The 144,179-nt window shown below is 44.9% G+C and overlaps 2 protein-coding genes and 1 pseudogene across 4 annotated transcripts; 2 read left to right on the top strand and 1 right to left on the bottom strand.

Annotated features, from left to right (window-relative positions):
* The window catches only part of LOC123617454 (small nuclear ribonucleoprotein E-like), a 15,143-nt pseudogene extending 5,526 nt beyond the window's left edge, over window positions 1–9,617 (top strand).
* A 21,260-nt stretch (window positions 9,618–30,877) lies between these two features.
* Window positions 30,878–45,250, top strand: SLC46A2 (solute carrier family 46 member 2). 2 transcript variants are annotated; one of them, XR_006725595.2, is made up of 5 exons: window positions 30,878–34,299; window positions 35,717–35,800; window positions 36,214–36,370; window positions 39,068–39,201; window positions 44,388–45,250. XR_006725595.2 is itself a non-coding variant. In XM_010957241.3 (4 exons), the coding sequence occupies exons 1-4, from the start codon at window positions 33,183–33,185 to the stop codon at window positions 44,443–44,445; spliced, it is 1,416 nt and encodes a 471-aa protein (XP_010955543.2). In that variant the 5' UTR covers window positions 30,889–33,182; the 3' UTR covers window positions 44,446–45,250. The 2 variants fall into 2 exon arrangements, 1 of the variants encoding a protein (XP_010955543.2); XM_010957241.3 differs by lacking the exon at window positions 39,068–39,201 and having other exon boundaries at window positions 30,889–34,299.
* Window positions 45,251–50,187: 4,937 nt separating this feature from the next.
* SNX30 (sorting nexin family member 30) lies at window positions 50,188–142,213 on the bottom strand. 2 transcript variants are annotated; one of them, XM_074362019.1, is made up of 10 exons: window positions 141,741–142,213; window positions 110,820–110,900; window positions 98,128–98,319; window positions 90,095–90,205; window positions 82,813–82,971; window positions 80,544–80,739; window positions 78,902–79,101; window positions 70,466–70,552; window positions 59,673–59,825; window positions 50,188–56,331 (listed from the first exon to the last, which is right to left on the bottom strand). In XM_074362019.1, exons 1-10 carry the CDS (start codon window positions 141,894–141,896, stop codon window positions 56,272–56,274), a joined length of 1,395 nt encoding a protein of 464 aa, XP_074218120.1. In that variant the 5' UTR covers window positions 141,897–142,213; the 3' UTR covers window positions 50,188–56,271. The 2 variants fall into 2 exon arrangements, with proteins under 2 accessions (XP_074218120.1, XP_010955544.2); XM_010957242.3 differs by lacking the exon at window positions 110,820–110,900 and having other exon boundaries at window positions 141,741–142,210.
* Window positions 142,214–144,179: the final 1,966 nt, after the last annotated feature.

Below are 144,179 nucleotides of genomic sequence, written 5' to 3'. Positions count from 1 at the left end.
GGTGAAACTTAACTGCTGAATATTAGGGTGCAGTCATGCCTAATATGCTCACTCACTTAAAAAAAAATCTCCTTCATCCTGTCATCTTTTAAAGCTGCTGGTCAGCCAGACTTGATTCCCTCCAGGCTCTGGGTTTGCGGACAAAGGTTCTGTCTAATCAAGCCTCCTCTTCTGGAATCTTTTCGTACCTGATGGATTGGAAGCACCTGGAGCTGCGTACTAGCAATGCCTTGGAAGTCAGCACCATGTGTTTTACTTTGATATATGGCACTGTGTACGTTTAAGGTGTACAGAACAATGATCGACTTACATATATCATGAAATGTTGACTGCAGTAAGTTTAGTGAACAGCCATCATCTCATATAGATACAAAATTAAAGAAGAAAAAAAATTATTTCCTTATGATGAGAACTCAGGGTTTACTCTCTAAATAACTTTCGTATATAACATATAGCAGTGTTAATTATATTAATCATGTTGTACATTATATCCCTAGTACTTATTTATCTTATAACTAGAAATTTTTACTTTTTGACCACTTTTATTCAGTCTCCCCCATCCTCGCCAAGGTAGATTTTTAATAAGCATTGTGGGTTCTCGTCTTTGTGAGCGGTGATCACGTTGGGGTCACCAGTTGTGGGTTCTGTTCATTGTGGGTTTTGTCCAGCAAAAGTCCCACCATGGAAGAACAAAATTACTCAAGACTTTATCAGGTGACGAGAGAGGGACCCGGAGACCAACTCCCCGAGCTCCTCCCAAGCTCTTGTATTTATTGAGAATAGTCAAACAAAGAATCAAAGTAAAATTCGTCATAGGAATGAGTGAGGGGCATGGTGTACATGCGGGGGTGCAGGTCAGTATTTTCAGTTTATGAAAAACAGAAACATGATAATCTTAATTTATACTGAGAGAGAAGGTTACAATATTTTAGGATCCAGGAAGTATACAGTTGACAGTACAGTTACTTTAAACCTCAAACAATCATGAGCAAGGTTACAGTGTTCTGAACAATTGATAATGAAAATCAGACCACCACAGTCTCCATACAGTGATCAGAAATCGTCTAAGCATGCGAAGCAGCCCAGCTGTTCCCAGCTAAGGGCTAAGTCACAGTCTTCTGTGAGCAGTAGCAGCCTACACGATCCACCTGCGCCTGATAAGCAAAGCACATCCTGCCAGTCAGGGCAGGGGACGAGTTACGGTTTTCCATAAGCACAAGCAGCCCTGAATCTATGACCTCGCACTAAGCAAAGCGAGCAAAGTGTGTCTCTGTTTTTTACGGCGAGGAGACAGATTGTAGCAGATTCCCGCTGGCAAAGCAGCTTCAAGGCAACTGAGCTAAATTCCACAGATAAGGTGGTGGCCGGTATTGAGAGTTCAGTCTTTTGTGCTTTTAGACATTTTGCTTTGAAGTAGCAGTGTAAAGACAAAAACAGAAAGCACTGGTTTGGATTATACATTTCTTAATGTGCTTATATAAAGGTGAGAATACATGAAGGTGAGAATATGATTTGGTAAAAGCAATCATTACCATATCAAAGTTTGTTAACCCAAGTTTGCACTCCCACAAAGCAGTGTTGCCACAACTAATTAGGCACATGGGAGAAATAACAGTGGGGTAAACTTCAAATGGATCAGAGAGCTATATGTAAAGGAAAAAACAGAAGAAAACCTGAGGGAATTCCTTTACATTCTGGCACTAAGGAAAACTTGCCTAATTATGATTCAAAATACAACAGTGATAGAAAATATTGATAAAATTGACTAATAAAAATGAGACCACTTTCACATGGCAAAAAAATACTAAATGGAAAATCAAGGGATAAATGACAAACAGAAAAAAATTTAGAATCATATCGTAAAGTGTTAATGTCACTGATATAAAAAGATTTTATTTTTTTCTGTTTTTCTTAATTGAACTATAGTTGATTTACAATATTGTGTTAGTTTCAAGTGTACAACACATTGATTCAGTTACATATTTTTTTACAGATTATTTTCCATTATACGTTGTTACAAGATATTGAATATAGTTCCCTGTGGAAGTAAATCCTTGTGGCTTATCTATTTTATGTCTAGTAGTTTGTATCTGTTAATTCCATACTCCTAATTTATCCTTCCCTCTGTCCCTTTTTCCTTTGGAAACCATAAATTTGGTTTCTGTATCTGTAAGTCTGTTCCTGTTTTATATATAGATTCATTTGTATTAATTTTTAGATTCTACCTGTAAATGATACAATATAATATTTGTCTTTCTCTGTCTGGCTTGCTTTACTTAGTATGATATTCTCTAGGTCCGTCCATGTTGCTACAAATATTTCAATATTTGTAATATTTCATTCTTTTTATGTTTGAGTAATATTCCATTGTATATAAATGTACCACATCTTTTTAAACCAATTGTCTGTTGATGGTCACTTGAGTTGTTTCCATGTTTTGGTTATTACAAAAAGTGCTGTTATGAACTTTGGGATGCATGTATCTTTTCAAATTAGAGTTTTCATCTTTCCTGGATATGTGCCCAGGAGTGGGATTGCTGGATCATATAGTAACTCTATTTTTTGTTTCTAAGGAATCTCTATACTGTTTTCCACAGTGGTTGCACCAATTTACATTCCCAAGAACGGTGAAGGAAGATTCCCTTTTCTCTACAGTCTCTCCAGCATTTATTATTTGTAGATTTTTTGATGACAGCCATTCCGAGATATCGCCTTGGTTTGATTTGCATTTCGCTAATAATTAGTGATGTTGAGCATCTTTTCATGTGCCTGTTGGCCATCTGTATGTCTTCTTTGGAGAAATGTCTACTTAGGTCTTCTACCCATTTTTTTATTGGGTTGTTTTTTGATACTGAGTTGTATGCACTCTGTATATTTTGGAAATTAACCCCTTGTTAGTCGCATTTGCTTATATTTTCTCCCATTCTGTAGGTTGTCTTTTCGTATTTTATTGATGGCTTCCTTTGCTGTGGAAAAGCTTTTAACTTTGATTAGGTCCCATTTGTTTATTTTTGCTTTTATTTATTTTGTCTTGGGAGAACGACCTATGAAAATATTGCTATGATTTGTGTCAGAATGTTTTGCCTATGTTCTGTTCCAGGAGTTTTATGGTGTCATGTCTCATATTTAGGTCTTTAAATCATTTTGAGTTCATTTTTTTGTATACAATATGAGAGAGTGTTCTAATTTCATTGATTTACACGTAGCTGTCCAGCTTTCCCAGCACCACTTGCTGAAGAGATTGTCTTTTATCCATTGTTTATTCCTGCCTCCTTTGTCACATACTAATTAACTGTAGGTGTCTGGGTTTATTTCTGGGCTCTCTACTCTGTTCCATTGGTCTATATGTCTGTTTTTTTGCCAATACCATGCTATTTTGATTACTGTAACTTTGTAGTCTTGTCTGAAGTCTGGAAGGGTTATGCCTCCAGCTTCATTCTTTTTCTTCAGTAATGCTTTGGCAATCCTGGGTCTTTTGTGGTCCCATATAAATTTTAGGATTATTTGTTCTAGTTCTGTAGAAAATGTCATGGGTATTAATAGGCATCTCATTAAATCTGTAGATTGCTTTGGGTAGTATGGCCATTTTTTTGGAGGGGGGAGGTAATTAGGTTTGTTTGTTTGTTTGTTTATATTTAATGGATGTACTGGGGATTGAACCCAGGACCTCGTGCATAGTAAGGAGGCACTCTACCACTGAGCTACAACCTCCCCCTTTATGGCCATTTTAACTATCTTAATTCTTCCAATTCAACAGCGTGGGATATCTTTCCATTTCTTTGAATCATCTTCAACTTGCTTAATTAATGTTTCATAGCTTTCAGAGTTTAGACCTTTCACCTCCTTGGTTAAGTTTATTCCTTGGTATTTTTTAATATGATTTTAAACAGGATTATTTTTTATTTTCTCTTTCTGATATTTCATTGTTAGGGTAAAGAAATGCAACAGATTTCTGTATATTAATCTTGTACCTTGCTATTTTGCTAATTCATTTATTAGTTACAATAGTTTTTGTGTGGAGTCTTTGGGGTTCTCTATATAGAGTATCATGTCATCTGCAGATAGTGTGTTTTACATCTTCCTTTCCAATTTGGACACTGTTTATTACTTTTTCTTGTCTGATTGCTGTGGCTGGGACTTCCAATGCTTTGTTGAATAGACATGGTGAGAGTGGGCCTTCTTGTCTTGTTCCTGAATTTAGTGGGAAGGCTTTCAGCTTTTCACTGTTGAGTATGATGTTAGTTGTGGGTTTGTCATAAATGGCTTTTATTATGTTGGGATATGTTCCCTCTATGTCCACTTTCTGGAGAATTATTATCCCAAAGATCTCATATGTTGCTTTTTTAAAAATTTGTTTTTCCACTGTTCTGATTGGGTGATTTCCATTATTCTGTCTTCCAGATCACTTACTCATTCTTCTGCATTATTTAGTCATTGCTTCTAGACTGGTTTTTTGCTTGGCAATTGAGTTGTCTAATTTTGATTGATTTCTCTTTATCGTCCTAGTTCTATGTTACAGTGGCCTGCATTCCTAGCGATAATCTTTCTTAATTCCTTTAGCATTTTTATCACCTCCTTTTGAACTTGGGGCCTAGTAGACTGGTGAGGCCTGTTTTATTGTTTGCTCTTTCAGGGGACTTCTCTTGTTCTTTTTGTTGGGAGTCATTCTTCTGCCTTTTCGTTTTACTTAACACTATCTCTATGACTTTAGGAGAAACAGTTCTGTGATGTTGAAGGGGTGTTTTTATGTGGGAGCATCCCTGTGTAGACTGCACTTCTGTTGCGAGGGCTGTTTTGGTTTTGGATGCCAGCCACGTCTTGCCTGAGTGTGCTGGCCATTGTCCCCTTGGTGGGGGGTGTGATTAGTATTGTGACGTCCATTGCTTGTGCTGGATTTCGGGTGGGGCCTCCTCTTTGCTCTGTGCTATCACAGCCCGTCAGGGGTAGGGTCTGCTCCCCAGGTGTTGGAGAAGACACTTTGAGGGTCAGGTTTGATAAGGCTCCACTGCCCTTAAGTGCATGCTCTGTCCCAAAGAGGTGAGTGCAACTCTGCCCAGAAGCAGCCCAAGGTCATGTCCCTTTCTCTGTTGTGTTCATCCCAGATCTAATGCTAGGCTGGTGCCGGGGGCCACAGCATTGTGGTTGTGCTGCCCTCTGGGACGTTGGTTGTCCTGGGGAGCAGCACTACCGATGCTCTCCCAAGACCAACTGCCCCAGATCTGGCTCCAAACTGTGGTGTGGGGTGGGCAAAAGCAGAGCATTCCCACTGGGCAAGGAACTGCTGTGTACTCCTCCCCTAGGGCTGTCCACCTGAGATACGGCTCTGTGAAGCCACCTGGTGTGCATGCTAATAAAGTCCTCTGTTGCTGGACCTGTCCCCACTATGCCAGCGCTGACCATGGACTCGAATGGTGGACCCACATCCTGCTATATGGCCTCGTGACCTGCAATGTGCACTGGCAGTGGGCTCCGAGGCTCAGCCTGGCCCACATGCCCCGCCCTCCAGGCTGGCTCCATGCGGCTGGACTGAGTCCCCTCCCACGGCCTGGCTCCCCGAGATTCAGTGCCTAGCCACTGCGTGTCCTAGCAGCCCTACCCAGCACGTGTTTTGGGGCTGGGAATTGTGGTGAGATGGCAGCTGCCAATGCCAGTCTCTCTCTGTCCTGACTGCTAGCAAGCCAGCGTGTGTGCACTCCTGGAGAGCAGAGTCCAGGCCCCTCCAGCACCTCTGTCTGTCCCAGTGGACCTCTGAGAAGCAAGGGGTCCTGCCAGGGAGAGGGGCCACCTGTTGTGGACCTTTTCCCCTTTTCCTCCGTCCAGAGGCCCTGCTCCCTTTTTTCCTTCGTCCTACTCAGTTACGTGGGACTCTTTCTTGGAGCTTTGCTTGTATGAGAGATCTTCTTGCCAGTTTCCAGTTGGTTTTCTGTGAGAATTGTTCCACATATAGGTGTGTTTTTTTATGTTTGTTGGGGAAGGTGAGCTCCACAGCCTCCTACTCCATCATCTTGAACTACTGAGCCCTAAAAAGCTTTTAAAATTTGAGGGAAAATAAATCAATGACATGATAAGAAAAAATGGGGAAAATATAAACAGATCACGGAAGAACAAGTGCAAATAGCCCTTAAAGACCAAGAGATGCTCTACCTCACTCAGAAAAGGGATGCAAATTAAACTTGAGCTGGGATATAATTTCTTACCCATCACACTGGCAAAAATTCCAAGTTCTAATAACCGGCTCTGCTGCTGAGGCTGTGGGGACCCCCCCCAAAAGCTGCTGGTGATCATCAGGGGGGCTTCCTGTTGCGCCATCTGTTGCAAACATCAATAAACAAGAGGATGTTCTTTTTCTTTAAAGTTGAAACACTTTACGAGGCTCTAGGAACTGGTGGAAAGGATTTGAGAATTTTCCCATCTTTAAATCACTGGCGATAACATGTCTATTAAGCTTTTCCGCCTAAAATTTTAATTACTTTCCTCTAGCTAAAAAGCATTGCCTAATTTATGATGTTTTCCATTGTGACATACCTCATTCTGTTAAGAAACTCACATGCATACACTCTATCGGCTATTAATTGTAATAACAAAGCTCCAATGATCTTTAAAAAATTTTTTTTTTTTTGCTAAGGAACACCAAAAGGAAGGATGACTGCGGTGGAGTGAAACATGAAAATCCACAAATGATTTGTCTAACATAAAGCTGTGCTTTTGGCTGCCACATGTTTTTGCCACTTAAAGGTGATTTAAGGGGCGCTGCGTCAAGATGACAAGGAAAGCCCAAAATCCATTAAAATACGATGGGTGCTTTAAAACCCTAAATAAGAATATTTGTCAGTGGGAATATTTTTCCAGCAACTCCACTTTATAGTTGCGGAACAACAACAAAAACATACTTTACAATGGTGACATCTAGCAGTCACTATCTTAACCAGGTAACTAAGGCATCTCCAGTAGTGGGACAATATGAGATTATGTGGCTCTTTGTGTGTTGCACCATGAAGTACACTGCATCACCTATGGAAAATTCTTCCCAAGAAAGTTTAGCTTGAAGTTAATCAAGCCTCTATCTCTAGTCTCACTTTACAGGAAATTCAAGGGACACAGGAACAGATTAAGTAGCACAGTGAAAAAACAGACAAATCTAGAAGGTGGGCATTTAAAAACAAAAAAGGCCTGTTCTTTCAAAAAGCCAATATCATATTCCCAGGGGACTATTGATCACTGATCTGTTGCTTGAAGTTTCTAATTAGTCACTGCACAAAAAAAAGAAAAAAAAAGCCCTAAAATCTTACAGCTCATATTTGAAAGAACTTGTTAAAGTCTGTCACATTTGACAAAAGTCCTGGAAAGTTACAAGACGTTACCAGTGAGGTATGAAGTTGAAAGAGACTTTTCTAAACTAGCAATTAAATAATTATTGTCATGTCAAAAGGTGATCAAAGAGTGTGAAACAAACCTGAAGGGGGAAAAGGGCCACAGAGACAAGTTAGGCAGTTAATTAATAAAAGCATTTTATTTTTCTGAATTTCGTGATGTTTGAGGTGTATTTGAGCTTTGTGGAATTTGTACTTTGTTGTGATTTATTTTCTCATTCTTAATAAGTGCTTACTTCAATGTCTAATTTTGTTTGGGTAATTTAGGATTTTGTTAAGGAGGTCCCCCAAATTAACATTAGCTTCAGGCCCCACGAAATTTTGATTTCAATGTGATGCTAAACAAGTTGCTTCCTCTCTGAGCCTAGGAAGTGAAGAGGGTCTGTGGAGAAGTGGCAGTGATGACGCTGGGAAAGGAATAAAGGGTCTTGATGCTAAGGGACTTGAGGGCTTCTGTCCTGCAGAAAGCAGGGCGCCACAGAAGGGCTTCAGGCAGATCAGAACTTCTGTGAGCTGTAGAGGAGGCTCTAGAGTCAGAGAGACCTTCAATAACCCAGTGCCAGAGTCCAGGTGACAAAGCACAAGGACAGACTTTCGACAGCTGAGGATCCAGCCATGAGCTTACCCAGACTTCAGGAAAGACGGCGGCAAGAAGCCTTGCTTCAGAATATTCCCCTTTAGTGAGCTTCCACCGTGGCATTCCGTGGCCAGGGCCAGAAAGTGCAGAAGGCGATGGCGCAACCCATCAGCCTCATCTTCAGATACTTGCCAAATAGATCTCGGATTCAAGCATGGCTTTACAAGCAAGTAAATATGCGGATAGAGGGCTGAATCACTGGTTTTGATGAGTATACGAACCTGAAATTAGATGATGCAGAAGAGATTCATTCTAAAACAAAGTCAAGAAAACAACTGGGTGGGGTCATGCTAAAAGGAGATGATATTACTCTGTTCCCAAGTGTCTCCACCTAGAAATGATCCATGAAGTGAGAAGGCAATACAGTCTGTTTTTTCAGGTGTCCTTTGTTGGGATTGTAGTTCTCATTCATATTGTTTTGATCACCCTTGTGTTATTACCAGGTTTACAATAAATGCTGTGGGATTGTTTTTATTTAAAAAAAAAAGAATATTTCCCTTTAAATGTTCATTTAGGCATCTACTTGGATTTTCTGTCCCCTTTAGAGATCTCTGTAGAAACCATTTATTATATGATTCTACAACTCAATCAGATTACTAACATAGTTTTTCCAACAGACTGTTTACACATGAGAGTTTACTTCATCTCACTTCTAAGCAATATTATAAAGGTGCCGTAGCTCAAGCATCAGACCACCTTTTGCCATAACACATAGCATAAAACTTTACAAAAAATTCACAGTATAACTTTTGTAAATCAAATTAGATCGTAATACGCAAATATGTTTCACACAATGGACAGGTGTTGCTACTCCCATGGTCAACCCGGGCCAACTCTATTTTATAAAACAAAAAATTATCTAGCAGTGTTGATTTGGAATGCCTGTTTGTTCTGAGGCTTCCCCAAATGGCCGCCATTTGTGACCAGAGGACGATAAGTCATTTAGTGTTTTCCTCAAACAAAGAGGAACAGACACCTTTCAATGGCCATCTTTCCCTCTGCTTACCAAATGGCTTTGCACTGGCAGGAACAGTCTAGGGTAGTGCAAATTATAAAAGACTGGCCTTCAGAGGATGATTCATTACACAGCAGTGTTAAGCACTGATTTGATTCAACAGCTAAGCTACTATGTCTCTGGCCTTTATTTACCAGGGGCCAGAATCCTTAAAGGTTTTAGTTAGGCGTGAACAAATGAAGAAGATAAGAAATTCATGCACAGGAATGCTGAACTTGAGTAACTTTCTGTTGATTCTCAGATCATGTTCTTAAATGAAAAGACTTTTATACTAATTAACCTGGTAAATGATGCAGAAAGCAATTGTCCTCTTCGAATATTTGGTTGGACAATGAGCCTTTATGTCTAACAGAATTTGTGATGTGTAGTAATACATTGTGAAACGCTTAATCAGATGCCGTTTGAACTATGTAAACAAAGTCTAGGTTAATCAAAATGCTGGGAAAGTTTTCTATGGCTTTGTATGGGGGGAGCTTGAGTGTTAATACATGTGTATTTTCCACTTTGAGTACATACCGCCCCCTAAAGAAAACAGATTCTTGTGGGACATTGAGCTGAAAACAGGCAAGGGTTGGGTGATACTCATGGCTGGTAAGGCTGAGCCCTCTGATCTAAGATCTCAAAAACATGTGAGGGGCAGGGGTGGCCACGGGCCAAGGAGGATTAGATCAGACGGTTACGCAAGGAGAGGGAGAGCAAGAACAAAGTCTCTGCCTCTTCTGTCTGCACACAGTGTCCTGCACACAGTCCCAATAGAGGATCATTTAATAAAACACACCCGTATATGCCAGGGGTTATTTTAAATCACAAACATAGCCTTAACTCTGCAATTAGTCCATTCACTTCAATATACTCATCAACATTTCCGTGTTCATTTCAAAGTAGATCTTCCCGGGAGTGGGTAGAGCTCAGTGGTAGAGCACATGCTTAGCATGTGTGAGGTCCTGGGTTCAATCCTCAGTACCTCCACTTAAAAAAAAAAACACCTTAAAAAAAAAAGATAGCTATTCTCCCTTCTTCAAGGGCTAAGGCCACTGCAGACTGCAGGGGAGTGTTTTTCACTTTCCCCCACATCTCCTCTCTCAGATTCCTAAGGGTAGTTTCTGGCCTCTCTGAGGCTGAGCGCAGGGAGGGAGTAGGAACAGGGAGGGGTAAGAAAGTTCGTGCTTGGCTGATACTATCCTAAGCATGGCTTTGTGCTCCCGGCACTTGAGGGGTGTTTAAAGCTGACCCTTTCTCATGGTGGGTGGTGGTTCCTCTGAGAGGGTCCACTGACCACCCCCCCCCCCCCATGCTGGAGGCGCTGCTCCTTGGACTGGCTTCTTCCCATCTGTGCCCCCCACCCTACCTAGCATCTTCCTTAGTGCATCCCAGAATCTCCCCTGGGAGGCCAGGCAGGATTCTTGTTCATCCTGACCAACCTTTTCTGCAACCATTTCTGAAAATGTGTGGGCTTTGCCCTGCCTTTTGGAGGGAATGCAGTTATACTGCAAATGCAGATTCACTTCAGTTCCACGGCTGCTTTGGCTTTCTTCGCTATGGCTCAGCGGCCAGTTCCCTGGATCCCCAACAGCAGAGAACAGGTGTTCAGACCCATCAGATGGACTGGCTCCCTGAGCGAGGCCAAAGTGGGATGACAGGGCAACCACAGATAACGTAGGCTGGCAGGGCAGACCAGGTGAGCACCACGAATGAGCAGTCATTCCAAGCACAGGGTATGAGTTCTGAGGTTTGACCGTGAAAAGGAGAGAGCTCCAGTGCAGAACAGAGAGTTCTGTCACCAGAGACCCAACTGGCAGGTGTTCTGTTCGCCTGTAAGAAAACCATCTCTCCTCGGCTCTGCTATGTCTTCCGCAGGCAGTAGCTACTGGGCTCGTCCATTTGGTACCATTGAACTTGGCAGGGGAACCAAGATGCACTTCATGGATCTCCTGAGCACCAAACATATACTCTCCTGCCCTGTTGAGTAGCAGCCCTAATGACCCCTACTTTTCCGTTTTTGCCTGATGTCCTCTTGCACATGGGGCCAGAAGTGCCTGAGCAACAGCCATGGCTTAAAGTTTGAAGGGAGTCTTCCCGTGGTCCTTGATGGAAGCAGCCCCTTCTAGACCCGCAGAGCTGAAGCTACAGGGATGAGAAGCACAAATTCCCCAAAAGGGTCACCAAGTGGTGGTACGAGGGGCCGCTCCTACTTTCATCCTTTAGTTTCCAGACCCATGTGATCTACCTTTGGGGGACAGGGAATGGCATGATATAATGGTCATTGATTTTGAATGCCCCGGACCTTAAAGGCTGTTAACTCTAAAAGGAAATGTTGGCTGGTCTTCTAAAGACCATTTTACTGCTCTACCATGCAGGGGGCTTCCAGGTGATGGAATATGTGATGGAACTAGTGGACCCCATGACCATGTGCCAACTGCCATCCGTCTTTTGCTGTAAAGTGGGACCCTTGGCTTTGATCCCTCGCTTAAATCACACACTCTATAAGGTGTCAGAGGGTGGTGCTGGCTGAGGCCCCACATCTGGAAAAAGAAACACATGTAGCACATACTTAAAGAATATGTATTGGTCAAGATGATAGCTGCCCATTCTCGTGTGCAAGGAATGCAGAGTAGTCAAGTTATTGCCACATGGCTGATTAATTTCCTTAGGGCATGATGCTACCTCCTGGGGCTCGGTGGTGGGCTCTGTGGCTGACAGGTGGGACTTCCAACAGAAACAATATTCATACCTTAGAAAACTTATGTAACCACGTATACTGCCCAGGGATTCTCCCACGGGAGGACTTCCTCCCCGCTCTCTTTCAGTACCACACCTGAGTGTAGTCCTCATGCAGCAACCGTCCTCTGGCTTATGTGATCAAGTCCACTGGCATATTAGGCCGACACACTTGTGAACCAAGCTCAATCTTTTTTTTTTTCGCCTTCCTCAGCTGTCATAAGACATCCTTCATACAGCTGGTGCTGAGGGAGAGAGAGGCACACACAGAGGACACAGGACCTGGGCCACCTGTTCATGTCCCTTCTTTGCACCCTCTGGCCCTACCCCAGTGTCCCACTTTTCATCTTATGGTCAATTTCAGCTGGGTCCACCCACCCTTACAGTTTGGTAGCCTGAAAGGAAATAGCTCATGATGGATAGTTCTGGTTGTGTGGTCATCTGATGTCTCTTGGTCAGATGCTCCATCTCTACCAGGGCCCAACAAGACCCCAGAAAGTGCTTTCTGGAAGGTGTATAGTTCTCTGCTGTAAACGGCATAGCCTTTCTCCAGGAAGTAGAATCAGTATCCACTAACAGTTCTTCTTCATGGCATTTGGAATTTGGGTAGGTTAGTAGAACTTAAATTTTATTTCTCTGTCTGGCATAGGTTACATTTAACCCCAGAAGTCAGAGCTATTCTCTCTCTCTCTCTCTCTTTTTTTTTTTCATTCATGGATGGCTCTGAAAGACACTTGGTTATTACATACCTTAACTCACAGTTAACTTCATCAGGCTGCTCCCCACTGGTCTAAATGGTCAAATTTCCTTACCCTACTGTGTGGCTGTTAGCATAACTGACGCCATCTTGGGCCCTTATCGTTTCTCCTGTCCTTTTGCTGGCCTTACCCAGGCCTGTGCTGTACAGCAAATCACTTCTTTGTCACCAAGGGCTTTGTAGTTACTAGATTTTGTTTAATAAGCATTAGGACCAGGTAGCCTCTATGCTCTGTTAGCCCCCAAACAATCGTGAATTCCCTGACGTATTCTCAGCACCCGTGGGACTAGTTCTCCATTGACATATCTTGACTTAGGAGTGCACACCCTGTTTCCAAGCACCTAGTCCCATACCAGGTTAATTATGATTGTCCCAGTGGTCCCCTGGTGGTGTGCAATTCAGCTGCAAATGCCTCTGGATTCTTGTCCTCTGGATCCCACCTGTGAGTAAGTTACCCTGTAATAAACCGACCTGTTGGTTATGTGGGGCTGCCTGCCTGGTTTTTCAGTCTCAGGATGCCTTCTCAGTTCAGTGGGCACTTTTCATTCCCTCTGCCCTCCAACACCTACGGTTAGGAATTTTCACCGAAGTCTTTGTCCCTTCTGTGGACTTCACAGCTATGCTCTAAGTTCTGTAAATTCTCATGGGAAAAGCCATCCATGCACTTGCAACAAATGCCGTACAAGATGGGAATGAAAAAGTTGTTCTCAAGTCACATGGGATGTGCTTTTTCTGAACTTTTGATGTGTCTCTGGGCAACTCCTATGGAGGGAGTGGTAGCAATGACCCCCCTCCTGTGTGACCATGCAGATTTTAGTCTATTGACCTGCACCCTGAACCTACTGTCAGCCTCAACTCTTCATCCCCAACGTACAGGGCCCCAGAGTCCTGCTCCTTACCCCGCAGGTCACTCCTAACCCCTACAGGCCCCGGTACTCCCCCTCCAATCTCAGATTCAACATCTCTGTCGCCACTACAAAGATACAGACACACACACACACACACACACACACACACACACACACACACACACACACACACTCTTACTCTTTCCCTGGCATTGACAGTGCCCTACCCGGCCAGCTGTTCCTGGTCCTCACAGAAATGATTATTCCTCTCATCCTTTGTAACCAGACTCCCCTCACCCTCCTTCCCCATCCTCCTTTTCTGAGCCAAGACTTCATATTCAACTCCTGAACTGAGGGCTCCCATGTCTGATCCCCTCTCTCAGAACACAAGAGGTGCTCTAGTGTCTCTGTCCTCAAAGGCGGTAAGATGGTGAGAGATTGAACCCTACCCTCCTGTCTCTAAAAAAAAACTGAGGCATTAGCTAAAAAGGGTTGAGGTCCAAGGACACCCAAATAGGGTGGTGTAAGCTTGGAGTTTGGAAAAAGAGGGACTGTGAGCTAATGGGAGATTGGGAGAGACTTCCCACATGGCGGGAAGTGAGCCAGTAAAAAGGAATTTCTCCCACGCTGGGAGAGAATGAGTGATTGTCCTCTGGGCCAAACTCCATAAAAAGTCTAACCTGGGCTTGCTGGTCTCCTGCATGACAAAGGGGCAGAATCAGGAATTTCTGATTTCAGAAGACAATTACAGTGGGTCTCATTTTCTTGGTGAAAAGTGGTCAGTTTGAGAAAAATTACCTCATACAGTGTTTTCCCAAGACATGTTCAGTGCAAACATATTTATCTTCGAGTAGTTTAAAAGCTCAAAACTGTCCAGAAAACAAGACGTTCTCCCTTATGGTGCCTCATTCCCACATAACATCTAGCCTCCATCGAGCCCATCTTGCCTTCTTCCCTGTGGGCTTCTCCAGTTCAAAGAGAGACCAGCTCCCTCCATCCCCTCCTCTTTGCTGTAAAGTCTTGATCCATTACCTGTTCCCTCTCCATGCATTCTTCAACCAGTTCCTTTCCACGGGCTCTTTTCCCATCAGCCTAAAATCCTTCCCAGTAACCACACTTGAAGGCCAGGGATGTCATGTTGCACAACTCTACGAGGCGCCATTGACATCATAGTCTACGTGAATGGCGCCCCCTGGAACTGAGTAGTGCCCATGATAAGATGAATGAACAAGCATGAATGGGGAAAGAAGCACTTCCTCTGCTCACTACGTGGCACTCTGGTCATTTTCAACTGCGTGATGGGGCAGAGGTTCAGAGGTTCAATTCAGTGAGCTCACTGCCATTCTCTTAGCCAAATAAACCTTTTTATTACAAATAGACCTTTGTATTATCCTGGGATGATAGAGTCAGATTCTAAAAGAAACTTTGAGTTTGCTGAGCCTCAGCTTAAAAAATCTCCAGTGGAAGGCGTGAAACTCCCACTTAAAACAACTCAGTCAGCTGTTCAGTCATCTGTTTGGGCAGTCGGTCAAGAAGCATTTATTGGGCACCTCCTGTATATCAGGCACTGTGCTCCATGCGGAAGATTCAGGTGAGAATAAAAAGAAAAAAACATGAACCTCTCAGGCGTTATTCAAAAATTCACACGAGTACCATTAAATTATAACAGTGGAAAGAACTACAGATAGAAGTACATGATGTTATGAGAACATCGAATAGACCAAAACAAGAAGTTCAAGGAAGACTGCCTTGAGAACAGGATGGTTGAGTAAACATCCGAAGGGAGGGTAGGCGTCGATTAGATAAAATGGAAGTGGAATGTCCTAAGCAGAGACAAAAGCATGTTCTAGGGCCCAGTGGGGGTTGAAGGAAGTGAATGATGGAAACCAGTGTGGCTGGACCACTGTGAGCAAGGAGGAGTGTCAAGTGAAATGAGCCTGGAGGGATAGGGCCAGACCTGGTAGCCTTACAGGCCATACTATGGACTTTGGTCTTTATTCTAAGAATAACTGGAGGTCACTGAAGTAGGTTATAAGCAGAGAAATGACATGATCATAACTGCGCCTTCAAAGAATCACTTTGGCTGCAACACAGCTGACGTGTTAGAGGAGCCTTAGAGATGTGGGAAACGAGTTAGGAGATTATGGTAATAGGTCAGGAGAGAGAAGCCCATGGCTTGTACAGAGGAAGGTTTAAAAAGCTCTGCCTATTAGCAATTCCTTCCTTATATCAAAGCCAAATGTGTCCAGTGGCCCCAGCATTTTCTCTGGGACCACAAAGAACAAGTCAACTCCACATCAAGGCGGCAGACCGCTAAGCCGATTAAGGCATTCACTGGGCCGCCACCTCAGCTGCTTTACTCTGCTTTGCCCTCATCACTTAGTCCCCCTTACTTCTTGTTTAAAAAGCATGATACTTTTAACATTCAGTCCAGAAATACCCTGAATGTAAATTCCCTCTGCCTTCCTCACTGCCCTTCCCAGAACAGCCTCACTTGGCCAATCAAGACTAAATCCCTCCATGAGCGAAAGCTTCTGGAGACGAAGATGAATAATACAAAAGATAGGATTGAGATGTTAAAGCCTGATTGCAGTATGAAAATAAACAAGGAAGAGTTACACCCACAACCCGACGGCTAGAAGAATCCTACACTAACACCTGACTTCTCCATCAGGCTGTTAATAATAGAAATCAGCATTTATTGAGACTCTTAAAAACATACTACAGGCATTAACTCATTTAGTCCTCACAGTAACCCTTAACTAAGGTAGGTCCTAATACTATTCCTATTTTACAGATGAGAAAAATAAGGTATGAGAAACTAACGTTACACAGTCAGTAAGCATCATAGCCAAGACTCAAACCCTAATCTGACTTCAGGGACTGCACTGTTAGCCAGTACACTACACTGTCTTCAAGGGCAAGGAAAACTATTTTCAAACTTTTAGAAGGGAAAAATAAATGTGATGAAAAGGAATTAAAGCCCAAAATTAGAGAGGAAGATAACCTCTCTATAACCTTTATAATTACTTGATTTAATTTTTTGTTGAAGTATAGTCAGTTTATAATGTGTCAGTTTCTGGTGTAAAGCAGAATGTTTCAGTGATACGTACACATACATATATTCATTTCCATATTCTTTTTCATTATAGGTCACTACAGGGTATTGAATATAGTTCCCTGTATGATACAGTAGAAACTTGTTATTTGGCTACTTTATACATAGTAGTTGGTACCTGCAAATCTCAAACTCCCAATTTAACCCTTTGATTTAATTCTAATCTAAAGCCCAGACGAAAAATATTTTGAGACACTGAAAGAACAGTCAGATACAAACCCAAAATAACAGGTAGTCATCTTTCAGAAATATTGGAAGACAATTAGAAATGCCCAGTGTATGGCTGTTCTCAAGAAGGCTGTTCTCCTGTTCTTTGCACATCCCCGCCCCCTGCTCTACCAGTCCTGCTTCACCTGCACCCTATTCACCTGAATGTGCTCTGCCCCTGCCCCCAGCCAGTGATTGTTCTAATCCTTACACCAGAATGGCTTCAGCTGCTAGCTTATTAAGGTAAACATCAGCCCTTGTAATGGTCATTAATCTGAGGGGCTATGAGACGTGCCTCAGCTGCTTGTTTCCCTGGTAACTGACAAGCCAGCCTGACGTCAATCCCCCTATAAATGGTAGCCTCCTCCCACAAGTAGCAAAGATGGCTACCATGGCCCGTGCCGCCTGCTTCCGTGATGAGATGTTGCTCCCGGACCTTTAGCTTCAGACGTGTAAGTACCCCATCCAAGAAACCATTGCTGCCTCTGTCTCTTGGCTCTTTCTTCGGTCTCAAGGCTGGGCAGCTACAAGGTGTGTAGCCCAACAACTGGCAAGCCAGCCAAGAGGCCGAGGAAACTCCCCTGAGCTGGAGTTGTTGGGAAACAAGACCAGGAAACAGAAAGTTGTTGGGGGGTGACCCCAAGGTGGCCGTCCACCAGCATGTGGGGCCCTGGGCAGCTGACTGCCAGGAGAGATGTCTTTCCTGTTATGTTGATGGTATCCTGTTAACCTCAGAGTCTTGTTCCAGTTTAAAAGTAGCCGCCCTGAGCTCATGGCTCCTCTGACTGCACAGGGATGGCTGGTGAGTACAGACAGAATGTAAGGACCTGGGTTATCTACAAAATAGAAGCATTACCCCCAACCCACCACCCCTAAACAATTAGAGACACAGGCTTTAGGGATATTAACTCAGAGACAGGCTTGTGAAGTGGGCATGGCCAGTTACCCAGAAGGACTTGGATGGGGCCTCTAGCAACAGCAAAATAAGTATCCTAGGGCTTCTGGCCCCAGCTTTGGAAGGAGGCAGAGCAACAATATTGTGGGATGGGATAGCCGCTATTCGCAGCCTACGCTGTTAAAACAGGTGGAAGACATTACAAAAGGCCCACCTGAGTTGTCGAGCAATCCAAGAAGCCATTACTTAGGGTCTAGAACAGCTGTGTGTGGCACAGGGATGCCGCCATGGACGTGGCTAGCAGCCCACTTTACCGGCCAGCCACCATCAGGACAGTAACTTAATCTCACCTGAGCCACAGGATCTGCCGCCAGGGGAATATATTATAAAATGGCCCTGCGACTGGCAGATAAGTCCCTGGAGGTCTGGGTTTGCTGCCCGGTGAGGATTAAGTCTAGAAAGGGACACATCGACCTCACCTGCCTTATACGCAGCCCCACTTAACATTACTGAGGGAATCTGTATGCGCCGCCCCCTGGAGAAAGGCACCGTTATGTCAACCCCGTGGTCGGTTACACCGCCTCTCCAGTCTTCAGCGCCGGCGGCGGGGAGGATGGTGGACAGACGGCGTGGCACTGCAGGCCAGGACGAAACCCATGGGCCGGGGTGGTATCGTCTCAGAATGCCATTACTGCTTGTATTTTGCTTAAAGGTCATGATCTTCCCTGAGCTATGCTTGTGACATCCCTTCCACTTCCTCCCTAGTCTGAGCGGAGGGAATCTGTGGGCGGGGTGACAGTGGTGGCCTCACCGTGAAGTGAATCTGATTGCTGGGTCTACGGTGAGGTGACACTGTCATCCTGCTCTGGACTTTCATGAAAAAAAATTGTCCCAATAAGCGCCTGGCTTACTCTTGCTGCTTGTTGGCCACCGTTCCCTGTGTTGCACTTGTGGTGCTTGGTTGCAGTGCATCTCTACAGCCTCACCCCACGGATGTCGCGGAAGAGGGGCGGACCAACATTACAAGGGTCGTGCAGAGTACGTTGGGGTGGAGTGTATGGCCAGGCCACTCAAGAAGGCTGTTCTCCTGTTCTTGGCACGTCCCCCTGCCCGACCAGTCCCTGCTTCACCTGCACCCCATTCATATGAATGTGCTCTGCCCCCTGCCTCAGCTAGTGACCGTTCTAATCCTTACACTAGAATGGCTTCATCTGCTAGCTTATTAAAGGGAAACACCTGCCCTTGGGATGGTCCTTAACCTGAGGGGTCACGAGAGCTGTGCCCCGGCTGCTGATTTCCCTGGTAACTGATGAGCCAACCTGATGCTAATTCCCCCTATAAATGGTACCCTCCTTTTCCTCCTGAGTAGCAAAGATTGCTGCCCTGTCCTGCCTGCGCTCTGCCATACACAGTGGGGTGTTTCTCCAGGACCTTTTGCTTCAGATGTTAAGATCCCCCATCCAATAAACGATTGATGTCTCTCACTGTCTGCAGGCTCTTCCCTTGGTCTTGAGATCGGGCAACTACAAGGCCTGCAGTCCTATGGGGTGCAGCCCAACACCCAACAAGTTAAAAAGACAAACTTTTCAAAACAGGAAGGGTCAGTTTGAGGAAATTGACTTGATATCGTCATCTTTCTTGCCTTCTGTATGAGTTTCTTTTATTATTGACCAGGAAATGCTAAATGGCTGTAGGAAAGACTTTGAAATTCTAGCTTTTAACTAATCATTCATTTATTCACAAATAGTTATTGAATGTCTGCTGAATGTCATACAGATAGCTTGGTACTGGAGAGTCAAAAGAGACAGGGTTCTGTCCTCGTGGAAATCTCTAGTGAGCAATATGTCATTACCGATAAAACAACAATCACACCAACAATGGGCATAATAACTAAACCATGTGCCAGAATTAAAGAAATTGCTTCCAGAGCAGTTTCTAACTTTTTAGTGACACACAAGAATATAAATGACTTGTTACCTATTTTTAATGAAATTTATACAATGGAAAAACACTTTAAAATCTTCCAGTGATTTAAGTTTGGTCATAGTCTTGCAGTAATTTTATGTCTAAAATCAGAATAAATCAAAATTGCATAAGTCACTGAAACACCATTAAAAACCTGAATTTGAAGAATCTGCTTTGAGTCCATTTTTTAAATGTATTGAGATATAATTCATATACCATAAAATTCATCCTTTTAAAATGTACCGTGCAGTGCATTGTAGTGTATTCACAAGGTTATGCAACCCAGTCCACTGTATAATTCCAGAACAGTTATCCGCCCCAAAAGAAACCCGTTACTCGTTAGCAGCCTTTCCTTTGTCCCTCACCCTGCAGTCTCTGGCAACCACAAATCTGTTTTCTGTCTCTCTGAATTTGCCTAATCTGCATATACGTGAATCATAGGATATGGGGCATTTTGTGTCTGATTTTGACATAGAATGTTTTCAAGGTTTATCCATGTTGTAGTGTATATCAACACTTCCTTCCTTTTCACAGTGGAAAAATGTCCCATTGGATGGATATACCAATAATCTGGTCATCAGTTGACAGACACTTGGGTTGTTTCCACTTTGGGGCTATTATGAATAACGCTGCTATGAACATTCACATTCAAGTTTATGTGGAGACACATGTTCTCAATTTTCTTGTGTCTACATCTGGGAGTAGAATTGCTGGATCGTATAGTAACTCTCTGTTTGACCTTTTGAGGAACTGCCAGAATGTTTTCCAAAGCGGCTGCACCATTTTACCTTCCACCAGTAGTGTACAAGGCAATATTTGTCATTGTCCTTTTGATTAAAGCCATCCTAGTGGGGGGTGAAGTGGTATCTCATAGTGGTTTTGGCTTGCATTTCCCTGATGGCTAATGATGCTGAGCGTCTTTTCATGTGCTGATGGGTCATTTGTATATGTTCTCTGGAGAAATGTCTGTATCCTTTGCCCTTTTTAAAGCTTTGGTTATCTGTCCTTTCATTACTGAGTTGTACTCTTTATATTTTCTAGATGTAAGTCCCTTATTGAACAGGTGATTTGCAAATATTTTCTCTTGTTCTGTGGGCTGTCTTTTCACTTTCTCAATAGTGCCCTTTAAAGCAAACGTTTCTAACTTGAAGTCCAATTGGCACGTGAGTTTTGAGCAGGAGTCGTGGATGTCACTTCCTAGGCCATGTATTTAATTGCCATCGTGAGAATCTCTAGCCTTCTCTTTAAAGGATGACCAAAGATGTTTGAGGTCGTGGTGGTCTTGCCAGCGTGGGTTCCTGAATGACTACAGTGAGCAGAGCCCACCTGACAACCCAAGATAGAAATGTGGCCTGAAGCAAATCTTGGTCATTTTAAGCCACAGAGATTTGGGGATTGTTGATTACAGCATAACCGAGCCTATCATGACTGATACACTTGTCTTTTGTAGCTTCATTAGTTATCAGAATATTATCAAATAAGAATTAAAACACTTTTAAAAACAAAGTTAAATGAGTTTAAAATCTTAGCTCTATGAACTAGTGAGTACTTTATAGTTCTTGCCATATTCAGTCAAGAATTTCAAATGGTCATTTCATGATGTGGGGAAATGTCCTGGATACATTAAATGAGGAAGAAGTTTTAAAGACAGAATGTTAAGATGTTAACAGTGGCTATGTCTCCCTGTTGGATTGGATTTTTTTTCTTCAGAGCTATCTTTACATTTATACTCAGAATTTAATACAATTTATACTCAGAAAATAATACTCATCTATTTAAAACATATTTCCACCCTGGAAATAGCATTTACATATGTTTATTAGAAAACTCGAGCATGAAGGATGTCTGCCATTCTATATGCTCTTCACTTATTGAAGTATGGTTGATGTACAGCATTACAGAAGTCACAGGTGTACAACGTAGTGATTCACAATCTTTAAAGGTTATATTCCATTTATGGTTACTACAAAATACTGGCTTTTTTCCTTGTGTTGTACAATACATCCTTGTAGCTTATTTTATACATCATAGTGTGTACCTCTTAATCTCTTAACCCTATCTTGCCCCTCACTCTCCCCACATGTAACTACAAATTTGTTCTCTATATCTCCTTTTTTGTTATATTCATTAGTTGTATTTTTTAGATTCCACGTATGTGATATCATGTAGTATTTTTCTCTGTCTGAATTATTTCACTTAACATAATACCCTCCAAGTTCATCCATGTTGTTGCAAATGGCAAAATTTCATTCTTTTTATGGCCAAGTAATATTCCACTGTACATACACCTTATCTTTATCCATTCATCTGTTGATGGACAGATTCCCTATCTTGGCAACTGTAAATAATGCTGCTCTGAATATTGGGATGCATATATATTTTTGAACTAGTGTTTCTGGGTTTTTTTGTTGTTGTTGTTGTTGTTTTTTTATTTACCAAGGAGGCCTACTGGGGCATAGTCAGCCACCTTATGACCTGGTCCCACCGACCAGTGGCCAGCAGCCTCTCCACAAGGCAGGGCCTGGCAACTAACCAGATGGAGAGGGAGCCAACCAAGCCTACCAGACTGTCCACCTAGTCAGCCAGCCACAACAGAAGGACCCCTGCAGCCCTCATAGGGAGATCCCCTTTAGCATATAGCTCAGGTGATGAGAGGAGAGTGCACTGCTGGGACATTTCCTACAAAAGGCCACTTCTCCAAGGTTGGAAAACTTAACCAACCTACCAGATGCACAAAAAGACAAACAGCAACTTTGGCAAAATAAGGCAACAGAGGAACGCGTTCCAAATGAAGGAACAAGATAAAACCCCAGAAGAAAAACGAAATGAAGTGGTGACAGGCAACCTACCTGAGAAAGGGTTCAGGGTAATAGTTGTAGAGGTGATCTAGGAACTCAGAAGAATTGATACACAAAGCAAGAAGTTGAAAAATTTTTTTAACCAAAGTTAGAAATACAAAGAACAATCAGAGATGAAGAACACAATAAATGAAATGAAAAATACATTAGAAGGCATCAACAGTATCCTAAATGATACAAAGGAGTGGATCCGTGAGCTGGCAGACAACAGTGAAATCACTGATGCTGAACAAAGAAAAGAAAAAAGAATGGAAAGAAATGAGGAACCCATGGAGCCACAAATCCCAGGAGAAGAGAACAAAAGACCTACCGAAAAAAAAAAAAAACAAAAAAAAACCAAAACAATTAACAAAATGGCTCTAAGCACATACCTATCAATAATTATTCTAAGTGTAAATGGACTAAATGCTCTAATCAAAAGACATTCTATACACTTTGATCTCACCATCTAACAAAGTGTGTAGAAAGTCATGACAGGAATTGTGATCATAATCAACAGAATATATTTTGTATGTTTAAGTGATTAGCCAAAAGGACACAATTTTACATGCACAGTATCTGTGTAACAGATCACACTAATTTCATATTTAATTTCTTGATTCAGGAGTTAGGTCTTATCACAAACATGGGTTTGTTAAATGAGCCACAGCTATCTTTTTTATACAAAGCCTTAGACACTTCAAGATGTTCTATGGCTTTTATCTCATGATGGTGGTGGATGGTTACAAGCATTACCTCTTTCCTCAAACTATTACTGAGTTCAGAGGGAGTGTAAATATGAATAAGAAGTCCTTTGAGTCAAAGGCAAACAGATGTCATGAGGGAACCAGAACCATGAAGGAACATTTGGAAAGTGCTGAGCAGATAAAATCAGATTGAGGGTGAAAGCCATGAACAGAGAAGTCCCAAAATCCAAGCTGGTCAAAAGAAGAGATGGCATGTCCCCCTCTCTCAATTACCGGGAAGTGACGTGGAATAAATTCTGACCCCGATCGATGGTGACTCAACCTAAATCTTCAAAACGTGAACTTGATTTCTGGAGGGGAAGCAGCTGTATCTTACTTTCTCTTGGCCCTTCTGTGATTCTACAAGTTGGACAGTATCTCCATGTGGGAAATGCCCTCGATTGTTTTTTCTTCCTCTGGACTAGTTCCAGCTTTTTCCATAGTGTTTGTGTTTCCCTGACACTTTCACTGTCTGAAATCAGAAAGTGATTTTGCCCTAACTTGATTTAGCTCCTTACAGAGGTGTTTCTAAGCCTGTGCCATCTATGTCTCGTCAAGATCTACTTTTTCTGTTTCACAGAGCAAAATCTGGCTGATAAAATCGCAGTGTGGACAAGAAAACAGTGAGTCAGGGTGACTCATACATATACTTCAGTTTTAAAATAGCAGGAATGCTGCCTCCTCTTTTTTCCCCCTTACCTCTTCTCCTTCTGGAATTACGCAGGGTGGGTTTTTGAGACAAAGCTTCAAGTTCTCCAGTACAGAAACTTTATTTTCACTTCTTAATTTTTTTTTTAAATAACTTGTGAAGATGTTCACTTTGAGATGGCTGAACTTGTGTTGAGTAAGGAGTGTGGCTTAGAACCCAGCTCCCTAAATGAGGGAACTTGGAGTCTCCATCAGCTCCTGAAAGGTGGGGATCTCTCCCCTAGGGAATCCCTATGGTGAAGCACCTGAGTGGAGAGAATGGGGGTATTAGCTTTTGACTCAGAAACAGAGGTGTGTGGTGGGGGGCAGGTGTGGGGGGGGAGTTGCTATACCCTGACCAAGGAGAACCAACGAGGGCTAGTTAGCCGATACTAATGTAACCCTCCAAAGGCTCTTTTGTCACAAAGGTTTCTTGGTTTACTAGTAGCTGCTGGCATAATGAGACAGAAACATGGGCTGTAGCTCCTGCCTCTGCATCCAGCCTCAGTGACTGCAAAGCTTTCAGTAAATCAGGGCTTGAAGGAGCAGCAGGATTCTGAGTTTACCTTGAACAGATTTTGTTTAGTGGTGATAATCTGTCCCAAGTATAGTGCTGATGAGCCTGAGTCTCATCCCAAAGGTACCAGTGAGTTAAACTTAGCCCACGGTCACATGCTACTCCACTACAAACACACACCAAGCTATCAGAGTGCAATCCGTCATCACTGCCAGATGGGAGGGAGAATGGTTCAATGGCAGGTGTGAGTCACACAGTTTGAAGACTGGTACTACCTGGATTTGGGGCCTCAAGTTCTTTAGAAGGCTGGTCTAAATGACTAATAATTAACTTCTGTCTCTGGGTTCCCCAGACAATGCGAATGTACTATGATCTTTATTCACTGTTTTGAAAAATATTGGTTGCATGCCTTCTAGGTGCCAGACAATGTGTTAAGCTCTGGGGCTTTGATAGCAACCAATCCAATCCCAGTCCTCACTGATTTTTACAGTCCAACAGCGCCAAAAGACATGAATCAAATTTATCACTGCAACTGTGACAAGAAGAGGAGTTAGGTGCTGTTAATAGACCCTATGATAGGGATGAGGCAGAATGACTTAGAAAAGTCGGGGAAAGCTTTCCTGAGGAAGTAGCACTTGAGCTGAGACCCAGAGGATAAACAGATGTTAACTAGGCAAAAACAAGATTTAGGAGGTTCCAGATAGAAAGAATAGCATGTGCAAAGGCCCGTGGTAGGCAGAGCAAAGAACATTTGAGAAGTAGAAAACCAGTATGGCTGGAGTAGAGACAAGAAGGAACATGGTACATGATGAAGGTGGAAAGTGAGGTAATGACCAGATCACACAAGGCTGGTGGACCGAGGTGAGAGGATTTGGCTTTAGAATAGGGTGTGTATTTTGAAAAGGTATGTCTGTTTTCATTCCTGGAGAAGAATGAAATCAATGCAGAAAAAACTATTAGTAAGTCGTTTGTGTGGGCCAAGCAAGAGATAATGATACTTTGAATTAGGGTGCTGATATGAAAATGGAAAGAACTAGGTGGACTCCAGAGATATTTAAGAAGTAAAAATGATTTGATAAAGAATTGTATAAGACGAGAAAGATAGAAAGGATGGATGGTAGTGCTGTTCACAATGACAGGGAATGCTGTCATGCAGGTGGGAAAGGAGACTCTTGAGTTTGATCTCGTGCATGTAAGAAAGATATCAAGTAGGTAATTAATATGTGGGTCTGGAGCTTAGAAAGTTCTGGATTGGAGACATAACAAGGAGTCATCCATATATAAATGGTCATTAAAGCTATATGTGTAGGTGAGATTGTTTAGAGACTGAGAAGAAAGCCTATGACTGAACTAGAGGGAATTTTAACTTTAAAGTCTGGTTAGAGTTTGAATCATCAAAGGTGAAAGCACGGAGTGGTCATAGAGAAAGGAGATAAACCAAGAAGGTGTGATGTTACCAAAGCAAGAGAATGAACTCTCAAAAGTTTAGGAAAGAATCCAAAACTCTCAAAGTTTGCCCAGAGTCAATGAGAATAACAAGCAAAAATGTCCATTAGACTTAATAACATGGAATCACTGATCTCAGAAAATCCATTGTAGTGACACTGTAGAGCTGGAAACAAAACAAAAAATAGTAGTAAGAGTTTGAAGGGAATGGCAGAATTCTGCACTTGCAATTTTGGAGAATGAGAGTTGGCTAGAGAAACATCATTGGACTGCTGGGTAGTTTGCCGGCTCTTTGAGATTGGAATTTGTAAACTTAACAGTTAAAACCTGCCCCGCTGTGAGACTTCCCCCAAACAGTTCTCAGCTACTTGAATGCCAGCAGATAACCGAGGTGGACATGCATTAAAAAGACAGAAGAACCAAGCGTCTGATCTATTGAAAAGCAAGCTGTTGAAATGATGTACTATGACATCTGAGTTAGATACTTGCACAAGAGAGGAAAGGAAAAGCCGCTGGTTTGGGAAATCATACATTAGTATAGGGGTGCGTGGGTCCTGACAAGGTCAAAGAATCACTCAAGTGGAAGTGGCTGATCAAGCATCATAGGAGAAGAGGCTATAGTCAGGGTGGGGTATTTCAGAGTTTTCTTTTTTCGCTTTTGTTCCTATTTTATTTTATCGAAGTATAGTCGGTTTACAACAGTGTGTCAATTTCCGATGTACAGCATAATGTTTCAGTCATACGTATATATATACGTATATTCCTTTTCATATGCTTTTTCATTATAGGTTACTGTAAGATACTGAATATAGTTCCCTGTGCTGTACAGTAGAAACTTGTTATTTATCTATTTTATATATGGTAGTATCTATAAATCTTGAATTCCTAATCTATCCCCTTCTACCCCCTTTTCCCCCTAGTAACCATAAGTTTGTTTTCTGTGTTTGAGTTTGTTTCTGCTTTGTAAATAAGTTCCTTTGTGTCTTTTTTTTTTTTTTTTTTTTTAGATTCCACATATAAGTTATATGGTATTTCATTTCTCTTTCTCTTTCTGGTTTACTTCATTTATTATGACAACTTCTTTATCTAGTTATCTGCCGATGGACATACAGGGTGTTTCCATGTCTTGGCTATTGTAAATAGGGCTGCTGTCAACATTGGGGAGCATGTATCTCTTTGAATTAGAGCTTCCTCCGTGCATATGCCCAGAAGTAGGATTGCTGGATCATATGGTAAGTCTGTTTTTAGTTTTCTGAGGAATCTCTGTACTGTTTTCCAAAACGGCTGCACCAAGAGTGGACTATTTGAATTAATGTCTTTGGAGGTGGCAGAGCTACAGCCAATGATCAGACCCAGGATCCAAGGGAGTTTGTGGCTGAAGAAGGGTGGAGGTGGCTTGAGATGAGAGGCCTTAGATTTGACTCCATCAAATTTCTCCTTTGCAATTGATGGAAAACCCAAATCAAACTGTGATCAAGAAAGGGGACTGCAGCAGTTTTTGCTAAGAAAAAGTGAAGGGGCAGTTTAGCTTCAGGCACAGTTCACGTGATGTTATTGGGATCTGGCTCTCCATCTTTCAGCTCTGCTGTCCTCTGTCTGGGCTCCCATCTCAGGTGAGCTCTTCTCTGCTGGGAGAAAATGGTTGCCAGCAAGTCTACGTTTTCATCTAAGTCTAAGGTGAGCAGAGAAAAAATTAGTATCTCTTTCTTAACTACTTAAGCCAAAGCCGTGGGCCTCATTCTTATTGGTCCAAGTTTGGGTCACATTTCCATCTCTTAACCAATCACTGTGATCACAGGCACTCGGTGCTGTGATTGGCCAGACCTGAATCAGAGGAAAAATGGGATGTTCTTCCCAGAAGAAGAGTCGATGTGTGCTGGCCACAAAAACAGATGTCTTCTAATACAGTGTTGAGCAGTTGTTCAGGAGAATATTCAGGCTGGTTGCAGAGCTTGGGGTGGAGAAGTATCCCAGAAAGCCAGAACCTTTGAAAGAGGAGGCATGGCCTGATGCCACTGACTTCGTGTGTAAAACAGAACTTACAGCCTTTTGATAGCTCTTTAGATTGAAAGATTCTTTTGGGGGGAAGTTATTTAATTTATATGAAAATACGGTGTTTATAAACATAACCCATTTGTAGTAGGCAGAATTCTCATATGGACTCTGAAGCTCCCCCTCCCCCACTGTGTACAAGACTCTATAATCCTTTCCACCTGAGTGTGTGTGCAGGACTTATAAATACGATGAGGTTTCTCTCTTTGATTACCTGGTATCACAAAGGTGGAGGGATTTTTTTAAAACACTTTTATTGTGGTATGGTTCTTGTATAGTAAACTACACGTATTTCAGATGTACAATTTGAATTTTGATAGATGTATACACCAATGAAACCAGCACCACAATCAAGATAGCTAACATTTCCATCGCTCCCCAAGAAGTGCAATTTTTGAATTCCCAATTTATCCCTTCCCATCCCCTTAAACCCTTGGTAACCGTAAGTTTGTTCTCTAGGTCTGTGAGTCTGTTTCTGTTTTGTAGATAAGTCCATTTGTGTCCTTTTTTTTTTTTTTTTAAGATTCTACATATAAGTGATAGCATATGGCATTTTTCTTTCTCTTTGTGGCTTACTTCACTTAGGATGACGATCTCCAGGTTCATCCATGTCGCTGCTAGACTGAAAGACTCTTGAGGGCAAAGGATTTTGCACAAGTAGGCCTGATACTCAAAAAATGCTTATAAATAAATGGATGGATGATGAATGAATGAACAAATGAACCACTAAATTTGAAAACAGAGAGGAATAGGCTCACAGTATTTGATGGAAAATATTCAACAAACAAATCCCTTTAAAAAAATGTATTTCTCCTATTCAGCTATGTCAGAAACGGAGCACAGACTCTGAAGTCACACAGACCTACATTTGAATTCTGGCACTGTGTGACCTTGTGCAAATGATTTAGCTACCCCAAGTCTCAGTTTCCTCATCTATAAAATTGGGCAATGTTAGGGTGCCACCTTGAGGGGGCATAGCCAATGAGACAATTTCCCAAGAGGATCCATAGGCGGCATTCATTATTTTGAGAACAAATTATAGACGAGGCCTCTCTCTCATCCTGATAAAATAAAACTTCATTTCATCAGCACATGGAGAGGGAAGCCATTTCCCAGATAGAGGCCCATATTCAAGTTAAATTAGAATTATAAAGTGTATTAACTTAACTTAGAAATTATTTGGAGCAGTCACATAATGAGCACGTTGTCTCCCTGTGCAGCTGTACTGGGGGAGTAATATTGTAACTTGAAGATTGCTTGTGCTCAGGCAAGGGGACTCGGCCTTGCCTCTCGCATGTAGCAATGAACTAGCCATTAGGAAAACCTTGACAGTGCTTCGATGGTCCCTGATAAGGTTTATCTGTCTCCTAGTTTGAGTTTGTACACTTTTGCTTTGTCCCATGATATATTTGTCTTGCGGGGCACCTTCTTTCCCTTACTTGCAATGTCCTGGGAAAAGGCTCACCTCAGTCCTTAAAATAATACCTTCCTCATCAGTGCAGCCTGCATCAGCTGTGGGGGTCTCCCTGGCCCTCAAGATCTGGGTTAGACAGCTTAACTCCCCAGGCCCATAGCCTGTGACAACCCCAAGCCCATCCCCGATTTCAGGGGGTCCTCGGGGGGGCTGCTGTTCTTGTGGTCTCCTCTCCTCCTGTTGACTCATGATTTCCAGCACGATGTCAACCCAGACATGAATCACAGCTTCTTTACTGGTTTCCAACAGACTAAAATAAAAGAAAAATCCCATCGACACAAAATATTCATGAGCAGATTTTTCTAAAGAACTGAGGAGGCAGGGAGAAGTCTCAGGAAGGATTCATATGCACACAAATGAGACAGCAAGCTGTTGAAAGCTCTGTTAAACCTTCCTGTTCTTAAGTCCCTCTGACTACCCCCTGACGTGTACGGGTTCCTCTTCACATGAGCAGCCCCGAATCTCACTTCCCCACACCTTTTCCTCTTCCCCTCCCTCCCCAGTCCCTCCACGGCTCTTGGCTCCCCGCCCACCTCCCTCCCCAGAGCATCGACAAGTTTCTCTCCTTGACTCATTCACTGGAGGTTCCGCCCCTTCTCTGGTGCTGCCTCCACAGCTGAAACCCAGGTCTGGGGATTTCACCTAACTAATCAAAGGCATTTTCCAAACAAACACTGTTCCTTTCTAAAATGAATTTGTTGTGTTAAGAAAATGAAAGTATTTCTCTCTATTTGATAAGTGCCTGGGAGACACACTCAGTAAATAAACTTCCATCCACTCCATTTCTTCCTCTCCTTTTGTGCAATACATCGTTGATCAACAATTTCATCACGATGAAGGTGTTTTGGCTCCTCTCACATTCCTGTGTTGGTTGAGAGGACACCTTCAAAATCCCTTGTTACCTGTATTTTCCCCAGAGCAACCGACAGGTGCTAAATACTGGCTCCCCAACTTATCAGCTGTGTGCTTTTATACAAATTAATTAACCTCTCTGGCCTCAGTTTTTCCACTCATAAAATGAGCTAATAGACTAGTTTCTAGACTTCTTGAGAGGATTAAATTTATTCCTGTAACATGCTTAGTACATAGTAAAGGCTCAGTAAATGTTGCTGCTCCTTCTTTCCTCAAACAGTGATTTTATCAATATAAAAAAACGAGATAATTTAACTTTTGCTGTTTGTCTGTAGGTCAAGGCTGGCTTTATTAAAGTGGCAGGGCCAGGGCTCATACTGGCTGAAGGGCTATGCCTGCTGGTAGCCTTGGCCCAGAGGATGACTGGATGCTAACTCAGCTGGAGGCTGCATTCAGAGATGGAGGGGAGGGGTCGGGGCACGTTGAAAATATAACCCAAACCCGAGAAGCCCAAACTGGGAGAGACACTAACTGTCCCTGACCTAGTTCATTTCTGGGTCAGAGGATTCAGGTCCCAAGCCTGTAGGGTCCCAGGGCTGGCTAGCACCAGGATGACCGAGCCTCCCCCAGATGTGTCCTGGGTCTGGCATGAATCCCTCGGAGGCCCCTCAAATTCCCCTGGTTTCCCAGAGGATGGGAAGACGTGAGATACCATGGACCCTCTCAGAGAGGATAGAGGGTGTCTTCCAGTGTCTGGGGCTCCAAGAACAGACAGACCCCTTGATGATCCATCTGGTTCAGGCTGCTGCTCCCATGGTCATGTCTGATAGCCGAATACCATCTTCCCCCGCAACGCTCAAGCGCCCTGGGGCCTCTGGCCCTCCCAGGAGCAGGCTGTTGGGTGGCTTTGTGGCAGCCTCTGGAAGAGCAGGGTTAAGAATGGAGTGGGTTGGGTGAAACCGGTACCTCCCAAGGTGGGCCCAGGTGAGAGGGAGGAAGAGGGCAGTTGAGGACGCTTTGAGGGGGCTGCCAGGGCAGGTCTCGAAGGGAAAACTAGGTGGGTCCTTCGCTTTGCAGACGGCAGAGCTGACTGAGCCTGGACACAGGGCACTGAGCAGTGACAGGGAGGGGAGAGAGACGGTTCATCTGAAAATGACCTCAAGGGCACATATCTACACAAAATCATTTAGAGTTTGGTCTCTAGTCCCCCAAGTACCTTATCCACTTGGCTTTATAAACTCTCCCTGCAGACTTGAGTCTTCCCTTGTGGGATGGGTTCCTGCTCACCCCTGCTGCCATGGCTGTGTTGGTGCTGAGAGAGTTTGAGTAAGTTAACTCACCATCCCTGGGGGGTGATTGTGAAAAAGAAAGGTCTTTCTCCTTGGTGCATTTCCGGCCCCTGCACCACCCCCTTACCCTAGTCCTCTTTACAGAAGTGTGTACTCTGAGGAAGCAAGACAGCCAGGGAAACAGGTCTCTACCCAGTCCAAGGCAGCGAGTGCATGAGACAGAAGAGCAACTGCAAAGAAACAGAAGGGGTCCTGGGGACTTGATTCAGGAGCAGGAGAGCCTGGTGACTGTTCTGTCCCTGCCAGAGTCTCGTTTTATCTGTAGGGACACACAGGGCTGGCAGGACCTCCTCCTCTCTCCCTTGGCTGGAGCCTCCAGGCTGGGGCCCATCCTGGCTTGCATCCCGAGCTGGCTCTGGGCCCACAGATTCAGGTGTTCAAAGCAGGACTCTTCTCTGTGAGGCCTTTGGCTTAGAGGAAGGGCTGAGCCTAGCTGCTCCTGGGGTTTTGTTTGGATTTTCTGGTGTTTTTGATTTTGATTTTGATTGAAGTGCAGTTGTTATAGAATGTTGTTAGTTTCTGGTGTACAGCATAGTGATTCAGTTATACGTATGTATTCTTTTTCATTATAGGTTATTATAAGATATTGAATGAGGTTCCCTGTGCTCTACAGTAGGACCTTGTTGTTTATTGCTTTTCTGTTTGTGTGGTAAGAACACTTAACATGAGAACTACCTTCTTACATTTTTAAGTGTGCAATACGTTATTGTTGACTATAAATACCTACAAATACAATGTACAGCAGATCTCTGGGGCTTATTCATTTAACTTAACTAAAACTCTATGCCTATTCACTAGTAATTCCCCATTTCTCCCTCCCTCTGCCCCCAGTCCCTGGCAACCACCATTCTACTCTTTAATTCTATGAATCTGACAATTTTATATAGCTCCTAAGTGAAATCAAGCAGTATCTGTCTTCCTACAACTGGCTTACTTCACTTAGCATGATGTCCTCAGGGTTCATCCACGTTGTCACATAGACGTTTCCTCCAAAAAATAAAAGCAAACTGCCTTAAGATGCAGCGATCCCCCGGTTGGGTATTTATCCCCCCACATTGAAACCAGGATCTCAAAGTGATAGTAGCACTCCTGAGTTTTACTTCTCTCAAAGTCTGCGACCCGGCTCCCTACAGCAGGTGGGTCCCTGTTGCTTTTAAACCCGACAAATCACACGCACTCTCTCATCCACCCCAGGCAGATTCTTAGGTACCTCACCCCTCGCCCAAACTGCTTTCCAGGGACAGTAGAATTTTGCTCCTTGCCTGGGAGTCTCAGGCCAGGCCATGACAAGCCCTGGGGGGAAGGTGCCCAGCGACCCGCGGAAGGTCCAGGCACGCCGCCTGCCCGTGGGGAAATCGAACCCCTGGTTCGGCGGCCGCGCTCCCCGGAGCAGCGTGACGCGGGGCGCCGGGTCGAGGCGAGACTCGCCGCTCTCCCGCGCCTGGCTTCCCTGGGCGGCCGCCAGTTCTGCTCGGAAGGCAGGGGCGGGGCGCGGCCTTTTTCGGTCCTGGGAGGAGTGGCCGCGGCCCCGGAGGTCACTGGGCCGCCTGGCTGGCTGCTGTCACTTGTGCCCGGCGCCTTGCTCAGCTTGACTCTCCCCTTTCCCAAGCGCACCCACACTCGGAGTGAGCCCGGCCCTCCAAGGCAACTGCCAGCAAGCAAGCTGCTCCATCCCCACATCAGAGAGACCACATGGGCCCCGGGACCATCTGCCCTTGGAGGGGCCCCCTGCCTTGCCAGGTGTGGACCTGGATCGAGCCTGTGGTGGCCTCCACTCAGGTGGCTACCTCTCTCTACGACGCGGGGCTGCTCCTGGTGGTGAAGGCTTCCTTTGGAGTGGAGGCCTTCTCCAACCACAGCACCAGCCTGTCGCCCCGGGGGGCTCAGGAGGATCAACAGCAGAAAGCCATCTCCAACTTCTACATCATCTACAACCTCGTGATGGGCCTGACACCCCTGCTCTCAGCCTATGGGCTGGGCTGGCTCAGCGACCGCTACCACCACAAGATCTCCATCTGCGTGCCGCTGCTCGGCTTCCTGCTCTGTCGCCTGGGGCTGCTGCTGAAGGTGCTGCTGGACTGGCCCGTGGAGGTGCTATACGGGGCGGCAGCGCTAAATGGACTGTGCGGCGGCTTCTCGGCCTTCTGGTCAGGGGTCATGGCCCTGGGCTCCCTCGGCTCCTCAGAGGGCCGCCGCTCCCTGCGCCTGATCCTGATTGACCTGATCCTGGGCTTGGCGGGATTCTGCGGGAGCATGGCCTCGGGGCATCTCTTCAAGCAGATGACCGGGCACTCCAGGCAGGGCCTGGTGCTGACTACCTGCAGCGTGAGCTGTGCCGCTTGCGCCCTTTTCTACAGCCTCTTGGTGCTGAAGGTCCCTGAGTCCACGGCCAAGGCCAGCAAGGCTGTGGATATGGTGTCTGGCACGACCGGCTCTTATCGCACACTGGATCCTGATCAGCCAGACAAGGAGAGTGTCGTGGAGCACCCTCCACCTCCTGGAAAAGCAAAGCCCAAAAAAACCATCATTGCCCTGCTCTTTGTGGGAGCCATCATATATGACCTGGCAGTGGTGGGCACAGTAGACGTGATGCCCCTTTTTGTGCTGAGGGAGCCTCTGAGTTGGAACCAAGTGCAGGTGGGCTATGGTATGGCTGCAGGGTACACCATCTTCATCACCAGCTTCCTGGGCGTCCTGGTCTTCTCCCGCTGCTTCCGGGACACCACCATGATCATGATTGGGATGGTCTCCTTTGGGTCGGGAGCCCTCCTCTTGGCTTTTGTGAAAGAGACATACATGTTCTACATTGGTGAGTCTGGCTTTCTTGGGGAGGCAGGACGAGGACACTGCTGGCCCCCTGAGTCATGGGGCTGCCACCAGGAATGCTGTGGTCTAGGTGTCCCAGTTCAGCATCAGAGATCATGCCTGCTACCTAGGAGAAACAAGGGAGACAGGATTATGTGCACTCGAGTTTATCTGTGTTGTATTGTGTCCTGTGCCACCCATGCTGCCCACTGAAATGTGACCAGAATGGTGTCCGTAGCTCTAGGAAGTCCAGGGAGGGGGTGGTCAGTGGCACATGGAGTCAGTAAGAGAGGTTGCAGATGGCCTTGAATGGAGGAGATGGTGTTGAGGTTCTTCTCCCCAGTTTTAAAGCGATAAAACAGTAAGTAATCCAGCTGAAAAAGTTCCTTAACTAAAATCAATTTGGGTCAAGCACAGGCTTTTTAAAAACAGATTAAAATTCTCTATAAATGCCTTTCACAACCAATGAAACACATTCCCTCAAGGAAGTAGAATGAAATTTCTACCCAAGGACACAACCATAAGCAGAGATCTCTGCACCAGAGCGGCAATAGAACTTTCTACAGTGATAGAAATGTTCTGTAACTGTTCTGGCCAGTACAGTAGCCACTAGCCATGGGTGGCTATGGAGCACGTGAAATGTGGCCAGTGCAGCTAAAGACCAGAATTTTTCACTGTATTTCATTTGAATTAAATAGTCACACGTGGCTGGCTAATGGCTAACATAATAGAACAACCCTAAATGGTTACAAGACTGTCCTTTGGCTGAAGTCACACACCTCAGAAAAACACCTCACAAAATGGCCAGATTACCTTTGGCCAGCTCCCAGTTAAACAGGCCATGTGCAAAGTCAGAGGAGCCCCCTCCCCTTCCCTCCTCATCACGTCTACCCACCCTCCTCACACACGCTTACACTTATTCACACACCGCATCGGGATCCTGAATAGGGCTTGAGGGAAGGAGGGGTGTGTGGCAGCTGTGCTGGTGGCACATGTTTCTGGATGCAGCTTGCCAAAACTCCTGGGACCGTCTCCCAGAGGTGACGATGAACAGCCAGGGAGAACACTTCCCTCCCAGGAGGCAGAGGAGTTTTGAGTCAACTGAGTGACATCAGCTCCACTTCCCTAGAAACCACTTAACTCTGCCAATACAGATACCTTTCAGCTGTCACCACGTCACCTGTGCCTTGCTACCTGGCAGAGGGGTCTGCAGCATCTACGGCCCCATCAGAGAGTCCGCCTGCCTGGGGAGGGGGCGGCAGGGGTGCTAGTCTGCCAGCTAACAAACCACTTCTCGAAGGGCAGGCCACACTGGGATTGGGGGATGGGGGTTCTGAGGGAGGTTTCTGCTCTCTTCTCATTTACTCTTTTGGCCAAGGCTGGGCTACAGTGAGGAGTGTTCTTGTGTGATTCCTTTCCAGCTCGGGCCGTCATGCTGTTCGCGCTCATCCCCATCACAACCATCCGATCAGCAATGTCCAAACTCATCAAGGACTCCTCTTACGGTGAGTGAGAGGAATCTCTGAGCTGCTCTGCCTGGGCGGTTTCAGAGCTGCCGGGCTCGAGGCACAGGGTTTGGGCTGGTGGAAGGCCTAGGAGAGAGTTCCAGAAGCAGCCCCGAAGACACTAGGAACATGCTGGTGTCCATCTAGGGCAGAGGGAGTAAAAAGTGGAGGGTGGGCAAGGCTCGGAAAGTCAGATGCTGGAAAGCTGCAGTTGAAGGGAGACACGACCATCCCCAGCCACGGTGGGAGGCAGCTGGAAGGAGGCCAGAGTCCTGGCGAAGTGAACCACAAAGGCTGAGTGGGAGTCTGGGAAGGGCTGGGGGTCTCCTGAGACCTCCCCAGAGACTCGGCTGTTGGCGAACACAGAGGGGGACAGCATGGTAACCCTCTCAATCCCCTGGTCCCTTCCACAGGAAAGGTGTTCGTCATCCTGCAGCTGTCCCTGGCTCTGACTGGAGTGGTGACCTCCACCATGTACAACGAGCTTTATCAGCTCACCATGGAGAAGTTCGTCGGCACCTGCTTTGCGCTCTCCTCCTTCCTCTCCTTCCTGGCCATCATCCCGATTGGGTAAGATGGGAGCGGCGTCTGCTGCTTGGGCTGGGGCCTGGGGCTCCAGGGAAGGCCTGCTGGGGCATTTCCAGCCCGTTATCGTGAAGGATTGTTTCTTTGCAGCATCTGCACAGTGGGTTCTGAGTAGGCCTTGTCACAGGGGAAAAGTTCGCCTGTTCCCCCAAATTAATAATCTGACAATTGGGAATTCCCTGAAGTCATAAATAATAAATGGAGGGCCACAACTCGCTGGCTCACTTCCTGGCAGTTTTGTAATACAACTTATTTATAGGAGCCTCATTTACTTCCTTGTAATCAGAGGCTGAGATTAGAATACCCTCTTGAACCACTCAGACCTCTTGCATTTAGTCTCCATTAGGTGAGAGTCATCTGGTCTCGCTTCCAAGCACTCTCTCCTCTGTGCCCACTGAGGGCTGGGCGCCCAGCAGCCTCTGCTCAGTGCCCTTGCAATCTCATGGCCACCGGACTGTGTGAGCATCCCTGTGGGACTTGGGCGATTCCTTTGACCTCTCTGGGGGATCTGTCTCATTTGTAAAATAAGATCGCTAAAGTCTTGGAGATGACACGCCAGAGGAGCAAAGGAAGGGCTCCAGTCCCATGAGAAGTGCATGAGCCCAGGTCACCACCAAAGTGGGCCACACAGAACCGTCTGGTCTCTGACTAGCCCTGTCCCAGGGAAACACAGGAAGAGCCACACACGCAAGCCATGTATGTGATTTTAAACTTTCTAGTAGCCACACCTAAAAACAATAAAAGGAACAAGAGAAATCACTTTAATAACATATTGGATTTGGCCCAATATGTCCAAAATACCATTTGGAATCCCTTTACAAAATCAATGAGTTGGTTTTTTTTTTTTTTTCTGACTAAGTCTTTGAAACCTCGTATGTGTTTTACGCTGACAGCACATCTCAAGTTGAGCACATTTCAGGTGTTCAGTAGCCAAGGGAACTAGTGGCTGCCATACAAGACGGCTCAGTTTTGGTCTGTTTAGGCCTTTTTATCCCTTTCCCTAAAGTGAGGTTCTCTCACATTTGTGTCAGTCCCACCAGAGGCGAAAAGAACACAATAACTATATCCACAAGAAGCTGCAGGGGGCTTGACACAGATTTGCATTTTAAAGGAACCTGCCCAGCAGCGCACAGAAGCTCTGCATATCAGTAATGGCGGTATTATGGGCAGCAGAGTAGAACAGAATTGATGGCAGACTGGAAGAACTGGGAAGTGGATGGTGGAAAGGGCTTTTTCTAAATCCTCATATCATAAAAGGTCCCTGCCTACTTAGAAGGTTGAGCCTCCTGAGACAGGAGCCATCAATCTTGAGGGCTCTTTGCTTTATTTCATGGTTGAGAGAAGTGAGATGTGAAGATCAAACAGCTGAGAGAATTTGTGCAAAACAACAGGCATGATGACTGGTGCCTTCTTGGTCCAGTTCTCATTTTCTTAAGGTGTGGGACTGAGCCAGACCTGTCCTCGAGCTGCCCAGCCCTTAGGCTTTTTCATGCGCCTTTGTTTTCATGAGTCTTGGCTGAATGGGTTGGGATTAGCTAGACCTGGCACACAATGCAAGCGTCTTGGGAGTCCCAGCTCTTTGTCCGAGTAATGGATTAGGAGCTATGCCACTTGGCTATCCACTCCCATTTGATTGGCAGTTGGTTGAAATGGTCTCTTGAAGCTAAACAAATAAACAAAACCCAAAAAACAACAAAAGAAAACAAGTCTGACCAGGTAACGTGTGTCATAGCTGGAGAGAAAAATGGACAAATGAAAGCAATGAGAATATACAATAACACAGTTTCATTGCTTCATATGTGTGCTGAGTAGATGCTCTGCCTTCGTTGAGAGACTCTGGGGTACACGAGGCAGGTGTGCTGCCCTTGACCTCTCACCCCAATGGACTCTGTGACATCACCCAGTCCTACATTCAGAGCATGGAGTTTTGATTAAGATGTGCCTGGTCTTCGTGGTCTTAGATTGCAGAAGCAGGGACAGAATCTTGACCCAGTCAAATAAGTAATTGAATGCGTATGTGAATGAAGCACTTAAGTAGCTGCACTTAAGTTGTTTCTCTCTGTTGTAGACATTTAGCAGTAGAGGGACCCACATACAGACAGACTCCTTTGCTTACTTGTACATTGGAATCACCTGGAGAGATTTAAGAACTATCGATGTTAGGGTCCCACCCCCAGAGATTCTGACTCAGTTAATCTGGGATGCAGCCTGGGCACAGGAATTTTTTTAAAGCTCTCCAGTTTATTTGGAGGTACAACCAAGGTTAAGAACTTCTAGTATAAAGGGAAAGTTTCCATTACCTTTCCCTCCCACGAAGTCCCTAAATAAACAAAAATCCAGAAATTCTTACAGGAGGCCAAGGCTTGTACCATCCATCATTAAGTGTGATCAACAGGAAAGACCAGTAGAACTCTCTGACCGCAGAAAGAGAAGTTACATTCCAATGACATAAAAGCCCAGGAGGGGAAAGGGAAAAAAGGGCCCAGGAAGACATGTCACAGCAGGGGAACAGAGGAGGCTGTGGCAGGCAGAAGGCTGGGAGGAGAGGTTCCCCAGGCCAGGGCTGCCAACAGCCTGTTTGCTGGAAGGATCTGTGGCCTCCCCTCCTTCCTGGTATCAGAGTGAGCCAATTTCATGTGGAGGACTTGCCCTCTCCTGTTGGCTCTTCTTGGCATGCCGCAGGGAGATGCTGAGGAAATAACTGACTGGCTCTGCCCATCTGCAAGCCACTGACCACCCAGCCCACATGGGCTCAGCTGCTGCCCCGTGCTTCGCAGAGAAAACAGACGCCACCTTAGGAGAACGGCTCATTTTCTGTAAGTAGGTCTACACGCATCCTATTCTTCCCCCAACCCCTCTTACAGCCAATGATAGCAAACACTTCAATAGCCCTTATTATGTGCCAGGCACTTAAATAGTTCATATATTTTAACTAATTTAACCTTTTCAAACAATCCTTTGAGGTAACCACTATTTTCTCCCCATTTTACAGAAGATGAAACAGACTAAGGTTTTGTGTAACTTGCTAAAGCTTATACAGCTAATAAGTGGAAGAGACAGGATTTGAACCTGGGCGGTCTCCGTCAGCCACTACTTGACATTGCTTCTTAGAAAAGTCACTGGGCATCTGGGTGGCACCTCTCCCAACGCCTCAGAGAGCCCACCACACCAGTTAGCTGCTCCCACTCCGGAATTCTTCCTACCAGATCTGACATGGGACCTGCTGCCCCATCTCTCCTCCTCCTCCTCTTTCTAGCCAGGTTCTCCACTGCTGGTCTGCACCTGCTGTCTTGAGCCCTCACCTCCTGTTCGCTTTTCAACCCACTACAGACTGACTTCCCCTGCTTAGCTTCACCAGGGCTGCAGTCACCAAGATCTGACTTCTTTTTATAGCTGAATTCAGTGGACGTCAGAGGATGCAGGTATCCTTGCAATCCTCATCCCTCACGGTTTCTCAGCTGCCCCAAAACCGCTGGTCACTCTTGCCTTTGGGAGGCCCTTGTCACTGTCACTCAGCTTAACACCTCACTCTCCCAGTTTTTCTCCTGCCCTTCTGGTGGCTTCATCTCTATGAACTGCCACATGGAAGACTTCTGTGGGGCTCTGCTCTCCATGTTCTCTCTAAGCAATCTAAAGTATTTTCAGAATTTCAAATTACCATGTAAATTTCCAAAACTGAGTTCTTGCTGCCCTCCTAAGCCTGCTCCCTCCAGTCGTCCCCACCTCCTTGAATGACATCAGCACCCGCCCAGGGTGGAATTCTGAGTCACCAGTGTCCTCCCTCTTCATCTCCCCACACCTCCAATCCATCAGGCTTCGTGGATTCTACCTCCAATATATGCCTCAAATTCACCCTTTTCTTTTTATCCCTACTGCTGCCAGTAGGGATAAAAAGTCCTAGTTAAAAGCACTTGGGTGATCGAATTACCCCCATGGGCCCTTCTCCCTGCATCCATACTTGCTTCCTCACCATCCTCACTCTGCCAGGTGGTCAGCAATTTCCTTAAAGTGTGTATCAGCTCACATCATCTCCTGCTTGAAAGCTCTGCACTTGGCTTTCATTGCTCTTAGGATAAGACTTGGACGTCTTACCATGGACCATGAGGTTCTGCATAATCCAGCCTCCACTTCCAGCCACGAACCACCCTCTCTGCTCCATGCTTCAGCCCCAGGAGCCTCCCCTGACGCTCGTCCCTCCTTCCTTAGCCACACGTCTTAACACAGCTAGCTGTGGTCTTAACTTGAACACCATTTTCTCAAAAAGGATTTGAGAAAATCTTCTCAATCTAAATTAGATCCTTCTATTATATGCTCCCCAGGCTGCCTCTACCTTTCCTTCATAGCATGACAGTTGATGATTTTTCAGTGGTTATCCATCTTACATGCTTGCCCACTAGACCATAGTAGGCTCCCTGAGGGCAGGAACCATGCCTGTTTGGTTTGCTGAATATCCTCTGTGTCCAGCAGAGAGCTTGCTTGGCATGTAAGAAGTACTCAAAAAGTGTTTAATGAAAAAAAAACAATAGGAGAACCTGGGTAAAAGTATAAGGCACTCTGTACTATTTTTTTATAATTTTTCTATACGTCTGGTATTATCGCAAAAAAAAAAAAAGTGTTTAATGAATGAGCAATCTGTCAGAAGGGTATGACACTGACTAGCCAGCCCTGCTGACCATCCACATTCCAGAGCTTGCCTGTTAATTGACCATGAAGTCACGTCGGTTGGCCTTCACCATATTAACAAAAAAGTTAGTAGTCAATTGAAGAAAGAAATAGAAAATTTTATTCACACTAACGGTGAGGATTATAACCCAGGAGACAGTCGTTCAGAAAGCTCTGAGAACTGTTCTGCCTGTTAGAGGTCAGGGCACAGTTTCATATATTTTTGAGACAAAGGGCTATACATCAAAGTAACACACTGGCATTAGTCCAACAAGGCGAGTAGCGGGCTATTGGGATTCCCTTTACGGGATTCTATCTCCTAAGGGGTTACCCTGCTGGCACCACGGGGAAGTTGCTTTTTTTTTTTTTTTTTTTTCAGGCAAGTAGGAATTCCTGTCTTCTAAGGGGAATGCACAATTCAGGTACACAATGCATGCTAACGGGGAGAAGGAAGTGGCTCAAATGGGCAGAGAGAATTGTATGTTTAAAATTTTTCTTGTCCTGCCTTAATTTTATTTAAAAACAATTGTAATTGAAGTATAGTTGACTTGCAGTGTTAGTTTCTGGTGTACAACACAGTGATTCAGCTATACATGTTCTTTTTCATATTTTTCATTATAGGTGATTACAGGACATTGAATATAGTTCCCTGTGCAACAGGACCTTGTTTTTTTTAATCTATTTTATATATAAGTTTTATCTGCTAATCCTAAACTCCTAATTCATCCCTGTCCCACCCTTTCCCTCCTGGTAACCATAAGTTTGCATTCTATGTCTGTGAGCGTGTTTCTGATTTGTAAATAAGTTCATTTGTATCATATTTTAGATTCCACATATGAGTAACATCGTATATTTGTCTATCTTACTTCACTTAGAATGATCTCTAGGTCCATCCATGTTGCTGCAAATGGCATTACTGCAGTGCCAACTGGTGCCTGCTGAGGCCCTGTGACACCCCCCCCCCCTTCCTGGGCTCTCAGATGTCCGCCTGCAATCCCTTAAAAAAGCAAAGTACACCCTTTCCTAATGTGTTGGCCTTAACAGAGTTAACAGCCCTGGGAAATGACCAGCCTCGCCGTAGCTCAGGCTGACTTGTCTCAGCCCATGTCTCCTCCTCCTCGGAATCATAAATTCCACTACCTGGCTGTGTCAGCCCGTGGCTCCATCTCACTGGAGTCATAAATCTACTATCCGCCCGTATATCAAAGCTGCTTACCTCACTTACCGCCAATCAGAAATCTCTTCCCCTGTCCCTTTGTGTTCACAGCCCCTTCCCTAGTGAAAGACCCTGCACGTTCGCACTCGGTGGTCACGCAGGCACCTGTTGTCTGTGTGGCCCGCTGTTGCCTATGGCATCATCACTATTAAACCTTCCTTTGTTCTTAAACTTCTCCCTTTCGGGTAAATTCCCGCATCATCAGCCCACCAAGTGTCCCCCAACAATTATTTCATTCTTTTTTATGGCTTAGTATTTCTCTGTGTGTGTGTGTGTGTGTGTGTGTGTGTATAAAAATCTCACAACTTCTTTATCCAGTCATCTGTCGATGGACACTTAGGTTGCTTCCATGTCTTGGTTATTATAAATTGTGCTGCTATGAACATTGAGGTGCAAGCATCTTTTTGAGTTAGTCTGTCTTTTCTGGATATATGCCCAGTAATGGGATTGCTAAATCATATGGTAACTCTATTTGTAATTTTTTAAGGAAACCTCCATATTGTTTTCCATAGTGGTTGCACCAACTTACATTCCAACCAACAGTGTACAAGGTTTGCCTTTTCTCTACAACCCCTCCAGCATTTTTTATTATTTTTTTTAACATTTTTTATTGATTTATAATCATTTTACAATGTTGTCAAATTCCAGTGTCCAGCACAATTTTTTAGTCATACATGGACATATACACATTGTCACATTTTTTTCTCTGTGAGCTACCATAACATTTTGTGTATATTCCCCTGTGCTATACAGTATAATCTTGTTTATCTATTCTACAATTTTGAAATCCCAGTCTATCCCTATTTATTATTTATAGATTTTTTTAATGATGGCCATTCTGATCGCTGTGAGATGATACCTTATTGTAGTTTTGATATGCGTTTTTCTAATAATTAGGGATGCTGAGCATCTTTTCATATGCCTGTTGACCATCTATGTCTTAGGAGAAATGTCTGTTTAGGTCTTCTGCCCAGTTTTTGATTGGGTTGCTGTTTGGTTTTTTTTTTTTTTATTGAATTGTATGAACTGTGTATTTTGGAAATTAGGCCCTTGTCCGTCACATCCTTTGCAAATATTTTCTCTGGGTTGTCTTTTCACTTTGTTTATGGTTTCCTTTGCTGTGCAAAAGCTTATCAGTTTGATTAGGTCCTATTTGTTTGTTTTCCCTTTTATTTCTATTGCCTTGGGAGATTAACCTAAGAGAACATTGCTAAGATTTATGCCTGTTTTGCCTGTGTTTTCTTCTAGGAGGTTTATAGTGTCTTATGTTTAAATCTTTAAGCCATTTTGAGTTTATTTTTGTGTGTGGTGTGAGGGAGTGTTCTAACTTCATTGATTTACATGTGGCAGATAAAATAATTTCATCGCATTGACCACGTGGCTGTGCTGTAGTGGTCTCCAGCAGGGGTAAGCTGTGGAGCCAGGCCTGGAACCCAGAGTTCAAGTGGTCCTAGGCTGGCTGCCTCCAAGTCTTGGCTCCCTCTTGCCAGCTCTGTAATACAATGAGCTCTTAGTATAGTAAGTGCGCCTCCCTTAGAGCCCTGGGGCTCATGGAAGGTGGGGAATCAGTGTGTAGAAGTTTCTACAAAGCTTTCCCTTAGAAGGGTTTGGATTTATGCTCACATCCCATTCAGCAGCTCCAGGTGTTGTACATCCATCAGGAAGAACTGTGCTCCAGCTTAGAACCTGAGGTGCCTAGAGCTCAAACAGATGAGACAATCAGGGGCCCCAGAGGTTGGCTGAAGGACATTCCAAAGGTCAGCTCTTAAGACCTATGCATCCATTTATGTACAAATATTTTAAAACAATGTATTGATTTATAGAAGAGAGAAAGGGGCTACAGAAAGGCAGAAGAGGATGCAGCGAAGTCTGCTTGGGATTATCAAAGCTTGATCTTGAAGCTACACCTGGGAACTCATCCTCAGGCAGAAGTTGTGGGACTGGAACGAGGCTGGAATGAGACATTCCCTCGGGGGCCCCTCCCTCCCTGCAGTACAGCATTCTGCTGCCATAATGGATAGAGCCTTTGTGTCTATAAGGGATGAAGAGGTGGCCAAGACCTCCTGGCACCCCGTCCCCCTTTCCAGTCACTCTCATATAATTCCCACTTGTAAATTCTTACAGCATCGTGGCCTCCAAGCAAGCCTCGTGGTTGCAGTACGGAGACAGTGCAGAGAGCTGAAGGTGCTGATCTGCGAGAGCCGAAAACCCCAGCAGTGGCCGGGCCCCTCTGGAGACAAAGGAAGGGACCAGGAACTGGTGACCAAAGTAACCCATTGCCCAAGAAACCCAAGTTCCAGCTGGAGTTGGCCTCAGAATGATCTACTCTGGCTCAGGGGTCCCTGGTGGGTGGGGAAAAGCACTTTCCTGGTGATGGAGGAACTTTCTCAGCTTTCAGACGTCCCTAGTAGGCAGAGGTTAGGCTCTGCAGACAGTAGAACATCAGCTTTGAAGGGTGACGTGCAGGCTGCACACACAGCCATTCCAGACGCGGAAGCCCCGAAATTTTCTTCCAGGAATGGTCTCCTGGGGCTCCAGAGTATGGCTAACTGGTCACCCGGGCACTGTGCTAGGTGTCCGACGTGAGAACTCAATGGCACACATTTTCAGCAGCTGAGGGAATGTGGAAGGGCTGTTTGGTGAGAACTGCCAACAATGAACCTCAGTCAGTATCTTTCAAATATAACCTTGAAAAAAAAGTTAGCTTTATTCCCTGAGGCCTTGTTAGCTGTGAAAAGCTCAGGAGAGGTCTGGCGCACAGGCACTTGGCTTCAGGGTAGTTTCGTTACTGTTTGAGAAGCAACTATCAAAAGGCTCTCTTCAATGGGATATGAGACTGGATACTTTGTCAACAGTACTTCGAAGAGGGGCGTCAGGGGAGGAAGGGTGCTGAGAGCCATTTTTATTTTGAGGTGCTTAATTTCACAGCCTATTTTACTTACATGTATGAAAGCAGACTCACCTAATTAAAATCGACATTCAGGGCATGTGTGTGAATCGTTCTTTCCCAGGTCAGTTTCCCTCTATAATCAGACATGGCATTCTTAGAGTGGGGTAGAACTTAAAGCTAGAGAATGCATTTAAATCTCAGAGCACTGGGGCTGAGCTTGTCTCTCAGACCTTGCAGGGAATGGTCAAAACTTTATGGCACATGGGAGAGGGTGTGGAGAAAAGGGAACCCTCCTACACTGTTGGTGGAAGTGTAATTTGGTACAGCCACTACAGAAAACAGTATGGAGATTCCTTAAACTAAAAATAGACTTACCATATGATTCAGCAATCCCACTCCTGGGCATATATCTGTAGAAAACTCGAATTCAAAAAGATACATGCACCCCAATGTTCATAGCACTATTTACAATAGCCAAGACATGGAAGCAACCTAAATGTCCATTGACAGATGACTGGATAAAGTGGTGTGTATATATATATGGTGTGTGTATACACACACACACAGATACATACTAGAATACTACTTAGCCATAAAAAAGAATGAAATAATGCTACCTGCAGCAACAAGGATGGAGCTAAAGATTATCACACTAAGTGAAGTAAGTCAGACAAAGATAAATACGATACCACTTACATGTGGAATCTAAAATATGATACAAATGAACTTACAAAACAGACTCACATAGAAAACGAACTTATGGTTCCAGGGTGGGAGGAGTGGAAGGAGGGATAAATTAGGGGTTTGGAATTTGCAGATACTAACAACTCTATATAAAATAAGGTCCTACTGTATAGCACAGGGAACTATATTCAGTATCTTATAACAACCTATAATGATAAACATAAAAGTATATATATATACACACACGTATAACTGAATCAACACGCTGTACACCAAACTCTAACACAACATTGTAAATCAACTGTACTTCAATTAAAAAAAAACTTTATAGCACATCTACTAAAGTCCCAGCACCTGACAGCTCCTGCCCTAATAGAGTGTATTATCTAGTGGGGGAAGCAGACAGAACAGCAGGCAATGATGTATGTATTTTATAATAAATGTTAACATAAGGGAACATATAATCCAGATACAAGAGAGCAGGGAGGGCTTCTCCGAAGAAGTGGTATATGCTAAGACCAGAAAGATGAGGAGTTACCAAAGCTAGATGCTGAGGGAACTGCCAGGTGAAGGAACAACATGCTGGAAGGCCTGGAGGTGAAAATATCCCAAAATATAGGAAATCAGTGTGAGGGAGGGGTAGCAAGGGGGATGGAATCAAGAAGTAAGACTGGAACAGTAAAGATGAACAACATCAAAACAGAGCCTTTTAAAAGTTTCTCTTTAGAGTAATGGGCATGCTGTTGAAAGGTTTTCAGCAGAAACATGGAATGCTTACATTCGTAGCTTAGAAAGAGGACCTGGCAGCGCTGAGAATACAGTGGCGGAGCAAGGAGTGAACAAGACGTGCAGAAAGGAGACAAGCAGAGTGCCTTGCAGGAATCCAGGCAAAGGATGATAGTGGACTGACACTGGGTAAGAAGCTCTGAAGATGGAGAAAAGTAGGCCTTGGAGAAGGATTTAGAAGCTGGAGGTCAACAGGAATTGGTGATGGATGAGCTGCAGAGGGTGAGGTAGATGGAGGCAAGAATGAGTCAGATGTGGGGTGCAGACAACTTGGAGAAAGGCAGAGTTCCCGCTGAGACAGGCAACATAAGCAGAGAAGATGGGATGGGAAAGATGAGTTCAAGGCCACGCTCTACCTCTCTAAACAACCTCTCACCAATATGTTCATTCCTCTTGGCCCCTTGTCTCCCAGACCCTGACCAGTTCACCAACCTAAATGAATCTAATCATTGGCTTCTCCATTCCTGTCCTAAAAAGGAAAAGCTTGCTCTCAACAGCTAGAAAAGTTTCCTTATTTGTCCACATTGACCCTACCATAAACTTGTGGGTTTTAACCTAAGCTGGGTTCTCAACACCCTAGTGTTGACTCTTTTTCAACCCCACCTGTCTCCGGGGTAGCAGTTTCGAACGCTTTCTAATTTCTCCAGGTCGCCGCTTCTTCTAACAGATGTTCTAACCCATTGGTTCTCAGAGCCTGGTTCCTCAACCAGCATCATTAGCATCCCATGGGAATGCTAGAGCCCCACCCAAATTAAACTCCATGGGTGGGGCCCCCACATTGGAGTTTTCATAAGCTCTCAAGTTTAGGAACCACTGTTCTAATCCATAGGCCTTTTTCTTCTTACGAACTTGCCCCAAGTCCCCCTCCTGCTCTCCCTGCGTCCTTAATTCTTGAGGCCTAAAGAGCCCTGCCCTGGGTTCTCTTCTCTGGTAACCTAGTCTACCAGAACTCTTTCCAACAATCTTGTGGAAACGTCCATCTGGATTTCCTTAAACCCGAATCCAGACCAAATTCTCCTTCTCCCAGCCCTAAGCCTGCTCCATCTTTTATGTTTTTCTCCTGATTAATTCCCTGTTTCAGTTAGTGGCATCACCTCCAGCTCCCAGGCTGGAAATCTCTAAGTCATCTCTGACCCTTTCCCTTCACCACAGAAATCTCTTACATCCATCTCCCTTTCTATCACTTCTTGTCACAACTTCCACGATCTGTTCCCATCTATTCTCCCAGGCCTTCAGTCTGACTACAATTCTCCAGTATACTATTTTCATAATCTTCTTAAAAGGAAAATCATTTTAAAAAAGATACATCCTGAGAAAACTGGACAGCAGCACATAAATCAATGAAGTTAGAACACTCCCTCACACCACACACAAAAATAAACTCAAAATGGCTAAAAGATTTAAATATAAGACAAAACATGATAAACCTCCTAGAAGAAAACATAGGCAAAACATTCTCTGACATAAATCTTAGCAATGTTCTCCTAGGGCAGTCTACCCAGGCAGTAGAAATAAAAGGGAAAATAAACAAGTGGGACCTAATCAAACTGATAAGCTTTTGCAAAGCAAAGGAAACCATAAGCAAAACAAAAAGACAACCTACAGAATGGAAGAAAATATTTGCAAACAATGTGACTGACAAAGGTTTAATTTCCAGAATATATAGACAGCTTATACAACTTAATAAAAGAACAAACAACCCAATTCAAAAATTGGAAGAAGACCTAAATAAGCAATTCTCCAGTGAAGACATACAAATGGCCAATAGGCATATGAAAAAATGCTCAGTATTGCCAATTATCAGAGAAAAGCAAATCAAAACTACAACGAGGTATCACCTTGCTCCAGTCAGAATGGCCATCATTCAAAAGTACATAAATGATAAATGCTGAAGAGGCTGTGGAGGAAAGGGAACCTTCCTACACTGCCAATGGGAATGTAGTTTGGTGCAGCCATTATGGAAAACAGTATGGAGATTCCTCAAAAGACTAAAAATAGACTTACCATAAATATGATCCAGCAATCCCACTCCTGGGCATATATCTGAGGGAACCTTAATTCAAAAAGACACATGCACATCAGTGTTCATAGCAGCACTATATATAATAGACAAGACATGGAAGCAACCTAAATGTCTATCGACAGATGACTGGATAAAGAAGTTGTGGTATATTTATACAATGGAATACTACTTGGCCATAAAAAAGAATAAAATAATGCCATTTGCAGCAACATGGTTGGACCTTCTAAGTGAAGTCAACCAGAAAGAAAGAAAAATACCACATGATATTACATATATGTGAAATCTGGGGGAAAAAAAAAAGAGGCCACTAATGAACTCATCTACAAAACAGAAACAGATTCCAGACATAGTAAACAATCTTATGGTTACTAGGGGAAAGGGGGTGGGAAAGGATAAATCTGGGAGTTTGAGATTTGCAAATGTTTGCCACTATATATAAAAATATATATATAAATAGATTTTTTAAAGTTTCTTTGATATAGCACAGGAAACTATATTCAGTATCTTGTGATAACCTTTGACGAAAAGGAATATGAAAACAAACATATGTATATATATGCATGACTGGGACATTCTGCTATATACCAGAAATTGACACATTGTAACTGACTGTACTTCAATTAAAAAAAAAAAGACATATCCCCCTTTTAAGTTTTCAATTGACAAAGCATACAGGAAGGATTGTTATGGAACATCCTTGACATTTAATTTGGCTGTACTCAAGTAACAGGAGTTAAGTGTTCCCATAAGCCTTATCACATAATGAGTGCCCAGCAGACACTCAGGCAGTTTGTCTACATTATTGCTAGTCCTATTGGCTACTCTTCAGGGAAGGTGTGTCTTCTTTTCAAAGATCATAATACTGAATTTCAGAGATGTGACTTGCCCAAATCTACCTAGCTAGTAAGTAGAAAAGCTAAAATCTGATCCAAATCTCTTATCCCACCTTGCTGCCTCCTTTTGTATGACCACAATCTTAGATTAATTTCTCCTGTTAGTTAGCCAAGGTTAGCACCAGTTGAAGTCCATTTCCAGTGCACAGCCATCGTGAGGTAAGCTTAACCGAGCATTCTGGTCTCTAATTTACAATACACTCTAATAAACCACAGATATTCTTTCCTTACAGATTTTTTTTAAACATACAGCAATAGAAAAAAAAAATCAGGAAATGGCAGGCTCTGACTCAGAATACAACGTCATGCTTTGCCATGGGATGGAGTAGGAAGAAATTCTTCATGTAATTACCTGGGCCGGCTGCCAGCTTTCCCACCAATCACGGCTACGTAGGGACACTAGGTAGTTCCCTCTTCTCCCCAGATTGGCGCCACCTTGTAAGATGCAGCAGAGGGTAAACTGAAGATGAGTCCAAAAAGACATGAGGGATAAAAATAGTTCAATTAAATGTTTTTCTTGCTGCTCTGCATATCCTGATTCTTACAGGCCAAATGATACCTCTGTAGAGAAAATAAGACAACAGAATTTAAGAGGCACGCGTATTTTCCTGTCCTATCAAGCGGTACAAATGAGAACATGACTCAAGGTAAAGAAAGCATCTTTTATAGGTTTATTGGTCCATTACTTTAACTGAGGTAAAGAAACCTTTTTAAAGTTACAAGCTAATAGTTTATCAAGCAATACAAATTCTTTTGTTTACCTCAAAATGTAATACTAATCCCATAGTAAACAATGGACAGAATTTTTTATACACAGATATATGAAAGAAAGTGGACAAAAACCTCATGCCAGCATCAAAAATGCAACAAAAACTTATTTTCTTTTTATAATCTCTGGGTTCCATTAACAAAGAAAAAAAAAAGACATTCTTTTTAAAGTTTGGTAGCTTCATGGAACAAAGATGTTGATCTGTAAAGAAATCACTTTCTCATCTACGCACATTCTCGAGCACTTTTTTTTTTCTTCACAGCTTTTGATTTGGCTTAATGGCAGCATGGAGAGAAGAGAACACATTTACACAGAGGACTTTATCACTCTCTCGGGTTTTTTTTCCTTTTAAAATTTTAAATGTCAAAGAATGATTTCTAAAAATAATGCAGTCCATAAGCTGGACATGACCTAAACAAAAGGTTTGTTTTTTTTGTTTTCAACAGTTAAAATACAAGTTAGAAAGTTTGCTGGCAGTTTATTTCACGGGAATACATCAGATGTACATCATGTCTCAATGCGCTCCCCATGCACGGACATCGAGGGAGCAGGCACACAAGTGCAGGTGCTACTGGGCAGGACCAAAACCTCAGGGGTGTCCGGGCGAACGGTGCTGACTGCTAAGAGCTGCTGGTTTGGTATTGGATGAGGGCCCAGCTGACACAGGCCTCGTTTTATGCCACTGATTCACGTTGTTTGCAATGTATTTTCCCCTCCCCGCTTCCCCACTAGGGAGAAAGCGATCTCCTTTTCCTCCTCCAGTATCATTTGTGACTGGAGGGATGGTATGAGACTCTGAGCCAGCCTATCAAACAGGGATGCTGGCAGGTGTCATCTGCTCGGACCTGGCCTCCATGGAGCCCAGAATCACCTGGTGAGAGAGCGGCGCTGCTGGGGGAGATATGTGCATAACACCCAGTCGCTGGTTTTAATAGGAAAAGCTCTATTAAAATGGACTAAATTAGGTGGGTCAACACCATATGTTTTATGTTTTTGGCATTTCAACCTGTGGAGAATTTCTATCCAAAATACGCTGCTCTGAGGCCCCCACAGTACCTTTCAAAAAGCTGTTCTCCAGAATCGGGGTGAACTTTTAATATTGTCATGATCTACAGTTCTTTGTACCTTTGTGATTTGTCAATACTGATACCATAATAGCCTCTACAATCAAAAATGTGCCAGAGACACGAATCTTTCATACTTTAAAACAAAAACAAACAATAAAAAGGTTCTGTGGTCCCTGTGTTTCCTTACATTATCAAAAATATCATTTGGCAATAGCAAGACTTAGCTTTCTCCTCCCAAAAGGCGGCCCTAATTATGAACCTCACTTCCTTGCTTGTTTCTTTAAGAAGAGTGAAGACTGGCTATGTTAGGCCCTCAAGTATTTAAGCTGAACAACTGATTACATTTCTAAAAACTCTTTCTATCCAGAATCTAAAAAACACTAGTTGAAGAATAAGGCATATTAGTAGGTGTTGACAAGTTCTCAAAAAGTAGTTAGGTTTTTTTTTTTTTAACAGTCTGTGGCATTTCTAAAAGTCCAGATTTGTTGAGTTTCAAGTGCTAGGTACACAGAATGATTATAAATGAGACAAATAGCTTATCGGTTTGTTAAAGTTATTTTTTCAAAGCACTTATTTACAGGCTATCTGTAGTAGTAAAAACTACCTGGATAACTTTTTTTTTTGCCACACAGAAAGGGTTAGACACTCATACCCAGAGAGTATTTCAAACACATATGATTAAGAAAGAACAGTCACGGCCCACCTAACACCCCCACCCTTTCCCCATGCAGACAGCCCTGCACACACACTCTGATCGGTGCAACTATGAGGAGACCAGATACCCTTAACACAGAAAGCTAACCACCTATTGGGTGGGTTGATGAAAAATCAGCTTTCCGGTTTATTCACTGAATTAAAAAAAACCACGAGGGAGAGGTGAACAACTCCAACATACGCAGCCCAAGCTGTAGGTCTGCCCCGAGGGCTGACATCTCCCTCAAGTTTACTTGCCTTCTGAACAGAGAAAACACAGAAAGTGAGTGTCCAAGCTGGCGCCACCTAGAGGACTTTTGAAAGTGAGAAGGGGGACCCAAACACCCAACATAATTCTGTAGATAGGGATGGCCAAGGCAGTGTGACTCCAGCCTTATGAGATTATCCAGTTTCCACAGACCTTGAATGTTGGCGTCTGGGAAGGCAGAGTCCAAGATCCACGTGCCCTGCCCTGACCACAGGTAGACCTGTGTTGGCCTCACCTGTTTGGGTCTTAGGATGAGTCAGAACTGGGCTCTACTCTGGCTGCCCAAAACAGCCTTTTCTACTCAGAAGAGAGGCTGCTCTGGACTCCCCTCTCCCTCCTCTTGCCAGCTCAGGATAGAGTGCAGAGAATGACCATTGTGCAGTCCAGTGAATGGCGTCCAGACAAAGCCAGGTGCCCATTGATGTCAATGCTATTGATGACAGGGCCACGTCACACAAACTCTGGGTGTTTCTTGGGCTGATACTGTCCCGAGAGCGAAGGTCCACGTGCAGACCACCACACAGCATCGTGCCCTTCTCTCAACAGAACTTCCTGTCGTCCCATCACAAAAGGTAGCCTCACAAGAAATGAGCAGCAGGTATGCGTTTGATTCCCTCGTGTGGACGGCCACTGAGAAAACACATTCAACAACACTGTAGAACACACTCCGGGTGTGGCTGAAATTTGGCGTGAAGACAAACTTAGCGTACATTCACCACGATCCCCAGGGTTGTGCTGGTTTTTGTTATTTCAGCTAAAGAAAGGGTTGTGGTGGGTTCCATGAGCAGCACAGTGAAATACGAGCCAATCACATCCATAATCGCACTTATCTGAGGTCACCAGGAATCATCAAATCTTAATGAAGGATAAAACCCAATCCCGAACCTGGCTGTGTAATCCGTTCTCTCCTCCAGCAGGAGCAGCAGTTCCTTGCTTTGAGCAGAGTGGCCTGGAGTCCTCCCTGTAGATCCAGCATGTGATAAGGACAAACAGTGTCCGTATCTGCTACAAATCACAACTGCTCTCTTCGACAATCACCTGAATCTCTAAAATCTGCTTTGTTTCTAGGAATTCTCTCTTCCACCTTAGCCTGGATTTTTAACCCAGGTGAGTGGATACTTTTGCATCCCTGGCCCTAGGGACAGTTGACAGGGATGACTTTCCACTCCACTGCCATGTGCTCAAGCCTGAAAACCTGTCCACGTGCAAGGCAGCGCATCCTCAAGCCAAAATCTCCTGGAAAATAAATACAAGAGGGGGGTTTGTGATCTCAGCACCACGACTTTGTGGAGCCAAGGAGGATGGGGCGACGAAGCCTCCATGAGGCTGTCTTTGGCACAGAAGTCTCCAGGTTACACGTCTCAAAAGGAATAGCCTTCATGCTGATGGAGGTGAGGAGGGGAATGCTTGGGGCCCGAGGGAGCTGTGGGAGTAGGAAGGGCGGGAGGGCCTCCTCCACTGCCTCCTACCCCTTGCCTTCTGGGCCAGCCTCCTCACCTCATCAGATGCCCGGCCGAAGTGAGGGACAAGGATCCCTTTCCTGGAAAGACCATTTCTCTAAGAAAGGCTGCAACATACCCTGGTTTCCCAAGCTCTACTATCAATGGCATGCTGGAGGTTGGCCTGCCTTATTCCAGCTCTCTCTGGGGTCTTAAAGCACAGGGACATCACGTGGGGACCAAACAAATAAAGACAAAAGCCCAAGATGCCAGAATCCCTTCAAAACCAGTCTTCTGCCTCCAATAATGTAAGGGAATGACTGTGTACCCTGCTCTCTTCCCCAAATGTCCCAATGAGGAACCTGATGGGTTTTGTTTTTTTTTTCTTTTGAGGGGCTGCCTTCTTGTGCAACTAACCCTTCCACAGGCATGTCCCTGCGCTTTGGCAACTGCAGCGGACTAGAGCCTAGTCTTCCTGTAACTTCTTCCACAGGTCTTTCCAAGCATTCATTATACTGGACAATATTTTTAAAGCATACATTCCACCAGGCAAGACCTCACACTCCCAAAGATGAGCATTTGGCTCTGGGTCAGTTTACTGTCTTCTGCCAAATATCAATAGAAGGTCCTTAACTTACTATTAGGTACATGCCCTGATTCTACCACATGTCAGGTTGGACCTGGCCATCCACACCCACGCCAACGTGATGGCTTAGAGGTAGAATGAAACACTGAATCACCGCTCGGGGTCGATGGACTGTTCTGACCCTTCTGCTTCAATGAATCATTTCTAATTGTACCAAACAAAAAATTCACATCAAAGGATTTTAGAATGGCATGAATGGGGTCTAACAGCGCATGTAAGTACCAATTGATATAAAAATTATCATTTAAAACCACAACTTTTTCAAACATGATAAGAACAGAACCAAACTGTTCTGTGTTGTCCAACTGCTGCCCCGCCAGCATCACGGCTGTGGCTGACCTGGGACCAACTCTGCAGCTAGATGCGGAATGAAGTGATTTCAGCAGGCTGCACGGTGACCAGTAAGTGCAGGTTAACTTGCACGTGCAGCGGTGTCTCAGCACAGGGTTTCATTAAAATAATACCACTACTCCTGCTGCTTGAGGCTCAGATTTATAATTTGACACAGATGAGCCACAGATGAAAGAACACAAACATGACGCAGGTAGCTTCACTTCAAGAGGGGAAAAAAAAAACGAGTTGGAAGAGAGATCCTTTTTGTCTGTTTTGTGCTGACACACTTGAAAAGTAAACCTGGTGATAGTTTGAAATGAAGACTCTCGTTGCAGCCAGCAGCCCCCAGGAACTGAGCTGCAAATTGAGGAGGTTTGAGCTCAACTAGAAGCAAAGAGTTCAGTCATACACATCATCTTTGAGGCCCATCCGGATACAGACTTTTCTTCCTGACCAGGAAATACTAAGGTTAAAGCACTTCATGCAGAGCACCCACACTGAGTGTAACAAATCCTGACTGTATCATAACAACCCGCCAGCCTCTCGCTGAAAGTTTGCCCAAACATTCAGGGGACACAGCAGGAAACATTAAACTAGGAATTTTCAGTGAGGTAAAGGCAAATTGCACAAAGCAGACATGGGAGGCGGGGCTTGGGACATGCCCGCTGGGCTCAACCACCGGGGAGCGGCTCCAACTTCAAGACGACGGATATTCCCTAACGGGCCTAATCTCTACCCTGATGACATGTAACGAGCAAAAGAAGAACACTGAAGAACGTCACAGAGAAAAATGCACCTTTTCTTCATTTTACACAAAACAGTTTTCAATCTGCATTTTAGTGTCAAACAAGTTCGGGGAGCACTGCCCCCTCAGTCTCCCAAGGCATCGCACGAGGACAGGGATGCGGGCTCGCTCGCTCTGGTGCAGATGCATCGAGACACTGATCTCAGTGGTCCTGCATGAACCGGAAACCATAACCCAGGTGTCACTCATCACAGGCAGGCAGCAGGCCAGTTCATTAAGGACTTGCCGCTGAGGTGCCGACACCTCCCTGTAGGATGACAAGCCAGGCCCACGGAGGTCAATTCTGGGTCGACTGTGTATCCACAGAAAGCCAGGGCTGCCTTCCATTCATGCCTTCCTCGCGCCCTTGCAAAGCAGGACCCGGGTTCTCTTCCCCAAACAGGGCACTGTAACGAGATGTCAGACTGTCCGCCGAGGGCTGTCTGGTCCCGCAGTTTCAAATCTTCGCAGGGTCCCCCTGAACAGGCCCCTTCACAACGTGGAGGTATGCTTCTTCCGCTGAGAGATGAGTACGCCTGACAGACGCCACCAAGGAATAAATACGAACTGAAAACAACAGTCGGACGGAGGCGAGGGGAAGGGACAGAAGTACATGGAGGAGAGATGGTTCTGCGGTGGTCCTCTCGGTGCCGCCTCCCTGGCACCGCAGGGACATCCCGGGGTGGGTGCCAGGCCCCGCGCAGGTGGAAGAGTCTCTGTCCCAGGAAGCAACTTACTTGGCCTCTTGCCTCTCCTGCAGCAGCGGGATAATCGACTCCCACGCCATGAGGCACTGCAACGACAACACACACACAGAGCGTCAGCGCGGAGAGCCAGACTGGGGTGGGGGGGGTCAGCGTCTTCGTCGAGCTCTGATCTACCCTCACATGGCCAGTCCCGCCAGCTCACCTTTGTCTAACGATGCCGACATGTGTTACCCAGAACTGGCAGAAAGAGGGGGAGGTAACAGGTGTTTGTTTTAAATATATCACCGCCCCCCCCCACCTCTCTATGAAAGACAGCAGCCTCTCTACGAGGCCTAAATGCACTGTCCATAAAGCTCATGCCAGTGAGTGGGAGTGGATTCACTCGAAGAAATTTCCTCCCTTCAAAAAGCAGAAGAGAAGGCAGGCTGCAAACCCGGGGTGAGGCCCTAGGTTCCCAGCCAGGATGGAGGCTGCTCCAGGTGTGGGCGGTGCTCGCATGAGGATAGAAACCATCTTGGAACGAGCCAGCCACCTGACTCAGAGCTCGGCTTCACCCACCTCACATCTGCTCATCCGGGCCACTCCCGGCTCACCCAGAAGGGAAAATGGAGGGGAGGGAACTCTGCATTTACTGAGTTTTATCATGTCCAAACACTGCTATGAATTTTACATTCACTATCACTAGTCCTCAGAACAACCCTAGGAAGTAAAATTATTATTATTACACAAACACATATTTCATAGGTGGGGAAAATGAGAATGCAGAGAGGTTAAAAAACTTGCCCAAGACACACAGCTCATAAGTGGCAGAGCTCAAGATTCCAGAACGGATGTCCTTTCCACTACACCCATCCCTTTCATTCCAGACCCTTCAGCAGGGCCAAGAACGCGGAGACTGGCACTCTCCTCTGAGAGCACATAGCTTAGCAGAAAGGACCCTCCCTTCGAGCAGCCTCTTGCATAAAGGGGACAGAGGAATTACACAAGGCCTTTCCGAGAAGCAGTCCCAGGGTGAAGCAGGACTTTGTGCCAAGTCATCTGGGGAGAAAATCTGAGGAGGTGGGAGGAGCGGCATCCTTAGGTGAAGCTGGGCAGGGGCCAGCGGGGAGTGGTGACACAGCTCCCTGCTTCCTTCCTTGGTGACTCTGAGGCTGGAGAAGAAGGTGGACAACCTGCCCTACAGAAGGAGCCTTGGAGAGCCTGGAGGAGCTTGCTTGCAGCGAGAGACCCAGCATGGGGTCTGCGGCATCCTGGGTTCTGCCCTCTCCCTCGGCCATCATCTCTGATGTGGAAGGTCCTTCCACGTCAGTGATGGAGCCAAGAGCACATCAGCTTTCTTTTCAGCCTTTAAGCGCTCAAGATTTTTCTCACCTCAGGGCCTTACATGTGTTGCTCCCTTTGTCCAGAATACTCGTTCTTTATCTCCGAGACGCAGGTTAACTGCTGTCTTCTCAGTTTGGTCTTTACTGCCCTGCCCCCCGCCGCCCACCTGCCCCCTTCTGTCCTGACCTGAATGATGCCCCCCCCAACCCCGGTTATTTTCTCCCAGTTTCCTGTTCTTCTCCTGTGGAGCACATCTCTCCCTGAAGATGTGGGATTCTTGGATTACTGAGTACCCTCCACCAGACAGAGGGCTCCTTCATGGCAGGATTCCTGCTGCTTTGTTTATCCGTGTGTACCTGATCCCCTGCATACAGATAGTTCACAAAAAGCACTCGTTGCATGAATGCAGGAGCCAAGGCCAGGCCCCAGGACAGGGACCCTGTTTGTGGTGCAGTGGGAAGACACAGATAAAGACCCTGAGTGTGAGTCCCGGGACCCGGGCCTTGGGGACATTGGAATTAATCACCAAGAGGAGGAGTGAGCATCCAGCTGAGTCAGCTCCTGTGTCGTGGGAAGGCCATCAGACAGCGGAGGGAGACGGAGGGCACCGGGGAAGTACTGTTCACTGAGCACCTACCACGTGCCAGGTGTGGTCGAAGTTCTCAGGTGTGCCTTATTTCACCGTTTCTTCACCACCATTCAGTGGGGAAGGATCACTCCCATTTTACAGATGAAGAAACAAAGGCAAGAGAGGCACCGCCTAAGGGCTCGGTGAGGAGGGGAAGGAGGCCTTGACTTCACACGGAATGACCTTCCCAGCTTTGGGCAGTCAGGACACATGGCCTCTGCCCTCTTCACCGACAGTGTGTGGGGAGTGGGACTTTTCAGACGTGTGGACTCGGCAGAGCCAAGTCCAATCCTAGTTCACTCACAAGCTTGTGACCTTGAGCAGAGGTTTTAAAAACTTGCTAAGCTTCCGTTTCTTCAGCTTTAAATTGAGATCCCCTAAAACCCACCTCACAGCGAGGTGAGGGTTAGATTTAATGAGATGACATACGCAAAGCATCCAGCCCAGTGCCAAGCCCCCCACACAGGTGGGGCTCCACGAGAAAGGTACCGAGAGAAGGAGTTTGCCGCCGCCCCCTCCCCGCTGGAACAGTCCTCCCTAAGACCTGGCAGGTAAGGGCTATTCCATGACACTTCCTTAATCCTCCTCCAAATTAAGATGCAGACACGCTGCCTCGGAGCAGCAACCAGAACCATCAAAGCTCTAGAAAAAGATGGATTCTTCTAGCTTGGGATAAGGACACGTTTCTAGGATTGTGGTGGGAAAAGCTGAGTGAATCCTTGTTCAGCTTGATTTCAAGTCTACAGGTTACTTGTTGAATTGAGAATGGGCCATTCTTCTTCTGTAATTTTAAGTTTTTAGGGAACATTAGGCTTCACTAGCAGAAATGATCTAGAGCTGGATGTGCTAGGAGAAAACCCTGACTGAGGAGAATACTTGACTGTTGCTTGATGGCAGCCGTGTGTGTGTGTGTGTGTGTGTGTGTGTGTGTGTGTTGGGGGTGCTTAACCTGAAGTCCATAGATCAAGGGGATTTTTAATCGTTTTCCTTTGTAATCCTACATAACTTTGCTTCAGGTATTTAAAAACAGTATTTCAAAGTCTATTTTAAAAAACAAACAGTATTTGGATAAGGGGTCTCCAGCCATCACCAGATGACCAATGAGACCCATGACACAATGAAAGTGAAAACCTGCTGTGTACAGAACCACAGAACAGCTTAAAGGAACCCCGGAGCCTCCGTCAGCGGGGCATCCCTGAGCCTCAGGCCTGACTGACTCTGGGAAGCAGCCGCTGGAAGGACTAAAGGGCTGGGGAGATAAGGTGCTGCTTCCATCAGCAGGGTGTGCACGGGAGGCCCCTGTGGGCACCAAACCCAGCATCACAGTGGGGCGAGGCCATGCAGGGGTTACCGAGACTGCAAGAAAGGGAGGAGACGGCCTCAGCAGGGACCTCAGGCAGGCCCTGATGAAAGGCCCCGGCTGTCAGGAGTGCTTCCTGGAGGAGAGGACTGCCGTCTTGGCAGCACGCTCGTTACCTTCTCGTAATAGTGGATGTTCTTGTCGGCCATTCCCATGAGCAGCTGCCGGAAGTCCTGCCTCTTGTTGTTCTGCCACCTCTCCATGTCGGCTTTCAGGTCAGCGTTGAAACATTCCATCCGATCCTGACACTTCTCAACATCTGCTGGTACCTGGAAGGGGGGTGCATATGTACATGGGTGCTTTGTATGCGTAGCCGGTCCCTCGCGCTCACACATCTGTGAGAGGCCAGAGTACGGCCTTAAAAAATGCCATGAACACACTCCCTCCTCTGTAAGTATTTATCTGCAGGCAGAGCCTCGTGTTTCCAGGTCTAAGAAGGAATTCTGAAAAGTGCTATCCTGACCCAAATCTTCAAACCCAGTCAAGCCAAACAGTGACTTGCGGGGGAAACATCCACCTGTTTACAAACAGGAAGAATAAATACTGTGATTCACAGTCATATGTCTTTGGTTCCTGGTGGGATTCACCCACCCGTAAGTGAAAACGTGTAAGGATTTTACAAGTACACAGCAGTATTTAGTATTACCCTTCTATGTTTCTTTGTCCCATACTGAAACTGGACAAGAGGATTTTCCGTTTGACATGAACTGTTTCATTACCTATGATGTTTGATAATGCCTACCCTCAATCAGAGAATTCTCTGCAATTAGAAAATTATTGGCCCACTTTACAAATAAACTGGAGACTTGTCCACGCACCCCCAGATAGCAGAGAATCAAAAATAAAGAATTAAAATTGCATAATTCTGGGGAAGTAGGGGTAAATTTGCTTATGCATGTCAAAAAAAAAAAAAAAAACCCGTGAAATACAAAGAAAAATACAGCAGGCTATTTCTAGTTTTTCTTAAGGAAGTTTAGAAGACTTTCTCAAAATGGAACTAAGTCCTCTGAATTTCACAGCTCTCACTTTGCTTCTGTGAGTTCCATCCATCCTACACAGCTAGAGAGAGAATATCCAGTATCTTAAGAAGGTAATTGATCACCTGGTACCCAAAGCACAAAGCTGGCTTCTCTCCTAACTCAAGAGCCCACCAGACTTTGATGGTGGCCAGGGGGTCAGCATGCCCAAAGTTGGGTCACACACTCACCTGCCAAATGCTTCCCCAAAACAAGTGAGGCCTTGTACATGTCATGTGCTGGGGCCTCTGATCCCAAATGTTTCCAAGCTGTGGGTCACCATCAGGGTCAGTCTCTACTAAGGAGGGAAATTTTATACCCAGACCTTATGGTTAAGGAGCTGACCCAGAAAACACCTCAGGCAAGGCCAGGCTTGGGGGGGCCGACCCCTTCAGGGCTTCCAAGGTGCTGGGGCACCTGGCTATCCGCCACCTGGACCCTGCCGACATGGCTGCAGGAGAGCAGGGAGTGGGGCTGCCTAGGTGAGGGGTGCGGGGGTTCAGATGTGCCTGGCGTGGGAACTAAACCAGGGAGAGAGAAGGGTGAGTTAGAGAGGAAGGTACAGGGAGGCACCCTGGGCAACTTAAAAGGAAGGAACTTCTAAGAGGTGGGAAAAGCATTCTCCAAAGCACTTAAGCCTCTGGATGAAATTTTAAAAAGGACTTGACTTTTTCTCCTGATGCCAGGACTGAGGCCACTTTTGCCTTTCCCTGCTGGTTCATCTCGGGGGAAACTGAAGTAAAAACAAGAGTGCCCCGGCTTGGCCTCTCCGGAACCGGTCCCTGACAAATGTCCAGGGAACCAGCCTCGACAGGCACTCAGCAAGCCGGTCTCTGGGCCGGCCTCCCCTCCCTCCCTGCAGGCACTGTCCGTTTCCCTTAACCCTCTCCTGGCCACCGCTCATTTTGGTATCTGGGTAAAAGTGCCCCAGAACAACTTCCTGTTTGCGAAACCAAACTCCCGTGGCAGGGAGGGAGAGCAGAGCTCTGAGAGGAAAGCCCCATGGGACGCGGAGTGAAGGGTGGGGCTGGCCCTCTCATTCCAAGCAGTGCTCACGTAGGGAAGATTCTTGCATCCGTTCTGGGGATGGAAACTCTGGTTGACCCCCAGAATTTAAGAGTCAAAACCACGGCTCTGGATTTTATGACTCCCTGCGCCTCGATGTGGGGAAATACTTTTAATTTATTGTCTTCCCATCACACTCCACGCTGGGCACAGTGGGTACAGAGGAGCTCAGGTCTCAGTGGGCAAGTCTGGTCTCAAGTCACCCCGAGTCTAGTTGGGCTGGACATTAAGGGGAGAGGTTCCCAGTGGTCTCCTTTGACTCGGAGCCATGATGAGCATGCTGTGAAGGGGAGCTGGAGAGTGAGGACAACCTGGATGAGGGGGCAGGCTGCCTTGAAGAAGCACCACTGAGGGGGATTTTAAAAGGTGACAGAAGTGGGATGAATGACTCCAGGGCAGCAGTACATGCAAGTGACAGAGCTGAAACAAGGCCTGGACCTGCCTCAGGGACAGCTCATAGGGCACAGAGCCCCCGGAGGCAGAGAGGGAACGAGAGGCAAGATGGCGGAGAGGGAGCGGCGAGAAGGCGAGACACCCGGGGCTCTCCCTGAGGGCCAGGGGTGCTGAGGCCCACTTCACTCATGCACCCTTTTTGGAAAACAGAAAAGCCTTGTGCTTCCTCTCATTACAGAGACAGTTCTTCCAGAGTTTGAAGGCCGCACCTGCCCCTTACTAGATGGGTGATGTTGGGCCTCTCTGTGCCTCAGCTTCTCTTTCTGGATCACACTGTCCACCTCACAAGGCAGTAATGAGGTTAAGATGAGACAGGAAGCATAAGACACTTGGTGCCGGGCACGCACTGAGCGCTCGACAAGTATCTGTTAGTTCTGATCAGTATCAACGTCAGCTGTTCACAAAGGGCCATCTGACATTTGCAGGGTCCCTCAAGTCAAGAAGATTTTACTGAACTTTATTCCATGTCAGATAAAAAGAGGTTTCTTTTTCCATCTTCCAAATATTATGTTACTGAGTATGTCCTTTCAAACTTCACACCACCCTTTACCCATGCTACCTCACCACAAGATTCCACCAGAGATCAGAGATGGGTCAACACCAACTATACTGGCCTGGGATCAGCGCCACCGCACCGGAGGCAGGGCGGTGGCTGTGATACCAGAGGGGAGAGGACAGATCAGGCCAACTCGGGAGAGGCAGTGCTGACAGATCTGGCAGCCAGCCGCACGTGAGGAATAAGACACAGGAAGTCAGAGAGGAGCCTGGAGTTCCTAGTTCAGGTGAGTAGGGTAGCAAAAGGCCATCGCAGGGCTCAGGGTAAACAGGTCCACCGACCAGACAGAGGAGGTAGCTGCAGACACGCAAAGGCTGAGAACCCCCTCCACAAGAGGGGGCTGAGACAGCTCAACAACAACAAAACACACAACCTGATTTTAAAATGAGTAAAGTTCTTGAATAGACATTTCACCAAAGAAGTTACACAAATGGCGACCAAGCACATGAGAAGATGCTCCACATCACTGGTCCTCAGGGAAATGCAAGTCAAAACCACAATAAGCTGCCACCCCACATCCATTAGGACAGCTACTATTAAAAACAACAACAACAGAAAATAACAAATATTGGCAAAGATGTAGAATACTGGAACCCTTGCACATGTGGAAAAAGTACGGCAGTTCATCAAAAAATTAAAAATAGAATCACCGTATGATCTACAATTCCCCTTCTGGGTATATACCCAAAAGACTGAAAGCAGAGTCTCAGACATCTGTTGTTCACTGCCGCATTATTCACAACAGACAAATGATGGAAGCAACTCAAGCGTCCGTCCACAGACAAGTGGATAAACAAAATGTGATATACACATACAATGGAATATCATTCAGCCTCAAAGAGGAAGAAAATTCTGACACATGCTACGACATGGATGAACCCTGAGGACATTATACTAAGCGAAATAAGCCAGTCACACAAAAACAAATGCTATGTGATTATACTTATAAGAGGAACAAGTTCATAGAAACAGAAAGTGGAATGCTGGTTGCCAGGGGCCAGAGGGAGGGGTTGTGGAGCCTTGACTGTTTAATGGGTATGGAGTTTCAGTTCTGCAAAATGAGTAGAGCTTTAGATACTGGTTACACAATAATGTGAATTCACTTAACACTACTGAACTGCACAGCTAAAAATGGCCAAATGGTAAGTTTCATGTGTATTTTGCCACGATTAAAAACAATTTTTAAATACATGGGGGGATAAAAAAAATTACTCAGTCATCAAAAAGAATAAAATAATGCCATTTGCAGCAACATGGATGGACCTGGAGATGGTCATTCTAAGTCAAGCCAGAAAAAGGAAGAAAAATGCCTTATGATATCGCTTATATGTGGAATCTTTAAAAAAAAAAAAAAAAAGGACACAAATGAACTTTTCTACAAAACAGAAACAGACTCACGGACATAGAGAACAAACTTATGGTGACCAGGGGTTAAAGTGGGTGGGAAGGGCTAACTTGGGAATTTGAAAATCGCACCTCTTGGGGAGGGATGCAAGTGTTAGCTATCTTGACTGCGGTAGTGGTTTCATGGGTGTATACATCTATCAGAATGAAATATGTGTAGTTTACTGTACAGGAACCATAACAGTAAAGGCGTTAAAAGAAGAAAATAAAAAAAAAAATTAAATATATGGGGGGAATAAAAGAGGAGGCTCAAGAGGGGAGGGTCAAAGGGTAGAACTCATGGAAAAGTCTACATTTATAGGGTTAATAAAAGAATCAGCAAAAGTTACTAAAAAAAATACAGGCACAGAAGCAGGAAGTGAGTCAGAGAGAGCAGAGCCAGAGAAGCTCAAGGATGGAGCAGGTTAGGGGAGGAGGAGGGAGGGGACGGAAGGCTTAAAACGAAGAGAGTAAGACGAATTGCGTGGGCTGTGGGAAGTGCCCAGCTACCGAGTTTGCCCAGCTTTAAGGAGGGGAGGGCTGCTGGCACCAGACACTCAGGCTTGTGTTCTTCTTGGGTTTTGTTTCTTTTTGGATGGTGTCTTTGTGATAATCAACTCACTGACTAGCAACACCCAGCATTCCTTCTTATCTCAATGTTCTAATTTTTTGACTGAGATCTTGTTCAGAGTTATACTGCCTTGTGTCTGGAGGGGGTTGAGATGAGAATTTCCAACGCTAACAGTTGGGGGTTTCTTATCACAAGACATTAAGAAGTTAAAAAATCACCAGATAAGACCCCAAAAACAAAAACTTCTAGAGGACAAGATTGCATTTTTCACATCGGTTCCCCCATCTCTCATGAGAATTTCCACTACAGAATACGGGTTGCTGGATTGACGGGAGAAGGGTATTGTGGGAAGAGATGAGGCATTTGTGTGTGCTGGAGAGCAGGATGGTAATGTAAATTCACTCAACATTCATTTAAAAATGTATTATTAAACTCTTTCCATGTACCAGGCATCTCTCAGCCCTACAGTATAAATCTCTATCTAAGTTTCCTTCTTGGAGCTAGGCTGGAGATGTCACATTATCTGTTCCCATGATGATAGTTGGTTAATAAAGTCCTCCCAGATGTAAGTATGGCAGACATGATCCCAAGATTCGGGGGAGAGGGGTTCCCAGCTGCTGGGGAACAGGTGTCAAGGCCAATGACAGAACCAATTCAAGATGGTCGTCTTCTTGGCCATACGGCGCTAAGGGAAACAGTGCTGTGTGAATGACAGCTGTATCAATCCCCCCAGCCCCAGGGAAGCCAGAGATCAGGCTGGGAACCTCCAGTTTCAAGCAACCTGGTCTTTGATCCCCATGAGCCATACAAGTATTTTCATTTTCTATGTGAGCTGTGAGAGGAAGGAAAGTTGAGAAGAGACTGAAGCAGGGTAAAGACTGAGAAGAGGCTACTGAATTTGGCAAACTGGAAGTCATTGTTGCTCAGAAAGAATGCTGCTTTTTTTTTTTTTTAATAAATAAAAAGGAACAAACTTCAGAGAAGGCAGGTGAGGAGGGCAAAGTGCGTGCAGAGGATGCACGGAGAGCAGACACGGGAAACAGAGGAGCTGTGAGCCCACCTGCGCGGCGGCTGAACGGACTAGCAGACACATGGACTGAAGAGTCAACAGAAGGCCGCCCAGACCCTCTCCCCTGGTCCCTCCAGCAGTCACCCATAAACGCTAATTAAGCCGCAAGCGTCCCCCTCAACGAAGCAAGGACTGCTGCAAGCCCTCGTAGAGGGGATAAAGGGCTCCAACTTTGGAGCCAAGCCAAACACATCTGGGGTCCGATTCCAGCTCCCCTGTGTGTTAGCTGTGGCGTGAAGTCCTGTAATTCCCCTAAGCCCTGGTTTCTGTAAAATGGGAACGACCACACTGATAGAAGGTCATTGTAGGAATTAAATAAGGGAGGTGACAGAGTCCTGCCCTTCTGGGGCTGAACAGTGTGGCTTTCAAAGCCAGATTTCAATCCTGGCTGCCATGGAGAGAACTGGGAATCAGCAGGCCTGTCCTCACTCATCCAAGGTACCTGGAAACAACAGACCCCCCCCCCCCCCAGAACTCTCTGCTCTGTCGCAGGTCCCTGTTAAGAAGCCTCCTGGTTTCCATCTGCCTCTTTATAACTAGAGTTCCTGCTCTATGCCACATCCTCCCGCTCCAGGATGTTCACCATCCTGGTGGTTATAAGAGCTTTCAAGAGGTTTGTCCGAGTGATCCCAAGCGCTACCTCCCCTCCCCACTGGGTACCCTGTCTTCTGCACCACCCACCTCTGACCGCCCACCTCGCCCAGTGGTGACTCCCCGCCTCCAACAGCCTCTTCACCTGGCTCTGAACCCAGTACAAGGTGACCAGTGGGTCAGGGCCTAAAATAGCCCTTCTTTTGAAAAGAAAAAAAAAAACAACTTTTATAAAACATTCTCTCTTAGCATCCCCTCTTTTTTATTTTTTGAACCAGCAGCATGTGACTATATTAGCATTGAAGAGTCCAGTGCAGAACAGAGTAAAACATGTATGTTCCCTCCATGGTTTACCCTCATGTTTACATTAGATTATGTGGCTTCCCGTCCAGTTTTAAATGCAGCTCCTCAGCCTCTCTTTGTTTCTAGTAATGATTCTGACATCCTCTGTAGCTTCTAAGGAGGGGAAAATTCTCAGATTTCCCCAAGTCTGTGGTCCTAACAGATGCAGCAGAAGGCAGCCAGCCCCCTAATAAGTAATTTCTCTAACCTCAAGATTAAAATGAGGAAAGCTTTTAAGTCTGCATAACCAAAGCTCCACCTGCATGAGAATAAGCCAACTCAGAGTCTGTTGAGTTTCCTCAACCTCAAAACAAAGCAAAACTTGAAATTCTAGGATACAAGCATTTTCCCTCAGCTCTAGGGGCCACGGGGCTTTGTCCAGCAGCTGGAACCCCAGGGCTCACTCCTCTGTCCTCAGATGCCCACCCCAGCATGCAATCAGCGAGGGCCATGGAGACCTGAAAGGCCCTTTCCTTCTCCTGGGCTATGGAGAAGTGATCAGATTTTGCTACCTCCCCCTGGCTTCACAAAAAATCAACTCCCCCTCATCCTTCAGAGTAACTTCTCAAAACAGCACCTCAAAACAAAGTAAGCCCCTAGACTTCCTCAGATCCAGACCCGGGGCCTCCCCTGGGAAAACTCCCTCTTTGGGTGGTAATCCTCTCCCTCCCTGCAGCCCTGAGGTGGACCTGGGAGCAATCTCACTCCTGAGACAGTTTCTACCGGGTGAGTCCTGGGTGGAGAATCAGCCCCAACCCACTTCCCGATACCTTGGCATTTTTCACCAACAGCGGCTCTGGAAGGTGAAGCCCAAAACATAAAACAAAACAAAGCACAACAAAATCTTAAGCTGCTCATTTCCTACAGCAGGTCTCTCCCTGCTGATGGGTGGTCAGGGACGATAGGCTTTCAGAAGGCATGGGGTAGTAGGAGACATTAGCACACAAGGAAACAATGCCCCCAGCCAGGCAATCAGGGAAAAAAAAAAAACCAAAACTTTTAATTAAAAGCAACAACAACAACAAAACCCATAAGTGGCAACAAACTCAGAGAACAAAGCTCCCCCGTTCAGCATTCCTACTAGAGACAGCAGGAGCTAGTGCGGAAAACAGGACCCACCAATGAAGCGTCTGTGCTACATCAGACATAGATCTTTACATCTTTGCAGCAATCACGAGCACAAATCCCACAAAGGCTAATGAGCAAACCAGCCCAAGCTGGGGGACAGAGCTGAGATTCAAACCCAGGGCCATTTGATTCTAAATCCTGTGCTCTGTCTACCAAACCATGGTCGACTTGGACAGGCTGCCAACCAAGCCCTCCTTTGCCCGCTGAAGCAGCTGTTGCCCCAGACTAGTGGCACAATTTCTGCTGCCCCCACCGTTAGAGCACACTCACGGTACCACTGTCATGACAGCTCCATTTTTGTTGTTAAATATCCCAGTTGCTAAACAAATAGCGAAGTTAACGCTAGTGTGGTGCAGCATCCCACCAGAAGGAGTGCAGACAAACGCTGCCTCCCTGTGGCGTGCTAAGAGAATGTGGGCATGTTTGGAACCCACTGGTTGGTCTCACTGGCTGGAAAGAAACCCTTCTCCCTCTTGTAAGACCTCTTGTGGCCAAGAGAATGAGTTGTACAGGTAAGTGATGCTCCAGGGAGGTGAGAAAAGCAGCAGTAGGAAGATTTCCACACCAACTGGGAGGAGAAGTCACCCAGCCAGCAGGAAGGACAGCGCAGGAGGTGGGAGCCCCCACAGCTCAGCGGGGTGGAACTCAGGAGCCAGAAACAGCTGTTTCCTCTGCTCCATCTGCTCCGAGGCGGTGTGACCTTCTGGCAGCCAGCAATCCAGGGCACATTTAACTCAGCCTAGTAATTCATAACCTTCGGCTCCTGTCTTTGGAAAGGAACCATCCCATGTAGGGCTGAACATAGACTAAATGACAAAACCAGCTGCTGGGAAAGCTTGCGCTCAGTAATGAGCAGGTACGAATGCTGAGAGGTCTATCTCAGCGACATCTTTTAAGTACAGGATCCTCAGCTTCCAAACGAGGCTAGGGGTAGAACCCGCTGTCTCTCCTTCCCTCCCTAGCCAGGAAAAGTGGCTTCCATGTTTATACCTGGAAGTTAAATTGTTAGAATGAATTTTTTTTAAATATATAAACACAGTATTCCATGTCATTCCTTTAATGAGACTGAGACGTGGGCTCAGCAGGTGGCATCTTGTTCCAGAATATCACAGGGACAGAGAGGAACTAGTCAACAGGACAGGCAGCTGAAGACAGAGGGCAGCCCTGCACACGGCAGTGTTTCCATCAGGACCTTCCTCATGACACAGGGATGGAGGAAGGCTGACAGCCTGAGGCAAGATGAACAAAAGCCAGGGTGCCTCGCTCTCTGGCCAAGTCCCAGCTGCATACACTGGGCCAACGACAAGAGTCCCAGTCCTACCCTCTGACTCTCCAAGGATGCAGGTGGCCTTCACCCTCGTGTGGGGATCGCCATGGTGATATGTGAAGCAACGCAACAAGCATGGATTGTAGCCCACTGCGTCCAGCACGTAAGATGAAGACATTTGGTACCAATCAAGCTGGGCGATTTACTGGGCTACTTTGTGCCTCCTTTCCTCACCCAAGAAATGGGGAAAGAACAATGCTGCCCCCTCGGGCCTCAGGTGACTGCTGTCGTGATCATGTGAACAGTTAATATAAAACAGTACTACAGAGAATCAAGCTGTGCCACTTCTGAGATTTGGGTTCCACATTCCCAAAGCTGGTTCCATCTGGTACATTTTCGCAGAGCGGAGGCGGCCGCGAGAACCAAGGTGGAGGAAGACAGACCAAGAGTTCTGATGTCAAACTACTTCCCTGAACCCTGGGCCCCTGCTATTTATCTTGCTAATAACATCCCTAATAATACACCTTCCAACCACAATCAAAAAGAAGCAGAGTAACAGAGTGGTGGCCGGCAGGGCTCTGATGTCCGGCTGCAGGATGCAATTCCAGCCCTGCCACTTGCTGGCTGTGTGCTCTTGGGCTCTGTTTCCTCATCTCACAAATGGGAATAATCATGGCACCTAAACCACACGATTATTTGGAATAACTGAGATAACATAAAGAGCTTAGCACTTTCTAAGCACTTGCTTGTTGGCTATTAATACTTCTGTTTTTAATCCTGGCTGGGGGGAGAGAAGGGCAACATATGAGAGTGATGAATATGACAGCCACATTTTTACAGTTGTGATCCTCTGTCCAGACCCAGAGCTGGAGCTGGAGAGCATCAGAAAGGAACAAGCTAGACCAGGGTTTCTCGAACTTCCTGGCAAAGGGCCACTTTTTGTTGGCTTGTTTGCCCAGTCCAACCATGCTGGAGTCCCCCTACGCATAGCCAGGACCCAGCTTGCACCACACAACTCCCACGCTAGCTTGACGACTCTCATCTTGCATGCTCAACGAGTATCACATTGCTGTGAAAGTTCTCCCTCAGCTCCTAGGCCTTTCTCATCACGGGCTGGTAACAGTCCACACAGCACCCTTCGAGAACACTGACTAGACTGCTCTTCCCCTTCCTCCCCAGTCCCACCTCAGAGAGACAGGAACTGAGGATGAACAGCAGGGCTGGAAATCTTAAAAAACAAACAAAAACCAAAAACACCCCAGGAAACAGCAGGAAACTCACCTCCAAGTGCACATTATAACGGCATAAAAGGGAGCAAAAAGAGGAGACCGGCATCAGCCCCGCCCAGCTGTCTCTGACCCCCTCGGTCACTGTTAGGTCACTGTTACGGATTCACTGGGCAGCAGCAGGTTGGCACCACCCTCTGCCCGCCCGGCGCAGCCCGCCCTCTGCAGGCAGCTGCCCTGACCTTGGGCCGTTCTTCCTTCCTCACGGCCACGGCTTCCAGTTTGGCTTCGTACTCTGCTTGCACTTGGTCCCGCTTCTTCAGCACGCTCTGTGGGAGGGAGAAAGGGGAAGCATGAACACAGCCGTTGCCTCCTTACCCTGTTCCTCCCGAAAGCATGATGCCAGACCCAGCCGAGTGCTCCTAGGACAGTCTGGCCGAGGTGCAAAGACACAGGCTCTGGAGGAAGCAGGGGTGGAGCGGGGAGAGAGGGAGAGCCATCCTCAGAGACTGAGGTTTCTAGGGCGGTAACTCAGCCTGGCCAGACGCTGAGGGTGACGGAATCCCGGGGCAGGTGGGGGGGAACAGTGCCCTCCCACAGGCACGCTGGTGAGAGGATGCCCGGTGTCCCCTTGGGCACAGGCAGCTCGGCTGTGCTGAGATGTGGAGCTTGGCAGGTGACAATGCAGAACTGTTAATAGAAAAGTCTAAGTCAGGAGTTCTTGTCTCTTTCATTCATTGACTTGATCCCTGAAGGGCTGATTTGCTCATTGATCCACTGCCCAGTTATTTGTGCTCCACTCTGAGCCAGGTATACAAAGAGCAAAGAGATTCAGCTCGTACGTGAGGGGTTTTGGCTAGGGGAGAGGTGCAGACGTGGTACGAGGCTGCATGTGCTCAAAGAGCCGTTTACAAGGCCAGAATCCCTGGAACCATGCAGCCAGCCTGTGAGAGTGAGCGGTCAATGGGCTCAGAGAGCCCACCTGGGTGGGACCAGGGTGAGGCAAGCCAGGAGCTCAGGATGCAAAATTTAAGGGGACACTCGCTCTTGGGTCTATGCGAGTACAAGGTTGGCACCTGAGCCTGACTTTCCCTAAATCTGTGCCCTGGGCGCCTGCCTCCCTTGCCTCACCTACTCCTGGCCCTGCCACTGAGACCTCACCGGGGAGAACAGAAAAGCCTGCGGTCGACACTCTAAAAAGCGTCTATTTCATCCAAGGGTTTCTTTTAGTAGAATCACAAATGGCAAACCAAGAGTGAGTGACAAGAACTTTCTTTCCCACTAACTCACAAGATACAAACTGCTCTGAGAGTTTCTCATCTCACACTTTCCCCATAGGGCCCTCCCAGCAGAGCAGAGAGTCTGGGCGGGAACAAGCCACTCCCTGGCTAAGCAGTAGGTACCTTGAGTCCCTACAATGTGCTGAAGGGTGATGAGTGACTGAATCATTGAGAACCTTCTAACGGAAGGTGTCAACACAGGGAATCTCAAGTGTCCCCTAAGTATCTACTTGGAGAAGTATTTTACCACGAGCAGAGCAGGAAATAAAATTTGCAATAGGCTTAGTTTCTTATCGTTTGCCACTTAGCTTTCTCCTGGGTGCTCTGAAGTTCCCTCCCCACGCTCATCAACCTCTGAGCAGGAATGCTTAGGTGCTGCTCACTAGAACTTTCTGCCATGATGGAAACGTTCCGTCTAGTACAGGGGCCACCAGCCCCACATGCCGACTGAGCTTCTGAAATGTGGCTGGGGTGACTGAGGAACTGGATTTAAATTTTTACTTAAATTTAACTAATGTGAATTTAAACTGAAATAGCCAGCTATGGCAAGTGGCTGCTGTATCGGACAGGACAAATCTATAAAGTGAAAACAAAAGAATGAAACATCAGGGATCCTCTCTGGATTTCAGAGCCCAGAAAGCATTCTAAATCTACTGGTTTGGTATCAGCAGTAGTAAAAATCATAACCTCTGCCCACGAGAAATAGGCACATGATGCCATCCATGGGGACACAAACGTGGTTCCCTGGGGGCCAGTGGGACAACAGATGGCGGGACCGGCTGGAATCCTTATCATCGCCGAGCACTCCTGTCACAGGACGCCTCACATCTTACCGGGAAAGCACACGTGTCCAGGCTAGGAACGGGGTTCTAGGAACGAGGGTGAGTTGTTCCGGTGACACATCCCGTTAATGTGGCAAGGACCTCACACCCAAAGCTAGAAATGCTCTTAAAGCAGCGCCCTGGAACACAGTCAGCAAGGTGTGGCGCCTCCTGTCCCTCGTTCTACTCTAAGTCTCCCTGTTGGGGTTGCCCAGGCCCTAGGCAGGGAGGGATAGGGCGACGAGCCCTGTCATCGCCACTCAGCTAAATCAGCCGAAATGCACCTCCTCACTCTACCCCCAAGATTCAGCCACACACCCTCCCCCACTGGGCTCGGGCCTTGCCAGGCCCAGAGGAGAGGTACGGCCTGAGTCCCCTCAGCCCCTGCGACCCCAGCCTCAGCTGGAGCACCCAGAACGCTGCCTTCCCTTGCAGCCTGACTGCAGGGTTTGTGTTAACATCCCTGCCTCGCTGGACAGCAGGGAAAACTTGCAACAAGAGCTCATAACAACCCTGCAGGAGTGACAGGGTGCTGTCCCCACTCTATAGGCAAGAACACCCAGGCACCGTGGAGGGACCTGGCTGAGGCCACACTGCTGGCTACGAGCACAGGGTGACTCGCTCAGGGTGACTCACTCGGGTTTCGGTCGCTGCATTCGAGGACAGCACCTTGTTTCCCAGCCTGACTGCAGTCCAACTGCAAGAAAGGTGGGGAGAGCTGTTTCGAACCAAGATAAACTGTTGAAGACGACCACCCTCGCTGGGAGCACGCGAGCACACCGTGGGTAATGGTTTGCAGGAACCGGCCTCCCGCCCCAGCCAGCGCAGGCTCTGCCGATAAAGCTGGCCAAACTGGCCTGTAGAGGAGGGGGCCGGAGCCTGCAGCAGGGTGCACGGGCCAACATGCTGAGGCAGCAGCTGCAGAGAAGCCCCTCTACTGCCAGGCGTGACATGCAAATGATGCTCGCCGTCTGAGCTTCTCACAGAAATTCACATGGTCTCTGATTCTGACAGACACCAGAAATCAAAAAGGGGACGTACACGCAGAGATTTCCATTCCACTCTGCGTCCCTCTGCCCCTCATCCGTCCACACAGCCACCCTCCCCCGGTTGCTGCCCTGCCTTCACAGTTCCTCATTGCTTCACCCAGGTGCTGTGGATACAGCAGAGAGAGAACTCACAAACCCCGCCTTCATGGAGCTTACGTTCTAGAGGGGAGGCCGGCAGCACACAAGTGAAATGTACCCATACACAGCCGATAAGGCAGTGCTGGGTGCCCAGGAGGAAAAATAAAAGAGGAAAGGAGGCTGTAAAGTACTGAGGGCTTGGGAGATGGTGGAATTATCCACAGGGTCGCCAGGCAGGGCCTCGATGAGAAGGTGACTGACTTTTCATTAAAGACGTGGAATACATTTCTCTCAAAACACCATTTTTTCATGTAGAACATTTCATCACAATTTCAAAATGGTCCTAGTAATCTGGAACTTCACTACCCTTCTTTTCAAATGCAGAGGAAAAATGACTTGTTTCTTTCACAAATAAACTTCAAGGAAAAATAAATAGAGGGGGAGGGGGTTTTAAAATATTAAGCAACGTATGGATTTTATCTATATCCCAATTTGGAAAAGAAACTATAAAAATAGTGTCCGAGACAAGTGGGGAAACAGAACACTAACTGGATATTTGGGGAAATATTAAGGAAAAAATCAGTTTAGATGTTGATAATAATGAGGTCCTTTTTCTTTTTTAAAAGAATGCTCGGTATTTTGGAGATATGTACTAAATATTTTTGTGTGAGATGATGTGATGCCTGGGATTTGCTTTAAAATAACCCAGGGACTGGGGGTTGGGAGCAGGTGGGAGGAGAGCTGGAACGAGATGGACCGTGAGTGAGCGACTGCTGGAGCCAGCTGATGGGCAGGAAGGGGACTGTTACACTCTCACTCTGCTTTTGGGTGTTTGCATTTTTCCATAATAAAAAAAGTTAAACAGTAGAAACAAAATACCTGTCATCCAAAGTGTCTACATTACAAACTAATAACAGCCATTAAACAAAAGTGTTTGGAAGTCAGATCACAGATAAAGTCCATGGTTTGGCTCTCAATATCTGCACTGGGTTTTTTTCCAAGAAAGTGTCACAATGGTCAGTATCAACAGGAAAGTCCAACACCCAGGAAACAGGAAAGTCTCCACCCCCAGCGCTCATGCCCACATCTTCCCCTGCTGAGGCTGTGGGCTCACAAACGTGGAGGAGGAAAAGGCAGTCCAAAAACAGCCCCCGTGCAACTGGTCAGCAGCAACCAAAAAGCCTCCTCAGGTCCGGAAGGATTTTAAGCACCACATCTTTTTGTAAGAGGGACATTAGGACGCAGGGTTGGGAAAGTATGTCAGAGCAGCAGGAACAGCTCGGCCACACGTAGAGAATTACAGTACAGAATGGTTCGTACTCTGGTACACCAAGGGCTGACAGTCCGAAAGACTCAAGGGAAATCCGTGTAGAATAATGAGTGTTCAGTAATAAAGTAGCTCAAATGAGAGTAAGAATCAAACACCCAAAACAAAACAAAACCTAGACTCACAGATACAGAGAACAGCTCAGGGGTGACCAGAGGGAAAGGGAATGATGAGGAAGGCTACAGAATGGGTGATGGGGATCGAGAGGTGCAAAGCTCCACGTGTAAAGTAAGTCAGGGGCTGAAACGTACAGCATGGGGAGTATGGTCACTAACACCATGCTGACTTAGCAATGGTGATGGAGGGTAACTAAACTTATTTTGGGGATCATTTCACAATGTATGCAAATGTGGAATCACTATGTTGTACACGTGAGACTAATATAATATTGCATGTCAAATGTGCTTTAATTTTTACAAGATACTTTTATTTTAAAAAATTAAAATACTTGAATTAAAAAAAAATTTTTTTAACACCGAGCATAGTTCTGTGGCCTGTCTCTGGAAACCCATCTAGGACATCATTCTCCTACAGGCAGGAAAGTGGGCCTGCACTTGGTCCTGGGGACATAATTTCTGATTAAAGGACTGAACTTAGGTTGCCCCTTTCAAAATGCTCCTTTTTACACATTCATTCCATGGAAGACAGACCACCTCTGAGTTACATGTTGGTCATATTAAAACCACACATTTCCCCCTGGTCTTAAAAGATATTCGTTACAGAAAATTAAGAAAATAAAGAAAGATATGGAGAAGGGGGCAAAAAAAAAATCACCTGTGATCTCATCTTTCAGGCACAACCAGTAACACATCTTGTCTTTCCCTCCAGCCTTTTCTCTTGAATGACTCCTTTGATGCCCCCTCATTTCTCTGTTTTCTCTTCCTTTTCTGCTTTTCAGATGTTGGATATTATGGTCTGGGCCTCTCATTTTTATATTTTTTTTCCCTCCACTCCTCCATCTATCTTTTTGTTTCCCTTTATACGTGATTTCCTTAACTTTTAACTCTTCTATATATATACTTTTTTTTTTTTCTATCATGATCTTCATTTCCATGAGCTCTTTGTTTCTCCGGATTTTTTCAAATGCTTGTTTTATGACTGTGACAGCTCTTCTCTTTCTGAAGATATTAATGATTTTTTTCCCCCTGGAAATTGTCTTCTCCCTCAATGATGCTTCACTCTGTATTTTCTTTCCTCTTTATATTTATCTGATATTCATATTAGAACTTGCCTTAAACATTTGGTGACCCTTATCTGCACACTCACCCCAGGGGAACACTGAGAGACTGGCTGAAAGCTCTCTGATGAGGGCTTGTTGGCGGTTCTCAGCAGGGACTCTGCTGGGTCATTTCATTGAGGACCCCCCCACCCTTCCCAAGGTCAGTGTATTCTAGTCCCTTCTCCCAGCCTGCTGAGATTTCCTGAAAGGCTCTTCTAATCCCTGCAGGGATGGTATAAAGCTGAGAGTCAAGCAGAGGAAGACGACTATGAGTTTCAACATTGAGTAACATTTTGCTTTTTTTTTGAAGGGAGGTAATTAGATTTGTTGCTGTTGTTGTTTTAATGGAGGTACTAGGGATTGAACCCAGGACCTCACGCATGTTAAGCACAGCTCGACCACTGAGCTACACCCTCCCCCACGTTTTGCTTTTGATTTGGGGGATTTTAGCCCCCACCCTCCACTGTGCCTGGTGTCTCTTGGTCCAGAGACGCTCCTATTTTTTTTTTTAATTATTATTTTTACACCTTCAGTTCTGTCCGAGTGGAGAAGGGACAGGGGCCCCTGTGTGAGAAAGGAGGACAGAGCTGGAAGCTCTACATGCTTCTTAAACAGACTCCCGACTAACCCTTCTCTGCAGCTCTTCCCTCCCCCAGTTCCAGAGGTACTTGGTGCTGCCAATTCTTGAACTTTCTGAAGGATTCCAAGGAGTGAACCAGGTGGCCTCTTAGTTTCCCCCCACAGTCAGCTTCAGAGGAAGCTGTTCTGAGTCACCTGAGTCCCCATCACCTCTTGATTTGCTCTTTAGTTCCTAATTGTGCTACTGTTTCCCTTCCCGTTGCTCTTTGTCTTTGTGAACTTGTGCCTTTGAAAAAGAATCGTTCTCATGTCATTTTGGTTTCATGAAAAAGAGGAACTTTAAATATGTATTCAGTCGGCCATGACTGGGAATCTCAGAGTTTTAATTTCTATATTTTTCTGATTTTTTAAAAACACTTGAGATCATCGTGTACATTTCTACATCCTGATTCTTCATGTTTTCAAGAAATGAGGCCCTCAATCTATAATCACTTTTGTTCAGGAAGGAGGACTTTCCTCTCCCAACTCAGTCTTCAGAAAAATCTTTTTAGTTTTTGAAAGGCACCGGAAATGGGCAACCTAAAGCATGGATGAGTCATTGGCGCCACCTTGTGACCCCTGAAGGGAAAAGGTGGGCAGGCTGAAAAAAAACATTTGGCAATTAAATAACCAGCATTTGAAAAAAGCCATCCTGGAACGTGTTCAAAGTATCTCCAACTCAAGGACAAACTGTCTTTAAACCTAAACATCTGTAGCCATATCTCACACCTTTAATCACAATTAGCACTGACTTTCATATTATTAAATCCGATGGCTACTGTTAATCACACTTTTTCTAAAAAACATTTCTCCTGGCTTCACTGAGGTTAATTCTCTACTTTTTTTTCCCCCTCCAACTACACTGACCATTCCTTCTCGGGCTTTTTTCTACTTGTTCCTCCTCTGAATTAGGTGCTGGACCACTAAATATTGCCAGTGCCTCAGGATGCAGGTCTGGATTGCATTCACTGTGTCATCTCCCTCGCTCTCATAGATTTACATGCCATCCAAACACAGATGACTCCCACATTTCCATTCCCACCCTGAACTAAACTCATCACCAGCCGCCATGGCATCTTTAATGACTAACAGGCATTTTTTAACTCAATATGACCAAAACAACTTGATTCCTACCTCCCCAATCTGTGTCACCCCAAACTTCCCCATCTCCATAAACAGCATCGCTATCCACACAGTTGCTGAGGCCCAAAACCCAGGAGTCACCTTCAATGCTCCCATTTCTTTTCTCACATTATTACAGTCTAATTGGTCCTTCATACAAAATATATCCCAGTCCACTTCTCCATCACTGTAGCCTGTAGTCCAAGCTCCACCACCTCAGTCGTTGGCCACTTGGCTCCCTGCAACGGTCTCCTAAGGGTCTCCGGACCTCCACTCTCTCCCCGACCCGTTCTCACTGCAGCGCTAGCTATAAAGTAAAAGCTGTGTCCTGCCATTCCCCTGCATGAAACCGAACAGCTTCTCTTCCGTTCCTAACAACAAAATCCAGACCCTTACCAACCATGGCCCTTAAGATAAGAGGATGTGTCCTGGCCTTTACTTATCCCTTTGACCTCCCCTCCCGCCACCTGCTCCCTTGCTCAGCTGGCTCCACTCACACTGGCCTCTGCCTTACCACCCACTCTTCCAAAGCTCACCTCACTAGTGGTTCATCAAGACCTCTGAGATAAGCATGCCCTTTGACCTGTAGATAAACCTGTCTCTTAAAAAAGTAACATGTTACAACAGTCATAACATCTGTAAATGTTCTAAACGTACCACGCTGTCAACTTCGATTAAATATTTGACAACCCTTCTATAAATGAGGCAGTGCTGGGTATAAGGAATAGGGCCCTTCCATAACTTCCTTAAATAAAGCTTTCCCGACTCTTGGCCTGGTCCCAGTGACACCAGGACTCAAAAGGCATTGCCAGGACCTTGCTTCAGACTCTACCGTGTCCTCTCCCAGCCCATTGCTACTGCAATTACATTTTACACACACACCTTGCACAGGATGTGAAATCCCAGATAGGGGCTCCCCTGCAGAAGTCTGCAGGGTGCTTAACTTGAGTTCTGGGCCTGAGGGTGACTTTGGTACCCCTCCCTCTCAGGCACTGTTCACTCCACAGCATCCCTGGAACACAAGTCTTCAACCATCTTTCTAGTACAAGCCGTCCTCACTGTTCACTGCACATGGTCCACCTTTTCCACCTGGCCTGGTAACGACCCTCTGGGCTTTCTGGGCTTCCCCTCTGCCCCAAAGGGAACAGAATGTGCCCAGCTTACCTTCATGGAGTCAGAGTATAAAATATATTCCCTGAGCACAGGTAGAAAGTCTTCTGTCATGTCATCCGTCAGCTCTTCCAAGGCCGCAGAGCAGTTGCCGATGCAAGCTGACACGCCCTCCAGGGGTTCGGCCAGCTCCCCCTCCAACGCGCTCCACGTGGAGTACACCGGCCCGTATTCTCTCAGCTCCACGAGGTACTCTAGAAGGGGAAGAGAAACCAGTCAAGCCCTGGCTGGGCAGCACTCGCTGGTCTTACTGACTCAGTAGCCGCTGCGGCCAAGAGCTCTCTCCATCAAGATGTGTTTCCTGGGCCGTTCACGGGTCAGACACGCTCTCGTGTAAACGCAACTCTGCTTACAACAGAATGCCTTTTAATCTCTGAGAGCTGACGTTACAGCTGTTACAGCTAACACGGTGATGTCAATCCGTCCTCCCCCACAGTGGGAATGTCATGCCTCTGGATAATGGGAACCACAATACATTCTGGGGGGAAATGGTAGGAGCTACATCCACCAAATGTCTTCAGAGAAAACCACTCACCTACCCATTCAGTGAAGCAGTATTTTAACAGGCAATGGAGGTGGAGTTTCATACAGGTTTAGGGGGAATGTTTTTAAAAAGGAAAAAAAATCAATCACAATGGAAAAAGAATGGAATTTTAGTAAACACTTGATACAAGAAACGTAGCCTTACGTAGGCAGGTTCACTTTCTCCCTCAAGGGTCACCCTAACACATTGGTTCCATCAGAATTTACCCAACACAGTCTTTAGGTGTGGATGGTACCTAAGGCTATCTCCAAAGCCTGCAGGCCCCCCAGGATATCAGAAGTGGGTAAAGGAGAATTAAAGCACAGGAAACAAGAAGAAAATGTTGATTGATTTCCCTCCACAAAGAAAATCTGGCCCACCATTTGTCACCAGGATTCTTGCCATGACAATATAATGTCATTGCCATTTCTCAGTAACCAATGGATGGCAAGCACTAGAGAACCCTTTCCTATCACATCACATGCCAGTATGACCATTAACAGCGTTCAGGTCTGCCTGGCCTCCGTGTATGTGAGAAGACAAAAAATACGGAAAAGCAAGTGGCCACAAGAAGGGTGGGGAGGAAGTGATGGCGACAGCCAGGAAGGTTAAAGAAAGGCCTCATGACACCCAGGTCAGGAAAAGTGGGTTTGCAGTGAAGCAGGCGTGGGGCAGGTGAGTCAGTTTCAAGTCTGAAGGCTTGTCAGGATCATAACTTTGGCAAACCCAGGTCACCATGCTGTCCTTTTGAACCATCTTCTGCTTGGTAAATTTTCATTCTTATGAATGAAGGGAAGTTGAGTCATTATCTCCACTTTTAAAGCTAAAGTTAAGAGAGATAAAAGTGGAAAAGCCTAAAGGCTCAGCACGGTGGTTGGCCACGGGGAAAGCAAACACAAGGATGCGGTGCAGGGCACGGGGCGGAGTGTGAAATTATACTCCGGTCACACAACCTCCCCGACTCCTGGTATTTACTTATCAGTTTTACAGGTAGGACGTAGCCTGGTTCTGCCACTTCACCGCTTCTGCAGAGTGATTCTGCTTGGCGCACATGAACGCCATTCCTGCAAACGTGGTCCCCGGGCCTGATCAAGACCTTGGCAGAGAGCTCACCTATTTCTTCCTTGATGATCCGCTGGGCTATTCGATCAATCGTCCCCAGCTTGAGTGCAAACGTGTCTAAGTACTCGCCTACGGCTGCGAACTCGAGGGGCCGACTCCTCAGCTTGTAGCCGCCGGTGACGTGCTTGACCGACTCGCCCACTCGAGTCAGCAGCGCCATCCCTTGCTTCTTATAGGCGTTCAGGTCCTAAGGATGACACGTGAACAAACAGACTCAAAGGGCTCAACCTGTCACGTGGCCGGGGCTCAGCAAACCGGCTTCTGCAGGAGGACTCAGAAAGTAAGGAGCCGGGCGCGGTGAGGACCCAACCACTCTCCTTGCCTGCACAACCACACGCTCGCACGCCGGTGCCTTTACACCCAGAGCTTCCACCGGGGCCGGACTCCTACCTTCCCCATCGGGTCCACTCACCTGAGCATGCTTTCCTTTAAACACGCTGCTGAAATACAATTTTTTAAAACCTCTGCCCACTGCTGAAATTGAAAGTGTTCCTTTCTCCCATGCAAAATATCCAAAATTGTCGGCCAAGTTATTCAAGTCGTGTCAAAAGACTGGGGGACGGGGTAGCGGAGATGGGAGTTATTGTTTAGTGGGTGCAAAGTTTCAGTTTTACAAGATGAAAAAATTCTGGGGATTAGCTGTACCATAGCATGAAGATACTTACCACCACCAAACTGTACACTGTAAAATGGTTAAGATGGTAAGTTGTATGTCAAGTGCATTTTACCACAGTTAAAAAGAAAAAAAGAAAAAATGGGGTTATTTAATGCATTTGATTGAGCAAGTAAAATGGAACTTAGGGCTAGAAGGCGCTTTGTTTAAATGAGCCAGCTCCCCTGTCCTCACTCACATGAAGTTGGATTTGATTAAGACATTGAGGGTTTGTTTGTTTTTTTAAATCATTTCCTGCTGCTTGGCCCACAGATTTATATCACACACACACACACACAAAACCTTTCCTACTTATTCTTGACACAAATTCCTAATGACCAGGGGTCCAAGCTTTCTCCCTCTTCGTCTCTCTGTTCAATAAAAATGGCAGAACTTGAGGGCCTGCCTGGACCATGGACCTGTGATCTGGGTGAAACAGTGGGCTGCACTTTTGGAGAACAGGGTGGATTTACTTTGCATATACACTGAAAGAACTCCTCCCGAGGATCAGTTCACCAGGAAATACTTATTTTTCAAAAGAACACAAGTTTGACCTGTGGGGGAAAAGGCTTCCAGGAAAAAAAAAGAAAAAGAAAAAGAATGTGAATGTCATCAAGGAGACTAAGTGCCCACTGAGATTTGGGGGAGAAACAACACACCATGAAGGACTTGGCCATGAGGTTTTTACTGCCTAGAGAACAGCGTCCCCTCTAAAGTCTTTACGTCAACTGATGTGATCTGTGCTGCTCAATTTCACCATTTTGAAAAAGAAAGCTGGAAAGCACCTGGGCCAAACTTGGAATGAACGACCTCTGGCCTGAATATGAGAACATGACACATGAAACTGAACAGGTGGGGCAGGAGGGAAGCTGTCGAGAGTCTGAACACAAAAGCCCATTTCTGCAGACAGTTGGAGGTGAGCACCTCAGGGTTTTGGGCCAGTTCTGCTGGCACTGAAGTGCAGAGGGAAGTTGGTGGATGGCCAGCTGGAGTCCGATACACAGACTCTGGCAGCAGTGTAGGCCCTGAATATTTCCCTGGCAAATTCTCAGGAAATGCCACCCCCTCCCCCCATAGGGACTTGGTTGAGGGCAAGTGATGCGGGACTACTCTTGTGTCAGGCCATCTGATACCAAGGGAAACAGTGCCCGGGTGCCACACAGGCCCAACTTCACAGCCTAGCGATGCCACCTCACCTACTGCAAACGTCCTGGACTTGGGTTTCCTCATATGTAAAATGGGCTCCGAGTGAACACCCACAGGTTCTCATGAAGAACGTCCTGACCAAACACTCAGTAAGGGTCCCTCCCGTCCGCGCCCTCTGCTGCTCAGGATGCCCTCAGCAGGTAATACTGCTAATAAGTGTTTAGGGAAAGTGAAAATATTATAACTTCTCCTGCTGCTGCAAGGGGGTGTTTCCTCTAAATTCTACCACGGGAACCACGCCAGTGCAGATGGGCAGCAAAAAAAAAAAAAAAAAAGAGCAATTCTATGACACCATCAGGGGCCATTCATGAAGGTGGCTCATGAGAGAACAAAACCACTTTTAAGAAAGAAGCCAAAGAATGCTAATTTGGGGGGAGGGATACGGATGAATTCTGTCCTCACCTTAGCAGTGAGGAAAACGTGAAAGTGTTCATTGAAGGAGAGCACAGGATGATCCGTAATTCTTTTCAGGAATTTATCCAGAGCCTTTCTTCTGGTCTCCACAAACTCCTCTGAAAAACGATCCACAACACCTTTCACTACAAACTTCTCAGGAAGTGGCTACAAAGACATGAAGAAAAACATTCAGAGTAACTGATGAGAAGGTGCAAAGAAAAACCACCAGGCTAGCTCATAATTCCTAGGACCCATGTCTCAAGAACAATCTTTCTTTTCTTTTTTTCCCTTTTTTTTAAAGCTTTTAAAAATTGAAGTATAGTTCTGTAAAACATTATAGGAGTTATAGGTGTACAATACAGTGATTTGCAATTTTTAAAGGTTATACTCCTCTGATAGTTATTATAAAATATTGGCTATATTCCCTGTTTTGTACACTATGTCCTTGCAGCTTATTTCACACCTAATAGTTTGCACCCCTTACCCTCCTATCCCTATATTGCCCTTCTCCCCTCTCCTCTCCCCACTGGTAACTTCTAGCTTGTTCTCTGTATCTGTAAGCCTGCTTCTTTTTTAAGAACAGCTTTTCTTTACCGGTCAGATCTTTATATAGTCATCAAGATAAACATTTCTGAAAGATACCGAAGGAGAAAATCACAACTACCCTGTCAATTTTATAATGGGAGAAATAAAATACTAGCATGTAGTCTCTGGAAGACACAGGAAACAGTACTAAAGCATCCAATAGTACGGTTATCTTTACATCGCTTGATGCACAGATGATATACCGGAAACGCTAGGGCAAGATAAGAAAGACAGCCTAAGGAGAGAAGGCGGAAAACATTATCCACACAAAAAATTATTTAAACATCTTAAGATTCTAAGCCCAGTTCAAGGGGTAAAAATTTGGCGAATGAAAAAATAAGTATGTTAGGGAAACCCATGTATCTAAAAAACACCTTTTTTCTAAGCCAGTTTGCTAAAAAGTTCTTAATAATGTAACTTCCTTTATTCCTTACTCAAACAAATTTCTCTTTCACATTTACTTTGAGTCGATATTGTGGGCAATTTAAAACTACCTGACTTTGAGCTTTGACCTATTTCCATAGCAGCTTGATTAAAAGGCCTTCCCCATTGCTACCACCACAGGGAAAGAGTGTCTGCTAATGCACAACTTGAAAATGTTTTCATTAGGAAATACTATAAAATTTTACATTAAAAAATGGGCAAATGAGTGGGGGACGGTATAGCTGAGTGGTAGAGCACATGCTTGGCATCCTCAAGGTCCTGGGTTCAATCCCCAGCACCTCCTTTAAAATAAATAAAAGAAATAAATGAATAACTAAACCTAATTACCTCTCCCCCAAAATAAAAAAATAAATAAATAACAAAAACAAAACCTCAAAAAACAAAAACAAACAAAATGGGCAAATGATCCAGTAGACACTTCTCCAAAGAAGATATACAAACGACCAAATGCACATGAAAAGATGCTCAACATCATTAGTCATTGGGGAAATACAAATCAAAATTGAAGCCACCACCACACACCCACTACGATGACCATAATAGAGACAGCAAGAGACAGAGACAGAGAAAGACAAGAAAGGAAAGAAAAGAACAAATGTTGAGGAGAATACAGAAAAACTGGAACAAGCATTTAAGCCTGCAACCTCCTTAAACACTATAATATGGCAATAAAGGGTTGTTTTTTTTTTTCTTTTAAGTTATAAACCCTCAAGCACATACACACACATAAATGTAGAAATAAGATACAGGAACAAGGAGGTAGGCAACCCCTAACAGTGGAATCCTAAGCACTTAAGAGTGGGCAAGCCAAGAAGCCACCCAGATTAATAACATAAAACCTTTCAAATATTTAGAAATTGCAACACCAGCACCCTTGGAAACGAAGCACGTAGGTATGAGAGAATTGAACAGCCGCCTAGACTTGAAATAGCTTTGGAAAGTCCGTATGTTTTAGGTCTCAAGAACCAACACTCTACTGGGTGCCACCTTAGCCTCCATGTCTCAGGTCGCTGTAGAGAACATTCCCCTTTCCGAAGCTAACTATTCCATCTGTGGCCTTGCCCCCTTAGCTCACTACCAGGCGTCCACTGTGACCTGTTAATTACACTTCCTCTGCAGCGTGCCTTTAGCACCTCCGCCTCACCTGGCTCTATCCTGAGTCTACGAAAAACATGGTTGGTGCTCTTTCTACCTGGAAAACAAACAAATCTCCCTCTCGATCTTACATCTTCTGCTCTTCTTCCTGTTTCATTCAATCTTTTTGAAAAGAATCATTTATCTTTACTTTCTACTCTTTCCCTTGATCTCTTAATCCCCAATCTTCTTTTGCCCCAAAACAAACCACCTTTGGTGCTGCCTTCAATGCTGCTTTTCTCTGCCCTATCCCTGACTAAGGCAGAAACCACTCTTTTCAAGATGATCAACGACCTACTAGTTACCAAATCCAGCGGGTGTTTTTCTGTTCGATCTCTGGAATCCTGTCGTGCACGCTCTGATTTGCTTATGCTGAAGAGGACTCAGGAAATAGGCCTAGTGAGCAAATAAGTAGTTAGGTGTGTCTCATTGAACATAACAGATAACCTTCTGAAAAGAGTTATCCATTCTTCAGATTTCATACACTGAACTTGATGTTCAGTGAATCAGGGAAGCTTGCTATTGAAAGGAATGCTGGGGTGAATCCTTCTGCAAACAGAATTTCCTTCTGTAATAAGCATTACTATTGTCCAGTGTCCATGGCTTCATAAATTTGTTTCTTCCTATTTCAAGCCTCCTTAAAGGGGCACACCTACTCTCTGCCTCACCTTTATTAATTACCTCTGGGTTGTTTATGCATAGGAATCTGGGTTGCTGGTAAAATCAAGGGCAACTATACTCTGTAAATGAAATAATATGAACAAAGAGCTCAACACAGCTCCCAGCTCATGGTAGATGTCGAACGAATGCCAAGTATTTGTATTAATTTGCAAATACAGAGAAGAGAAGGCAAAGAGGGGAGTGGACTAAAGGGTGGAAATTTCATATATCTTTTAAGCCAAAAAAAATATTTTAAAAAATCACCTGGAATACCATTTCACATGCACTAGGACAACTATAAAAGGAAAAAAAAAAAAAAGGAAAAGAACAAGTGTTGGCAAGTATACAGAGGAATTGGAATCCTCATACATTGCTGGCGGGGATGTAAAATGGTAGTCACTGGGGAAAAGTCTAGCATTTCCCCCAAAACTTAAACACAGAATTACTGTATGATCCAGCAATTCCACTCCTTGGCATATAGCCAAAATAACTGAAAACAAGTGTTCAAACAAAAACCTGTACAACAAATGTTCACGCAGCATTATTCACAATGTCTGGGCTGGGGAGACAAGCGAATGGGAAGTGACTGCTTAATGGGTGTGGAGCTTCTTCCTGGGGTGATTAAAATGTTCTGGAATTAGTGGTGGTGACTGCAAAACTCTGAATGTGTAACAAAAGCCACTGAATTGTACACTTTGGTGAATTTTATGTTATGTGAATTTTAACCTGAATTGAGGGGGAAAAAAAGATGTAACAACAGAAGCAGATGTCAGAGAGAAAGGAGATGCTATGCTGTTGGTCCTGAAGATGGAGGAAGGGGCCTGAGTCAAGGAATGCAAGTGGCCTCTAGAAGCTGGAAACGGGAAAGAACAAAGTCTCCCCTTGAGCCTCCAGAAGGGATACAGCCCTGCCTACATCTTGATATGATCCCCTGAGACTGATTTTGGACTTTTGACCTCTAGAAGTATAAGATAAAAAATTTTGCTGTTTAAGTCACTTTAAAAAAAAAAAAATCACCTGATCGGGGATGCAGGAAAGGGTAGGGACAGAGAGGAAACAAGCTGATAAACGCTGAAACTGGGTGATGAGTACATGAGGGTTCACTGCAATCAATCTCTCTACTTTGGTATGTTTGACATTTTCCATAATGAAAAGGTTAAAAAAAAAACAACTATATATGAGTATATATGTTGGAACCTACAAAAAAAAATCCTATCTGCAGAGCTTGCAATAACGCACTAAATATTTTAAGGTTTGATCTTAAAATACTTACATTTTTATAGCACTTGGTACTTTGGTAAAGCACTTTCACATATATTTTATATTAATTTATAAGAAAGTATTTTATAATCTATGAAACAAAAGTATTGTCATTGAAAAGCTATTTCTGGGTGGGAAATTTGGATAAAGACTTCAATTGCTCAATCTCTATATGTATAATTTCCTCTTGTCAGCATTTTAAATGGCTTCTTTTAGCAGCAGCTTCCTTTAATAACTCAGTGGTAGACTGGATGCTTAGCATACATGAGGTCTTGGGTTCAATCCCAGTATCTCCGTTTAAAAAAAAAAGAATTTTTTAAAAAGTCCTTTTAAAAAATTACTTCTTCTATGCAATTCAACAAATATTTAGTGCACATTCACTACATGACAGGACACTAATTGCGTTGCACATTTACTGGGTCTTCATGTGACAATAAACTCCGCAGAGCAGGAGTCGCCTGTCCATCTTACAACCCCTCACCTTCCCAGGGCAGTAAAAAAAAGCCTAGTAACCTAGTAACCAACGAAGTCGATTATTAATAACAGATAGATACTTCCTAGCAAAACTGCTGTAAAACAAATTTCTTTGGGGGAAAAATAAGTCTGACTTTCATGCTTAAGTCAGAGATGCTCTCCTAAATTAAATCTCTCTCCACCCCAGGTATGTACTAAGAATTTATGAAGAAATTTAAGTCCCCATGTGCTTCCACAAGTACCTTCTACTCATTGCTTCTACCCAGACCATAGAAAACCAAACTTAAAGATACTCTTGATCCACCGTGGGCATTCTGGAGGCTTCCATTCTTTTACAGTTCGGGCTTCAGTGTATATGCATGAGTGCTACCATGTTTCACCAGCAGGTGTCGCTGTCTAACCTTTGATTTTTAAGTACGGAACTTCAAATACCCCTCATTGCCAGGAGGTGGTGTGGTTTTTTGTTTGTTTAATTGAAGCATAGTCAGTTTACAATGTTGTGTCGATTTCTGGTGTACAGCATAATAGTTCAGTCACACATATACATACATATATTCGTTTTCATAATCTTTTTCATTATAGGTTACTACAAGATATTGGATACAGCGCTATATACAGTATACATTTGTCATTTACTTATTTTATATATATATAGTAGTTAGTATCTGCAAATCTCAAACTCTCAATTTATCCCTTCCCACCCTCTCCCCCCTCTGGTAACCATAATGTTGTTTTCTATGTCTGTGAGTCTTTTTCTGTTTTGTTAGTAAGTTCATTTGTCTTTTTTTTAGATTCCACATATTAGTGATATCATATGGCATTTTTCTTCCTCTTTCTGGCTTACTTCACTTAGAATGACAATCTCCAGGTCAAATGTTGCTGCAAATAGTATTATTTTATTCTTTTTTATGGCTGAGTAATATTCCATTGTTATCCAGTCAGCTGTGTGTAACTCTTATGCACAGTGTGGGCTACACATAAAGAGCAACTTCCTTCCAAACAGCACAGCATGGGGAGGGAGAGAAGAAAGAGTAACTGTGCAGTGGAGAAACCTGATAAGTACTACCTCAAGTCAGGCGATCCAGGTAAGCATCCACAGTGATAGGCATGGTGGTAGCATGTACCCTTGATACAATATGATGAGAATGGCCCTTTACCTCTGTGCTTTTCCTCCTCAAAACACACTACTCCAGGCTAATCGTGAGGAAAACATCAAATAAATCTCAACTGAGGGACACTCTACAAAATGCCTGACTGGTACTGTCCTCAAAATTGTCAAGGTCATCAAAAACAAGGAAAGCCCAAAAAACTGTCACAACCAAGAAGAGCCTGGAAACAAGGAGACATAACCACTAAATGTCATGTGGTAAGTGGGATGGGACAAGGAAAAGGACATTAGGCAAACACTAAGGAAATCCAAATAAAGGACTTTAAGTTGATAATAAGGTACCATTACTGGTTCACTATTTGTGACAAATGTGCCATACTAATATAAAATGTTAATAATAAGCAAAACTGGGTGTGGGGTCTGTGGGAACCCACGTACTATCTTCGCAATAGTTCTGTAAATCTAATACTGCTCTAAAATAAAAAGTCGATTAAAACTTTTTTCCATTAGCTGCCAATTTTGCCAAATTAAGATTTTTTAAGGAATAATTCCAACTGCTTAAAAACTATCGTCTCTTTTTTGGCAGGTTTTTAAGTGATCAGAAGATAGAAAAGCAAAACTCCAGGCTTGGAGAGCGGAGGGGATGCGTGATGGGGGGGGGGGGTGTGTGGCAAAAATAACTCCGGGAGACCCCCTGAGAAAGACAGAGCCCCAGACAAGACCCATCGCTCCCACCACAGCACTAACGACACAGCTACTCTTGCCTCGAAAACCAGGGAAACTGCTGGAGTGTTCATAGCAGACTCAGCCTCTTCCTACTGCGGGGGGAAGACTGGAAGATGCAGTGGTAACAGGAAACCTGGCGGCGCTAAGAAGTTAACCGGCAAAGGTTTCTACTAAAAGATAAAGCTCTGCTGAAGAGTTTTATGACCCAAATTGCCCAAAAGCCCCCAAAGCCCAAGAAATATCTAGGGTCTAAACAGTTATTATTTATACTTTAAAAAAAAAAAAAAAAGGTCAAAGTACACAACATGTATGTTGAGTTAAGCAGTTCTTTAAACTTTGTTTCCTCTAGTTTTGTTTTTTTAAATGTGCAGATAAACTGACAGATAAATATTATGCTGCTTCAGTAAACAGAGGTAGGTGGCCCTGGGGTTTGTTTTTTAAATGAAAAGCTGTGGTTGAGTGGATCGTGTGCTAGATTCCTGTGGCCCGAATTACCCATGTCTAAAGAAAGCCCAGCCAGCTGTAAGCTGAGACATCTTTCTCCACCTGGTGGCAGCTATCCAAACCTCAAGAATAGTGTCTAGGAAGGGTGGAAGAGACGGTCTTGAAAGAGGCAGCAAAGGGAATTAGGACTCTGCACCTCAGAAAATTAACTGTCATAATGAAAGTGAACATCTACCCCAACTCACTCAAGAAATCAGCATACTACATAGCAAATCAGACCCAAACCCAAACCACAGCATCCGTAAACATGTTTCATGTGCATTTGGTGGGTGAATTTGGCATAAAAAGCCAGATAGAGTCTGCCCATAATTAAGGTGGAAGGGCTGAGTGAACGGCGTCAGGAGACAGAATGCGGGACAAAGCAGGAAGGAGCTGTCCTGACTTAGTACCTACGGGAATGAGATGAGTGGGCTGGGATTCTTCCAGTTTGTTCCTCAACCAGTCGAAATCCTGGTATCTTCGACGAACAGAATATTCTGGCAGGTCAAACTCCACCCGAGTGCTCTGCAAATGGGGAGAGTGGAACAAAATGAGGGTAAGGGAAGAGTAACACATCTTGGCAGAAGGGAAGGAAAAAACTCTCTGAATAAATCTAACTGGGCAAGAACAAACTTTCCTTCCACCAAATGCACCAACCCAATGGCAAGGTTTACCAACACAGAATAACGCGTCTAAGCCACAGGGTCCAGTTAAAAATTTGAAGGATCTAGAATGAAAATGTCGAGGTTCCTTCCCCCGCCCCCTCCACCCCAGGGAATGGAACTCAACTATCCCTCAGAATTGTGTTCAGAAACATTTGATTCATTTCCTCCAAGCTTAACTTTGAGAATTTCTTTTAGCAGAATAATTCCACTGAGGATATTGCTACTGAATCCAAATCTGTGAATCTCTTTTTTTAAAAAAAAAGGTCCCCACCTTCTGCTAGGTATGTTGACAAGTTTTACCAAAGGCAGAAGGGGGGAAAAAAACCCAAAAGGTAGAAATAACAGATCATCTGCTCATTTAGGAACCAGGTTAGAAGAAAACAGAAAAGAATGCCTAATCTGGCATATTCTGCCAGAACCATAAGTTTGAAAATATACTGTATCTTAGATAATTAAAAAAAAAACTAGAAGGAAATGCCGAAATGTCACTGAATTACAGAAAAAATACTAATCTTATCTCCTTTTCTAAACTGAAGTTTTCTGAAATGGGATGCAACACTTTGATAATGAAAACCAACATTAAATACAATTAATTTTTTACCAAAACAAGATTTTTACTCATTAATTTTCCCGAACGAAAATTGTGTCTCAGATAAACCATTTTCCCCTGTGAGGGTACCCACTTAATGACAGTCACAGCTCTCAGAAATTAAAGTACAAGACAGAAGTGGCTCAAGCTACATTTTATAAATTTACTCTTTCAAGCCAAAAGCCTTCTTTAACCCACAACACCAAGAAAATCTTAAAAACACATGAACAAGAGTCATCCATCAAAGAAAAAGCTGTGAACAGCTTTGGCATCAAAATTTATGATTTCATCCTCCCCAAAAGCCAGGCTCACAAGCTGAGCAAAATTGTGATGTTAAAGGACCTGATCTTGGACTAACCCCCAAGTATCTCTTTCTGCATTTTCCCCTCTTTCAAAGTCCCACACACCAGCATATGGCCATGAAACACAACCTTCCCTTAGGATGGGCAGGGGTGGGAGGATATGGGCAAAATTGTCCAACCTAGGAATTTGTGATTTATTAGAAGACTCACCAAAGGAATTAACATTGTAGAACTGGAGACAGGGAGACAGAGAGACAGAGAGGGGAGAGGAAGGGAGGGGAGGAGAGAACATTTAAATCCAAACCACTATTGATGAATCTTTAGGCATAAGGATGACAGAGCTATTGGGGGCAGGTAGCCTGGCACTCCTCCTAAGGCCGGGGCATGAGCAGTCCTAGAACCTCGGAGATTCCATCAGGTCTCCTGGAGCCCCGGTTTCCCCACCAGTAAGGAGGCAGCTGAAAGGGACGTTCTTCAAGACCCCACACAGCCCCCAACAGGCTCTGTCTGGGGACATGCCGATGACTATGGGCTCATGAAAGGCATATTTTGAAAGGTGACAAAGGCAACTTGCTTTCATCATAAACAGAACTGATGTTTATGATGGTTTGCAAATCTGCTTCATAAATTACAGTCTATGTAACATTTCTACTCTAACTTTGAAATCAATATTTGGTAACGACAAAAAGCAGTATGTCGGAGAAAACAAGTTTAGTTTATGCTCTAACCAATTTTACTTTGGGGCAACTGCTTTGTTTTCTCCCCTTCTATTTATTTAGGTTAGACATACTTATTTTAAAACTTCAGTAAAAATGAAGAAATAAAAATTAAAAGATCAGATATAATTCCTCTAAACAGAAAACTGCAATTAATATTATGGAGTGTATCTTTCTATGCTTTTTCTAGGCACAGTCACTCACAATTTCCTGTATCTCTTTAATACATCTTGGACATCTTTCTATGTCAGTAAGTTCAGATGTACATAATACACATGGATATACCATAATTAAACCTAATCCTCAGATTGTTTCTAATTTTTAAATCAATAAACAAAACTACAGTAAACATCACTGGGCACCTGTTTAATAATTCTCTTGATGGAATTGTTGGATGAAAAGAGTACACATATTTTTAATCACCCAACTGTTTCCAGATACAGACTGATTTATCTTCTTACCCTTTATTCTCAATAATGGTTATCTTTGATGAAATTACAGCTGCAAAATAACATATCATCTTTGTTTTACTTGTGTTTAATGATTATTGGGGTTGACAATCCTTTCAAATGTTTTGTTTTTTCCTTTCAAATGCTTGTTGGCTGTGTGTTTTTCTTTTTTCATGGGAAGTCTTTTTAAAAATTTGTAAGTCTAGCCATTTCCACCTGTGAAAGCTCTTTACAGTCATTTACCTATCATAATTGCCAAATGATTTTTATTATACAGAATTTTTTGCTATGTAGTCAAATTCATCCATTTTTTTCCCTTTATGGTTACTACTTTTAGTGACATTGATGAAAAGTCTGCCCTCATTGCAAGCTTTTAAAAATACTCACCTGAATTATCTCCTTTATTTATGGCATATACATGTGTCTTAAATCGCTGCTACGCTAAGAATCTACCATTAGAAAATAATTTTTAAACTGTGGCAAAGATATCTGTGCAATGATGTTCACTGCAAAAATTACAACAACAACAACAACAAAAAAATCAAAGCAACCTAAATGTCCGGCAATAAAAAATAGTTAAGGAAATTGTGGTATATTTACTCTATGTTTATCAGTAATCACGTCTGTAAGACATTTTTAATGACAAAAAATTCTTTAATATAGTTTTAAGAAAAACAGCAGGATACAAAATTAATTCTATATACACTATAAATTATTCATTGGTGCTAAAATTTTGGATATAAAAATATATCATTTCTAGAAATGATAATGACAACTATCTTCTTTATATTCAACTTCATTTCCAAACTTTCTAATATTCTCATATAATACTTTTGTAATCATACACACACAAACGCTCATTTTTTTTTTAATAGGACATAAGGGATTTAATAAAGCAGTAAAACTTGTTTGATGCTTTGGAAAGCAATGAGATAAAAAAATAATCATCATGAAACAGAAGGATGCTCACACTCTCCAACCTAAATTTATTTTACTTACTTTTACCACCACTTGTTCTAGAAAAGATGTAGTGATACGTGGAATACAATCAAATGACATAAATCAGAAGGAGGTGAGAAAGATACAGGAAAAACAAGGACAGAGAGAAAAAGCAGAGCCTGGAATGAGGCTGGCAAAAACGCACTCACCTTGGAATTCTGCACACTCGTTAAAACTGGGCCACAGACAGTACTGTGAATTTCCGGAGAGAAATCCAGTCAGTAATAAGACATACAGTACTCATAAAATATGCCAATAAAACTCCAACTATGAGTTTGTAGTAAAATTTTCCTCTGTGAAATTCAGGGTCTAACTTAGACAGGAAAACAAAGTACTAATAAGTGTTTATCTCTATTTTCCAATATCCATGGTAAACGAAGCAATAAAAAAAAGAAAGGAAAGTGCACTTCCACGATTCCATAATCGGAGGCGATCACTTTACAGTTCTGTTCTGTGCCCTTCCTTGCTGTGCTGCACAATCTAGAACGTCCCACAAAGATCACAAGGTCAGGGGCACACACCCCAAGTCAGATCTACAAATAGACAGCCGAGCTCAAGAGTTGTAATGAGGAGTAGTCATTTTCACCACTGCTCCCTGTGAATATCTCCTTGGTCACCTGTAGGCATCTCTGCCAAATTTTTTTTTTTTTTTAAGTTCAACACTTTGGAAGACCTAGCACAGAGCCACAGTAAAATCAAACGTCCAGGAGAGCACCCAGTCCTCTGGGCCTCACCTGACCACAAAAGAACTCCTCTTTGTTCCCCCCAGAGCTGATGGGCCCCGTGACTGTGGCCAGGAGCCTTTCCAGAGAATTTCCATTCAATCCAAAATTTATAGCCGACTGGCTCTAGAGAGATTTGGTCTTTGTCAGAAATGCCATCTGTTCGGGCCACTGCTGGATCTAAGTCTGAATGACTCCCTCCCCCTAAAAAGGGACCTCGTTCCCCATCAATATTAGCCAGCTCACCCATTCTGCTTCAAAGCCCCACAGCCCTAGGAGAGCACCTGAGGATGGGGCCTGCAGAGAACACAGTAAAGTCCCATAGTGCCTCAGCCTGTTCAAATTCTGAAAGCCGGCTCTCCCCTGAGAATACTGTCCCCTCCAGTGGAAAGCTGCTGGTTTTCTTACATTTCCCCAAACCACTAAGACCAAGAGTTGCCGCCCACATCCCGCTCCTCCCCGCCACGCCTCCACGGCCCCGGGAAAACCCTGCTGAGGCTCAGGCCATCAACATACAGAAATCTCCACCCCTACTCATATCTGTCACCTCCTGACACCCCTGGCCTCTCTCCTGACTCCGAGCGCACCTGGTTCTCGGGCTTCATAATCTGGGTGCCCTCAAGATCCAGCTGGTTGGCGCGTACAGCACCTACCTCTAAGCCAACAGTGCCTCCCTCCGCTCCCACGGGCTCGGTCAGCACGCGGAAATTCAGGCATCTCCCTCCCTAGCCAGCACCTGCTGTATTTCAGACTCTTCCATTTCCCAGTACCCCTGGTTTCTCAGCCTCAGGGCCTACAGTTCCTAACAATCTACCCATTCCTGTCTTTACTTTCTTCCTTATTCAGCAGCAATTCAGTGACCCATTACCTGCACCTCTTCTGTGCCAGTATCCTAGGTGTCCCTTCCCTGCTGTCATTCATACAACTCTGGCAAAAACGCACCCATCCACTGCCTGCTTTACCAGACCAAGGCACGGTCGGGAAGAGAAACAAAATCATGAGGCAAACACACTGAGTGACACAAATTCTACAACTGGACCCTCAACGCTGCCAAGCAATGTCTTCGTACTTCCTTAGTCAACTCTTTTTCCTACTTTCCATGAGTTAATGCAAAGCCTGTAGAAGTTTTGAAAGCTTCTGAGCCCCACTTCAAAACCTCCCTTTCACACTTAGCAAAGACCTCATCATCTACTCACAGAGGAACAGCAGATATAAGCAAAAACCCTTCGACTTCCAGACACACACACACACACACACACACTTCCCTTCTTCCTCCAGAAACAATGGGAAAAGTACACCTCCCCGTCAGAAGCCATTCCCTCCCTCCCCTTTTTCTTGGGACACTCTCCTTCCACCTGCTCAGTGGCTTCCATCCCACCCTCCAACCTTCAACCTAATGTCTCCTTCTCTAGCAACGCTGGCCACAGGGCACTTAAACAAGTCTCTTCCATCCTTAAAAACACAAACTGTCTCACCCCCTCAAAGCCACATCCCCCTCCATCTACGTTCTTCCTCTCGCTCACTTTCAACGCCCAACCACGAACACTCAGGATGTCTTTTCTTTCTTTCTTCTCACTCACCCAAACCCACTGCAAACTGGGTGCTGCACCAGTGAAACTGCTCTCACCACGGTCATCAACCCCCTTCTTGTCATTAAATCGAACGTCCACTTTGCAATCCTTATATGTAACTTGACCTCTCAGCGGCATTTAGTCTCTGCTGACCACAGAGACATTTGAAAAGAGGAATTAATAGGGACATAAGTCTTGATGATGACTGTCTGGCGATGAAGGAAAAGGCAAGAGGATGAATTCTAGAGGGAGCTGAAGGCTCCTCTCTATTTCCCCAACCTCCAGTCTATTTCCACATTATCATCAGACTCAACAGTCAGGCTGGGGGTGGGTGGGCGGGGGACTTTCTTGAAAATCACGTCTTTTGGAAGCACAGCACAAGACAGATCTGGGTTCGAGATCTAATAACTCCACCACATGTTAGTTGCGTATCTTTGAGCAATTTTCTTAGTATCGCTGTCTCAGTTTCCTTACTTGCAAAAATAAGAATACTACCTACCAGTCATGTTCACTGAGTGTGAAGATTAACGGGTGATATATTTAAAACACTTAGCACAAAATAAATGACAGCGCGTCCACACAGCAGAACACTACTGCAGTCTTAGAAATGATGACATGAAAGTGTGCTCATTGGCATTTACTAGCAGAGAAAGACATTCGCAACGTGTTGAGTGAATTGGCAGCATGCAAAATGCTCATTTTCGTAAATGGATAGAGATAAATAGTTCAGAGAATTATAAATGATTATTTTTGGCTGGTGAGCTCCTAAGTGTTCTTTTATTTTACTGTTTTAGCATAACCGGAGTTTTCTAATTTCTCTACAATGAGCATATATTACTTATATAAAATTTTAAAGGTTTCTACTTTATGTGGCAAATGCTCGATAATTAGCTATTATCATGATGTTACTTTCTAGAGGCCTGCAGAGAAAGCTGCCAGGGCCTGCCTGCCCTGAGAAGGCGTCTCCCCACCACTGGAGAGAGAAGACACGCACCACGACACAGATCTGGGTGGGAGATGCTTTGCCTGCACTGACTCTCACGCCAAGGCTCACTTCAGCTCAGGCAAAAACAGCTGCACTTTGTCCAGCTTTTGTCATCAGGAACCTGAAGTAGACCGGGGAGTCAAAGCTCAAAGTAATAAAGCTAGTATTTGTACAACCTTATTCTCTGACCATTAACTTTGCTTGAGAGCATCAGCACTGGTGGGGATCCCCGGACAAGATGCGGTGTTTAGGACCCTGTGCTCCTGTCTGTCCTCTCTCATTATCACACATCCCTACAGGTCCTTTAACACAACACCCAGAAAGAAGGCTCCACATGCATCAACAAGATATTCAACCTGGTGTCGCTATTTGAAACAGGAAAAGAAAAGAACTGTTGTTGGAGATCAGAAGTGGAGTTCACCGTGAGACGTAAAACTGGATCGTGCAGCAAGTTCGCCCTTGAGGTGTTGTCCTTGAAGCCAGGTGAAAATGCGAGATTGGGACTTGGAAAAGATTACCCTAAGACGTATTCTGACTTACAGGAAATCAAATAACCCCAGGAAAGGGGATAGAAATAAGAACACAGAGGAGAAAGGTGAAGGAGGGAGCGGTGAGCTGCAGAGCGCGCACCGGCCTGTGGATCAGTTCGCAGGGAGGTAAACTGCAGGGCAGGGGACACACAGGGGTGCAGAAGCGTCAAGGCAGGCGAGAACAGCTGTGCCAGCGAGGCAGTCACTGTGTCATTTAGCTGTTAAGAGCACAAGTTCAAGAAAAACAGGTTTTACATTTCACTGACTACAGGGCAAAAAAATAAGTAACTGGAAGTGATTCATGGGAATGCATGTATCAGCCTAGGGCCTCTGAGGATATAATACACATCTAGGCAGCTAGCCTGATGCCTGAGAAACATTAGGTACCCAGTGGCAAGGGTGACGGGGAAAGAGTGTGCGAGTGCATGTGTGTGTACACACACACAAATTTTCAAACGTGAACCAGGTATGGAAAAGATGAGGCAGTAACATAGTTGCACATGGCAGAAAGTCAATAAATATTAGTTCCCATCCTTCTCTGATTCCTTCTCTCCCTACCACCAAGTCTAATTGCACCAAATTATAGTCTCACCACAGAGCTTCAGGTTGCTACAATGATTCATAAATTTGAAGAGTAATGTGATATTAACGTGTTACACAGTATCATCATAGAAAACAAATGAAAGTACATGAATTAAAGATTTTATTTGAAAGACTAGTCACAATTTCTCCTTCATTTTAAGATAAAAAAAAACCTTACGTATAACCCTTTTAATCTGAATATGTCCACTCTCACCATAATTGTAATAAAAGTGAACAGAGTTGTACAAAGGGAGAGAAAAAGCAGGCAGGCATCATGGCAACAGGACTCCAATTCTCCAAAACATTCAACATGGGTGGAAGATAAGAAGGGACCTACTTTGGTGGTGATCCTGTACGTGATGTAGGTCTCCATTGTACACACGTGCTTCTTGGGATCATCAACCGTGACAAAGAGGTCTCTGGTCTCACCATCAATGTCATCATCAAGCTGGAGTCTGTTGAGAAGGGAAGATGAAGAAGCTGGACTCGAGGTGCCTGCCGGAGTCCCGCCGTTGGGCAAAATGAGATCCTAAAAGGAGAAGAGAATCACCTTACAAATGAAATGGAAGCACCCGCCTGGAGAGCACCAGTGAAAACAGCTGGTTTAGCCAAACCAAGAAACACCTCTAAGGACAAAAATAACTTTCAAAGAATCTGAGCCTCTCCTTCCTTAATGGTTCTTAAGTGAACGGGTCTTTCACGGCCGAGAGAAAGGAATGACAGGCAGTGCCCCACACCAAATCCATGCTGACACCTTCCAGCAAGTGTGGAAGGACCAACAGTTCAGGGACAGGGAATACAAGAGCCACCGCCACTGTCAGACTTCGACAGAGAAAGAACTCTGTGAGCACACCACATTCTCTCTTTCCCCCAACACCTGGGCCCAGGTAAGCATTAATGGGCTGGAACCCTCTTAAATACCTAACACATTTTAAAACTGAATCAACCATCACAAAGAGACAACTAAACATTATGTGCCTCCTGGAAGAACTTCACACCACCATCTATTAAGTGTGCTGGCCAAAAAAATCAAACCTTAATCCAAAACAAATCTTTAGACGCAACACCAATTCATAGGAAATAGACAGGAGGCAGGAACATGCTAAACAGTGCTACTGGGCTCCAATCAGCAGAACCTACACTTATGTGAAACTAAAGAGAACCAAAGACCCAGTTTCTTCAATAAATAAACCATAGGGAAAAAAGAGAGACAGAAGGAGCACCAGTAGATGTACAGAAACTTCACAGACTCACCGACAACTGCAATGGATCCCGATTAAAACGTAGTGTTGAAAGATTTTGAGATACTCAGGAAAATCTAAACATTGATCAGTTATCTGGTGACATGAAAGAATAATTAGGTGCGATAAAGGAAGTATTACAATTTCACACAGCCTTCATCTTTTAGTAACACACACTAAAACATTCATAGATGAACTGATAGGATGTCTGGTATTTGCTTCAAAATAATTAAGGGTGGGTAAGTGGGATATAGAGGCTACAAGATGCCCCACAGCTGATCAGTGTTGAAGCTGGTACTTACAGGTTCATTATAAATTCTCTTCTCTTTTGTATTTGTTTAAATTTTTCCACAAAAAAAAGTTTAAAGGGGGGGAGAGAGAGCAAGTACCAGAAAAGAAAAATTAAAAAATGATGGACCTCTTTCTCTTCCGGCCTTGGTAGGAAGCCACCTGAATAAATTAAGTCCCTACAACATCCAAAAAAGGTTCAGTCTTCTAGTTACTGTTTCTGGTTCTGAGATGTGATAAGAGGACAAAGCCGTGTCCAGCAGGATACGTGAGAGCCTTTGAATGTCACCTGGGAGTGATTAGGGGGCAAAGACAAAGGAATATGGCAAGAAAGTGGCTTGATCCTAAGCGAAGAGCCTTGGTCAGGACCGTTATCAGCATTCCCGACCTGTGAGTAATGAGATCACAGGCTGGGGTGGGGCAGGGGGTGCCTTCCCCAGAACGGTCTCTGCTTGTGTGCAGAGAACACACAGGAAAGGAGAAGTCAATCTAGCAGTCAGATCCATGAGCTTCAGCTGACCGTGGCACGTCTGAGAAGAGGGCTGGGACAAGGCAGAGGGAAGCATGGTCTGGGGTCAAGGGCAATGTCACCCACCTCAATGAGTGACAGAAAGTGAGTGAAAAAGGCTCCTTCCTTTGTCTCCCATCTCTGCGGACCACAGATAATTTAATCACTTGCTTACTCAACGTCAAAAGTACTTTTGTAATTACTGACAGGGCACCACTTCACAGAAGGTGCTTGTGGGGACGGATCACGCCCCTCCACTGCTCCCCAGCCGGGAAGGCACACCCCTCAGCAGCTGCTCTCGGTGTGGACGGCAGCACTGGGCCGATCTGACACTGCAGGGCACATGAAGGGACCTCTCCTCTGGAGTCATCATGTTGTCATGTCAGTAAATACATAAACGCTGACCTCAGACAAGGCACCATGCTAGGCACGGAGGGGCCCACCCTTACATTTTACCAACGCTAGCTCACCGGGCCTCAGCACGGCTCTATCATCTCTGGCTAAATATTGCATAAAAGAAGGAGAAAAATTCAAACTCTTTAGTCAGATAAGCCAACATCAGCTTGGACAGCAGTTTCGCACAATCTGGCCTGGACTGCTCCTGGGACCCCGGGATCCACAGGGCCATTTCACAGCCCTCATCGTTGCCAGCAAAGCAGCACCCCTCTTTTTTACGTAGAGGGCATCACGGATCTCACAGGAATCTGCTCAAATGCCCCCTCCTCTTGGAGTCCTTCCTGGATCCACCCCCGGCAGCATTAGTCCCTCCCTTCTCAGTACTTTGAAGATACTTCCACTGAAGCAATTTTCAGTTTTAACCATTTATTTACACATATAACGTATCCACAAGCACTGTGAGCCCCCGCAGCTGTAACTGCGCTGGGTTCACCTTCGTGTGCATGCGTCATTATCTGTCCGTCTGTCTGCATGTCTCCTACGATTTCTCCCAGAGACTCCAGGCCGACTCCCCTAACTTTTGCTCTGGAGACCTCAGCCAGTAACCTTCCAGGAACAGCCCACATAAAGGTCTTAAATGTCTTGGCCAGACAGTGGGAAATTATCCAGTTCTCAAATCAGTTAGTGGGGTTGGGGAGCGGAGAGCCAACCAGACCTCATCACACCGACGGTTCCTTCCTCTTAGGACTGACTGCATGACCCGGGCAAGCACCCACCCCCTCATTACAGGGTGTCTCAAGGAATTATTTTTTGAATGCGTATGAATAGCTAATGAGCTACAAATGCCTGTAATTTCCTGAGAAGGGATCTGCCATCTCCTATTTGCATGGCACATCTGCGCACAGGGCTCCCACATTCTTACTTCACCGCACCCTGTGTCAGCCTCGTGAGGCTGGCAGACACACACTGTCTCTCCCAATGAGGAAGTGGACTCAGAGGTTAAGGAGCGTGTCCAAATGTCCCAAAGCTAGTCACTGCTATGCTGGCTTGAGCCCAGGTTTCTAGTTCCTACTTCAAGGTTGTTCTCAAGCTGAATCCCCTTTGTATGGCTTTTTTCCAAACCCAAACTGTCCCTCATCTCTATTTTCTGGCCATAAATCCTATTGGGTAAACATGAGCTTCTGTTTCTAAAGCCAGTCAAGGAAAGCTACTATTTTCCCTTAGGGTCTTAATACAAATTATTCCCCAGATAACTCCCCTAAAAATATGGTCCCCATGAGAAACAAATGTGGAGGGAAAATATGAGAAGGACAGGGCAGGGGGTTAGGCGGACGGAGTGGGCCAGGCTCCTCCGGCCTCAGAGTCCTCCAGCAGCCGTGTGCTTCACTGAGACCCGAGCTCCAGAGCAGGGGTTGTGGGAAGGCAGCAGCTTGATGACTCACATGAATGACAGCAGCTGACGAGAGAATCCCCTGGCTCAACACAACAGCCTCTCCTTCTCTTTCCTGCCTTACAGTCAGCCCTGCATAGTGCAGCCAGGGTGCCCACTGAAAAATGTCAGTCAGAACATGTCACCCCCCAACCACTTCCCTTCCCCTGCTCAGAATGCTCAAAGACCTCCACCCAATCACATTCAGAATTAAACCCACACTCCCTCCCATGACCCGCAGGGGCCAACATGACCCAGTCACGCTCTCTGACTTCATCCCGAACATTCTCCCCCGTTACTGCACCTCCCGCCAAGTTCATCCTGCTCTGCATTCTCTGGCCTGGGCTCACTTTGACCTCAGGGCCTTCGAACTTGCTGCTCCCTCTGCCTGGAACACTGCTCTCCACACACATCCCACCAGGCTGGCTCTTCTCCTCAAACAGGTTTCTGCTCGAATGACACTTACTCAGAGAGGCCTCCTCGGCCCACACAAATCTACAAACATCCCTGCCCCCTCCATCACTTTCCAGCCCGTTCCCTGGCTTTCTTTTCATCACAGGACTTACCACTGCCTCAAATGTATTACTGACTGACTGTCTCCAAACCAGCCTGTAAACTGCACAAGAGCAGAGACCTTACCTTGTTCACCCCTCTGTCCTCTGGCACACAGTAGGTACTCAGTAAGTATTTGATGAATGAACGGATTTTAGAAATGACCCAACTCAATCTCTTGCCAATATAAGGTGCTCAATAAACGTCTGCTGAGTAGGCGGGGAGGGGGGTTCTTGTGGAGACACATACACTCACACATATACACACATATGTGCAGGCGCTATGGCCACAGTCTGGCCCAGCTGCTCCCCACCCCACCCCCATTTCCCCGACTGCATGGAGACAGGAGAATTAGTGAACCCGAGTTAACTCGTAAGGCCATACGCGTAACCTGCATCTAGAATTTGAGAAGCTTCTGCTGTTTCGCAGGACTTGGCAGTGACTGGGGAGGGATGGGTGGGTTGGGGGCCTCCGCTGGGACCCTGGGGTGGGGGAAGAGCCACCTTGGGGCCACCCAGTCAGCATGCACACACTTTGGACCTGCTCCGTACACTTGCTGCCAGCTCTGTGGCAGCCTCAGCCAGTACGTCCCCTCCTTGTACCATCCCAGCCAGCAGAGTGGGGACCACCGAAGTGGCTGGGGGCTGGCCAGAGGTTGCCCTTTTTCCCTCCCCTGTACTCCAGCGACTTTTGAAGATGCTGGGCTGGGACCTCTTACCCCTGAAGAGAGCTGAGGGCAGCCAGAGCTGCCGACACCAACCCCCGTGTCTCTCCATAAGCAAGTCCATTTCAAAGGCAGTCTTTCTCTGTTTCTCTTTTCAAGTTCTAGGCCAAACTTTTAGTACAAGGGCCAAGGCTGGGGCATTTAATTGCTGGTGACAGAGAAGGAAGGCTTTGCCAGCAAGAAGGAAACTGAGGGCTTGGAGGAAGGGAAAGGTGGCACACCCCTGACCCTACCCTGGCCTGAGGACTTCCTGATCATCATGGCTCCCACAGGCCCCAAGACCCCACCAGACTGAGGCAGCTATTCTAGGGGGACTTCTGGGATTGGCTGGGGATGCGGTCCCAGTGGGAGAGGCTCCCCTAGAGAGGGAGGGGGTGTGGTTATCTCCAACTGGCCTCAAAACTGAAACCATGCCCTGCAGCCCCCTTAGTGTTTCCCTTTTTTTCTTCCCTCCTTTCGACTTCTTTGGGGGCCCCTTCTGTGGTTTTAGGGAGTCTGACTAGATTCCTTATCCTGGGGCCTGCTCCATCCATCCCTCTGGGGCCCGTGGACCATACCCCCATCACAGCCCTGTGTCTTCCGTCAGACAGGGTCAGGCTCTGCCTCTGTTCCTGGGGGAACTTGGTGCACATTCCATAAACTCAGCTGGTCCCCTCACTGTGAAGCTCCCACAAATTTCTGGAAGCCATTTGTTAAAAAAGATTTTAAAAAAAAGAAAAAAATTAAATACACTTTACTTTTCTGCTATTAAAAAAGGAAGTCTGCTGAATGACAAGAACACTGAGGCTAACCTGGCCAGACTGCCCAGTTTTTAATCACGTTCCATTATTTACTAGCAGCGTGACTTAAGCAAGTTTATTCATCTCTAGATGCCTGGCTTTCTCATTTCTAAGATGGGTAAATGGGGTCGAGTTAGCTAGCATGTGGAGCAATGGGAACAGTGCCTGGCACATGGTAGACACAATCCCATTCATAAAATACTCAAAAAAAAAAAAAAGAAAAAAAGTCAAATTGCCTGCAAGTATTCCTGCATGCCCTTACAGACCACGGGGCTGGGCTCACAGGAGACAACAATTGCTGCTGAAAATTAAAACTGCACCTAGAGTCGTAGTTGGTGCCTCAACCACACCTTCCTTAACGATTTCACTGAAGCAACAGATACATCTGCAGTAGCCCTGGTGACACAACCACATAGTTGATAAATGAATGAAAACGCCTCACTGCTCCAAAATATCAATTCTTACTATGTGGGTTTCAGTGACAAGACAATTTCTTCTCCCTGCCACCCTTTTTCTCCTAGGAAGAGAAATACACAGCTAGGCCACTTTAAAAACTTCCCTGGTTCAAAGAATGCCAGTTCTGAGATTCACCATCTTGCTCAACCAGCCACAAGATAGATCATTACAGTAACATAAGTCACCAGCAAAAATCTATATTATGTTAAACATAGGGTTTATGAAAAGAAAGTGGCATACATTGGGGACCAATAAAGATTTAATTAAAAAACAAGTCATGCTAAAATACTCTAATTTCTCTTTATTGTACTATCAGAGGAACGTGGGCAACCTGAGGGTCTAGTTTCAGAAGAGCTTGACAAAGCCTCTCAAGGCATCCGTAAGGCTGGAGAAGAACGAGGGTTCTCTGAATGCACAGACTGGTTCTGACTTGTCTTCATTTACCTCCCTCCTACCAGGCACACAGGAGGTGCCTGAAGAGTGAATGTGCCCCACACAAACCGAACAGAACACTCTTGACTGTTGACTTTGTTGTAAAATTAAATTCAGGCCAACTCTGGACAATAAATTCAAAGGGAAAATCTCAAAATTGTTCTGTTCAAAGACATTCATAACAGAGCAAAGAACACAAAGTAAACCCTGGGAAAGTCCCAAAGGCTCACTAACCAAGAAATGATGTTTACATTAATAAGAATGTTACACAGTCATTTAAAAATTATAAATCTAGACTTCTAGAGAAACTCAGTGAATTGAACACAAGCCTTTGATTTCTCCCTCCTTCCACCTTCCAGATACTAACTTAACCACCTGGAGAATGAGACAGAAAGAGTGGTGGGGATGGGGGTGAGGAGAAAAACAGTCACTGGAATCATACCAGGTTGGAAACCAGGAAAAGATGCCATCCAAATGCCAAAGCTTTTGAAGATTTTCTCCTGATGATAACTGGGGCGCAACTAAGGGAAGTACTAAGAGGTGTCTCTAACCCACGTCACTGAGGTGACTTAGGGTTTTCAAGGTTACCTAAAGAAGTAGAAAATGTCCTGAACCCTCACATACATTTTAATTTGAATATGCAACTGTCTGGGTGGATGAGGGTGTGGAAGGGCCTGCAGTGGGGTGGAGGAGGACCCCCCGAGTGCCTGGCTGCTGAGCGAGGGCTGCCAGCACAGGCAGATACACCATGTGAGGACCAGCAGAGGGTGCCCTGCCCCCACAGCTGCATCTCCCCATGAGGGATGGGATACAAGAGAAAGGCCAGAGGAACGGGAAGGCACCTGCTTGCAGCTTCATGACATCAGCTGCTCTGGGTGGGTCTACCACGCACAAAGGAAGCAAGACTGCAAATTCTGAAAAGGCTGGACTCTACCAAGATGAGGAGGGCACCCAAACTAGAAGGAAGCCAGGTTATGCTGGATCCAGAAGCAGAAAGGAACCAGGTCAAGTCATACTGACTATCCAGGACCCTGGCATTCTTTCTTCTGACTCCTTTTCCCATGGACAGATCACTCAACTGATCTGTCAGCTGATTACTCAACTCAACCTAAGACTCAAGAAGACAATTCCAGCATCAAGTAGAAACAGAGGATCTGATAATTCACTTATTCTGGTTGAGAGGCAAATGGCAGGCCTGTATTACCTCATCAGAAAAAAGAAAACCAAAAAATATATCAAGCCTCCATTAACTCATCATTCAGACCCAAGAAAACCAAAACACGAGGAAAGCAGCACAGTCCTTAAGAGCAGATAAATATATATATTTGAAGATTTATCCTATGAAACATAACACTTTAGTCCACATCTACTTTGTGCTCCCATTATAAAAAAAAAAGTCGAAAGAAAGTGAAAGAGGGAATAAAAAAATTAAAGCATACATTGAAAACAGAAAAGAAAGAGTAAAAGTTATACACATGAAAAAATGCTTAATATCGCTAATTATCAGAGAAATGCAAATCAAAACTTTAATGAGGTATCACCTCACACCAGTCAGAATGGCCATCATTCAAAAGTCTACAAACGATAAATGCTAGAAAGGGTGTGGAGAAAAGGGAACCCTCCTACACTGCTGGTGGGAATACAGTTTGGTGCAGTCATAATGGAAAAGTATGGTGACTCCTCAAAAAACTAAAAATAGACTTACCATATGATCCAGTAATCCCACTCCTGGGCATATATCCAGAAGGAACACTAATTTGAAAAGATACATGCACCCTAATGTTCACAGCAACACTGTATACAATAGCTGAGACATGGAAGCAACCTAAATGTCCTTGGCAGATGACTGGATAAAGAAGCCGTGGTATATTTATATAATGGAATACTACTCAGCCACAAAAAATAGTAAAATAATGCCATTTGCAGCAACACGGATGGACCTGGAGATCATCATTCTAAGTGAAGTCAGCCAGAAAGAGAAAGAAAAATACTGTATCATATCACATATGTGGAATCTTAAAAAAGAAAGAAAGGAGAAAAAAGAGAACACTAATAAACTCATCTACAAAACAGAAACAGACTCACAGACATAGTAAACGATCTTATGGTTACAGGGGCAAGAGGGTGGGAGTTTGAGATTTGCAAATGTTAACCACTATATATAAAAACAGATTTAAAAAAACAAATTTATTCTGTATAACACAGGAAACTATATTCAGTATCTTGTAATAACCCTTAATGAAAAAGAATATGAAAACAAATATATGTAGATATACACATGACTGGGACATTATGCTGTATACCAAACACTGACACACTATAACTGACTATACTTCAATTAAAAAAGAAAAAAAGAGTAAAAATTATAAACAAAATCAAAATTTAATTCTAAAAAATGAATTACATAAACTTAAACTTAGGAAGCCTATCAATAAAGAAAGCAGGAAGAAAAAAAAGAACAGGCCATAAGCAATTAAATCTTACCTCTATGTGTGTGATTATAAATTATAAGCATGTGCTATGAGTAGCTATGCTAATAAACCTGGAAATCTATATGAGTTAGATGGCTTTGCAGGAAAATGTATGGCCAAGGTGAAATTAAATTCAAGTAGAAAATATAAACAAATAAATAACCTCAGAACTGTTGTCAGAGAACTTTTACTGAAAGGTAAGCTAAGCCCCAGTGGTTGCACAGCTGAGCTGTAACGAACCTCAGGAGCAAGTCCTGTTTTATCCAAACACTCTAAGACACATTTTTAAAATGAGAAAACTTTCCAATCATGTTATAGGGGTTACCTATATCTGATACAGGAATAGGAGAACCAAAAAATAAATTAGCTGTGAGTGTAAACTTTGTCAATAAAGTTAACAGCAAATGGTACATTAGAAGAATTTTTTTTTAAAGAAAGAATAGTATACCAGGATTGAGTCAAACATATGCCAGGAAATCAAAAATGATTTAACATTAGGAAATCTACTAATGCGATTTATTACATTAACTGATCATATAATCACTGTCAAATTAATCATGTCTGCTACTACCAAAATGCTTACTGGTACCATTCATTGGTAAATATCAGGCATTCCATTAAGACCTCTAACTAAAACTAAGAAATAAAAGGAAAGTTCCCAAATATGTTAAAGAGTATATATCAGACAACATCAGCCATGAACTCTGAAATCATTGTTCTAAGTGAAGGAAGCCAGACAAGAAAGGTCACATGTACAATTTCATTTATATGAAGTATCCAGAACAGGCAAATTCACAGAGATTGAAAGCAGACTTTCGGTTGCAGGGACGGGAGTGAAAGAGAAATGGGAGTGAGTGAACACTTAATAAGTATGAGGTTTCTTTTTCTTCAGAGGAACAAAATAGCCTGGAAATAGACCAGTAATGATGGCTGCACAACGCACTGAATACACTAAAAACCACTCAACTGTATAGTTTAAAATGGCAAATTTTAGGGTGTGTGAATTAGATCTCAATAATATACATTTTTTAAGCAGGAAACAATATGTGAAATGCTGAAGGCATGTCTACTAAATTCAGCAACAAGATCTGATACCTAATACCACCCCATCATTCAAATCGTTCTGGAGACCTGAGTTAACGTAATGGTGCACAACTGAGCTCCATGCATTGAAATCCTTCAAGAAGAAACGTGCAGTCATCCACTGCATCACTTTCTGGCAAGAGGTTCATTTCTTCGAAAATTAATCTAAAATTGTAATACACATAATAGGGAGGAAAATGTATTTAAAACATTTTAAAATGATAAATCTGAATTGATGAAAGTATTTACGAATAATCTTCAGTGACAAAAGGAGAGAACACAACCATATGGTAGATCGTGTTACCATTTGCAATTATTAACTCCCTACCTCTGAGTAGGTTATACACGCTTACTATTGCTAAGTGACTCCCGACAGGAGGACGCAGCCCCACGACAGTGACTTTCGGTTTGGCTGTGTAACCCGCTCTGGCCAATGGCACATGAGCAAACGTGACCCACGCCAGATGGGAGCACACGTTATGAGCCACTGCGTGTTTCCATCAGCTCTCATGCGCCCTCTCCTCTGCCCTGAAACTAGCATGTCCCAAATACAGGCTGCCCGTTCAGAATGGAAAGCTTGTGGAAAAGAGCCATAGCAACTGACCCACAGCTACCATCACACAATGTGACCTAGAATTCAGTGTTTGCTGCTGCAAACCTTTGTATTTGGGGGGCTGATTATTACCACAGCAAAGCTGAGTAATACATATAATTATTAAAACGCCTGTATCATTTTAAAATCTAGATAGGAAATAACGTATAAACAACATGGAATTTCAAGATGTAGGGATTTATCTTTTTTTTTCCTGTAGAGTTACTCAAATGCATCTTAACCGTTATGTCCTAAGTTCTGGGACCCTACTTGCTTGTTGGTAGGAAGCTCAGTCCTCCCTCCTTACCACCTGAGCCCCAGAATACCATCTCAAATATTCTCCAAAACCTCCCAGGGTGCTTGCACAAGTATCTCCAAGTCCCCAAGGCCCAGCTGACTGTAGGTTCTAGGTTAGCAACTTCTCTCAACCGTCTTAGTTCTTTCCATCTTGGATTCTGGACCATTTCTTATGAGGGAAAGACTCTTCTTCTTCAGACATGGGTTAAGAGATCACCTTTAATTATTTGTAGGTTATTAAAGTCATTTAGAAAATGAAAATGTCTCCCCAGCTTTCCTACCAGAAAACCTCCTTTCAAGTAAAATTCACCCATTGGCCAAAGCAAAAGACGACCTGAGACAAAATCACAAACGAAGTCAAAATCAAAGAACTCAGGTCCACATTCCTTGGCTAAGTTTCCAATGTCTGCTACTAGCTTTTTCTATGAATTTCCAGACTAGTAATTAGCCCTCCAGACATTCTTGTGATTCTTGGGAGCAAAGATTTTTCTCCAGCTCTGAGATGAATTTAAACATGATCCCTTTTCATTCCTTCGAAGGAGGATACACCGTCTCAACCACATGGGAAACACCTGTTACACATTAACCAAAGTCCTGATGCAGAGCTACCAAATGAAATAGGATGTGACACCTGAGTTTAAGTGACTCAGTATGGCTGGGCACGTGGACACGAAAACCTCTAACTGTGATGCGACACAACACGGGTTATAATGGAGGTCCATGCAAAATAAAGGAGGCACACAAAGGATGCTGGGGCAACCCAAGAAGACAAGAACGTTTACCAAATGGAAAAACAAGATGGTGGGGAGCTTGGTATGGACATTACAGGCTAAGAAATCAGTACCTATAAAGGAGAGGTATTCCCAAAAGCCTGGCCCTAACTGAATAATAACTAAGACCCACAGCACAATGGTTCTGCCTCTATTGCTTGTCAAATACGTGCATGACCTGGAGGCTCAAAAGCCCAAGCAGACAGCTTTCTAAAAACAGATTAAACCTCCCCCAAAAGTACACGTCCAAAGAGAATATGACTCTAACTAAAAACCTGCTCTCTATTCTGCTCACCTTGGTGCACTCTGCCAAATGAAAGCTAAATAATAAATTAGGCATTCCTTGCCAACAGTTGTGCACCAAAATTACACAAGGGTCCAGGGCAGAGAACCCCTCAGATCATGTAAGTTGGTTGTATCACTTATAAGAAAAGGACTAGAAGTTGCATGAGGTCACCCAGGCGGTAATGTGAGGGCTCCAGGTCTTTGGTCTCTTGTCCAGGGCTGTGGTACACCACAACCCAGACACTCCTAGCATCTTACGCAGATGAAAGGAGTGATGCGCACAGCAGGTAACGAGCTCTAAAAGACCCACGGAGAAAACAATTATATGATGGGTGGTAATCAACAGAGGAGAAATGACGTTTCATAAAGACCATGAAGTTAATCTGCTGGGGGCACTCAGTTAGCAGTCTCATTTCTGTGCTCTCCCACCCCTAACCCACTCCATCCACTCTGGTCTTTAACAGAAGAGGCAAGGAAGGAAAAAAGATCCGGGCTTAGAGTCCAGATTACTGGGCTTGGATTTTGGCTTTGCTCCTCACCAGACCTAGAGTAATGTATTCAATCTCTCTGAGTCCCAGTTTCTCCATCTATCACGTGGAGAGGGTAAGGATGAAAGAAAACACATAATGTGCCCAGTATAATTCCTTAATGTACGTTAGTTCTTTCCCACCCTTCACCCAGTACTCCTAACTGTACCATCTGTTCTTCTTACAAACCTGGTCCTACCTGACACGCTTTTGTGCTCCCATCTGACGCAGCGCTACATATGTGGAACTCTCTCGGTGTCTGATGGAACAAGGCAGATGCCTGTGGGAAGGTAAAGGAAAGAGCCTTCTGGTTTCCAGAACAGGGACCTAGACTCCACAGAGCTTATCAAATACTTGCTGATTAATAACCTCAGACCAAACCTTTTCAAGGGCAAAAACCATCCAAGTGAGGAACAGAACACGGCAGGACCCAACTACCAACAGCACATGAAGTGGTTACTGTTAAGTCCACGCTTACAGCCACACCACTCAGTTGTGCTTAAAAAAGTCTTGCACCTTGAGCAAGACTGTGTCCTTCCCTCAAAAATGACCTGAAGTGGGGAGGGTATAGCTCAAGTGGTAGGGCGCGTGCTTCGCGTGCACAAGGTCCTAGGTTTAATCCCTAGTGCTTCCTCTAAAAATAAATAAATTAATGAACCTAATTACCTACCCTGCCCCCCCCCCCACCACCAAAAATGACCTGAAGCCCACCATTCCTTTATAGCACAAGCTCTTTCTCTGGAATCCAAAGGCATCCAATGCCAAAAGTTATGCACAAGATTTTGCATGTGCGCAGGTGAATCAGGGCCTTCCTGTGGAGAGAACCTACCATTTTGAGAGTCCAGAAAACACCCATGAGGGAAAAAAGTTAAGCACTGCTGATTCTAAACTGTCTCTCTAAATTAGAAAAGGAAGTGGAAGTATATTTAGACTTTCATGACCACCTCAAATTCAAATTGGCCCCGAGTAAAGAACCTTTGTGTTCAATGATTTGTGACACACAGACCTTATGTTTAGGGGTGGGGATGTCCTTAAACCCTCAACCCAAACCTAAAACTAATCTGCGATGAGAATTTGTTAAATTAGAAGGAAGTATGTGACTATATTCAAATAGGTCACACTAGTTTGAAACAAGTTTTCACCTCATTTTTCCTCCTCCTACAAAATGCACAGGATTCTCTCAATACTAGTTTTGTGGCATTAAACACCGTTGTGTTGATTCAGGAATCTGTATCTTCCCACAAAGGAGCTAAAAGAGATGTTTTTTCTGTGGAGCTTTTCAAAGCCGGAGACATGGTCTTCCACTCCACGCCTGCCCCCAGCATATTTTTTTTTAAGAAATCGGAAGCGTGCCTGCCTCCTCCCCAAAAGTGCAGATAGAGTTGCAGGCTTGAGACCCACCTGGCTGCCTGGTTGCTCCAGATCTGATTCCCACATTTCTATTGACGTGACTCAGACTGGATGTGAGGGATTTCTTTTTATTTCCATGGTGAACTGATTCATTGGAAAAGAAGACACTCAATGACCAAGAGTCGGATCATAGTCTAAGCAGTGAAAGGTGAAAGAAAAAGCAGGAATAAGATGTTCCAAACCAAAACAGCTCAAACAGAGTTTCACAACTAAGTGGCTGTCTGGTTAGACAAAAAAAAGTAGGAAAAAGACAAGAAGGAAGGACATGCAAGAAAAAGACCCTAAACTTCTGTCTGGTCCTTTCACATGGGCGTTCTGAGCTCAGAGGCAGAAACGAGCCCCAGGAATAAGGGAGAGTAGAAGGACTTCAGACCAGGAACAGATGGCAGAGGGGCAGAAACAGACAAAGGAAGTCAAGGAACGAACGAGGACAAAAATCTTGCAACTTTATTTGCCTATAAACTATGTGGATGAAACAAAGTTGGGAAGGAGGCAGTTCCCACAGGGCGGCACCAGCTGCAGCCACAGGTACGCATCTCCATGGGGAGGCATGGAGGCTGGTCTTGAAGCCAATGCACAAGAGATTGATAAACAGCAAGGAATTCTCAAGACGCTTTTATTCACACTTCACATATGACAGAGAGAAATGTCAACTGTCCTAAGTGAAGATAATTATTATTTTCTAGTTGAGGTTGTTGTTGTGGTGGGCGGAGGCTGAGAGATTAAGGGAGAGTTAACCTTCCTCAAAGCCACTCCTAGGTAGACTGTTGTTTGACAAAATTCAGCTGAAAGATTACATTCCTATAATATGTATAATTAAATATGTTTTCAGCGTCTTTAAGTAATCTCTATGAGATGACAGAGGGAATGGGACAAAATAATTACCATTTTCTATTTCTTCTATAGACCGAGAGAGAGATGTTTTCCAACACACAGGGGATTTACTTAGCCCAATTACCATGGTACTGTACACCCTCAAACCACAAATTAGAGGACACGGGAAGAAAAACCTATTCATTCATGTCTTCATCCAAACAAACACTCATCGAGTTCCCACTGAGCGCAGGTACTATTCCGGAGGCAGGGAAAGCCTGCCGATAAGGGATTTACCTGAGGAATCAAGTGCTGGGGTGGACATGAGGTGTGGCGGGGACCCAGGACAAACAGCAACGTGATATAGTGAGATGAACACACGGATTAGGAGAACCCTGTGTGCCAGAGTCTACGGAAAGCGCGAGGCGCTCTGCCCTCGAGGGGGCTTCAGAGAGGCAGCCGGACCGGGCTTTGTAAGACGGCACAAGGCCAGTGAGAAAACAGCCTAAAGTCACCAGCGTGGGCTGGAAAATGGCAAGCCACCCTGCCCGGGGCTGGGGGTGGGGGGCAGGCCGCACAGAGAGTATGGGGGATGTAAAAGCCCACTGTACACAGTGAAGAGCCCCTCAACGCAAGGGAGGGGCGTTCCGGGCGTGAAAACGCAGCGTCAGCCAAACTGCCGCAGGGTGAATGAAACAGGGGAGGCACAGCTGGGGGGACATCATCTTGGGGACAGAAGGGGAGCCACCTGCCTGGGGAGCCACCCGAGGAAGCCACAGGAAGTCAGGCCTCAATGGGGTGGGCCCATTCACCTCAGACTCTGAGGGAGCTCAAATAACACGCTTCAGAACTTGAGGTGCACCCCACAGGCAGTGGCTAAGGTTTTCAGCAGGAAAGTGGCAATCGTACGTAAGTTTTATGAAAAGACTTCAGGAAAAACACACGGATCAAATAAAAAGGGGAAGAAACAGGAGAGGAGAGCAGGATCAGTTAGGGAGCTGTTGTAACTGTCCAGGCACACCTTCCCCTCCGAATGGCAGCTGAGCCAGGTGACAGACGCCAAGGAGAAGGAAGGACAGGTGAGAAGTGTCAGATGGCCTGGGATACTCTGATGAATGTTTTCTCAGCAGAAAAAAAAATCAGAGTCTGGCCACACCAGGGGGATTATGTTTCAAACAGAGGTAAATTACAGAGGGTTAGAAACTGCTGCAGTCCTGGCAAAACCGACTAAACATAAGTTCAACAGTCCCGTGTGCTGTCTTAAACCCAAGGGGCCCATTCTTGGGACAGAGGGGCAAGTCCTGTCAAAATGACTGTGTTCAGCAAAGGCTGACATCAGGGTCACCAGGTACTTGACATTCTTGCCCCCGTGGGATCTGCCTCCCAGAGTAGACTCCGCCCCCTCACCTTCAGTCACCTGCTTCAGGGACACCTGACTCAAGTCATTTTTCCACTGTCACATGCCAGCAACCCTCACCGCAGAACTCACACACAGGGAATCTTGCACCACCATCCTTTGGAGGAGGCCAGATGAACAAACAAACAGCCCACAGGCTGTCACCACTGCCTGTTTCCAACACCTGGCCAGAGGGTTCTCTTGATCATCTGAACCCACCTTTGGCAGAGAGTAAATGGTGGCCAGCTAAGCGCCCTAGGAGCCTGGACTATGGAGTGACTCAAAGACACAACAAAATTCCAAAACAGAAAGCAAACTCTTGGGGATAAGAAATATTACAGGACTTGGAGACAAAAATCCATACTTCTCACAACAATAATACGCATACACCTCTAAGTCGAGGGAGAGTAAAGAAATTAAATATTTTAAGCTCATACTCTCTGCTAAGCACAGTGTAAGCTTGACATACTGTGTCTCAATTAACTCTTAAAAAACTCAAGGATGAGGATGGGAAGTGAGCCTTATTATCTGTTTTCCTACCAAGATAACAGGCCCAGGGTGGGTTTACAGGACAGGCCCAAGGTCACTGAGCCAGTCACACGCACAGGCACAACTGGAGCCTGGCCCTGAGAGTCCGGAGCAGAGGCTGGTAGCTGTCCATCACCTGCCCCCGTGTCACAGGAGAGTTCGTGGAACAGGCACCTACCTGACAGAGACAACCCTCCCCACCATTCACCACCACGTTCACCTTTGTGCCTGCAGCAGGGCCTGGTTGTGGGCGATCCTTCACAATTAAACTCCTGATCCACCAGTGTCAGAGAAATAAACCAAACACCTCGCCTCTCAAAGGATTTTTAAGAGCCAGCCCACTTTGGAGAAGATCTGATGTAAAGGACCATTAAGAAACAGCTCCATCTGGCCATCAGCAATCCCCCATGGATTCCAGAAAAATAAAGTTAGACCACACCATAGTGTCTGCACATAGAAATAAACCTGAGTGGTCAGACACCTTAGTGCGTGGGCACACCTGGCTTGAAGACCAAGTGTTAGTGCAGGTGGACAGGGCTTCTCATCCCCAGAGAACTCCTGGGTGATACACATTCTGCCCGAATAATCTGATGATGCACCCTGTCATTCTCTAAATCGACGTGGAATGGACCTGAGATTTTAGTATACGGTAACTGTGGGACGTCAAACAGTGAGGAGAGAATAGTCAATAAATGCTGATGGAGAATTTGGTTAACCAACTAGGAAACAATTTAAGTTACATTCTTCTTTTCATGCCAAATGCAAAAATTAATATCAGGTAGTGTAAAGAATTAAATGCGATATATCAACTATACCTCAATTAAAAAAATTAAATGCAAGATTAAAAAAAAAGATTAGATGATGATTTACATCAGAGGTTGGCAAGCTTTCTCGGTAAAGGACCAGATAGTAAATATTTCCAGCTTTTCAGGCCATACAGTGTCTGTTGCAACAACTCAAGTCTGCTGTTGTAGTGCAGAAGCAGCCTCAGACCGTGGGCAGCCAAATGGCTGTGGCTACATTCCAATAAAACTTTAGTTATGGACACAGAAGTCTGAAATTCACTAATTTTTATGTGTCATGCAACAGAAATCTTTTTTTCCCCCAGCCATTTAAAAATGCCATTTAAAAACTCTCAGGACCGAGGGTATCAGGGTTGGGGCTGGGGATGGAGTGGGTGCGGCTCTGAAAACGCAGCAGGGGGAGCCCTGCTGTAGTGGGACAGTCTATGTTGACCACAGTGGCGCTGGTGACAGAAACCTGCACACGCGGCAGAACTGCACAGAACCAACTACACACGTGTGTGCACACAAGTATGCACATATAAAACTGGTGAGATCGGAAGGAGCTCTGGGATTGTACCAATACCAATTTGTACCAATGCAACCTGCCAGTACCATTAGGCAAGATGTTGCCATTGGAGGAAACTGGGTAAGGGGCACCTGGGACCTTCTCATACACACTTCTGGTAACTTCCTGTGAATCTGTAATTATTTCAAAATAAAAAGTAAAAAAAAATAAAAATAATTGTCAACTCACCAATTGTTCAAAAACAAGGTAGCTGGCCAGATTTGGCCTCTTGGCCTTTGTTTGCTGATTTCTAATTTAGATGAATAGTATATAAAATCCTGCGTTTGAGAAAACTTTCTAAACCCAAAACCAAAATCAGAATTTATAAAGGAAGAATAATGGAGTTAATAATTTTTGTCTCTGTGTCAAGAAAACAATTAATAAAAGTGAAAAGATAAGCAGCAAACTGGGAAAAGGACGTGAACATATATGACCCTAGGTTGTTTGCTTTAACGTATTAAGGGTTTTGAAAATCAATTTTTTTCTTTTTTTTTTCACTTTTTAACCCTTATATTTAACCTTTTAATTTCTTTGCTTCTATGATTTTTTTAACATTTTTTATTGAGTTATAGTCATTTTACAATGTTGTGTCAAATTCCAGTGAAGAGCATAATTTTTCAGTTATACGTGAACGTACATATATTCATTGTCACATTTTTTTTCACTGTGAGCTACCACAAGATCTTGTATATATTTCCCTGTGCTATACAATATGATCTTGTTTATCTATTCTGCATATGCCTGTCAGTATCTACAAATTTTGAAATCCCAGTCTGTCCCTTTCTACCCCCCACCTCCTTGGCAACCACGAGTTTGTATTCTATGTCTATGAGTCTGTTTCTGTTTTTTATCTATGTTCATTTTCTTTTTTTTTTTTTTTTTTTTTTTAGATTCTACATATGAGCAATCTCATATGGTATTTTTCTTTCTCTTTCTGGCTTACTTCACTTAGAATGACATTCTCCAGGGACACCCATGTTGCTGCATGAAAATCAATGTTAAAGAGAGACAAAATCTGATACAAAAATGGACAAATACAGTAAATATAGCCCATAAATAATAACTGTTCAAACTCAATGGTAAATAACAAAATGAAAGTGAAAACAAGATACCGTTTCTCCCATCAAGTTAGTAAAGATTAAAAAGATTGCCTCTGTTCTAAAGCCATGCTATTTCTACCATCCCGCACGAAAAACATATTTAAGACAACAAAATACAATGGCTTTTTCAAAGCTCTGCTCAGAGCCAGAAGAGCAAGGAAGGACTCTGTAAACAAGAAGAGAGATGGTGGGCTGGGTGACAATACTATGGTCCGGTGACCCTGTGACTGGTTGAACTACTTTTATTAGCTTTGAGAAAATGTTCGTGATAGAACTGGTGTCCCCTTCTCCAGTCTTCAGCCGTGCCTAACTGTCATCAGTGCCTATGCCAAGAACAAAGATGCAAGAGGCATGACCTGCATGCATTTGTCTTCAATGACCCAAGTGCTTTTCCTCTCTCAGTTGTGACTAACAGCAGATGGTAGTATTTATACCCCATGATTTGCATCTTAGTATGAAATTCAAGCCCCAGGAAAGCAGACAGTCCTCAAAATCACCCAAGGAAGCAAAAGGCACAAACGGCAGTCAGCCAAATGCTGTGCTGAAACCCGGTGTAAGGAATTCTATGCACAATGGTGTTACTACACCAAGGGAGGAGTCCACAAAGAGAAGGCAGGAAACCTGTTCTTCTTGGGTTTAAGTGTGCAAAACACCCCAAAACTTGCAGCTTCCAAAAGTGCAAGTAACTGCTTAGAGATCTCCTTCCAGCCACCATCAGTGAACTCACACATCAAGTTTTTTCAGGACTCCAGGATGATTTCCTTAGGCTGTGCCAAGTAAGGATTACAACCTTCTCTTTCTCTTTTTTCTTTAAACTGCAGTAAAATACACATAACATAAAACTTAGCATCTTAGCCATTTATAAGTGTACAGTTCAGAAGTGTTAAGTGGATTCACACTGCTGGGCAATCAATCTCCAGAACTCTTTTCAGAAACTCCTCTTTTTAACCAAAGGAGTTTGGGGCTATGATGAGATATGCCTCCTAGTCCCAAGTCTGGCTGCTTGTGAACACCCAAACACGCAGCCCAGGTGACAGAAGAACAAGTCTCCTTGCCTGGGGGAACAGCATGTGCCTCCCCAAGAAGGGGGAAGCAGCAGAGCCCCACACGTGCAGACCAGAGTCAGTGCACTCCCGTCCAAAGGCGGTTAGTTTCCGCCCTAAGCCAGGATCTTCATCCTGGACATACAACCTGGAGATAAGCATGTGTCTGAAGGCACTGGGGGTACAGTGACAAGTTACCTTATCCCAGGTCTGCTCCTCACAAGTTGAGAGGGTCCATCAAATAAGAGAGAATCTGAAATGCTCACCCAAGTGCCTAAGTTCTCCATCTCTAGCTCCCAACCTCCTTTTCCCTTGCCTGCCCTCATCCTTCGACATCGAACATCATCCTTATCTACATGCTCACTTAAGCTACAGGCTAAGAAGAGAACAGCGTAAGTAACAGAGGGGAACTGAATGATGGAGAATGGAGAGGATCCAGGGAAGGGCCCCCGCAGTGCAGCTGATGAGACATGCTCTTGCACCACGCCCCTCAGGCAGCCCATCCATCACCCATAATATACTCTGCATACAGAACCAACCGAGGGCCCTCACAGGCCAGGCCAAGCATTCACAGAATCTGAAGGTAGAACATACCTCCCTTTGCTATAGTTTCACCTCCCATCACCTGTGCCAGCAGCACCCAATTACCTGCCAGCCCTCAGTCTGCCAGCAATTCCCCCAAGTGCCATGAACTTTTACACACCCCATCACATCTCAGAGAGGATGTTTCCTCTCCCTGGGATGCCTTCTTCCTCCTTGTTCACATAGCTGATGTCCCCTTGTTCTTCAAGACTCAGCTCCAAAGATACCCCATTAAGGTGCCTTCTTACTCAACCCACCTCCCCATCCACACCAGCACTTGCCCAGTCTGGGTTAAATGTCCCCCAGGGTGCTCTCATCACACCCCTGTGCCCAGCCCTCTCAAAACACTTACCATCTGTGCTTTTATGGCCTGTCTATCTACCTGCCTCTGCCCCTGCACCACAAGGTGGGAGGATCTCTGGACCTGGGATCGGTCGTCTTTGTATCTGCAGCACAGTGTCTGTGTCAGTCCATTCATCTTAAAGGATGGCCATAGCAGTTTCTCCCATCCCACGTGCATACCTGCAACGCGCCCTCACTGCTTCCCCATCATGAGATGGAGTCTATCAATCCACCCCGTGGAATATGGGTGGGCCCTATGACCAAAAGCATATGGCAGAAGTGATGCTGGGCCCAGCATCTCCCACCTCCTGTCTCTTGGCATGCATCCTCCAGGAACCAATCCCGCCAGCAGCCCCAGCCATAGGGCCACATGAGAGACTCCAAGCAGGAACCACATAGCTGAGACCAGGCAACTCACAGAGCCATGAAAGAGAAGAATAAATTTGTGTTTTAACCTTCATTTGGGGGTGGTTTTTTTAAGCAGCAGTGCATAACCACAACAACGTCCACCTGGTACCCAGAGGGGACAAAGTGAAAGAACAATGAAATCAGCTCTGACATGATACATGGCACATAGCAAACACCTGATTTAATAGCTGCTGCTATTATTAAAATTATGTGGAAGGGGAACAAAGAGAGAAATTGGTTATAGAGGCCACTACATCCCTGCCAGTGAAAAATAATGAAATGTCCAGTCCACAGTGGGCATAGGCTGAGCCCTGGCCTTGCCTCTGGTGTCCCTCCAAATTCCACAGAAGTATCTAAAGAAATATAAAAATAAGAATAAATCTACTTTTAAAATCCAAAAAATGGAAATAGATACCATCAATCAAAAAAATTTTTTCTTCTGTAGAATTTCTGGAAGAGATGTGATACAGGATGAAATGTACAGAAAAATCAAATTTAGCCAGAGTTGAGACACCAAAACCTAAATGGGCCTTGGTGGGAAATGCTTGGATAGGAGAAGGGTTTGAGAAAACCCCGAATTCAGATGTGAGAGTGACAGGGAGCAGAAGCAAGCACTGAGCTGGCAGGCAGGTGTGGGTGATGAAAGCACTGTGGGGTGCTGAGTTTCGAGCAAAACTTGAAGAAAGAAAAGAGGAAGGGTATTTTTGGACCAGCTGTGAAATTCTCCATCTGCAGGGCAACTCCTTTCCCACTTCCTCAAGTAAGGGTCCATCCAGCCTATTGTCCTGTTTTCAGCTCTGACAGGAAGCCTGCCCAAGAGCAATTCCAAGGATCTATTCCCCATCCTCTTCTTAGGGAATCTCATCCCAACCCAACCGCCGCAGTCAGGCAAAGGCTGACTGCACAGTCTTTGTGCGCTGCTTATGTACACATACGTACATGATTACATGCAAACGTAGATATGCATGGCCACACAAATACACTTTCCGGAGGTGGCCCACAAGCAAATCTGATTACTGGGGACAACAGCATGTGCCTCCACAAGAAGGGAGAAGCAGCAGAGTCCCACAAGTGCAGACTAGAAACTCAGTGCGCCCATCTAAAGGTGGTCAGCTCCTGCCCTAAGCCTGCATCATCAGCCAGGACATCACATTCTGAGAGCAAGTCCAAGGGTGTATTTGCTAAAACAAATCTAAGTGAGACTAGATTTAAACTAAATAGAAAAGTTGAAAGAGCAGAATGGAATGAAATAAAAAATAAACCCATCATTCAGAAGATCAAATCAAGGAATTCTCCCAGCATAAAGAATGAAAATATAATGTGATAAAATGAGCCGAGAAAAAGTGAAGACCCAAAAAGGACAGACTAAAATCCAAATATCCACAAGTCCTTTCTCCTCAAACAGAGGATGAAGAATGGAAAGGATGTAGACAAAGTGGTAAAACTGAAAGGGTTTCAAGTAGAAATTCCTAAGAAAATTATGTACCTAAATACCAGCAGGCTGGTAGATTTCTAAATTTAAGAAGACAAATCTAGGGCTATGTGGAAGATGAGGTAAAGAAGGAAAAGGATGACTGGCACAGACTTCTCACCTGGGATTCTAAGCGCGGACCTAACTGAAACAAAGGATCCTATGGGGTCATTAAAGGGGAAGGAAGGGAGGACAGGGAAGGGGGGGGGAGGAGCTTTATGTCCCACATGGAACAGTCTCCACGATCCATGGCCAAGTGCACAACAAGGCACAGATCTCTGTGTAAGGTAGGCTACCATTTGAGTTTTACAAGGATTACATGTAAGCACTTTCATATGTATGCATAACATCTATCTCTAGAAAGTTTCTCCAGAAACCATCAACACTGGTTGCTTCTGGGGAGGGAAACCTGCTGCCAAAGGAAGGGAAATGATGCGCCCGGATAAAATTGTGTATCTCCTGAATTTTGTGCCATGTGAATGCATACGCTACATCACACACACAGAAATTCAATGTCTCTCTCTCTCTCTCACACACACACACACACACACACACACAAATTTAAAGTAAAAAAAAAAAAAGCCACGAAATGGGAGAAAATACAAAACATATATCTCATAAGCACTTGTATCCAGAATATATAAAAAACTCTTAAAAGAATATATCTGGTATATGCATACAATGGAATGTTATTCAGCCTTAAAATAGAGAATTCTGCCATTTGCAACAAGATGGATGAACCCTGGAGAACATTATGCTAAGTGAAATCAGTCAGGTACAGAAAGACAAATATTTTATGATACCACATATATTTCATAGAAGCAAAGAGTGAAATGGTGATTGCCAGAGACCGGGAAAAGGGAAGATGGGGAGGTAACAGTCAAAGGGTACAAAGTTTCAATTTTGCAAGATGAGTAAGTCCTAGAGATCTAATGTATAGCATAGTGCCCATAGTTAACAACACTATTATATACTTAAAAATTTGCTAAGAGGGTAGATCTTATCACTAATAATAATGATAATGATGATGATGATGATGATGATGATAAGGTGGGAGGAAACTTTTGGAGGTGTAGATATGTTCATGGCATAGATTTTTGTGATAGTGTCATGATATACACACCTCCAAACTCATCAAGTTGTGTATATTAAATATGTACAGCTTTTTGTATGTCAGTCATACCTCAATAAAATGATTTTTCAAAAAAGAATATGTAAATAATTCAGTATATATTATATTCAACACAGATACATAAATATCCCCAAAATAAGCAAAATAACCTGATAAAAATAGGCCAAAGATTTGAAGATACTTCACAAAAGATATACAAATGGCCAATTAGCATGTGAAAGTAGTAGGTTCAACATCATTAATAATCACAAAAAAGCAAATTAAAACCACAATGAGATGCTACTACCATGCAGTAGAATTGGGCAAACAATGCCAAGTCCGGGCAGAGATGTGGAGCCACGGGAACCCTCGTACGCTGCAACTCCACGACTAGGTATTTACCCAAGAGAAATGACATGTCAACCAAAGACTTGTACATGAATGTTCATAGCAGCTTCATTTGTGTCTAAGAATTTGTCCATTTCATCTATGCCATACAGTTCACTGGCAGAGAATTGTTGGCAGTATTCCTTTATAATCCTTTTTTATTTCTGTGAGGTCAGTAATGTCTACTTTTTCATTTCTGATTTTAGTAATTCAGATCTTCTCTTTTTCTTGCTCAATTCAGCCAGAGGTCAATTTTGTTGGTTTTTTTTTTTTTTTTTTTTTGCAAGGAACCAACTTCTGGTTCCGTTAAATTTCTCTGTTGTTTTTCTATCCTCTATTCCATTAATTTCTACTCAAATCTTTATTTCCTTCCTTCTGCTTGCTTTAAGTTTAGTTTGCCCTTGTTTTTTTTCAACGAAGCAGTTTCATTTGTAATAGCCCAAAGCTGAAAACAACTTACATGTTCATTTAATGAGTGAATGGACAAATGGCAATATATTCATTCAATGGAAAGCTATTCAGTAATAAAAATAATAAAAGCAGAACAAACTATGGATGTAGCAACAATATGGATAAAGGTCATCATGTTGAGTGAAAGAAGCTAGACACAAAAGAATACAGAGTTTATGATTCCAGTTACACAAAATTCTAGAAAATCCAAACAAATATAGTGACAGAAAGCAGATCAGTGGTTCCTAGGCCAACGGTAGAGGAAAGCACGGAGCACAAAGGTGCAGGGGGAAATTTTTTGTCGGTGATGTTCTGTAACTTGATTGTGACAGTGGTTTCACAGTCGTATACAACTGCCAGAACTCACTGAATCACACACTTACATGACACTTATTTTATATAAATTACACCCCAAAAAGTTAGTTCTCAAAAATGCTTGAACCTTCTTAAATGTTTTTAAAGTGAAAAAGAAGGCAATGGAGCAATCTCTAGACATGTCTCAAGGGGAAAACTCAGCCAAGTTACCATTCAGACAAGAAAAGAATGATATATACACTCAGGTGCTGCTCCATAATGTACACCATCCAGGATGTTGTTTTTTCCCTTAAGTTATTCACAGACATAAAGCAGCACACTGAAAAATAAATCAGAATAAAACTTTGTTTGAGAAAGAAGACATGAGTTTAATGGACAATTGATGTTACTGTGAAGTTTGACTCAACTGTTTCAAAATGAATTCATAAAATAGAAGGGGAATTTTTTTTTTTTTAAAGATTGATCATAATCAGGAACTCAAATTCAGAGTAATTTTAATAAAACCTAGAAGGGGAAGTAAAAGCAAGCCCTAGGTCTCTCCTTGCTCTGGAGACAGTTACAGGTACTAATTAAATCTTGCCTATGGCAGAAAAATATAATTATAAACATTAGTCAACTAGAAACAGGAAATAGAACTGGGAGTTGAAAATAAAATTGAACAAAGCACATTTGATCATTGTCACTGGAGTCAGGAAATGGAGAAATGGAGGGAAAAAAAGACAATATAATAAACAGAAAATGAAGAATAAAACTAAATCTCCACATAAAACATTAGTAAACTGAACTAAGACTAAGTAGGACTTATCCTAAGTATAAATGTAAGTAAGGTTCAGTATTAAGTTATTTAATATTAAAAGATCAATGCAGAAAAGTTAAATGACCATTTCCATGGATGCTAAGAAAGCATTTTATTAAAACCCAAATTTCATTCCTATTTTAATTAGTAAGCTATGAATAAAAAAAAAAAAAAATCCAAAACTTTCTTAACTTGATAAGAAAACAACAGCAAACATATCTAATGAGAAAATACTTGGTATGTTCACTTCAACAAGGAACAAGCTAAGAATGCCCTCACTATTTAAGAATTTCCATAGTTTCTGGCCAATGCAAATAAAATGAAAAAATGTACCCCAATGTTCATAGCAGCACCGTATTTTTGAAAAGAGACACTGAGTTGCAAAATATATGATTCTCTTGAATTTCCAAATAGAAAATAACTGGAAAATGATGTAAACCATGTTAGGAATTCAGTACGGTGGTTAAACGCGTGATAAAATTACAAAAATCAGTAGCTTCCCTATATACTGGCAATAAGAAATTGCAAAGAACAACACTTTTTATACTAAAAGTGTATCTTTTAGTCTTGGGGCAGAGGTAGAGAAACAGGAGCCTGAAAAATTCCTGAAATGCAATGAACTGTCCAAAGGGGATTTGGCTATAAGTACCTAGAACAGTGCTGGGCACTTGATAAATACTTGATGAGTAAATGAATGGACTATGAGCTTTGTGATTAAGTCTGGTTCCTCTCATCTATCTCCTTTGGGAATTCTGTTTTCCTGCCAGTTGAAATAAACCTTTCTTCTGAACGTATATAGCCCACAAATGGTATCTTTTGCTTTTAGCATCATGTTGAATGACCCGAGAGTAATTCACTCTTATTAAGCAAAATGAAAATCAAATAAAGGAGAGGAAGTGAACAATATCTACCATAATAAAATCATGGTAATAATCAGATCAATGGTAATGTAAATATAACATTATTAAGAATGTTTATTGTGGGCTGTTTATTTGTTAAAGCCATCTACAATTCAGCCTTGAATTCTAGAAAATAAGCCTAGAGTTGACTCTAGATTTTCTTTTCCACAATTAATGTAGAATTTCTGTAGAACTGGGTCTGTCCCCTCTTCCTCTGTCTGTTCATTCTTATAAAAATCCTTCACTATACAACCTTGCTATATTCTAGAGTACATTTTCCCTTTCTTTCATCCTTTACTTTCTGAGTGTTAACACATCATATGATGCATCCATGCCTACCACCAGTACCTATCAAAAACCGGCAAGGAATCTTCTTTGCAGTCATCTAAAATATGCTGTTCATATAAGCTACGAGAACACCTTTGGGAGCTTATATGCATAATCTCATTAAGTTATCAGAACAACCTTATGAGTTAAGTACTACTATAGTTCCCATTTTGTTGACAGGATAACAGAGTTTCAGGGCAGGTAAGTGACTTCCCAGCCAGTAAGTGATTGTATTAGGACTCCCTTGGCTGACTCTAAAAGCTCCATTTTTTTCCTACTCAGATGCACCTGCTTCAAACCAACACCACCACTCTAACCTCTCCAATGTAACAGTTCTAAATTATTCTATATAGTATACTTCCTTGATTTGGAAACAGAGGTACAAATAAAGTTTATCCATTCTGCTACTAGCAACATAGTTTCTCATGATGAACAGATTCTTTTTATCCATTCGCTGCAACAGCATAAACCTATAGATGAATGAAGTTTCCTTGATTCGTGAATAAATCAATAGCAAGACTTCTCTGTCAGGTTCATCCTAATTCAACCACAAAGAAATTTTTAAATGGACAGTGTCGTGACTTTGTTTTAAATAAGTAGTAAACCTAACAAAGTCAACACCTAAAAACATATTCACCTGTGTGATACCAAAACTGGTTTATGTAAAATGCAAACATCGCTTCTACAACTTACAATCTTGGAACGCTGCAATGTGTCTTTAATAAACATTACCCTTTCCACTCACATGTCCGAGAATGATTTGAGAAAAACAGAAAAAAAAAAAAAAAAACAGTGGTGACCTCCTTCTCCAGAGTCAGGCTGAAAGTAGAGATGTGATCATTTTGCTCAAAACATGGCACTCGAGACATGTTTTGAAGCCTGTAGGTGCACAAGTTAGCCCCAAACTTGGATCTTGTTTAATCTAAACATCTAAATAGTCCAGTCTAAAATACCATACCAAAAACTTCCTAAGTTACTCACAAAGTTCCATATATACCTACAATAATGTGCCAAGCCTGCCAGCACACCTGTGGAGAACGTGGTCACACCAAGAGTCAAGTCAACCACACTGCTTTAGAAAGAGGTGTCAGTCTAACCCCTAACATGACCACCTCCTAGTACCGCGTCTCCCATCCCCGCTTGTGTGGAAGTTGGCTGTCCCACTAAGAAGCTGCTCTGACGCCCGGAACCCCTCGCCAGGATAAGGATCACTGGGAGGGGAAAGAACTGATGGCACTAGGCTGAAAACACGGGGCTCTCTTTCATGGAGACAGGCAAGGTCCATGGCAGCCCTTTGGTCAGGAAGGGTAAATGAAATGAGGGTCTGACACAGCCTGGACGACTGGTGAAACAAGGAAAGGTGGTGCCCCTCCTCTGTGACTTGAACCAGGAAAGTAAAGAATTTCTCAAGTCAGGGGAAAAAAAAAAAAGATAGTTCCAACAATTGACTGACCCTCAGCAGAAAAGGGCAAGGCTCACTCTGAGCCAATATTCACAAGTATCTGATCCGAACAGATTAAAAACTACCAGCAGAGCACTGTCTCTTCTGTCCCCTCCGGTAACAGCTTAGCTGCATCCCTTTTAGGTTTTGAACAGTTAGGACGCAGTTTTCAGGCAGGCACAACATCCACCCCACAGGAGTGTGAGTGAGAGCCCTCATTTGTCTATTTGAAATGTGACCGGAGTTAGTCAGGGGTTGGCTAGTCACGTTTTTTTTTCCTTTTTAATCAATATCAACTGTAACTAACCAAATTACGGAGGGCAGAGGAGGGCGCTCTCTCTCTAATTTGGTCTGACAGCTTCCAGGGGAGGAAGACGACGCTCTCAAAGGGTCAGAACATTACCCTTCTGAGAGGCAACAGCACATCCTTCCAAAGCTAGTGTGCACATTCACACGTGGAACTCACACACACACACAAGTGACAGGAGGCTATGCATGGTTTGTATTTCTCCTTTTTTTACTTACTATTTCTTGCCATTATTGCATATCAGTATATATATAGTGTGCACGTGTGTGTGTGTGTATATATATTCTTTTTAATACTACATGTTAAAAAATTACCATAGTTTACAAAACTAGCTCCCTATTGATGAATATTTAGGCTCTTTCTTATCTTTTGCCCCTAAAAGTAATATTGCCACAAATGCCCTTGTGCACGGCCATCTACTGAATCAACAGATGTCTGGGTACCCACCCCATCCTAGGCGTCGTTCATGCACTGACATTACAGCACCAAGCAAATCAGAGCCCCTGCCCTGAAGGAGTTCATAGCAGAGCATAGGAGATACACGTCTGATGGCACATTTCCTCTGGGTGAATCAGAGGGTTCTTCTATGGCAATTGATCTCACACTTGGCTGCATGTTAGAATTATCTGGAAAAACCTTTAAAAAAAAATGCTGGTCCCTGGGCTATCCTAGATTCATTAGATCCAAACTTCTTGAGGTGGGACCCAGGCATCAGCATAATGCAATAGGTCCTGAAATGATGGAGTGCTTAGCTAAGCCGGGTAACCTCATTCTAAAGCAAGGCTTCTCAACATTAATGTGCATACCAATGACCTAGGGCTCATGTCAGAATGAGGATTCTGCTGCAGTAGGTCTGGAATTAGGCCTTAGATCCTGTATTTCCCACAAGCACCCAGGTGATGCCAATGCCACTGGTCCATGGGCCACACTTTGAATAGCCAAGGTCTACAGCAATAGCGGGAGGCAGCTGGAAACACACACAGAGGACACAAGCTCAGCAGAAGTGGGCAGGCAAGAATTCATACGACGTGCCAGGCAGTTTGTGAGTAAAATCCTTTGGCAGGGACGTTACTTCCTAGGAGAGGACCAGCAAGGTACACAGGTACCTGACCACGGAAGGCCAGGCCAAGGACTCAGATCCTTACTGTGTAAGCACTGGGAAGTCGCTGCAGGTCCCCAAAGAGGGGAACGACACATACAGGGTAGTATTTTAGGAAGGTGAATTCTGGCTAGTGTTCAGAATAAATTATATTGGAGAGGAGGGACCTGATTGAATGAAAGCAGGAAAACCAGGCAGATAATCATACGTCTTGACTAGGCTACTTACAATCATTGTGGAAATGAAGAGAGACATTAAAGAACAGTGAGTTATATGCAAGAATGGACTATTGAAAAGGAGAGGCGAAGAAAAGCATGATTTTAAATACTCTCACCAGAAAGTGATTTTTCAGGTGCTAAAAACAAGAATCATAGAAACACTTGAATCTTGCAAAGATAGGTTTAGAGCTAGAACTAAAGGTTTGGGAATCCTAAGCCTCCAGAGATAGCATATAAGGAACCAGCAGAGAGCAGGAACCCTGCCTGTTAGAGCTTCGAAGGAAAATGAAGAAGATCCAGAGAAGCGGGGGAAGACTAGGGGAGGACCAAGAGAGGAGAGAAGCAATCCATTCAGTGAATATTTTTAAGCATCTCCTACACGCCAGGCTCAGGGAATACAAGAGTGAACAGAATAAGACCCTGAGTAAAAAAGACAGACGGGGGGGGAAAAGGTTGAGGCAAGGTTGGTTAATGATGTCAGTCACAGAAAATAAGCACTGAACCAGAGGTCTGGAAACCTGGGTCCTACCCTCAGCTCTGACACCAACTAACTGGGTGACCCTGGTCTGAGAAGTCACTTCTCTCTCTGGGCCATGGTTTCCTCAACTGAAAAAAGAGGGTCTTGGAGGGAGTGACCACTGAGCCCTCTGCAGCCCTAAGGGCCTGGGATGCTACAGCAGACAACAGCCACTGCAGCTCTCGTGAGCCATGAGTGGTAGAGGCAGGGCCTGGTCCATGGGGCTTGATGCTGAAGCAAGAGGAGGCAGATGGCGGGGCAGATGGAAGCAGTGCACAGAGACAGCTCATCCAAGGAGCCTGGCAGTGACAGGAGAGGGAGCAGGCAGAAGGCAGCAAGCCTTAGGAAACCTCTCTAACAAGGGAGACTGGTACGGTGAGGAGGAAGAGGCTGAAAAAGCCAGAAACTGAGACAAGGGGTGAGACACAGGCTAAGGTACAGAAGGGGTTGGTTTCATTTCCCTTAGCCTGAAACTGCGTTTTGCATAAGAAATGCAACCTACACTGTCTAATGCATGTAAGGTGCTCAAAAAAGCGGGGAGCAGGTTTGGAAAAGGATGCCAGTTGGCAGCAGCAGTGGTGGTGGTGAAGAGTGGGCTCTAAAGTCAGGCAGACCCATCAAATCCCAGCCCCACTCTCTTCTAGCTCTGTGACCTTGAACCAGTTCCTTCACCTTTCAAAGCCTACACTTATGCCCCCCGCTGTCAAAGGGCAAGGAGACAGTAACTTCCCCCTAGTGGAGTGTGCCGAGGTGATGCAGTGCAGCTCCCAGCCAAGTGCTCCACAAAGGTCTGCAGGGATGGCAAACACACGTCACTATCACCTCTGGGCGAAGTCAGGACAACTGAGGGAGCATATGCTGGACACCTCAATGGAGATGATTTGAGAACAAAAGGAAAAAAGAAGAGAAGCAAGTCAGGGAGATGAAAAATAGTCCCAAGCATATGTTAAACATGAAAGGCTGGGCATAGAGGAAACCATGTCAAGTTTTTCTAAGATGCTAGAATGTTGACCAGGGGTGGAGTATTGCAGGGGAGCCCCACAGTCGGCCCAGACTGGAGAAGCAAGCTCTGGGGACCCACACTCACTGCAGGCACACCTACAGAATGACAACAGTCCTGACCCAGAACACTGAGGTGAGTAAGAGGTGATTTTAACAGGACCTGAAAACCCGTACTTCCAAAGGATGCCTGCAGGGGTGTGTGATCTGTGTGGGCACAAGGGACCCCGCGCTCAGAAGAGGTCGGCACTGGGTTTAATGCTCTGCTGTCGCTATCTTGAAATTCTTAACCATTTTTAAACAAGGGGACAAGAATTTTAATTCTGCACTGGGCCCCACAAATTACATGGCCAATCTGGGATGCACACTGGTAAAGAACTGTCATTGCATTAACAAACATACAATAAAAGGTAAAGGGCTGAAAAGCAGTTAAGAATTTGCTATTATCATCAGATCAGAAAATAATTACTCAGATTCTCAGTGAAATCCCAACACTAATCATTAATTTAAAAAACAAAATGTAGTTGTTATCTATGATAGGTAACCCAAGACGTCCTTCAAACAGGCTCCACTCTAAAATTTCTTTACCTCCAATAAATCCCTCTGCTTGCCCCCTTGGCATCCTGCATACACCCCTGCCATCATTCATCATGTTAAACAGCAATCACTCACTCTTACTTCTCTGTCTCCCTTCCTGGACCTTGGGTGCCTAGAAGACAGGTTCTTGTTCATCTGTGTATGATCCCCAGGGTGGGGCATTTCTGAGGAATGAACAAAAAGTCCAAGTGCCCTTCACAATTGCTAACGCAAGTCATGAAATCAACAAGATTTCCTGGGCCAGACAGTGCAGGAAAAGGCTGCTATATTGCATTTCTGCAGCACAGATGCTGAAGCAGCAAGATAATAACCCCAGTTCCTTAGAACATACCTCTGCCCTAATTAAGTAGCCCAAAAGGAGGTCTAGGTTTCCATTTTTGCAATAAAATAACTATTCCACAACCATTTTTTATTCTAATTATAGTGAGACATCTTTTGCCTGGAACGTCTGAGATTTGACCTGTTCCGGGCTCATGTCATCTCCAAAATGTAGGTATCTTTAACTCTCAAGGAATATAAATGCCTCACACAGCACAAAATGCAGAGAAGTCACTCAAACACTCGTACAAAAATTCATCTTAGCAAGTCAAGTATTAATATGGTTTATCAATTCTAGTAAGAAATCAGCTTTAAAAGCATATACAGCCTCAAAGGGGAAAGGACGGTCTTTTCAACAAGCAGTACTGGGAAAATTTGGTATCTCCATGTAAAAGAATGAAACTGGACGCTCATCTTACACCATACACAAAAATTAACTCAAAATGGATCAAAGATCTAAACCTGAGACCCAAAACTATTAAACTTCTAGAAGAAAACATAGGGGGCAAAACTTCATGACACTGGACTTGGCAGTGATTTCTGGGATATGACACTAAAAACATAGGCAACAAAAGCAAAAATAGACAAACAGGACTACCTCAAACTTAAAAGCTTTCGTGCAAAGGACACAATCAAGAAGGTTAAAAGGCAGCCTATGGAATGGGACAAGATATTTGCAAATCATATGTCTGATAAGGGGTTAATATCCAAAATATAAAAAGAACTCCTGTCACTCAACAACAAAAAAAATCAAATAATCTGATTTTAAAATGCACAAACAACTTGAATAGACATTTCTCCAAAGATGATATACAAATAGCCAACAAGCTTATGAAAAGATACTCACTATCCCTAATCATCAGACAAACGCAAATCAAAACCACAATGAGATATAACCTCACACCCACTAGGAGGGCCACTACCGAAAGACTAGAAAATAACAAGTGTTGGCGAGTATGCAGAGAAATTGGATCCTTGTGCACTGTTGGTGGGGCTGTAAAATGGTGCAGCTGCTACGGAAAACAGTATGGAAGCTCCTCAAAAATTTTAAAAATGATTCAGTTTTTATAAACTGGGTTTATAGATCCCCCCAAAATTCAAAACAGATCTTGGAGAGATATTTGCACAACCATATCCACTGCAGCATTATTCACAATAGCCAAGAGGTAGAAACAACCTAAATGTCCATCCATAGATGAACTGCTAAGGAAAAATGTGATCTATACACACAATGGAGTCTTTTTCAGTCTTAAAAAAGAATATCCTATTACATGCCACAACATGGATGAAACTTGAAGACATTATTCTAAGTGAAATAAGCCAGTCACACAAAGACAAATACTGTATGATTCTACTTATATGAAGTACCTAAAGTAGAGGTGTCCAGTTCATAAAGTCAGAAAGCAGAATGGTGGTTACCAGGGGCTGGGTGGAGGGAGACTATAGGAGTTGTTATTTAATGGGTATTGAATTTCAGTTTTGCAAGATGAAAAACTTTAGAGATCTGCTTCACAACAAAATGAATATACTTGACACTACCAAACTATATACCTAAAAATAGCTGAGGTGGTTAGAAAAAAAATCAGAGTATATAATGCAATCATCTTATTGTACATTCCTGTCTAAAATTACCGTTAATCTCAAATGTCAAAATTATTGTAGAAAATTAAATAAATTGTATTCTATGTCCTTTTTAAAAAGTATTCAGTGGATCCTTGAACAACATAGGTTGCAAGAGTCTACTTATATTCGAATTTTTTTCACTAAATATGTACTACCCAATCCAAGGTCAATTGAAACTGCAGATATAGAACTCTTCTGACTGTGAAGTTAGTCATGATTTTTAACTGTTTGAGGTCAGCACCCCTAACCCCAAAATTGTTCAAGAGTCAACTATATATATCTAAGAAACAATCCAAATTCCCATCAACTGATGAATGGATCAACAAAACGTAGTCTGTCCATGCAATGGAATATTATTCACCCATGAAAAGGAATGGAATACTGATACACACAACATGGATAAACCTTAAAAACATACGCTAAGTGGAAAGAAGCCAGACACAAAAGGACATATATTCTATGATTCCATTGCTATGAAATATCCAGAATAGGCAAATCCAGAGACAGAAAGCAGATTGGTGGTTGCCAGGGGTTGGGAGGGGGGAAGACACAGCGTCTACTAATGAGCATGAGGTGTCTTTTTGACACTTTGAAAACACTCTGGAATTAGGTACTGGTGACAGTTGCACAACCTTGTGAATATACCAAAAATCACTACATTGTGTGTGTTTAAAAGGTAGATTTTATGTACATGTATACAGTTTTGCTTAAAGTATTGTGAGCTGGATTTCTATCGCTTGCAAACAGAACTTCTGACCAGTACACCCTCTGGATCCAGGCAGTCAAAGCCCCTCTGAAAATGCCTCCTGCAACCTTCTGCTGCAACAGCCTTCTCCTTGGACCTCCTGCTTCTTGGCTCCACCCATCCTCTCCTAGCCAGGGGCTGGGTCACAGTTCTTTCTCTAACTATAAATATGGCCCTGCACCTCCCCTGCTTAAACTACTACTGGCCTCCCTATCACTCAGGATAAAGGCCTTACTATGTGCCGTTACAGACCACAGTCTGCCCACTAGCTACCTCCCCAGCTGCACTGCTCACGAACCCCTCACCCGCCACCCCCACAAACTGACACTGCCAAGCACATGCTGGTTTTTCTGCTCCAGTTACTCTTTCGTCCTCTGTCCATTGTAGAAAACATCTACTTCTTCACTCTCCAAATCAAGCATCGTCTCCTTCGGAGAAGCCACTACCCTCCTGAGCATGGTCACACCTCACCTCACTCCCTATATGCTATTTCCATGATCACTGTTGATGCTGTCGGTGCCCCACCATATACCCTCACTGACCAGCTCAGGGTCCCCTGGCCTGGCTTCAACTGCCAGCACCTGCGCTTCTCGGCCCGGCTGCTGAACCCGCGGCACCCATCCCTGAGGCAGGCAGGACAGTGCTTGGGGATGAATGCCCGAACACCCCACCCCTCCAGCACTCAACTGATGACTGACAAGGTTGCAGTCGAAGACCCCAGCTCCCTCAGCAGGGTGGGGAAAACTGAGGCGCGTGTTCTGTACAGGCTCCCAGGGGTCCCCAGCAGAGCACGGCTCCAGCCAGGGGCAGCGGCAACCAGCCTGGGAATGCACCTTTCACAGGCTGCCTTCTGTCCCTGTCTCACTTTCCTTCACCTCTTAAACCAACTACTAGCAGTTAAATCCTTTCTTAGGGTCAGCTTCTAAGGCAGTAACACCCCCTAGCATTTTCATATTATTCACTGTGTGCCAGACACTATTCTAAACACTCATTTAATCTTCAGAACACCACTGCAAAATAATTCAAAATTTAGACAGGGAGACATTGAGGCATTACAAGGTTAAGAAACTTGCCCAAGGCCACAGAGCTAGTGAGTTCGTCTAGCATTCTTCACATTCTATTGCAACCATCTGGGTATGTGTCTCTCTTCCGGGCTAGACCATGCACCTCTCAAGGGAGAAGCCATTTTTTATCTTTCTCAATGTCCCCAGCATCTAGCATCTAGCACAGAGCCAGGCATGTAGCAGATGCTCAAGAGATTCAGGTTTTGCAAAGTGCCTGCACTCTGCCGCCCAAACATGCTATGTGCTTTTCCTGCCCCTGTGCCTTTTCTCAAACAGGAACCCTGAAACACCTTTTCTGCATGTCCCTCTCGCCCTTGCCCTTCCCACTCCCAACTCACACACAACAGTAATTCCTGATTCCTGCTCTGTGGTGGCCAAAATGAGGAATTCGGTGGGGCAGGGCAAATGTGAGATAGCATATGACCACTCTGACCTCTAGTAAACAAACCCAGCTGTTCATATATGAACTCTGCACATTTGCTGAGCTGTTATTTATGTCCTCATTTTGAGAGACTCATTAATCATAGAGCATCTATCTTCTTCCCTGTAACCTCCACTAACAAAGGATTCTCCTCTATCCTAAAAACCTCCCCTTAACCCCGTTTTTCCTCCAAGCTGCCATTCTTTTTTTTTTTTTTTTTTTTGAGGCAGGGCAGGTAATTAGGTTTATTAAGTTATTTTAATGGAGGTACTGGGGATTGAACCTAGGACCTTGTGCATGCTAAGCACGTGCTCTACCACTGAGCTACAGCCTCCCCCCCCACCCCTAAGCTGCCACTTTTCTTACTACCAAACTGCTTCTACCTCCTGCCTTCCATCTGATTGTCAATATCCACTTTGTTCAAATTGTGACCTCAACCTCTGCATCTTCCACTCCAGTCTCTCTTTGGATCCATCGGGGTTACACATCTATGTAATAAAGAGCTTCCTGGAGGCAGCATTTGTGCCAATCCTTGATGCTTGGTGGGCTTTCAACAGCAGGCTTTAGACAACCTCTGTTCCCACTGCATTCACGTCGTCTTCCCACTTCCCGCTCACACTGGCTTCCCAACCTGTGTGTCATCTTTACAATCTAGTCATCTTCACATTTTCTTTCTTCTTCTAGGCGACAACTCCAACCTAAACCAAGCTAACCCCTGGCGGCAGCTGCTTCCTCTCCAGGGCTCCCTCCCCCCTGGGAGCCCTGCTCCTGACCAGCAGCCCTGCCCTAGCCCCCACAGAAGCTCCTGGATTCTGCTAGTATCATCGCCTCCCCTTGGCCCTCCAGCCCTCAGGGTGACCGCCGCTTCCTGCTATCACTGCTCCTGGGTTACCTCCCTGTCCTCTGCTTGACCTCTCCGGTTTTCCAGCACCTAGGTAACTCATCCCCCGTACTACAGTCTCTCAGTTTGAAAATTTTACAGTGGTTTTTGTTTCCTAACCAGACCACAACTGATAGTAATTGACAAAAATTAGGCAAAAATGTACAGTGAAAATGTGCAGAGGACAATGTCAGGGGATAACCCCCCCACCTCATGTTTATTAAAGGTTCACTATGACTCAGACAGTGCTCCAAGTCTGAACTCACTGGATCTTCCTATCAACCCTGTGATGCAGGCACTTTCCTTATGCCCTTTTCACAGAGGAGGAAATTGAGGCTCAGGGAGGTTAAAGCATCTGCTGTCACAAAGATGGTGAGTAGTGGAGCTGGGATTCAGATCCAGAGAACCTGGCTCCAGAGTGCATGCTCTAAAACAAACCCCAGTGAGGGGCGTTCCAGGCAGAGGCTTACTTGTCAGGATCAAGTGCTACCTACCCAGAGGTCAGGGGAGATAAGGATGTGAAGTATCTCCTGGATTTAGCAATAAGGAAGTCACGCGGGACCTCGAAGAGAAAGCCAGAAACCAGACAACAGCAGGCTGAGAAGTAAGCCAGAGGTTAGGAAGTAGAGTCGGGGAGCAAACCTTTCTTTTAGAAGGTCTGGCTGTGAAGAGGGGTCACAAAGTAGGGCAGAGGTGGAGGAGAAGGGAGCTTCACAAGAGTCTTCTTTACTCTCGCCTTGTTTTAGGTACAAGAGCAACCTGGACATGTTTAAGCTGATGGGAATGAGCTGGCTGAGATGGAGGCAGGAGACAGGAATAAGGCAGGCTGACAGGCAGAGCAGGGTCTCCAAGAGGCCAGAGGGGGCGGGCCGTAGACACAGGATGGGCCTTAGAACCTCTTCTACTGCAACTGGGGGAAAAAAAGAAAGGACGGCCACAGATTCTGATCATTCTGTAGTTTGGTGAAAGGACGTTCTTTGAGGGTGGCTTCTATCTTCTCTGAGGGAGAAACTGAGGCCATCAGCAGTACACGTGTGGGGGGTGGGAGGAGCAGACGGGGAGCATCCGCAGGAAGCAAGGGGCGCCGGCCCGCACAGCACCACCGCACCACCGAGGTTCCTCCTGTGCTTGGAAGCTGTGAGTTTACACTGACAGCAATTCTCAAGGTACCTCTGCATCAAGGTATAGGAAAGGACACGAGAACATGGAATGATCCAGGCTGGACGTAAAAGGAGAGCAAGGGAAGGGAGTAAAGACTGGTGGTAGGAGCAATGGGCTAGGTGAGCTGTGGAATCTACTTCTTTTAGTGGGGAGGTAATTGTAATTAGGTTTATTGGTTTTTGTTTTTGTTTTTTTAATGGAGGTGCTAAGGATTGAACCCAGGACCTCCCACATGAGCTATCCCCTCCCCAGTGAGCCGTGGAATGAATCTAAATGAGGCAGGTGAACACATGGGCTCAGAGAACAGGTGTAGGCAGTCCTTACTGACTGGGAGGAGGAAAAGGCAAGATAAGATGCTATCTGAGGGCATTACTTCAGAGCAGGAACAGTCTAGGCATTATAAAGCGGGGGTGTGGCCATGGGAGAGGGCAGCTGAACCGGAAAAAAAAAGGTGAAGGTGACCAGATACAAGGTCAAGAAACTAAATTTAGGAGATTTGGGCAGAGTCCCCTGAAGTGAAGGCAAGATTTCAGAAGATATAAGTTGGGGTTTAAAGATTTTAATGAATGAGAGAGAGAAGCAAAGGAAGTTATGAAATGACAGGGAAGAAAAAGGTAGTGGAAGGTGTGTAATGGACATTCGCTGCTTCTGCCTGGCCAGCGTTCATCGTTCCTCCCCATTCTAGGAGCTGCATCCTGATTTTGCCTTGGAAACCACCTCCTTCCTCCCCAGGCACAGAGAGGGAATCCAAAATACTAGTAATAGTCCATGTCTTAATTCTACGTCTAGTGGGTAGTAACATAGGTGTTCATTTTTTATTCTTTAAACTGTATAGATACATCTTATTAATAGATACATTTATATGCTTCATATATATTTCAGAGTTGAAACATACAGACAAAAACTCCCCTTCTCCACCCTCCAAGGATAAGGACCTCGTCTGCGTCTTGGGTGGAGTTACAAAGATTGGCTTCAGCACCTGACCCAGTTTAGACCCAGGAGACACCAGCCCAGAGATTTTGCTGGAATTATCAGGAAAGAGGTACTCTCTTTCTGCTGGAGTGCAAAGCTTGTTTGCAGAATATATCCCTTCACCAGCTTGAGAATAAAGCTAATACAGAAGAAAGCAGAGCCATGAGCCCAAAAGTGACAGACTCCCAACATCATTGAAATACCCAGTTCCAGCCATTCCAGAAACCAAAATACCTGGGCCTTTTCAACAGGAGCCAGTAAATTTTTTTTTTTCCTTCAGCCAGTTTGCACTCAGTTTACATCCTTTTAACTAAAAGGAAACCTAATTCAGTGGAGTAGTCAAATAAAGGATTCTCAATTCAACAGGCTGTGTGATCTTTTCAACACATAAGTCAGATCATGCCTTCCTTCTGCTCCAGCCCCTGCAACAGCACTCAGAGTAAAGGGCAAAGCTCTCAGGGTGGCCTATCAGGCCCTGTACCATCGGGCCCACTCCCCTCTCTGCCCTTGGCCAAGGACGCGCCATTGCCCACTCTGCTCCAGCCGCACTGGCCTCTGGGGTGGCCCCTGACATACCAGGCAGGTGCCTTCAGGCCCCTGCTTTGGCTGTTCCTGCCACCCAGACACCCAATCACTAACTCCCTCACCTCCTTCAAGTCTCTGCTCAGATCTCACGTTCTTAATAAGAATCCCCTTCCCTACAGCCAGTGATCCTGAGTGACCCCCGACCCCACCCTACTTTTTCTCCCTTTCACAGCATTTATTAAGTAACATAGTAGGTACTCATTCAATGCACCAAATGAGGGCAGGGGTCTTCAACTGGTTGATTTATTCCAAGTTCCTAGAACAGTGCGTGGCTCATAGGAGGCCTTCAAATATTTGCTGAATGAGTCACTAAAATGACATGAGCTTCAGAGGGCAGAGCCTGGTCTGTAAAAGGCAGTGCAGAGTAAAGACACGACCCCCATCTCCTGATCTTGATATAAGTGGGTTATAGGAGGAAAAGACACCTCCATTTTGAAGACTTCAAGGGAAGTAGCGACCTAAGGGGGCAGGAAGCAGGTGGCAGAGTTCAGTGAAGAGGTTGAGAATGTGGGGAGGGGTGTTAACCACAGCTGGGGCTTGAGAGGGCTTGGTTAAGTTTGGTGAGGCACAGAGGAATTGGAGGCTGAGTCAGGGAAGAAGCAAGCCCAGAGCGGTTTGCAGATGAAAGTAAAAAAGAGATACGGGCCAAGTGGTTTATTTACATTTTAGGTGTAGAGGAAGGATACAGTGATACTGAACCTGGTGAGTTCCGCTGGCATCAAAAGAATTCCTAGCAACCGTTGGTAGATAGAAAAGATTCCTCCTTTCATACCATGGTTTGAACGGTTTTAGATTTTGTGGATGGAGAGGCCATCGCATTTGGTCTTCCCCTCCCTCCCAGCACCCCAGAGGCCACTCAGAAGTGTCTGGTGGACTGAGATCCAAGGCTTCCCTGTTCACGGCACCATCCTGGGCCCACAGAAAGCAATTCCGCTCTGCATAATATAATAGCCCTGCACTATGAGCAGCCTGTCAGACCTCATTCTCCAGGCCCAGAACTGACTCTGAACCAGGCATCCAGAATCACAACCTTCATGTCCAAAAAGAAAGAAAACACAGGCCCCTTTTCAAAGACACTATAGCACTCAATGCTCCTATATGCCCTCCAATGACCCCCTACCTCCTGGGCAAGAGAAAGTAGGGCAAAGGGGAGGCTTCCTCCCACTGGTCCTGACTCACCTCTGTTGCTTGCTAGCTTCTCTGTAGAAATTTCTCCAGAGTTATGAGGACAAATGTGTATGCCAAGATTCAAGGAAAATGTCACTCCCAGTCAGAGAAAGAATGTATATTGCTCTCTAAACCTCTAAGGAAAAGTGGCTTAGTATAAATCAGGCCCTTGGGGTGATGTCATTTGGATGCTCCTCAGAGCTCTGAGGAGACTTATTAAGCATTAAGTAATTAATAGTAATGCCTTCTAGACCGCCTCTCTCATGGAATTGTCTCTGTAGAGGAAGCCAGCAGTAATTTGACCTAGGCCTGGTTTCCTGTCCACCAACTAGATCTTGGGAGACAGGGCATTTGTCCTCCCAGTACTTGGTAGTAAAATGCCCACACTTCTGAGTCAGGTGTCCTTCAAGAGTGGATCATTAAGCAGGTGTTCAAAAGAGCCCTCTGTAGTAGCCAGCCCTCATGATGGTCCCAGTGATTCCTACCTTCTGGTATTCATACCTTCTTCCCACACTGCACCAGTGATGGTCTGTGTGACCAATACAATATGGCAGAAGTATGTCATTTCTGCGATTAGAGTGTATAGGACTGTGGCTTGAATGTTGGGCTCTCTCCATCCTTTGGATCACTTGCTCTGGGGGAAACCAGTTGCCACCTCAAGCAGCCCTAAGGAGAGGAGCTATGGCCTGCCAACAGTGAGTGAGCGAGCCTGGAAGCTGATCCACCCCCAACCCAGTCTTCAGTGACTGCAGCCCTAGTTAAAGCTTGAATGCAACCTCATGAAAGACCTGAATCAGAACCACTCAGTTAAGCTGTCCCCAGATTTCTGACCCACAGACACTATTGTCAGAGGCTAAACTATGGGAGTAACTGGTTACACAGAGATACTTAATTCACTATCCCACACAGACCTGAGAAAGAAATTGGAGGTTTAACCTCAATTCCTACCCTACATGCACATAGGACCCAAGCTCTCTGTTCATAAGAAAGCAACAAATTATTAATTCAGTCATTCAACAATTACCCATTCAATGTCAAATATGGGCAAAGTATTTCCAAGTGACATAAGCCTTCATAGTTTATAATCTATAAAATAAAGAGAAATACAAAAAGCCACCCCCCAACCCCCACACACCTCCAGCTGCTCAATCCTGGTTTCATTAGCTTTTTAAGTTTCCTTGCTCCTAATGCGTCCCCACCCCCATTCCCACCCTGCTTTCACAAACCCTCTTAGGAAGGTACATCAAGCCGCACTCCCTGGATATTTTGACCACTCAGTGCTCTCACACTCATTTTTACTGTCCCCATGCCCTCCCATGTAAAGGGGAAAGAAAGTTTGGTCCCCTGATTCCACTTAATATTGGGACAAGAGGAAAATCACTTAGTATTTTACTAGGAGACAATCCTGATCACAGGTGTTGAGAACAATTCTAATTTCTGCAATTAGTGACTTAAGTGGCAACAGCTGCGCTGATACCGTCACAGCTCAAATCCCAGCCACAGCTGAAATGGCAAAGGAGAGGAAGGGAGACGCTCCCCTTACCCCCTCACTGGACTCTGCTGTCTCTCAAAGCAGGAGGATCATGCTGCTCTAAGAAAATCAGGAGCCTCCTTTTACACAAAGAAGGTCAAAGGGCGACCTTTCTTTCCATCAACCACAAAACCAGTCTCTGCTAAGCCTAAACAGTGAGGGGGAACGTCAGAGGTGAATGGAGCCCCAGACAGAAAACCACAGGGACACTCTCCTCCCGCAGCCGGCTGGGGTCTGAGTCAGGTGACTCCTGAGGGCACACAGCAAACCCAAAGATCACTCCCCACATGACGGGCAGGGGTTAAGAAGCCTCTGGCTGTAAGACCATGGAAAACCATTAACTCTTGCCTTTTTACAGTCCCAAGAAACTGGAAGAGCTACAAGTGACTCGGCAGCTTAGCCTTCAGGGATGTATCTGGAGGAACTGAGGACACAGGCGCCGAGCACTGCACACACGCCTCTGGCCCCAACAGGCAGGCAGGACCCCTCGCCGCCAGCTGTCACTGGCGCTCGCGACTAGTCACAGCCCGGCAAGCCCGTCCCCTCTGTCCGCTCCCCCTGCGGCTGTGACCCCGCGGGGGCGGCAGAGAGGAGATGCTTTCTCCCAAGGTTCTGGGGCGAGGGCACGCCTGCTCCCCGGAAAGGGGCGCCAGGGTGGGCGCGGCCCGCTGCCCCGCGGGGCTCCGAACCCTTCATCCCTCTTGGGACCGAAACAAGCCTCCCAAACCCCTGCCCCGCGCGCCCCACCTTGTCGCCGAAGCTGCGGGCCATCAGCAGGTCCGGGCTGGGCGTGCTGTCGCCGCCCACGGCCTCCTCGCTGCTGGAGCCGGCCAGCGGGTGCGGCATGTCGCGCAGGGAGTGGGGCCCCGTGGACGGCAGGGCCTTGGGGGGCCCGCCCGACATGGCGCGCACCGCTCGGGACCCGCCGCCGCCGCTTCCTCCTGCTGCTCGCCGCCGCGGGATCCCCCAGCGCCCGGGCCGAGGCGTCGCTCGGCCGCGGCTCGGTCGGAGGCCCAGCACCGGCCGGGCTGGGAGCCGCCGCTGCAGCCGCCACCGCCGCCCGCCGGCTCGTGTCTGCCCGCGCTGGGCTGGCTGGGCCTGGCTGCTCCGCTCCGCGCCGCGTGCCCCGGCTCGGCGCCCGAGCGCGGCGCGGGTCAGCTCGCACCTTGGCCCGGGAGCCCAGCCCGCACCGCCACACCGCCCAGCCCGTTCGCGGCCCCGCCCCCGCGGCTCCCGGCCGCCCCGGGAGGGGGAGGGGGAGGGGAAGGGAGAGGCGGGGAGAGCGGGAGGCGGGGAGGGATGGAGGGAGCGGGGAGCCGGGCAGCTCCGCCCCCGCCCGCCGTCCCGCAGGAAGTGCGCCCTCAGCCCTCCGCCGCCGTGGTCCCAGTGTCCTAGCTCGCCTCCGGGAAGCCGGCCCTTGGAGGCGGCGCGCAGACCCCAGAGGAAAGTTTTAACGGAAATCAGAGGTGGGGAAAGACATGGCAGGATCCTGTTCCATTCCACCCGCGTAGACTAGTGCGTCCAGGGGCAGCCACGCTTGGTGCTGGGGGCTTTAGGACACGCACTTGGTTTGGGATCTTCTGGCCTCTAAAATAACCCAAAATGGAAGGAATTACGATGCATATTATAAAAATGGCATAAAGGGCTATGAGGCCCCCAGGAGAGAACATCGGGCGGAGAACCTGGAAGGGAATTCAAGGAGGCAGTGTGGGGTTTCTTCAGATGCACGCTGAGATCCCCGTACCATCTTGCTTCTGCGGTTCAGCCGGGTTTATGTGAACCTCAGAAGAGGGAACATCAGTAAATAGAGGGGTGCTACACATGATCTATGACTCTTAAATTCACACCTTGACCATTGTGCCATTTGAAAGAATCATTAGGTTCGTTATTTTTCATGCTTCTGTGGTTCCTTTCCAGGCGTTTGGCTGAGCTGGATTCTGAGCTTTGTTTGCTAGCAGAATGGAAATAGGGCATTACTTTGGCTCTTTAAGGGTTCGCCTTCTTTTAAACCTTACCTGCCTCGGCAGCTTCTGCTCAGGGCTAAGTCAGTAGAGGTCATCAGCCAACATAAAAACAGGTTGATCCCAGGAAAGTAATGGGTAGGAGGCCCATGGTGAAGGAGCACGTTTTCCCTATCTATTCCCAAACTCTCCAGGTTTGTCCTGTTTTACCTGACAAATTTTGAAGTTGGGATTGATTGTGGTCTCCACAATACTTTTTTCTAGAAACTAGTGATACTTCAGCAGGCTGGGAATGCACAGTTGAAGCCAACCCAAAATATCACCCAGGGATTTACTCAGCTTTAGTGACCGTCCCTTAGTTCCCCTGGTGTAATACCTCCAACCTGTCTTTAAGTTACCATCTTTTCTCTCCCCTAGGTGGCTCTGCCTGGGTTGGGGAGCACAGGGCTCAGATGGCACTGGGGACAATTTTAAATCCTGCATCTACTCCACAGGAATGCCAATGTCTGGTCCTCTTGGAGTTGGATAAAATTCATACTTTTATAGTCAAGGGCTGTTGGCAACTATGACAGACCCTTTTATCTGTTCTGATTAAAACAAATAGCATAAATATAACAAGAAATGAGTGTTTTATAGATGTATAACATAAGTATTTTTTATTGAATGGTGTTATTTATTTTAACAACCAGGCCACCTTCACATGATAAAGATCTTCTTTTATTAAGGCTCCACACAGCTTTCTCCTCAGGGTGCCAGGGAAGAGTGAAGAAAAGAGCCACATTTGAATTCCTGCTTAGTCACTGCAAGTGGGTGACCATGAGCGAGTTACCTAACCTTAATGAACCTGTTTCCCAACCTAAAAAGAAAGACAGGGAGCAGGTGATAATACTTAACCTTACTTAGGGGTTGTGAGAACAAAATAGCATACACTTTGTAACATTCCTAGCAAAATGCTGGCATAAAATAAACTCTCTTAACTGTTCATTTCCTTCCTTTCCATCTCTGTCATACTATTCTTATGAAATGATAATCATAGTTTTCATAAATAAATGTGCTGCCCTCCAAACTCCTCTATATGCTCATTTTGGGTCAGAATGCCATTTTTCTGTGCTCCCACCATTTAAAAAACAAAAACAAAGAGTTCCTAAAAGGCCATATGAAACAGTTTATTTTCCAGTTTCCTGGTTGGTCAGTGGTCTCTGGCCACAATGATCCAGTGGGTAGT

This window comes from Camelus bactrianus, chromosome 4, assembly GCF_048773025.1.
Source record: "Camelus bactrianus isolate YW-2024 breed Bactrian camel chromosome 4, ASM4877302v1, whole genome shotgun sequence".
Taxonomy (NCBI): Eukaryota; Metazoa; Chordata; class Mammalia; order Artiodactyla; family Camelidae; genus Camelus; species Camelus bactrianus.
The sequence above is the reverse complement of the archived record's forward strand: the minus strand, read 5'-3'. Positions and strand labels throughout refer to the sequence as shown.

Excerpts from the sequence above, each read along its gene's own strand:
- SLC46A2 (XM_010957241.3), top strand. The coding sequence starts at position 33,183 with ATGGGCCCCGGGACCATCTGCCCTTGGAGGGGCCCCCTGCCTTGCCAG. Across the intron at positions 34,300-35,716 it reads GACATACATGTTCTACATTG|CTCGGGCCGTCATGCTGTTC; the intron begins GTGAGTCTGGCT and ends ATTCCTTTCCAG. Across the intron at positions 35,801-36,213 it reads CATCAAGGACTCCTCTTACG|GAAAGGTGTTCGTCATCCTG; the intron begins GTGAGTGAGAGG and ends TCCCTTCCACAG.
- SNX30 (XM_074362019.1), bottom strand. The coding sequence starts at position 141,896 with ATGTCGGGCGGGCCCCCCAAGGCCCTGCCGTCCACGGGGCCCCACTCC. Across the intron at positions 80,740-82,812 it reads ACGTTTTCCTCACTGCTAAG|GACCTGAACGCCTATAAGAA; the intron begins GTGAGGACAGAA and ends TGTCATCCTTAG. Across the intron at positions 59,826-70,465 it reads GGAAGGAAGAACGGCCCAAG|GTACCAGCAGATGTTGAGAA; the intron begins GTCAGGGCAGCT and ends CCCCCCTTCCAG.